The sequence below is a fragment of the Pristiophorus japonicus genome, chromosome 13 (genome assembly GCF_044704955.1).
Source record: "Pristiophorus japonicus isolate sPriJap1 chromosome 13, sPriJap1.hap1, whole genome shotgun sequence".
NCBI classification, from domain to species: domain Eukaryota; kingdom Metazoa; phylum Chordata; class Chondrichthyes; family Pristiophoridae; genus Pristiophorus; species Pristiophorus japonicus.
Window position 1 is genome coordinate 77,437,726 of NC_091989.1, and position 127,315 is coordinate 77,565,040.

The 127,315-nt window shown below is 47.3% G+C and overlaps 1 protein-coding gene and 1 pseudogene across 1 annotated transcript; one reads left to right on the plus strand and one right to left on the minus strand.

Moving 5' to 3' along the window:
- The first annotated feature begins 37,808 nt into the window (after nt 1-37,808).
- On the plus strand, nt 37,809-106,786 carry amdhd1 (amidohydrolase domain containing 1). Its single transcript, XM_070896700.1, has 9 exons — nt 37,809-37,945; nt 39,396-39,502; nt 39,607-39,671; nt 40,490-40,767; nt 58,757-58,982; nt 64,339-64,463; nt 92,163-92,256; nt 102,279-102,439; nt 106,656-106,786. The coding sequence occupies exons 1-9, from the start codon at nt 37,809-37,811 to the stop codon at nt 106,759-106,761; spliced, it is 1,299 nt and encodes a 432-aa protein (XP_070752801.1). The 3' UTR covers nt 106,762-106,786.
- LOC139278037 (large ribosomal subunit protein eL42-like) lies at nt 59,281-59,584 on the minus strand (annotated as a pseudogene).
- Nucleotides 106,787-127,315: the final 20,529 nt, after the last annotated feature.

Sequence of the window (127,315 nt, forward strand, 5' to 3'; positions counted from 1 at the left end):
CACTTGGTCTTGGACATTCCATCACCCCTGCCCACAGGTGGTGGCACAGTGGTACCTAGCTTATTCTTTCTAAGCTCTCGGGTACTGTGCACCTGTTGAGGGGGGTGGGGGAACAGGGGGTTGTCGATGGCAGGCGGCAAGTTGGAGTGCCCAGGCGGCAAGTTGGAGGGTCCGGCTTTGGGCTCTTCAGAGGCTGGTGTGGGGATGGGAGTGGGAATGACAGTTGATTCTGTCAATGGGCGCGGGGTCTGGGCATGTTCCCTTATTGCAGCAGCTAACTCCAACATGCTGTTCCTCATGTGCCCCGACAGTGTCTCAACGACCTGCAACATTCCCTCCCTCATGGTCAGTGACAGTGTTTGCACTATCTCTGACATTCCCTCCCTCATGGTCACTATTCCCTCACTGATCGTCCCGGACATCGTTCCCATTTCTCGTGTCACTCCCGACAGTCCCGCTACCTCATCACTCGCCCCACTGACGGTGTCCAGGAGTGATCGGGTAAGGTCAATGCTCTCCGCACTCAATTACATCATCTGAACCACATCTGTTACATCCTGCATCTCAGGAGAGCGGGGTCGAGCTCTCCTTCCTCTCCTCCCCATGGGTGTGGCTTGCACCCCAACACTGGGACCCGCAGCCTGGGACGGTGGGGCCCTGGGTGTGCCTCGATGCATCCCACCACTGGGACCCACAACCTCGGGAGGTGGGGCCCTGGGTGTGCCTCGCTGCACTACACCACTGGGACCCACAGTCTTGGACATTCAGAAACCATGCAATGTCCCACCAGCACTCAAACCACTAGTCACGGAAGGAGCTGTCATCTCAATGAGCGACACCTCCTCCAAAGTCAGTAAAACAGTGGGGGCTTCATCCAGCTCCATCCCCTTCAGTTCCCCCTCCCCTCCCCCGCCATGTTCTTGGTCTGGAGGGTGGGATTTGAAGATGTTCTCCTGTTTAGGCTGGTCCTTGTCTGAATTTTCTTCTACATCGTCAGGGTTGGCCTCAAGTTCTGCAAAATATAACAGAACAGACAATTGGTTAGCAGCAGAGGAGGGGGCTGGGTGAGTGACATGAGTAGCTCACACAGCGCAGGCCAGGCAGCAGGCTGATTTAAAGGACCATGATGAATGATAGCACATTGCATCAACCGAAGCGTAGCTGATGGAGACATCCCCATGAACTGAAGCGTGGCTAGCCCGCTCAGTACTTAAGATTTAGCAAAGCCAGACTGTGGAATTTGCAGGACTTATCCTCTCCCTCGAGTGTGGGCCCAACTTGTGCAATGGTGGTTGTTTTTCTCCAGGCAGGACCCATCAAAGCAGGGACCCTCTCTTCCAAGTGTGTCAGTGGGTGCAGATTTGCCAGGCCTCCTCCTGTTCGAGTTCTTTCTCGTTTATTGTGTGCCACCTTCCTCTGCAAAGATGAAAACATAACTTTTTAGAGAGGGTGTCTTTCTGCTGGGTGGGACATATACTGCTGGTCACATTTACAACTGCAATTGCATTGAATAAATGAAAATATTACTTACACTAACTACTTGACCAAGGTCTCGTGGTGGTCACCATTGCGCAGTAATCTTCTGCAACTTGGTTCCAGCGTTTCTTCATTTCTTTGGGTGGGGACTTTTATGTGACCTCTCCTGGTGTCCAGCTCCTGCCATCTGTTCTCAATCACAGTAACCAGTGCCTCCACTTCTTCCTGTGAGAAATTCTTGGTCCTTGCGCCGCGTTGCATCTTGTATTGTTGAAGCTGTGATTTTTCCAATGCTCTCACACAGCACTCAACGTTCCCACACACACAACTGGCTCTTTAAAACTGGCCGATTGCCAACTCGGAGCTGTACTGCGCATGCGTGTCCATTGCAATGACGTCAGAAACTAAATTTTTTTTCCCCGTGCATGTGCAGAAGGTGCGGCATCGTTTTTTGGTGCAGACAGCAAGCTCCACCCCTCCGAAGCGACTGGACAGGCTGCGTGGCGTCAAATTCGAATTATATATCGGGGAAACTTTGGCAAATTATTTCCGTTGCATTTCTGGCCTAGAAAAACGGGTGGAACTCTGGCAATATGCCAGAAAACGGGCTTCGGCAAAATTGAGCCCTTAGAATGCAAAAAAAATAAAGTATGGCATTTGGAATTGAATCGGAGGTAATTTGCAGAGGAACTCTGAATAAGTCACTATATTCAAGTGGTTATTTAGAAATTACCGCACATTACAATTGCGAGGTCAAATTTTGTGCTTTAAAATGTTTCTATTGTTTATTTTCTAGCAGTCATCATCATAGGCAGTCCCTCGAAACGAGGATGACTTGCTTCCACGCCGAAAAGGGATGAGTTCACAGGTGTTTCAATCAAGGACCTAATATTCTGGATCCCGACCTACATGTTGAAGGGTGGGAGATGTCTGGCCAATGGCATTGGGAAGTCACAGGGTCTAACACTACTCTGAAGGGGAGGGAGAGGGTCCTCTGATCTGGGACCACTTTGGAGAGGGGGTCTTGGAGCACTGGGCGAGGGAGAGGAGTAACCTAGCAGCTTTGCAGGGTCAGGGAAGGAGGGACCAGATGTGGGGAAGCGAATCCTAGAGTATTGGTAAGCTTCTGGCTGCCTCAAAGGGTAAGGTGACCCAGGAGAATGATGGCCTTTCAGACCATCACTACACAAAAGCAAGGAAGTTATGGTAAACCTTTATCAATCATTGGTTATGCCAATTCTGGGCACCGCACTTTAGGAAAGATATCAAGGCCTTGGAGAGGGTGCAGAAGAGATTCACAGGAATGATACCAGAGATGAGGAACTTCAGGTCTGTGGACAGACTGGAGGAGCTGGGCAAAAGCTAAATACTGCGGCTGCCACAAATCTGAAACAAAAAAAGAAAATGCTGGAAACACTCAGCCAGTTCTGATGAAAGGACGTGACCTGAAACTTAACTCTCTGACCTGCCTCCAGCATTTTCTGTTCTTATTATTAGAAAAGCTAGGATTATTCTCCTTAGTGCAGAGATGGGTAAGAGGAGATTTAATAGTGTTTAAAATTATGAAGGGTTTTGATAGAGTAGATAGGGAGAAAATGTTCCCATTGGCAGGAGGGCTGGTCACCAGAGGATAATTGTCAAAAAATCCAGGGGGGAGATGTGAAGAAATGCTTTTACCAGTGAGTTGTTATGATCTGGAATGCAGTGCCTGAAAGGGAGGTGGAAGCAGATTCAATAGCAACTTTCAAAGGGGAATTGGATAAATATTTGAAGGGGAAAAATTTACAGGGCTATGGGGAAAAAGCAGAGGACTGGGACTAATTGGAGAGCTGTTTGAAAGAGCCTGCACATACACCCTGGGCTAAATTATCTCCTTCTGTGCTGTGTGATTCTATGATTCCACGATTAGGTACCTCCCTCCACCATGTTCCTGTTGGTTTGTGAGATAAAAGCTAAGCAGTTTATACTAGAAAAGTAGTTGTTAATATTTTAAATGTGTAACTTGCCTGAAATAAAGCTATGAGAGTTTTAAATCCTCAGAGCAAGAGGATATCTCTCAGCTTCAACTCAAGAGAATTTAACTGATAAGTGCTGCTTCATTCTGAAAACCACACTTGCTCAAATAATTACAGCGATGAGGACAGATTGGATAGGCTGGGGTTGTTTTCTTTGGAACAGAGGAGGCTGAGGGGAGACCTGATTGAGGTGTATAAAGTTATGAGGGGCCTAGATAGAGTGGATAGGAAGGACCTATTTCCCTTAGCAGAGGGGTCAATAACCAGGGGGTAGATTTAAAGTCATTGGTAGAAGGTTTAGAGAGGCCTTGAGGAGAATTTATTTCACCCAGAGGGTGGTGGGTGTCTGGAACTCACTGCCTGAAAGGGTGATAGAGACAGAAACCTTCATCGCATTCAAAAAGTATTTGGATGTGTACTTGAAGTGTTGTAACCTGCAGGACTACAGACCGAGAGTTGGAAAGTAGGATTAGGCTGGGTAGCTTTTTGTCAGCCGACACAGACACAAATGGCCTCCTTCTGTGCTGTAAATTTCTATGATTGCAAATTTCTATTCTATGAAGTGCGCAGATGTGTTTGTTAACTTCATTCAACTGTTCTGGGAGAAATATCCAGGCAAAGCCAACGTTTTTGAGACAGACTAAGCCTCGAAATAAAAATGTTAACAATGGTGTTAAGATACATTCCAGTGCGAACATTTATTGTTATAAAATAAGTAATCTTTTGATGTTATTATTTTGTTAAAAACTTTATTTTAGACATTAGAAATTTCAGCTACTGAAAAAAATACAGAATTTTTTTAAAGTGTTAAGACTAATTTGATTAGTTCACTTTCTTTCCTTTAATTTCTTTAAATTGTTGGGAGGTTCTCAAAAAACATTATAATGTTTATTTCCATTCGCTACCCTTCAGTTCTGATATACTTTGAGCCAATCAGGAAAGTGTTACAGTGAAAGTGTGACAACAGGAAGCGCAGGCGAGAGGCAAGACCTTTTAGTACATTATACAGACGTAAAACTAAAAACACGGGTACATACAAAAAAAGGAACGGTTTGTCATGAGGGAGCAGATACAACAGGTGCCTCCTGTAGTGGGAGGAGGGACTTCTCACTCAAACTGGCTGATGCAAAAATCTAATAAAACCACCCGGTGGGCACAGAAAGCCCCCAGGAAGCGAGTAGATGCATTGCATAGGTGTTCAAACGTCACTGGGGCACAAAGCATACCACGACAAAGGGGTCTTGTTCTAAAATAGGCAAGTGGAATTGGGATATGTCCAAGGGGATACATGATTGACTACTTAAAAACAAACATTGAAAGAGGGGCGGCCCACCCAAATTGTTTTTTAAACAAAATCTAAAAGAGCTCAAACAATCAAACTTAAAATCGGTGGGGGAAAATCAAATAAAATATTGCATGCAGTGGCCACCAGTCACAGGAGGGGCTCATAGAGCCAGTGACCGACACACTTGGTGGTCAATCGTTCTGGGGCCGCAGAGAACAAGGACGCTATGCCACTGCTCAGCCTCAAGCCCAAGCTGCCTTGAACATCGCACGCAGCACTGATCACCCGACAATCTCCCCCGGCCTCTCTACAACAAGTGGCTGTCTGCTACTAGAGGCGAGAGAGGAAAATAGGATCTGGGTTTGATTAGCACTCATTGATTGAAAGTTCTCAGTCAATTTCAAGCTGATGATGCCAATGGCAGGAGGGGGAAAAAATAGCACAGAGAGCTTACGTTAAAAAACAATTACTCCAAAGAGAGATTCCATGATTCTGTACATGGATCCTAGGAGCCCGGTGGTCTTTAGTAGTCCATATTTGCATGGCTAGCTTCACTTGGGGCATGAACAAGAAAAAGTGGCTCCCTCCAGAGAGGGCCAAGAGCTACAGGTGGATGAGCCGTGGGTGGAGGGGAGTGGGATCCTCGGTGGTGGGGGGGGGGGGGGGGGGGGGAGGGGGAAGGTGAGGAGGCCCTCAGTGGAGGGGAGGGGAGTGGGACCCTCGGTGGAGGGGGGGAGGGGAGGGGGGCACTCGGTGGAGGGGGGAAGGGAGGGGGCCCTCGGTGGAGGGGGGAAGTAAGGGGGCCCTCGGTGGAGGGTAGGGAGGAAGGGAGAGGTGGAGAGGGGGCCCTCGGTGGAGGGGGGGAGGGAGCCACCAGTGGAGAGGGGGGAGGGGGCCCTTGGTGGAGGAAACGCAACCAAAAGGCGATTGAGCTAATTCTTGCATTGGTCGCGAGTGTCCAGATCCTGCGAGTGATGCAATCGCCGTACGGAACAGGTCAATGAACGAATGACCGTGCACAATCCCCAGCACAGCACCAGGGTTCAGGTCCCAGCCTCAACATGGAGGGCAGTCACAGGGGCTGCTACACAGGTCCACCCATGATGGTGATGATGACGACGATGATATAAGGCAGCAGCATGAGCCTTGGTGTTGTGCTTCAGACTGTCCTTGGCTGCTCTTCCATTGACTTGTTACGTACCGCACGGTGTCACAGTGCTGCAGTGGTTAAGTTACCGAACTGGTAATCCATGCCGCAGTTTGACAATTTAAATTCAGTTTAAAAAAAATGTGGAAATCTTAAAAAGCTGATACCAGTAAAAGTGACTGGTAAATTCTGTCGGGTTGTTGTAAAAACCCAACTGGTTCACTTATGTCCTTTAGGGAAGGAAACCTGCCGTCCTTACCCAGCCTGGCCTACACGTGATTCCAGTCCCACACCAATGTGGTTGACTATTAACGGCCCTCTGAAGCAGGCAAGCCGAGCAAGCCCCCATTTGTGTCACTTCCTTCTCAGGGCACCTACAGGTGGGAAATAAATGTGGGCCTCGCCCGTGATGCCCACATCCCGAGAGTGAATTAAAAAGTGTTCTTTAAATAGTGTTAGCTGTGGCTCAGTGGGCAGCTCTCTCGCCTCTGAGTCAGAAGGTTGTGGGTTCAAGTCCCACTCCAGAGATTTGAGCACAAAAATCTAGGCTGACACTCCCAGTGTAGTGCTGAGGGAGTGCTGCGCTGTCGGAGGTGCCGTCTTTCAGTGGAGACGTTAAACCAAGTGGACGTAAAAGATTCCATGGCACTATTTTGAAGACGAGCAGGGGAGATATCCCCGGTGTCCTGGGGCTAATATTTATCCCTCAATCAACATAACAAAAACAGATTATCTGCTCATTATCACAGTGCTGTTTGTGGGAGCTTGCTGTGCGCAAATTGGCTGCCGTGTTTCCCACATTACAACAGTGACCACACTCCAAAAGTATTTCATTGGCAGTAAAGCGCTTTGAGACGTTCAGTGGTCGTGAAAGGTGCTATATAAATGAAGGTCTTCCTTTCTTTTTTAGGTTTCACCATGTCCAATTCACACTTCCGGGGTAATATTCAATAATGCAGGAGGCCATCTAAAGAGTTGTTAAGAAAAGTTCTTGTACCTGCATCAGGGCGTGTTGTCGCTGTTGATGAATGTAGTCTTTCAATCTTTCTCGCTCACTGGGAGTAACTGTTCAAAACCAGAGTGTATTTAATATAAAACTCTGCTCTCTGCTGGGCCCCGATTTGGGGTGTTTCCCTATATTCTGTCCCCCAGTCTCCCTCTGTCTGTCTGTCCCCCAGTCTCCCTCTGTCTGTCTGTCCCCCAGTCTCCCTCTGTCTGTCTCCCAGTCTTCCTCTGTCTGTCTGTCCCCTAGTCTCCCTCTGTCTGGCTCCCAGTCTCCCTCTGTCTGGCTCCCAGTCTCCCTCTGTCTTCTCCTGGGTTTCCATTCACTATCTATTATCATTGCATTAGTAGGTTTGACCATAGAAAATATCCTTTTGTTAGTTTTCCAAAACTAGAACTCTATTAATTTTCCAGTTATATTGCAACACTGTGGCTGCAGTGCGTACAATCTACAGGATGCATTGCAGCAACTCGCCAAGGATCCTGACTTGGACATGTATCACCGTTCCTTCTTTGTCACTGGATCAATATCCGGGCTTCCCTACCCAACGCCACAGTGGGGGCACTTTCGTCACAAGGACTGTAGCAACTCAAGGAGAAGGCTCATGCCCACTCTCGGGGACGGTCAGGTTTGACACTCACCCACATCCCAACAACAAATATTTCAAAATATTCTCCAATGCAAATGAACTTTTACCTCCAATAGTGAAATACGAAGGCAGGCAATCTTCATTACTTCCGTTCTCATCTTCCTCTTCAACCTCATCCTCCAAAGCAAATCTTCGGATCCGGCCAGCATGAGATTTTTTCCTTGACACGTAGGTGCTTTTATAATAACCCGGCAGATCTTGAACATTTATTGTTCCCTAAATAAAAGCACAAGAATTCAGTTCTACAACAGGCGACATTTGCAATAGTCACTGTAATGTATTTGCTTCATGGGTTCTTTGTTTAAGAATTCATAGCAACACATTGCTATTAAGAACTAGTTGGTTTATTAGCAAAAGGTTTAACAATCACACTACACATCACCAGTTCATCCACCAGGTTCACAACCACCTGCCTCATCGTGGATCTCCCGAACCCAGCTGGCTGGGGTTTTATTGAGTCTTGTGAACATCACATGACTGGCTAAGCCACTCCCAACTCAGCAGCTCTACAAACCTGTGGACATCCTCACAGGTACATACATTACAGTCACTTACACAGCGTGGTAGTGAACAATCCCTTTTCCACACAGCGCTGCTTCCTTGGGGTTCCCGAGCCTGCACAAATACGGGAACGGTGTCAGCCATGACTCAGTAGCTCTCTTACCTCAGAATCACAAGGTTATGGGTTCAAATCCCACTCCGGAGATTTCAGCACAAAATCCAGGCCGACACTCCAGTACTGCATTGACGGAGGTGCCACCTTTCTGTCACTCAAGTGGTGTAAACGATCCGTGGCACTATATCGAAGAAGAGCGGGGGCAGTTCTATTGATTGATTCCTGGGATGAGAGGGTTGTCCTATGAGGAGAGATTGAGTAGAATGGGCCCAATGCTCTCTGGAGTTTAGAAGAATGAGGTGTGATTGCCTTGAAATGTATAAAATTCTTAGAGGGCTTGAGGGGTAGATGCAGGGAGGATGGTTCCCCTAGCTGCAGGGACTAGAACCAGGGGTCACAGTCTCAGGATAAGGGGACAGACATTTAGGACTGAGCTGGAGAAATTTCTTTACTCAAAGGGTTGTGAATCTTTGAAATTCTCCACCCCAGGGGGCTGTGGTTGCTCAGTTGTTGAGTATATTCAGTTGATGAGATCAATAGATTTTGGGCACTGAGGAAATCAAGGGATATGGGGATAGGGCGGGAAAGTGGAGTTAATGTAAAAGTTCAGTAAATGGGGAAGCAGGCTTTAGGGCCCATATGGATATTCCTATTTCTTATGTTCCTGTGTTCTCCCCGGCGTCCTGACCAATGTTTATCCCTCAACCAAAATCACTAAAAATTATTATCTGATCATTATCAAACCACATTTCCTAAATGCAAGTGACTACACTTCAAAAGTTCTTAACTTGGGACAACCGGAGGTTGTGAAAGGCGCTATATAAATGCAAGTCTTTCTTTTCTTTCTATTTGTGTGTAAATATTCATCATCTAGTTAGGTCATCTAGTCTTATCCATTACCCCACACCGCCTCCAAATCGGGAGGGCTGCTGCTATCGACCGAAACATGCGTCTCGTGAATAATGTGTAGTCCTGCCTGCATGCAACAAAATGCACTGCATTTAGGGAATAAGGGATCAGAACAGTTTTTAGAAAATTAACTGCAGAGTCTAGAGCGGTATCTCCGGGAGGGCGCTGAGCTCCTCGAGTCTCGTCGCCGAGAGCATGCAGAAATCAAGCGCAGGCAGCGGAAAGAGCATGCGGCAAACCAGTCCCACCCACCCCTTTCCCTCAGAACTGTGGTTCTCGAATTGGACTGTTCAGTCACCTAAGAACTCATGTTAAGAACGGAAGCAAGTCTTCCTCGATTCTGAGGGACTGCCTATGATGATGATGATCTCCTGAAAAGACAGAACGCGAAAGACTTGCATTTATATAGTGTCTTTTGTGTCCTCAGAACATCCCAAAGCGCTTTACTTTTTAAAGTACTTTTGAAGTGCAGTCATTGTTGTAACATAGAGAAACGCGGCAGCCAATTTGCACACAGACAGGTCCAACATTCAAATAATGCTTTTTAAAAAAAATATATGATGTTGATTGAGGGATAAATATTGGCCAGGACACTGGGAGAACTCCCCTGCTCTTGTTCAAATAGTGCCATGAGATCTTTTACGTCCACCAGAGAGGGCAGACGAGGCCTCAGTGTAATGTCTCATCCAAAAGACGGCACCTCCGACAATGCAACACTCCCTCAGCACTGCACTGGAGTGTCAGCCTGGATTATGGGCTCTCTGGAGTGGGGCTCGAACCCATGATCTTCTGTCTCAGAGGCAAGAGTGCTAAGTCTGACACCAATGTTGCCAAGTCAGTACCTGTCGAGGAAGTCTCTGGCTGTCCAGTGAACCGATTGGTACTGTTTCCGGAGCTGTTGAGGAGGTTCAGAGTGTGGTTGCATTGTTTATGTCATCAATGTTTTAAGCAGGTTGAGCAATGTGCTACCACACCAACAATATCGTCCTGCTCGGATAGCTGGAGCTTCCAAGACTGAGCTCGCTCGGTAAGTTGTTAGGTGAGGGCATTGAGAGGTGCGGAGCAAAGACAGGTAAATGGAGCTGAGGTAGAGATGAGCCATGATCTAACAGAACAGTGGATCAGGCTCGAAGGACTGAGGGGCGCGCTCCTGCTCCGAATGTCCGAATGTCCCAATTTAGTGTGGGCCATGGCACCACTTCCCCCATCCCTTGGGTTTTGCATTTCTCAATGCCCACAGATCTCTCATGGAATGTGTGCAGCACCTCTTAACAAAAGTTTTCCACGTTATTATCTCACTCCGTCTGTACACTATTCCATCTATTACCATTAACTACTCTTTACAGTTTCAATGCCGGAGTGTCTGCTTAGCAATTTTGCTTCACCGGTTAAGCAGCCGTTTATAAATGCTCACGGAGTTATAACTGATATGAACTCCTTGGGCTGGACTTTCGGCTTTGCCCATTTCGGGGCGGTAATGGCGGCGGGGCGGTAAAGTTAGCGCCTGGGAACAGTTTGCGCCTTAGTCAGCAAAATTGGGCAGCGGGGCCCCAAGTGTGGGGCGGGGCGCTAAGGGAAGGCGTTACACACCTCTCTCAGGGCGCTGGGCCGGCTGAGCAAGTGAAAGTCTCGAGCTAAACAGCCGGCCCGGGAGCGCTCTATGAGAGGCCTGGCGGGGCCAGGGGGGTGGGGGACCTGAAATAAAAACCACCAAAAACATTCCCAATAAATAACCCACACCACCACAACATAAATCGCAAAAATAATTAATAAAAAACCAATCACACTTACCTGAGGTGGAGATTACTGACCTCACTGCGGCCACTACAGCTCGGGCTGCCCGCTTTCACAGGCGGTCCCAGCAGGGGGCGCTACAGAGCGCTAGGGGTCGGGTGGGAGCTAAAAATCGAGTCGGTGTCGCAACCAGGGGCGTTGTACACCGGCTCGCCTCTCCCGGGCGGTAATGCTCCGCGCCCCCGCCGAAACCAGCAGCGGATGTCCCGGCGGGGCACTGGAAGCTGGCTGCCCGCCTGGAAATGCTCACCGCCGCCACTTCATGGCAAAAACAGAGACGGCAACAAGCTGAAGATCCAGCCCGCTATCTCTGTCATTTCCTCCAGTCCGACAACCCTCCCGACAGCTCGGCACTCCTCCCATTCTGGCCTCCTGCCCTACCCTGATTTTCATCACTCCACCACTGGTGGCTGTGCCTTCAGCAGCCTCAGCCCTAAGCTCTGGAACATAAGAAATAGGAGCAGGCGTCGAGCCTGTCGAGACTGCTCCGCCATTTAATAAGATCATGGCTGATCCGATCTTGGGCTCAACTCCACTTCCCTGCCTGTCCCCCATAACCCTTTACTCTCTTATCATTCAAAAATCTGTCTATCTCCACCGTAAATACATTCAGTGACCCAGCCTCCACAGCTCTCTGGGGCAGAGAATTCCACAGATTTACAACCCGCAGAGGAGAAATTCCTCCCCATCTCCGTTTTAAATGGGCAGCCCCTTATTCTGAAACTATGCCCCTGAGTTCCCCCATGAGGGGATTCCTTCCCCTCCTTTAAGACGCTGCTTAAAACAGTTTTTAGTATGTTAAAGGTGCTATATAAATGCAAGTTGTTGTAGATAGGAAGTAGTGACATGAGATAAGTGAGGGACTGACTACAGGTGTTCAGACTATATTATAGGGGTGGGGTTTTTGTGTTTCAGCAAACTCACTAAGATTCCAGAGACGACACTGGTTTATGTTCTGGATCCCAGTGGCTGCAGAATGCTGAGTTTTTACCTTTTGCTGCAGCTGATGTAATCTTTCTCCGATCACATTCCCGTTGGCAGTGATGGTAAACGGATCTGTCAGGCGATACTGCTCATCCTCATCTGGCGGGGGAGAGAAAAATCGAATTAAACTACTAAAGTTTCCAGATAAACATACAATGTAAGAATATAACATTAATAAATAAATACAACGTAACACACAAATCTCTTTACCCAGACAGTGGTGAGAATGTGGAACTCACTACCACAGGGAGTAGTTGAGGCAAATAGAAACATAGAAACATAGAAAATAGGTGCAGGAATAGGCCATTCGGCCCTTCTAGCCTGCACCGCCATTCAATGAGTTCATGGCTGAACATGCAACTTCAGTACCCCATTCCTGCTTTCTCGCCATACCCCTTGATCCCCCTAATAGTAAGATCCTAGTAGTATCCTAGTAGTATCGATGCATTTAAGAGGAAGACGGATAAACACATGAGGGAGAAAGGAACAGAAGGAGGTGCTGATAGAGGTAGGTGGGTGGATGGAGGCTCGCATGGAGCACAGATCTGTTGGGCCGAATGGTCTGTTTCTGTGCTGTAATTCTATGCAAGAATAAAATTCCACCAATTGAAGATAAGCACTGAATGACCCAATTACGCTACTTCACACAGCTTCCTGTTGTTCCAGAGTTATCCCAGAGATCGAAATCAAACCCAAACTGTCCTTCCCTAATCAATCAAACCGCACCTCCTGCTCCAGCTCCTCCACCACTCACACCACATGGACAATGTTATATATGTAAGCTTGTAAATACCTTGTTTAACCACCAGAGGGCTCATCCCCTGGAGTCACAAGGGATCCCACAATCCCTTGGGAGCACCTGTACTTAAGGAGGCCTCACAGGCTGGAGAGGCACTCTGGAGACCTGCAATAAAAGACTAAAGTCACACTTTACTTTGAGCTCACAGTCTCTGGTCAGACTCTTTATTCATACACTACAACTGGCGACGAGGTACAGTTATCGAACCCCAGCGCAACAATGCAGAGAACAGTGGGCATCCTGGAGAAATTTTCAGAGGGAAATGATTGGAAAACCTTTGTGGAGCGACTCGACCAACACTTCGTGGCCAACGAGCTGGAAGGAGAAGCGAATGCTGCCAAAAGAGGGGCAATTCTCCTCACCGTTTGCGGGGCACCAACGTATGGCCTCATGAAAAATCTGCTTGCTCCAGCGAAACCCACAGAGAAATCGTATGATGATTTGTGCACACTAGTCCGGGCGCATCTGAACCCGAAGGAAAGCGTTCTGATGGCAAGGTACCGGTTCTACACATGCAAGAGGTCTGAAGGCCAGGAAGTGGCGAGCTATGTCACCGAGCTAAGATGCCTTGCAGGACATTGCAAATTTGAAGGACATTTGGAGCACATGCTCAGGGACTTCTTTGTACTTGGCATTGGCCATGAAGTAATACTTCTCAAACTTTTGACTGTAGAGACCCCAACCTTGAGTAAAGCCATAGCGATAGCCCAGGCTTTCATCACCACCAGTGACAATACCAACAAATCTCTCAGCACACGAGTGCTGCTACAAGTACTGTGAACAAAGTAATGTTGTTTTCGAATCGTAACGTACAGGGCAGGCCTCACATGCCTGCAGCTGCACGTCCACAGATGTCTCAGAGTCCACCATCAAGAGTGATGAATACAAGGCCATTAACACCTTGTTGACGCTGCGGGGGTGATCATCGTTTCCATTCATGCCGCTTCAAAGGATACGTTTGCAAGGGCTGTGGAACCATGGGACACCTCCAACGTATGTGCAGGCGAGCTGCAAACCCTGCTAATCCTGCAAACCACAATGTTGCAGAAGAGAACAGGTCCATGGTGGATCACAACGAACAAGAGCCTCAGACCGAGGAGGAAGAGGTCTATGGAGTGCACACATTTACCACAAAGTGTCCCCCGATAATGCTGAAGGTTGAATTAAATGGACTCCCGGTGTCAATGGAGCTGGACACGGGTGCGAGCCAGTCCATTATGAGCAAAAAGACTTTCAATAAATTGTGGTGCAGCAAGGCCTCAAGGTCAGTCCTGACTCTCATTCGCACTAAACTGAGAACTTATACAAAGGAACTGATCCCCGTAATCGGCAGTGCTACCGTAAAGGTCTCCTACAATGGAGTGGTGCACAAGTTACCACTCTGGGTGGTACCGGGCGATGGCCCCATGCTACTCGGCAGGAGCTGGCTGGGGAAGATACGCTGGAACTGGGACGACGTCCGAGCACTCTCGCTCGTTGACGACATCTCGTGTGCCCAGGTCCTAAACAAGTTACCCTCGCTGTTCAAACCAGGCATCGGGAAGTTCCAAGGAGCAAAAGTGCAGATCCACCTAATTCCAGGGACGCGACACATTCATCACAAGGCGAGAGCAGTACCATACATGATGAGAGAGAGGGTGGAGATCGAGCTGGACCGGCTGCAACAAGAGGGCATCATTTCGCCGATCGAATTCAACGAGTGGGCCAGTCCGATTGTTCCAGTCCTCAAGGGAGACGGCACCATCAGAATCTGTGGCGATTACAAAGTAACTATCAATCGTTTCTCCCTGAAGGATCACTACCCACTACCAAAGGCAGATGACCTATTTGTGACGCTGGCGGGTGGAAAGACATTCACGAAGCTGGACTTGACTTCGGCCTACATGATGCAGGAGCTGGAGGAATTATCGAAGGGCCTCACCTGCATCAGCCATGATCTTGTTGAATGGCGGAACAGGCTCGAGGGGCTAGATGGCCTACTCCTGTTCCTAATTCTTATGTTCTTATGTTCTTATTAATGTTGGGGAAGTCCAGAACCAGGGGTCTCAGTCTAAGGATAAGGGCTAAGCCATTTAGGACCGAGATGAGAAGAGACTTCTTCACCCAGAGAGTGGCGAACCTGTGGAATTCTCTGCCACAGAAAGTTGTTGAGGCCAATTCACTAAATATATTCAAAAAGGAGTTAGATGTAGTCCTGAAGGCTTTGTGTCTTAATGCAAGGAGTATCCGCAATAAAGTGGATGAATTAACTGTGCAAATAGATGTTAACAAATATGATGTGATTGGGATTACGGAGACGTGGCTCCAGGATGATCAGGACTGGGAACTCAACATCCAGGGGTATTCAACATTCAGGAAGGATAGAATAAAAGGAAAAGGAGGTGGGGTAGCATTGCTGGTTAAAGAGGAGATTAATGCAATAGTTAGGAAAGACATTAGCTTGGATGATGTGGAATCTATATGGGTAGAGCTGCAGAACACTAAAGGGCAAAAATCGTTAGTGGGAGTTGTGTACAGACCTCCAAACAGTAGTAGTGATGTTGGGGAGGGCATCAAACAGGAAATTAGGAGTGCATGCAATAAAGGTGCAGCAGTTATAATGGGTGACTTTAATATGCACATAGATTGGGCTAGCCAAACTGGAAGCAATACGGTGGAGGAGGATTTCCTGGAATGCATAAGGGATGGTTTTCTAGACCAATATGTCGAGGAACCAACTAGGGGGGAGGCCATCTTAGACTGGGTGTTGTGTAATGAGAGAGGATTAATTAGCAATCTCATTGTGCGAGGCCCCTTGGGGAAGAGTGACCATAATATGGTGGAATTCTGCATTAGGATGGAGAATGAAACAGTTAATTCAGAGACCATGGTCCAGAACTTAAAGAAGGGTAACTTTGAAGGTATGAGGCATGAATTGGCTAAGATAGATTGGCTAATGATACTTAAGGGGTTGACTGTGGATGGGCAATGGCAGACATTTAGAGACCGCATGGATGAATTACAACAATTGTACATTCCTGTCTGGCGTAAAAATAAAAAAGGGAAGGTGGCTCAACCGTGGCTATCTAGGGAAATCAGGGATAGTATTAAAGCCAAGGAAATGGCATACAAATTGGCCAGAAATAGCAGCGAACCTGGGGACTGGGAGAAATTTAGAACTCAGCAGAGGAGGACAAAGGGTTTGATTAGGGCAGGGAAAATGGAGTACGAGAAGAAGCTTGCAGGGAACATTAAGGCGGATTGCAAAAGTTTCTATAGGTATGTAAAGAGAAAAAGGTTAGTAAAGACAAACGTAGGTCCCCTGCAGTCAGAATCAGGGGAAGTCATAACGGGGAACAAAGAAATGGCAGACCAATTGAACAAGTACTTTGGTTCAGTATTCACTAAGGAGGACACAAACAACCTTCCGGATATAAAAGTGGTCAGAGGGTCTATTAAGGAGGAGGAACAGAGGGAAATCTTTATTAGTCGGGAAATTGTGTTGGGGAAATTGATGGGATTGAAGGCCGATAAATCCCCAGGGCCTGATGGACTGCATCCCAGAGTACTTAAGGAGGTGGCCTTGGAAATAGCGGATGCATTGACAGTCATTTTCCAACATTCCATTGACTCTGGATCAGTTCCTATCGAGTGGAGGGTAGCCAATGTAACCCCACTTTTTAAAAAAGGAGGGAGAGAGAAAGCAGGGAATTATAGACCGGTCAGCCTGACCTCAGTAGTGGGTAAAATTATGGAATCAATTATTAAGGATGTCATAGCAGCGCATTTGGAAAATGGTGACATGATTGGTCCAAGTCAGCATGGATTTGTGAAAGGGAGATCATGCTTGACAAATCTTCTGGAATTTTTTGAGGATGTTTCCAATAAAGTGGACAAAGGAGTACCAGTTGATGTGGTATATTTGGACTTTCAGAAGGCTTTCGACAAGGTCCCACACAGGAGATTAATGTGCAAAGTTAAAGCACATGGGATTGGGGGTAGTGTGCTGACGTGGATTGAGAACTGGTTGTCAGACAGGAAGCAAAGAGTAGGAGTAAATGGGTACTTTTCGGAATGGCAGGCAGTGACTAGTGGGGTACCGCAGGGTTCTGTGCTGGGGCCCCAGCTGTTTACATTGTACATTAATGATTTAGACGAGGGGATTAAATGTAGTATCTCAAAATTTGCGGATGACACTAAGTTGGGTGGCAGTGTGAGCTGCGAGGAGGATGCTATGAGGCTACAGAGTGACTTGGATAGGTTAGGTGAGTGGGCAAATGCGTGGCAGATGAAGTATAATGTGGATAAATGTGAGGTTATCCACTTTGGTGGTAAAAACAGAGAGACAGACTATTATCTGAATGGTGACAGATTAGGAAAAGGGAAGGTGCAACGAGACCTGGGTGTCATGGTACATCAGTCATTGAAAGTTGGCATGCAGGTACAGCAGGCGGTTAAGAAAGCAAATGGCATGTTGGCCTTCATAGCGAGGGGATTTGAGTACAGGGGCAGGGAGGTGTTGCTACAGTTGTACAGGGCCTTGGTGAGGCCACACCTGGAGTATTGTGTACAGTTTTGGTCTCCTAACTTGAGGAAGGACATTCTTGCTATTGAGGGAGTGCAGCGAAGATTCACCAGACTGATTCCCGGGATGGTGGAACTGACCTATCAAGAAAGACTGGATCAACTGGGCTTATATTCACTGGAGTTCAGAAGAGTGAGAGGGGACCTCATAGAAACGTTTAAAATTCTGACGGGTTTGGACAGGTTGGATGCAGGAAGAATGTTCCCAATGTTGGGGAAGTCCAGAACCAGGGGTCACAGTCTAAGGATAAGGGGTAAGCCATTTAGGACCGAGATAAGGAGAAACTTCTTCACCCAGAGAGTGGTGAACCTGTGGAATTCTCTACCACAGAAAGTAGTTGAGGCCAATTCACTAAATATATTCAAAAGGGAGTTAGATGAAGTCCTTACTACTCGGGGGATCAAGGGGTATGGCGTGAAAGCAGCAGGAAGTGGGTACTGAAGTTTCATGTTCAGCCATGAACTCATTGAATGGCGGTGCAGGCTAGAAGGGCTGAATGGCCTGCTCCTGCACCTATTTTCTATGTTTCTATGTTTCTATGTTTACTACTAGGGGGATCAAGGGATATGGCGAGAAAGCAGGAATGGGGTACTGAAGTTGCATGTTCAGCCATGAACTCATTGAATGGCGGTGCGGGCTTGAAGGGCCGAATGGCCTACTCCTGCACCTATTTTTTATGTTTCTATGTAACATGTACAAAGGTCTGTTCATTTACAACGATGCCCGTTTGGGATTCGATCAGCCGCGGCGATATTTCAGAGAAACATGGAAAGCTTACTGAAGTCTATCCCGCGCACCGTGGTCTTCCAGGACGACATCTTGGTTACAGGTCGGGACACCATCAAGCGTCTGCAGAACCTGCAGGAGGTTCTTAATCGGCTCAATCGCGCGGGGCTCAGGTTTAAATGCTCGAAGAGCATTTTCCTGACACCTGAAGTGGAGTTCCTGGGGAGAAGAATCGCAGCAGACAGCATCAGGCCACCGATTCGAAGATGGAGGCAATCGAGGATGCACTGAGACCACAGAACGTGATGGAGATGCGGTAGTTTCTAGGACTCCTGAACTACTTTGGTAACTTCTTGCCGGGTCTCAGCACACTGTTAGAACCCCTGCATGCCTTACTGTGTAAAGGAGACGAATGGGTATGGGGTAAAAGCCAAGAAAATGCCTTTGTAAAAGCTAGAAAACTGTTATGCTCAAACAAATTGCTTGTGTTGTATGATCCATGTAAACGTTTGGTACTAGCATGTGATGCGTCGTCATACGGTGTCGGGTGGGTATTACAACAAGCTAATGAATTTGGGAAATTGCAACCGGTTACTTATGCATCCAGAAGTCTGTTTAAGGCTGAGAGGGCTTACAGCATGATTTAAAAAGAAGCATTAGTGTGTGTTTATGGGATAAAGAAAATGCATCAATATCTGTTTGGGCTCAAATTTGAATTGGAAACCGACAATAAGCCACCGATATCCCTCTTTTCTGAAAGGGGATAAATACGAATGCATCGGCCCGCATCCAGAGATGGGCGCTCATGTTGTCCGCATACAACTACGCCATCTGCCACAGGCCAAGCACAGAAAACTGTGCCGATGCTCTCCATAGGCTGCCATTGCCCACCACAGGGGTGGAGATGGCGCAGCCCGCAGATTTAGTTCAGGTAAAGGAAGCATTCGAGAGTGAGCAATCACCTGTTACCGCCCGACAGATTAGAACCTGGACGAGCCAGGACCCCTTACTGTCCTTAGTAAAAAAAACTGTGTGCTTCATGGGAGCTGGTCCAATGTCCTGTTAGAAATTCAGGAAGAAATAAAGCCGTACCAGCGGCGCAAAGATGAAATGTCTATACAGGCAGACTGCCTTCTGTGGGGTAATCGGGTAGTGGTACCAAAAAAGGGCAGGGACACTTTCATTACTGACCTCCACAGTACCCACCCAGGCATTGTAATGATGAAAGCGATAGCCAGATCCCACGTGTGGTGGCCCGGTATCGATGCAGACTTAGAGTCCTGCGTGCACAAATGTAATACATGTTCCCAGTTAAGCAATGCACCCAGGGATGCGACACTAAGTTTATAGTCTTGGCCCTCCAAACCGTGGTCTAGGGTCCATGTCAACTATGCAGGCCCGTTCTTGGGAAAAATGTTCCTAGTGGTTGTAGATGCATACTCCAAATGGATTGAATGTGAGATAATGTCGGCAAGCACGTCCGCTGCCACCACTGAAAGCCTGCAGGCCATGATGTCCTTGTGAGTGACAATGGGCCGTGTTTCACCAGTGGCCAGTTCAAAGAGTTCATGACCCGCAATGGGATCAAACATGTCACATCTGTCCCGTTCAAACCAGCATCCAATGGTCAGGCAGAGAGAGCAGTGCAAACAATGAAGCAGAGCTTGAAGAGGGTAACTGAAGGCTCACTGCAGACTTGCCTATCCCGAGTCCTGCTTAGTTACCGCACAAGACCCCACTCGCTCACTGGGATTCCACCCGCTGAACTGCTCATGAAAAGGGCACTTAAGACAAGGCTCTCGTTAGTCCACCCTGATTGAAAGCGGCTTCAACAAAGTACATATCATGATCGCGCAAGTGTGTCACACGAAATTGAGATTAATGATCCTGTATTTGTGTTGAACTATGGACAAGGTCCCAAGTGGCTTCCTGGCACTGTCATGGCTAAAGAGGGGAATAGGGTGTTTTGGGTCAAACTTTCTAATGGACTCAACTACAGGAAACACTTGGACCAAACCAAACTCAGACTCACGGACTATCCAGAGCAACCCACATTAGATCCTACCTTTTTTGACCCTCCAAAACATACACCAGTGGCAACCGACCCAGCGGTTGACCACGAAGCAGAACTCATCACCCACAGCAGCCCAGCAGGACTCACCACATCAGCCAGCCCAGCAAGGCCAGCTGCACAGCAGCCCAGCGAGGGCTCAACAAATGACTCACCAAAACCAGCATTTGCACCGAGACGACCAACCAGGGAACGAAAGGCCCCAGATCGACTCACCCTGTAAATAGTTACACTACTGCCTTTGGGGAGGGGGAGTGTGGTGATTGTTGTTATATATGTAAATATGTAAATACCTTGTTTAACCACCAGAGGGCTCATCCCCTGGAGTCCCAAGGGATCCACAATCCCTTGGGAGCACCTGTACTTAAGGAGGCCTCACAGGTTGGAGAGGGACTCTGGAGGCCTGCAATAAAGGACTAAGGTCACACTTTGCTTTGAGCTCACAGTATCTGGTTAGACTCGTTATTCATACACTACAGACAGTTCCTCACCTTTCTCTCCAAATGATGTTGCCACCCAATACAGGCAAAGCCATCTCACTGCACCAAATTCAACTCCCTCCAACCAGTTTCCAGTCAGGCCACAGCACCGTGGCCAACCAGACCTTGGTCATCCCAGAGTGCAACCTGACCTTGGTCATCCCAGAGTGCCACCTGACCTTGGTCATCCCGGAGTGCCACCTGATCAACAACAACAACTTGTAATTATATAGCGCCTTTAACATAGTGAAACTTCCCAAGGCGCTTCACACGAGTATTATAAGATAAAATTTGACACCAAGCCGCATAAGTAGAAACTAGTGCAGGTGCAAAGAGGCAGGGAGTTTCAGAGCTTGGGATCCAGGCAACAGAAGGCACGACCATCGATGGTTGAGCGATTATAAACAGGGATGCTCAGGAGGGCAGAATTAGAGGAGTGCAGACATCTCGGGGGTTGTGGGGCTGGAGAAGATTACAGAGATAGGGAGGGGCGAGGCCATGGAGGGATTTGAAAATAAGGATGAGAATTTTGAAATCAAGGCATTGCTTAATGCTTAATCGAGGTGTTGATCAGAGTCCAACCTAATCAAAGTCAGCATAGGTGGCTGTGATCACAAGCTCTACCTTCCTCCTCAATCTGTCTGTGGCCTTTGATGTGGACTTATCAACCTGTTCATTCTTCTCCAGCACCTATTCTCGGTGGTCAAACCTCCATAGTGCTACTGTTTCACGGTTCCACTCCTATAGAGCACAACACGTCTTCGTCAATAGTTTCTTCTCCCAGTCCTCTCCAATGTGGCCCACCCTTGGTGCCATCCTATTCATCAACTCTGTTCTACTCCTCAGAAACATCCTTCATAAGTGTCATGTATGTATGCTTGGGTTTACTAGCCACCAGGTGGCGCCACTGTCGGAGGTCATTGAGCTATGCACACGTGTGCGCGGCCCAGGTATAAAAGGCCAGCCATCTTGTAATGTAATCACTTTGGGTCCTAATAAAGTAGAGCCAGGTTTGTACCTGTTCGGAGTTTACAGTATTCAGTCTATTGAGTTATTGCGTACACAACATTTGGCGACGAGGTAACAAGAACCTTCACATGCAAAATTGAGCACAATTGGAATTCTGGAGTGATTCGTGGAGGGAGAAGACAGGGAAGACTTTGTAGCCCGCTTGAACCAGTACTTCGTGGCCAACAAAATGGAGGAAGAGGCAGACGCAGTTCGGCGCCAGGCGGTCCTCCTCACGGTTTGCGGTCCGAAAATCTATGGATTCATGAAGAATCTCCTCTCGCCCTTAAGTCCAACGGACAAGGACTATGAAATATTGTGTGCTCTGGTACGTGACCATCTCAAACCAGGTGAAGGCATCATCATCTCAAGATATCGATTCTATACGCACGTTCGTTCTGAGGGCCAGGATGTATCAGAATTCGTTGCTGACCTAAGACATCTAGCTGGATCGTGTAAGTTCGAAAACTGCGTTGGCAGACATGTTGCAGGACCAATCGGCATCAACCACGAGGTGATCCTGTGTAAGCTACTGGCGTCGGAGACGCTGGATTTGAGCAAGGCCATCATGATTCCCAATCATGCATGACGACGGATAAAAGATTAAAGCAGATATCATTGAAAAATCGGAATTCAGCAAGTACTGTAAACAAGATAGTATCGTTTTTTGGCAGAGCTGCGTATGGCAGGGCCTACCCGACTGCGTACGCGAAACCTGTGGCTGCTCTAAGTTCGCCAACGGGAATGAATCCGATATCACCGTGATGGCGTTGTGGGGGAAATCATTGGCATCATCAGTGTCTGTTTAAACAGTATATTTGTAAAGGCTGTTCGAGAGTGGGGCATCTCCAGCGCATGTGTCCGCAACTGAGCAAGCGTGCTGCGACACACCACATGGAGGATGATGACCAGTCTAGCGCAGATCCGGATATGCAATCCGAGATACCAGAGGAGGAAGTGTATGGACTGTATTGTTCCTAACAAAGAGCCAACCGATAATGATTAATGTAAAACTTAATGGTGTGCAGGTATCGATAGAATTGGACATGGTTGCGAGTCAATCAATAATGACCAGAAGACATTCGACAGGCTGTGAGGCCTAAGCTGAGACCAGTCAATGCCAAGTTGCATACGTACACTAAAGAACTCATACCGGTGATTGGCAGTGCAGTAATCAAGGTGTCATATGATGGTGCGGTTCACGATTCACCGTTATGGATTGTTCCAGGCAAAGGTCCAACGTGTTCGGCAGGAACTGGTTAGAAACAGTCAAATGGAACAGGAACAAGATCAAAGCGTTATCGTTGTCGGAAGATACCCCATGTGCTCAAGTGCTGAGCAAGTTCCCCTCGCTGTTTGAATCAGGCATCGGCAATTTCACGGGAGCCAAAGTGCAGATCCATGTGGATTCGGATGCAAGACCCATCCAACACAAAGCTCGGGCAGTTCCGTACATGATGAGGGAGAAGGTCGAAATCGAACTGGACAGATTCCAGCATGAAGGGATCATATCACTGGTCAAATTTAACGAACGGGCCAGCCCCATTGTTCCAATGTTGAAAAGTGATGGCACTGTTAGGATTTGTGAAGACTACAAGGTTACGATCAACCGAGTTTCGAAACAGGATCAATACCCGTTACCGAAGGCCCATGACCTGTTTGCAACGCTAGCCGGGGGAAGTCGTTCACAAAACTGAATCTGACATCGGCCTACATAACACAGGAGCTGGTTGACATGTCGAAGAAACTTATGTGCATCAACACTCATAAAAGACTGTTTATCTACAACAGGTGCCCTTTTGGAATTCGCTCGGCTGCAGCCATATTTCAGAGGAACATGGAGAGTCTACTGAAGTCTGTCCCCAGAACCGTTATGTTCCAAGATGACATACTTGTCACAGGTCGGGACTCCGCCGAACATCTGAACAACCTGGAAGAGGTTCTACATCGTCTGGACAAAGTGGGACTCGATTGAACACTGACATCTATCAAAATTGTTTTTAAATCTTATCCTCTTCTGCTGGTATAGGCACCCTTTCCATCTCTTTCCTCGTCAGTAATGCACCCAATCCCCTTCCCTTTGTGGGTCCGTACTTGTGAAACATTTCATACCCTCTCACTTCCAGCTTTTACACATCCTCTGCTGTGGCCAAGCTTCAGAGAGGCCAACAATACCAACATTTACCAAAACTAAACACACACAGGGTTTTTACAGGCATAACCTAACAATGGCGTTACTTTTCAGATTAGATACAGCAGCAACTGAAATTGTTGCATGAAATCGCTGTTTTTTTATCTGATCAAATATTACTAACAATTGATAGCAGCAGTGGTTATAAATTAATTGAAGTAGCATAGAATTTTTAATAAAGCTTTGAGTTCTTGTAGCATTTTATTTTCCATTTTCCCTTATGTAGGTTCTCCTGGTTTTGCAGCGACACTATCTAAAGGGTGGTACCACCCTCCTGCTGATTGCAGGGCTCCGCTCTCTTCGCCTCCCAATCGGTGACACTTGCTGTAATGTATTTGCTTCACGGGTTCTTTGCTTAAGAATTCAGAGCAATACATTGCTTTTAAGAACGAGTTGGTTAATTAACAAAAGTTTAACAATCACACTGCACATTGCCAGTTCATCCACCAGGCTCACAACCACCTGCCTCATCGTGAATCCCCCGAACCCAACTGGCTGGGGTTTTATTGAGTCTTGTGAACATCATGTGACTGGCTAAGCCAACCCCAACTTAACAGCTCTACAACTATTTTAAATAAGCTATAAATCATGCCCCCCTTAAAAGGAGGCACAAGAACCGACAAATTAACAAATTAAACTTTAGACATTTTACACTCAAATTAAAATTTGGTTGCCAGGGGTGATGATGCATTCCATATAACCTTCTGGAAATACTAGGGGACCGAGGGTCGAGCGAGAGGGAGGAACTAAAGGAAATCCTTATTAGTCAGCAAATTGTGTTAAGAAAATTGATGGTATTGAAGGCCGATAAATCCCCAGGGCCTGATAGTCTGCATCCCAGAGTACTTAAGGAAGTGGCCCTAGAAACAGTGGATGCATTGGTGATCATTTTCCAACATTCTATCGACTCCTATGGATTGGAGGGTAGCTAATGTAACCCCACTTTTTAAAAAAGGAGGGAGAGAGAAAACAGGGAATTATAGATCGGCTAGCCTGACATCGGTGGTGGGGAAAATGTTGGAATAAATTATTAAATTGGAAAGCAGTGACAGGATCGGTCCAAGTCAGCATAGAATTATGAAAGGGAAATCATGCTTGACAAATCTTCTAGAATTTTTTGAGGATGTAACTAGTGGAGTGGACAAGGGAGAGCCAGTGGATGTGGTGTATTTAGACTTTCAAAGGGCATTTGACAAGGTCCCACACAAGAGATAAGTGTGCATAATTAAAGCACATGGTATTGGGGGTAATGTATTGACGTGGATAAAGAACTGGTTGGCAGACAGGAAGCAAAGAGCAGGAATAAACGGGTCCTTTTCAGAATGGCAGGCAGTGACTAGTGGGGTACCACAAGGTTCAGTGCTGGGACTCCAGCTATTTACAATATACATTAATGATTTAGATGAAGGAATTGAATGTAATATCAGCAAATTTGCAGATGACACTAAGCTGGTTGGCAGTGTGAGCTGTGAGGAGGATGTTAAGAGACTGCAGGGTGACTTGGACAGGTTAGGTGCGTGGGCAAATACATGGTAGATGCAGTATAATGTAGATAAATGTGAGGTTATCCACTTTGGTGGTAAAAACAAGAAGGCAGATTATTATCTGAATGGTGAAAGATTAGTAAAAGCGAGGTGCAACAAGACCTAGGTGTCATGGTACATCAGTCATTGAAAGTTGGCATACAGGTACAGCAGGCAGTGAAGAAGGCAAATGGCATGTTGGCCTTCATAGCGAGAGGATTTGAGTATAGGAGCAGGGAGGTCTTACTACAGTTGTGAGGCCACTCTTGGAATATTGTGTTCAGTTTTGGTCTCCTAATCTGAGGAAGGACGTTCTTGCTATTGAGGGAGTGCAGCGAAGGTTCACTAGACCGATTCCTGGGATGACAGGACTGACATATGAAGAAAGGCTGGATCGACTAGGCTTATATTCAATGGAATTTAGAAGAGTGAGAGGGGATCTCATAGAAACATATAAAATTCTGACGGGATTGGACAGGTTAGATGCAGGAAGAATGTTCCCGATGTTGGGGAAGTCCAGAACCAGGGATCACAGTCTAAGGATAAGGGTTAAGCCATTTAGGAATGAGAAACTTCTTCACTCAGACAGTTGTGAGCATGTGGAATTCTCTACCATAGAATGTTGTTGAAGCCAGTTCGTTAGATATATTCAAAAGGGAGTTAGATGTGGCCCTTACGGCTAAAGGGATCAAGGGGTATGGAGAGAAAGCAGGAAAGGGGTACTGAAGTGCATGATCAGCCATGATCATATTGAATGGTGGTGCAGGCTCGAAGGGCCGAATGGCCTACTCCTGCACCTATTTTCTATGTTTTGTATGTTTCTAGTCCGTCTGGCACCCACCTCTCGCGGAAGGACGTGAGCATACCGGTGGACATCGTGTGCTCCATCTCCAGGGACATCCTGGCTCGGATGTAACTGTGGAAGAGAGGCAGGCAGTCGGGCTGAACAACCCACTCCACCTCCCGCTGCCTGGACCGGCTGATGGCCCCCTTGGCCGTGCCCAGGAGCAGTCCTATGAGGAGGCCTTCCGACCTGCCCGCTCCCCTCTGCACAGGGTGCCCAAAGATCAGGAGTGTGGGACTGAAGTGCAACCAGAATTTGAGGCACAGCCCTTTCAAATATTGGAAGAGGGGCTGCAACCTCGCACACTCTACATACACATGAAACACGGACTCCTCCAGACCGCAGAAATTCAACAGCTCTACAAACCTGTGAGCATCCTCACAGGTGCATATATTACACCAACAGTCGCACATAGTGCCCTCTGTGTACCCATAACATGTGCTATACCCAGGATCCAGCATCCTATAATATGTGCTGTATCCGAGATCCAGCATCCCATAATATGTGCTGTATTCGAGATCCAGCATCCCATAATATGTGCCGTAGCCGAGATCCAGCATCCCATAATATGCGCTGTATCCGAGATCCAACATCCTATAATATGCGCTGTATCCGAGATCCATCATCCCATAAATGCACTTTTCCTACAAGGTTCCTTCCCAGTATCACTTTCGCTCGCGTGTCTATGAGTTTAAAAAAATAAAGTGCATCAAAGATTAACAAGTGAACAGTTTGCGATGGAGTGCTGTGACAAGTTGAATGAGCATGACTTACATGGAAATTTGCCTGTAGCCCCAGAAGCTTGAGTTATTAAGGGCAGGTTTGTAACCAATCCCGTTGCCATGGTTTCAGTTGGATTATAGTAACCTGAATCACAAATATCATTGTTAGTTCACCTGTAATATCACCTGTTCGTTCAATGAATATTCAGACAACAACAGAGACCTCTACACTTTGGGAAACTTCTTTACTGACATGGACTAGCCAAGTGTCCACGGGTTAACATCACCAATGGGAAGTGCTCAGCCATTGGCTGGACTTTCTTTAATATAAATATTTTTCTTCACGATACAATTTTAAATTTTGAGATTGAAGTCACAATCTGTTAGACCAGAAGTTGCTGGGATGGCACTTCTCGCTGCGAGGATTGTGAATCGGACTGTTCCCTCACCCTTCACATTGCACTATGTTTGCGTCGCAAATTGTTGAAAATGCAAATTGACAACGGCACAAACCGTACGAATGTGGTGCCCAAGGGTCTATTTCCTAAATCAATGAAATCTAATGCTAGAGAAAGAGACCGTGCCAAATGACAGAGAAGGAAATAGAGTGAATTAAAGTTAAATGAGAGACAGAAAGAGAAAAAACAAGAAAAGAGAGTGGATTGAGAGAAAGAGACAGATAGAAAAAGTTAAAAAAGAACAACTTGTATTTATATAGTGCCTTTAACGTAGTAAAACATCCCAAGGTGCTTAAGACAAAATAAATAAATTTGTCACCGAGCCATAGAAGAAATTAGCGCAGGTGACCAAAAGCTCAGTCAAAGAGGTAAGTTTTAAGGAGCGTCTTGAAGGAGGAAAGAGAGGTAGAGAGGCGGAGAGGTTTAGGGAGGGAGTTCCAGAGCTTGGAGCCCAGCAACAGAAGGCACGGCCACCAATGGTTGAGCAATTATAATCAGGGATGCTCAGGAGGGCAGAATTAGAGGAGCGCAGACATCTCGGAGGGTTGTGGGGCTGGAGGAGATTACAGAGATAGGGAGGGGCGAGGGCCATGGAGGGATTTGAAAGCAAGGATGAGAATTTTGAAATCGAGGCGTTGCTTAACCGGGAGCCAATGTAGGTCAGCGGAAGACGAAGACAAGAAGATGACGACACTGTAACCCAGTTGCGTTACTGAGACCAACTTTCATTTCAAAATATATATATTTTTTAAGTGAATTAAATTCTCAAACTGCAATGGTGGGATTTGAATTCACCTTCTCTGGATCATAAATCCTGGTTTCTGTAATACTAGTCGAGTAACGTAACTACACTAAAACTGGTAAAACTATCGAGAATATTTGCCCGACACCTTTCAAAATCATAATGGGACTTGCACACATTTTTTTCTAAATATCCCAAATATTGATATTTATAGGAGATGATGAAACAATACCCATTTGTACCACCAGAGGTCTCCAGACGACTTGGTACGTAGAGCAACAATGACGCTCTCAGCAATATCTGTTGATAAATTCCCTGTCCTCATCCAGAGTTATATTGCTGTGATAACCAGAGTTCAACGTTCTGAGAAATCAATTTACATTTCTAACAATTTGCGACAAAAATATAGTGTGATGTGAAGGGTGAGGAACTGAGTCCAATTGACAGTGTCAGCTGTGGCTCAGTGGGTAGCACACTTGCCTCCGAGTCAGAAGGTCAGAAGATTTAAGTCCCACTCCAAGGCAGATAAAGCTAGGCTGATGCTCCAGTGCAGTGCTGAGGGAGTGCTGCACTGTTGGAGGTGCCGTTAAACCGAGGCCCTCTCAGGTGGATGTAAAAGATCCCATGGCACTAGTTCGAAGAAGAGCAGGGGAGTTATCCCCGGTGCCCTGGCCAATATTTATCCCTCAATCAACAGAGCAAAAACAGATTATCCGGTCATTATCACATTGCTGTTTGTAGGGGCTTACTGTGTGCGCAAATTGGCTGCTGTGTCTCCCACATTACAACAGTAACTACACTTCAAAAGTACTTCATTGGCTGTAAAGCACTTTGAGACATCCAGTGGTCGTGAAAGTCACTGTATACATCCCAGTCTTTCTTCAAACATTTAACAACCAGACCTCTGAGACTGTTAAACGTATATTTGCCCCGTCGTTATAAAGTTGTCCCTCTGAGCGTTATGCCCCAGACTCGGGTTGCCAACCCTCCAGCGGTGCCCTAGACTCTCCAGAAATTAGAGATTTGTCTCCAGGACTCTGCTGTGAGTAATCAGGTAGAGGAAAATCATAGGGGCATTCAAAATTGCGTTTGAAAAAATTATTCTTTTATTGGTTATAAAAATATCACATGTAGGAAAAAGGCTGTTTCACTAGTGGTCAAAAATCATCCAATCGGCTAATGAAGAGCCTAGTCACATTCTGATTAGCGTGGGAAGGCAGGACAAAGTACGGCCGATTGACGGACGACCAATGGCAGGAGTGTGGGGGTAGGGCGGTTCGAGGCTCTTGAAGGGGGGGCAGGTGGTTTATTGCCCAACCACTGGAACCTGCAACAAGCACTGGTACAGACGTGTGCCCAGGTACACCTGCTCCCTACAGGTACAGGCTTGTGTCCAGGTACACCTGCCCCCTACAGGTACAGACGTGTGCCCAGGTACACCTGCTCCCTACAGGTACAGACCCGTGTCCAGGTACACCTGCCTCCAACAGGTACACACCTGTGTCCAGGTACACGTGCCCCCTACAGTACACACCTGTGTCCAGGTACACCTGCCCCTACAGGTACAGACCCTGATCCAGGTACACCTGCCCCCTACAGGTACACAGCTGTGTCCAGGTACACCTGCCCGTACAAGTACAGACCCTGACCCAGGTACACCTGCCCCATACAGGTACACACCTGTGATCAGGTACACATGCCCCCTACAGGTACAGACCCTGACCCAGGTACACCTGCCCCCTACAGGTACACAGCTTTGTCCAGGTACACCGGCCCCCTACAGGTACACACCTGTGTCCAGGTGCTCCCGCTCCGTGCAGTTCCGGCCGTTACCACAGAGCGCCGCTCGCCTGCACCTTGCCGACCACCACTATGAAAAAAGGCGTGTCATTGGTTGGCCGTGACACCGGCAGAAGGAAGGTCGGTCTTGATTGGTTAGCAAATGTCGGCGAGTTTGAGCGCATGCTCGGTGGGACCCAATTAGAATCAAAACAGCCAGGCGCGAGGAGAAGGTCAGGTGCCGTGCGGGTCAGGGACAGGTCAAAGGTCAGATAGAGACCTCAGAGACTTGAGACAGAATTTATTATTGAGGGATGTAGTCAAAGTGCAGGGATCCACCATACAGGGATCTACCATACAGGGATCTATCTTACATAGATCCATCATACAGGGGTCTATTTTACATGGATCTATCTTACAGGGATCTACCATACGGGGATCCATCGTACAGAGATCAATCTCAGAGATCTACCATGCAGGGATCCGTCATACAGGGACCTATCATACGGATCCATCATACAGGGATCTACAATACAGGGATCTACCATACAGGGATCTACCATACAGGGATCCATCATACAGGGACCTATCATACAGGGATCTGTCTTACAGAGATCTAGCTTACAGAGATCTATGTTACAGGGATCTACCATACAGGGATCAATCATACAGGGTTCCATCATAGAGGGATCCATCATACAGGGATCCATCATCATCATAGACAGCCCCTTGGAGTCGAGGATGACTTACTTCCACACTAGAAATGAGTTCTCATGACTGAAGAGTCCAATGCGGGACCTACAGTCTCTGTCACAGATGGGGCAAACGGTGGTTGGACAAACGGGAGGTTGGGGCGCCTGAGTTGCTGCACGCTCCTTCCGCTGTCGACGCTTGGCTTCAGCTTGCACTCGGCGAAGAGACTCGAGATGTTCAGCGCCCTCCTGGATGCTCTTCCTCCACTTTGGGCGGTCTTGGGCCAGGGATTCCTGGGTGTCTGTGGGGATGTTACATTTTATCAAGGAAGCTTTGAGGGTGTCCTTGAAGCGTTTCCTCTGCCCACCTGGGGCTCGCTTGCCGTGTCGGAGTTCTGAGTAGAGCGTTTGTTTTGGGAGTCTCGTGTCAGGCATGCGGACGATGTGGCCCGCCCAGCGGAGCTGATCGAGTGTGGTCAGTGCTTCGATATTATACAGTACCCATTGTAGAGGATATATTATACAATCTCCATTGTACTGGGAATATTATACAGTACCGATTATAAGAATATATTATACAGTACCCATTATGGAGGATATATTATACAGTACCCATTATAGAGGTTATATTATACAGTACCCATTATACTGGGAATATTATACAGTACCCATTATACAGGATATATTATACAGTACCTATTATGCAGGATATATTATACAGTACCTATTATACAGTACCCATTATACAGGATATATTATACAGTACCCATTTTACAGTACCTATTATACAGGATATATTATACAGTACCCATTATAAAGGATATATTATACAGTACTCATTATATAATACCCTTTATACCAGGATATATTATGCAGCATCCATTATACAAGATAATGTTAGTGGGAGTTGTGTACAGATCTCCAAACAGTAGTAGTGATGTTGGGGAGCGCATCAAACAGGAAATTAGGGGTGCATGCAATAAAGGTCCAGCAGTTATCATGGGTGACTTTAATATGCATATAGATTGGGCTAACCAAACTGGAAGCAATACGGTGGAGGAGGATTTCCTGGAGTGCATAAGGGATGGTTTCCGAGACTAATATGTCGAGGAACCAACTAGGGGGGAGGCCATCTTAGACTGGGTGTTGTGTAATAAACATAAGGACAAAAGAACATAAGAATTAGGAACAGGAGTAGGCCATCTAGCCCCTCAAGCCTGCTCCGCCATTCAACAAGTAATGAGAGAGGATTAATTAGCAATCTCGTTGTGCGAGGCCCCTTGGGGAAGAGTGACCATAATATGGTGGAATTCTACATTAGGATGGAGAATGAAACAGTTAATTCAGAGACCATGGACCAGAACTTAAAGAAGGGTAACTTTGAAGGTATGAGGCATGAATTGGCTAGGATAGATTGGCGAATGATACTTAAGGGGTTGACTGTGGATGGGCAATGGCAGACATTTAGACGCCGCATGGATGAACTACAACAATTGTACATCCCTGTCTGGCGTAAAAATAAAAAAGGGAAGGTGGCTCAACCGTGGCTATCAAGGGAAATCAGGGATAGTATTAAAGCCAAGGAAGTGGCATACAAATTGGCCAGAAATAGCAGCGAACCCAGGGACTGGGAGAAATTTACAACTCAGCAGAGGAGGACAAAGAGTTTGATTAGGGCAGGGAAAATAGAGTACGAGAGGAAGCTTGCAGGGAACATTAAGACGGACTGCAAAAGCTTCTATAGATATGTAAAGAGAACAAGGTTAGTAAAGGCAAACGTAGGTCCCCTGCAGTCAGAATCAGGGGAAGTCATAACGGAGAACAAAGAAATGGCAGACCAATTGAACAAGTACTTTGGTTCAGTATTCACTAAGGAGGACACAAACAACCTTCCGGATAAAAAAGGGGTCAGAGGGTCCAGTAAGAAGGAGGAACTGAGGGAAATCCTTATTAGTCGGGAAATTGTGTTGGGGAAATTGATGGGATTGAAGGCCGATAAATCCCCAGGGCCTGATGGACTGCATCCCAGAGTACTTAAGGAGGTGGCCTTGGAAGTAGTGGATGCATTGACAGTCATTTTCCAACATTCCATCGACACTGGATCAGTTCCTATCGAGTGGAGGGTAGCCAATGTAACCCCACTTTTTAAAAAAGGAGGGAGAGAGAAAACAGGGAATTATAGACCGGTCAGCCTGTCATCGGTAGTGGGTAAAATGATGGAATCAATTATTAAGGATGTCATAGCAGCGCATTTGGAAAGAGGTGACATGATAGGTCCAAGTCAGCATGGATTTGTGAAAGGGAAATCGTGCTTGACAAATCTGGAATTTTTTGAGGATGTTTCCAGTCGAGTGGACAAGGGAGAACCAGTTGATGTGGTGTATTTAGACTTTCAGAAGGCTTTCGACAAGGTCCCACACAAGAGATTAATGTGCAAAGTTAAAGCACATGGGATTGGGAGTAGTGTGCTGATGTGGATTGAGAACTTGTTGGCAGACAGGAAGCAAAGAGTAGGAGTAAATGGGTACTTTTCAGAATGGCAGGCAGTAACTAGTGGGGTACTGCAAGGTTCTGTGCTGGGGCCCCAGCTGTTTACATTGTACATTAATGATTTAGACGAGGGGATTAAATGTAGTATCTCCAAATTTGCGGATGACACTAAGTTGGGTGGCAGTGAGCTGCGAGGAGGATGCTATGAGGCTGCAGAGTGACTTGGATAGGTTAGGTGAGTGGGCAAATGCATGGCAGATGAAGTATAATGTGGATAAATGTGAGGTTATCCACTTTGGTGGTAAAAACAGAGAGACAGACTATTATCTGAATGGTGACAGATTAGGAAAAGGGGAGGTGCAACGAGACCTGGGTGTCATGGTACATCAGTCATTGAAGGTTAGCATGCAGGTACAGCAGGCAGTTAAGAAAGCAAATGGCATGTTGGCCTTCATAGCGAGGGGTTTTGAGTACAGGGGCAGGGAGGTGTTACTACAGTTGTACAAGGCCTTGGTGAGGCCACACCTGGAGTATTGTGTACAGTTTTGGTTTCCTAACTTGAGGAAGGACATTCTTGCTATTTGAGGGAGTGCAGCGAAGGTTCACCAGACTGATTCCCGGGATGGCGGGACTGACATATCAAGAAAGACTGGATCAACTGGACTTGTATTCACTGGAGTTCAGAAGAATGAGAGGGGATCTCATAGAAAATTTAAAATTCTGACGGGTTTAGACAGGTTAGATGCAGGAAGAATGTTCCCAATGTTGGGGAAGTCCAGAACCAGGGGTCACAGTCGAAGGTTAAGGGGTAAGCCATTTAGGAACGAGATGAGGAGAAAATTCTTCACCCTGAGAGTGGTGAACCTGTGGAATTCTCTACCACAGAAAGTTGTTGAGGCCAATTAACTAAATATATTCAAAAAGGAGTTAGATGTAGTCCTTACTACTAGGGGGATCAAGGGGTATGGCGAGAAAGCAGGAATGGGGTACTGAAGTTGCATGTTCAGCCATGAACTCATTGAATGGCAGTGCAGGCTCAAAGGGCCGAATGGCCTACTCCTGCACCTATTTTCTATGTTTCTATGTTTCTATATTATACAGTATCTATTATACAGGATATATTATACAGTACCCACTATACAGGATATATTATACAGTACCCATTATACAGGACATATTGTACAGGATATATTATACAGTACCAAGGATATATTATACTATATAATATATCCTGTAAAATGCATACTGTATAATATATCCCGATATAAAGGGTACTGTATAATATATCCTGTATAATATAGCCTGTATAAAGGATACTGTATAGTGGGTACTGTATAATATATCCCGATATAAACTGTATTCTTTATACCAAGGATATATTATACAGTATGCATCATGCAGGGTATATTATAAGGTACACATTAAATGGTACCCTTTATATCGGGATATATTATACAGTACCCATTATACAGGATATATTAAACAGTACACATTATACAGGGTATATTATACAGTACCCATTAAACAGTACCCTTTATATCGGGATATATTATACATTACCCATTATACAGGATATATTATACAGTACCCATTATACAGTACCCACTATACAGGATATATTATACAGTACCCATTATACAGTACCCACTATACAGGATATATTATACAGTATACAGAGATGTATTATTATACAGGTCATTCAGCATCTCAGGGTCATCAAGGCACGCCAGATTAGGTGCGAGGTGCTGACTGGGTCCTTAAGTGCCCGGCATTGACTTTTTTGTGGCACTGCTTCTGCTGCCCCCTCCGTTTTGGGGCTATGCTGATGTCGATGACGCATTAGATTAGGCAGTGGTCCGTGTCCAGCAGTCATCAGCTCCTGTCATGGCGTGGGTGATGCGCACATCCTTGCGATCCCTGGCTCGGATGATGACATAGTCGAGCAGGTGCCAGTGCTTGGAGCGAAGGTGTTGCCACGATGTCTTTTATTTGTCCCTCTGGCGGAACAAGGTGTTGGTGATGAGAAGTTCATGTTCTAGACATTTTGTCGGGAGTAGGGTACCACTGGAGTTGGCTTTCTCTACCCCTTCTCTGCCAATCACGCCCCCCCCACCCCTCAGAGGTCTGTGTCCTTGCTGACCCTGGCGTTGAAGTCACCGAAGAGGATCAGTTTGTCGCCCGCGGGGACGCAGGTCAGGGACTTTGAGGTTGGTGTAAAAACCTCTTTGGTCTCATCTGTTGCATCGAGTGTTGGGGAGTACGCACTGATGACTGTGGCGCACTGGTGAGTCGAAGCTTCATGAGGCGTTCGTTAACCCTCCAGGGTGCGTCTTTGAGGCAGTCGACCAGCTCGTTTTTGATGGCGAAGCCAACTCCATGGAGGCAGCGTTCTTCCTCTGGTTTCCCTTTCCAGAAGAAGGTGTAACCTCCACCTTGTTCCTTGAGCTAGCCTTCCCCTGCCCGCCGGGTCTCGCTTAGGGCGGCGATGCCGATATCAAAGCGTCTAAATTCCCGGCAACTATGGCGGTGCGGCGTTCCGGCCTGTCGCTGTTGGAGTTGTTCATGAGGGCCCTGATGTTCCAGCTCCCGAACTTCCCGAGTGGAAGATGGCTGTGCATGAGTTCTTTTAACGTGAGGTGGTCGTTGCACACCAGCTACCATACGGGCTTAGCTGAGCCCATGGGAACCAGTGGGAAACTGTTCAACCTTCGCCATTCTCAGGCCAGTCCAAGACCACCCCAGCCTCTGTCGTCCAGCTACAGTACGCGGACGACGCCCGCGTCTGCGCACTTTCAGAGACTGAACTCCAGGACATAGTCGATGTTTTTACCGAGGCGTACGAAAGCATGGGCTTTACGCTAAACATCTGTAAGACAAAGGTCCTTCACCAGCCTGTCCTTGCCACAGAGCACTGTCCCCCAGTCATCAAGATCCACGGTGTGGCCCTGGACAATGTGGACCATTTCCCATACCTCGGGAGCCTCTTATCAACAAGAACAGACATTGACGACGAGATTCAACACTGCCTCCAGTGCTCCAGTGTAGCCTTTGGCCGCCTGAGGAAAAGAGTGTTTGAAGACCAGACCTGCAAAACTGCCACCAAGCTCATGTCTACAGGGCTGTAGTAATACCCACCCTCCTGTATGGCTCAGAGACATGGACCATGTACAGCAGGCACCTCAAGTAACTGGAGAGATAACACCAACGATGTCTCCGCAAGATCCTACAAATCCCCTGGGAGGACAGATGCACCAATATCAGCATCCTTGGCCAGGCCAACATCCCCAGCATTGAAGCACTGACCACACTTGATCAGCTTCGCTGGGCAGGCCACATTGTCCACATGCCCGACACAAGACTCCCAAAGCAAGCGCTCAACTCGGACCTCCTTCACGGCAAACGAGCCAAAAGTGGGCAGAGGAAACGTTACAAGGACACCCTCAAAGCCTCCCTGATAAAGTGCAACATCCCCACCGACACCTGGGAGTCCCTGGCCAAAGACCGCCCTAAGTGGAGGAAGTGCATCCGGGAGGGCGCTGAGCACCTTGAGTCTCATCGCCGAGAGCGTGCAGAAATCAAGCGCAGGCAGCGGAAGGAGCGTGTGACAAACCAGTCCTACCCACCCTTTCCCTCAACGACTATCTGTCCCACCTGTGACAGAGACTGTGGTTCTCGTATTGGACTGTTCAGCCACCTAAGAACTCATGTTAAGAGTGGAAGCAAGTCTTCCTCGATTCCGAGGGACTGCCTATGATGATAATGATTATACAGGGATATAACTGTCGGGGCACAATGTATTGAGATTCATTTGTCGAGGAACGAGAAGGTGCATCAAGAGTTGGGAACGTTGCTTCATTGTTCTGGAAATTATTCGGAGGAAGTTGAACCCTCGGTAACATCCAGGGCACAGCGCACCCGCCAGCTCATTGATAGAAACTATTCCTTGTTAGAATAGTAAACAGACTGCGACTGGGTCACGGGCTTCGCGACCGCCTGTTATTGGAAGCTTCTTTCCCGAGTGAGAAGTGAGGGCGGCTCGGAAGGCAAGTGGGTGAGGGTGTGAGAATGAGGGACTGGGACTGAGGGTCTGACAGTGAGGGACTGTGTGTGTGAGGGTCTGAGACTGAGGGCCTGGGACTGAGGGTCTGACAGTGAGGGTCTGTGTGTGTGTGTGAGGGTCTAGGACTGAGGGTCTGACAGTGAGGGACTGTGTGTGTGAGGGTCTGGGACTGAGGGTCTGGGACTGAGGGTCTGACAGTGAGGGTCTGGTGGTGAGGGACTGTGTGTGTGAGGGTCTGGGACTGAGGGTCTGACAGTGAGGGTCTGTGTGTGTGCGAGGGTCTGGGACTGAGGGTCTGGGACTGAGGGTCTGACAGTGAGGGTCTGGTGGTGAGGGACTGTATGGGTGAGGGTCTGGGACGGAGGTTCTGACAGTGAGGGACTGTGTGTGTGTGAGGGTCTGGGACTGAGGGTCTGACAGTGAGGGTCTGTGTGTGTGTGAGGGTCTGGGACTGAGGGTCTGACAGTGAGGGTCTGTGTGTGTGTGAGGGCCTGGGACTGAGGGTCTGACAGTGAGGGTCTGTGTGTGTGTGAGGGTCTGGGACTGAGGGTCTGACAGTGAGGGTCTGTGTGTGTGTGAGGGCCTGGGACTGAGGGTCTGACAGTGAGGGTCTGTGTGTGTGTGAGGGTCTGGGACTGAGAGTTTGACAGTGAGGGTCTGGGACTGAGGGTCTGACAGTGAGGGTCTGTGTGTGGGGGCTGTGTGTGTGAGGGTCTGGGACTGCGGGACGGGCAGGGAGTAGCCGCCGCTGGTTCTCGGGCTCCAGCTATCCCACTTTGACCATGTCGCGACAGTGCGGGCTGCTGGTGAAAAACGCTGCGCAGATGGTCCTGGTTTGTGATAATGGGGCCGAATACATGACCAAAGGCGACATGCAGCAGATTGCAGTCACTTCCCGAGGGAGCATCGTGATCGGGAGGTAAGTGCTCGAGTCTTTGGGGGAATAATCTGTAAACGGTGCACCCAGTCCGAGAATCCGACTTATTGTGGGAATGTAATTTATTCAAAACTCCTTCTGTTCCCACTGTCTCTCTGCAATCGACCTGGTTCCTCCGCCCCAGGAGACGCGAACCTCCCTCGGGTGGTGTAAAAGATCCCGCGGCACTATTTAAAGAGCCGGGGAGTTCTCCTCGCTGTCCCGGCCAATATTTCTCCCTCAACCAACATCACTGAAACAGATTATTTGCTCATTTATCTCATTGCTGTTTATGGGAGCTTGCTGTGCACAAATTGACTGCTGCATTTCATACATTACAACAGTGATTAATCAGTCTTTAAATTGTCAGACTGCTTGTCCCACATCCAGTTCTGGATGAGCAGAAATGTTCTCAGATTGAATATTGGGAAGACCGAATCCATTGTTTTCAATCCCCGCCACAAACTCCGTTCCCCAGCCACTGACTCCATCCCTCTCCCCAACTCCTGTCTGAGGCTGAACCAGACTGTTTGCAACCTTGGTGTCATATTAGACCCTGAAATGAGTTTTCGACCACATATCCACAGCATAACTAAGATCGTCTATTTCCACCTCCGTAACATCGCCCTCAACTCATCTGTTGCTGAAGCCCTCATCCATGCCTTGGTTACCTCCAATGCACTCCTGGCTGGCCTCACACATTCTACCCTACGTAAACTAGAGATGATCCAAAACTCAGCTGCCCCGTGTCCTAACTCGCACCGAGTCCCGCTCACCCATCACCCCTGTGCTCGCTGACCTACATTGGCTTCCGGTTTAGCAACGCCTCGATTTGAACATTTTCATCCTTGTTTTCAAATCCCTCCATGGCCCTCGCCCCTCCCTATCTCTGTAATCTCCTCCAGCCCCACAACTCCCCAAAGCTGTCTGCGCTCCTCTAATTCTGCCCTCCTGAACATCCCTGATTATAATCACTCAATCATTTGTGGCCGTGCCTTAAGAACATAAGAAATAGGAACACGAGTAGGCCATACGGCCCCTTGAGCCTGCTCCGCCATTCAATAATGGACTCAGCTCCACTTCCTCTCCCACCTCCCATAACCCCTTCTGTTGCCTTCTGTTGCCTAGGCACCAAGCTCTGGAACTCCCTGCCTAAACCGTTCTATCTCTCTTTCCTCCTTCAAAACACACCTGCGCTAATTTCACCAATGCGGCTTGGTGTCAAATTCTTATTGCATAACACTCCTGTGAAGTGCCTTGGGTCGTTTCACTATGTTAAAGGCGCTATATAAATACAAGTTGTTGTTGTTGATATTGATTACAATTCAAAAAGTACTTCATTGGTTGTACAGCGTTTTGAGATGTCCTGAGGTGATGAAAGGCGCTACAGAAATGCAAATTCTTTCTTTCTGCTTCCAACAAATGACAGCTTTTTTCGAACCTGTATTTGCAGAGATGGGCTGATTGAGGCGGTGGGGCCCACAGAGGTTATCCAGTCCAAGTATCAGGGAGTGGCATTTGACCAAGAAATCGATGCTTCTGGAATGTGTGTGCTGCCAGGTTAGTTTCTTGGACAAATCTTAATTTAAATGATATAACTTTGCAATGAAGACACTTCCACGCTCAAGTGTGTTTTTGGTGCCATCTTAACCTTTCTTTTCCAGGTCTGGTAGATGCACACACCCATCCAGTATGGGCAGGAGACAGAGTTCATGAATTTGCAATGAAGGTAAGTCTGTGCATCATGCCCTAGAGCAGAGCATCATGCCCTAGAGCAGAGCATCATGGTCTAGAACAAAGCATTATGGCCTAGAACAGTGCATCATGATCTAGAGCAGTGCATCATGGTCTAGAACAGAGAAACATGGTCTAGAACAGTGTATCATAGGCAGTCCCCCGTATCGAGGATGACTTGCTTCCACGCCAAAACGTTCGCAGGTGTTTCAAAGAAGGACCTAATATTCCAGGTCCAGAATTACATGTTGAAGGGTGGAAGATGCCTGTGCATGGATTCTTTTAACGTTTGGTGACCGTTGCACACCAGCCACCACACGGGCTTGACAGAGCTAGGTCTTGGTCCAGTGGCATCATGGTCTAGAAGAGAGCATCATGGTCTAGAGCAGAGCATCATGGTCTACAATAGAGCACCTGGAGAGCCTGGGCTCGGGGATTGGAGGGGTATCAGGACGATTCAGTTGAAGAAAAGGAGATGGCTACCAATAATATTCACTTCCCCTCCTCCATCTCTTCACTAATTCCTCTCGTGCTCTTACCTTCGACCTTGTTTTCTTCTTATAATGAAAGATAACTCTGGACACAATAATGGTGGTGACATGCAGGCTGGGTTAGGCCGGTATCGCTGAGCCTCGCCTGTCAAAAAGTTCACCGGCCATCACTGGAAAACGTTTCATTGTGGAATATTACTGTAACTTCAACTGCGGGGGTCCGGGGGCAGACTACCCATCGAGCCACAGCTCAATGCTGATTGGGGCAGGGGCGGTGGTAAGCTGCAGGATAGCTGAATTTATTTTAAAATTCCTACACTAGCTGGCAGGGGCCTCGTACATGGATATTCACACTGCTGGAGGAGGGATTCACTTCACTGTGGAACATACCAGGAAGGCCTCAGAGGAGGAGTTGTTTGTGGGGCTGAAACGCCGACTGCTGTGTATGATGAGAACTGGGACCACACTGGCCGAGTGCAAAAGCGGATATGGTCTGAATCTGCAAACTGAAGCCAAAATGCTGCGGGTGATCGAACGGGCTCGGAGGGAGCTCGACATCAGCATCTCATCCACTTACTGTGGCGCTCATTCTGTTCCAAGGTAATGTCACCAGTTACTGAAATGGGCTTAGTTTATATAATGCTTGCAGTTTTATTTCCCAGCTACAATTGGTCTGCATGCACTCCAAAGCAGTGCCGAGGGAGTGCTGCATTGCCGGAGGTGTTGTCTTTCAGGTGAGATATTAAACTGAGGCCCGGTAGTTCGGGTAGACTTAAAAGATCTCATGGTTCTTGCTGAAGAAGAGGAAGGAGTTCTTTCATCATGTGTGCAGACCAGCCGTTCCTTCCTCAACCACCCCCAGCAAAATGAGATGCACTCAACAGCCATTCAGTTGCTGTTTGTGGGATCTTGCTCTGCAAATTAGCTGCTGTGTTTGCCTTTATAAGTATTACTGTAACTTCAACTGCGGGGGTCCGGGGGCAGACTACCCATCGAGCCACAGCTCAATGCTGATTGGGGGGAGGGCGGGGGCGGTGGTAAGCTGCAGGATAGCTGAATTTATTTTAAAATTCCTACACTAGCTGGCAGGGGCCTCGTACATGGATATTCACACTGCTGGAGGAGGTGCTTCAAAAACTGTAATGCATTGGTTGTACTGGAGTAGTCTGTTCCATTCTGGGCACGCCCCCCCAGGAAGGATATACTGGCCTTGGAGGGGCGCAGCACAGATTCAGCAGAATGATACCGGGGCCAAAAGGGTTAAATTATGAGGACGGGTTGCATAGACTTGGCTTATATTCTCTTGAGTATAAAATGTTTGAGGTGTGCTGTAACTGAGGTGTTTAAGATGATAAAGGGATTTAATAGAGTAGATCAAGAGAACTATTTCCTCTGGTGGGGGAAATCCAGAGCAAGGGGAATAATCTTAAAATTAGAGCCAGGCCATTTTGGAGTGAAATCAACAAACACTTCTTCACACAAAGGGTGAACTCTCCTCACCGCAAAAGGCCATGCATGTTAGGGGCCAATTGAAGCTTTCAAGACTGAGATTGACCGTTGTTTGTTGAGTCAGGTTATCAAGGGATACAGAGCAAAGGTGGGTTAATAGAGTTGAGGTGCAGATCAGCTATGATCTAACTGAATGACAGAACAGGCTGCTTCTGTTCCTATGTAATGTACTCCAGGACAGCCTGAGGATGTGATAAGGTGCGATAGGAATGAAAGTGCTAGCTTGCTCCTGTTGGTCTGTGAGGCCAATGTTGGGGTGTTTTTAGTCCTATTTACATGGTTGGGAAGTTTCGGCATTAGACAGGAATCTGTTTCATTTACCAAAGTCTGATTTATTCATGGAGTGAGAAAGCCATTATTAATATCTGCAGAGGCCACATTTCACCAGAATGGATGGCGAAGCTGGAAGGAATTTTTCAACTAATCAGGACTGAGTTAACTTTCAGCTTTGACCAGCTGACCTGTGTCTGGAGTGACGTCCAGCTTGCAATATCAGCAACTGCAACAACTTGCGTTTATATAGTAACACGTCCCCAGGCACTTCACAGGAGCATTAACAAACACAAGCTTACACTGAGCCACATAAGGAGTTATTAGAGCAAAGGCTTGGTCAGTGAGTTAGGTTTTAAGGAGCGTCTGAAAGGAGGAGAGAGAGGTAGAGAGGTTTAGGGCCCAGGCAACAGAAGGCATGGCCACCGATGGTGGAGCAAAGGAAATGGAGGATGCACAAGAGACCAGAGTTGGAGGAAGGCAGAGATCAGGGAAGGTTATAGTCAAACGCTCTCGTTTGCTGCAGGGTTTCCCCTCTGATGTCTTGCCTCACCTACTAAGGCCTATTGCTGCCTTTTCCGAGTGTGATTTCTCGCGGTAGGTCTGCATTCCTTAGAATGTGTTTTCTGGCTCAGGTTTAATAGTTTTAACTAGTTAATTTAATTTAGAAGGTTTAGAAAAAAAACAGAGGAATATCTTTGCATGGTGCTCCTTTTTTCCACCAATGAGACTGAAGGATGAGTGACTTATAAACAGACATCGAACCCCATGGACACCATTGTTTCACTGACTTTGATCACTAAAGACCGGACACACTTTTCATACAGTCATGATTTTTTAAATTATCCCTCTCAGCATACTATAAAACTATTACACCACAATAGAACTAATCACATGTTACTTGTTACATCATATTTTCCATTAAAAAAATCAAATGTATATTGATGATGTACGGTTATCAAAGCAAATAGTTTTAAACCATCATAATAAACAACACCTTAGCGGGAAATGTTGAAAAGGAATGTTGCTCTACAGAATGAGTCAATGAGAAGGTTGAAGCTATCATCTTCAGTCCCGACCACAGGGCCTCACACCTCCCTATCTCCGTACCCTCCTCCAGCCCTACACTCCTCCCCATCGACTTAATGTCCTCCAGCCCCTACACCCCTCCCTATCTCTGTAACCTCCTCCAGCCCCTACACCCCTCCCTATCTCTGTAACCTCCTCCAGCCCCTACACCCCTCCCTATCTCTGTAACCTCCTCCAGCCCCTACACCCCTCCCTATCTCTGTAACCTCCTCCAGCCCCTACACCCCTCCCTATCTCTGTAACCCCCTCCAGCTCCTACACCCCTCCTTATCTCTGTAACCCCCTCCAGCCCCTACACCCCTCCCTATCTCTGTAACCCCCTCCAGCCCTACGGTGTCAGGGCCCAGCGTGGTGTGGACACTATGATTGGAAGGTGCAGCCAATGATGCCGGCCCAAGGCTCACTGGAAATTGGTCGTTGGGGCTTGTCTATATAAACCCGGTGAGCCACGGGCTCCCTGATGGAGCTCGCTGGTAGGGGCGTTAGGAATACTGGCTGGCTGCAACTCCGAACTGTCCTGTCGGTCGGACCTGGTGGTGGCGGGGGGCGAGAGGCAAATGTGTTGGGGTCAAGCTCTGGACGCAGTACTCCTCCTCCTCCTGGTTCCACATTAACAGAATTAGAAAGAAAGACTTGCATTTTTACTGCTCCTTTTCTGACCCCAGGATGTCCCAAGGCACTGGAGAACTTTGTGAAGTGCACTCACTGTTGTAACGTGGGAAACGCAGTAGCTAATTTGTGCACAGCAAGCTCCCACAAACAGCAATGAATTAATGGCGGGATAACCTGTTTTATTCAGTGGTGTTCAGATGCTTAGTGATGAAATAAATTCAGCCACCGTGCGAGTCAACCTTCCTTCCTCAACCACCCCCATCAAAATTTGGTGTCATTGGTAGCTTACTCACCTCTGAGTTAGAAATTCGTGGGTTCAAATCCCACTCCAGCGACTTGAGCCCATAATCTAGTGCAGTGCTGCGGGAGTGCTGCACTGTTGGAGGGGCCGCCTTTTGGATAAGACATTTACCCGAGGCCCCATCAGCCCTCTCAGGTGGATGTAAACGATCTCAAGGCACTATTTAAAGAAAAGCAGGGGAGTTCCCTCCAGTGTCCTGGTCAATACTTATCCCTCAACCAACAGCACTGACGCAGATCATCTGATGATTTATTTAATTGCTGTGATTTTATGGGATGTTGTCGTACATTACAACAGTGACCACACTTCAAAAGTACTTCAGTGCTTTGGGATATCCTGAGGATTTCAAAAGAACTATAATCATAGAATCATAGAATGATACAGCACGGAAGGAGGCCATTCGGCCCATCATGCTTGTGCCAGCTCTTTGGTAGAGCGATCCAATTAGTCCCACTCCCCTGTGCTTTCCCCACAACCAGGTCATTTTTTGGCCTTTGAGTATTTATCCAATTCCCATTTGGAAGTTACTGTTGAATCTTTCAGGCAACGCGTTCCCGATCACAACTCGCTGTGTAAAAAAAATGTTTCCTCATGTCGGTTTTGGTTTTTTACCCATCACCTTAAACATGTGTCCTCTGGTTACCGACCCTTCTGCTAGTGGCAACAGTTTCTCCTTATTTACTCTATCAAAAGTGTTTTGAACACCTCAATCAAGACTCCTTTTAAACCTCAGCTTTTCCAGTCTCTCCACTTAACTGAAGTCCCTCATCCCCGGGACCTTGCAGTAAATCTCCCTCTGCTCCCTCTCCAAGGCCTTGACTTCCTTCCTAAAGTGCAGTGCCCAGAATTGGACACACTACTCCAGCTGCGGCCTAACCAGTGTTTTATAAAGGTTTAGCATAACTACCCTGCATTTGTACTCTGTGCCTCTATTAAGGATCCCATATGCTTTTTTAGTCATCTTCTCAACTTGTTCTGCCACCTTCAAAGATTTGTGTACATACACCCCCAGGTTTCCCTGTTCCTGCACCTCATTTAAAATTAAATAATTTAGTTTATATCGCCTCTCCTCATTCTTCCTACCAAATTGTATCACTTCACACTTCTCTACATTAAATTTCATCTGCCACGTGTCCGCCCATTTCACCAGTTTATCTCTGTCCTTCTGAAGTCTGTTACAATCCTTATTGTTTACTACATTTCTGAGTTTTGTGTCATCTACAAACATTGAAAACTTTAAAAATTTACAACACGGAAGGAGGCCATTTCGGCTCATCGTCTGTGCCGGCCGACAAAGAGCTCTCCAGCCTAATCCCACTTTCCGTAGCCCTGTAGGTTACGGCACTTCAAGTGCACATCTGAGTAATTTTTAAATGTGGTGAGGGTTTCTGCCTCTACCACTCTTTCAGGCAATGAGTTCCAGATCCCCACTGTAACGTATTTGCTTCGTGGGTTCTTTGCTTAAGAATTCATAGCAGGGAATAGAATACGGCCGGGGTGGTCTCCTGGACTAGTTTCGATCGCTTGAATGGGTCAGAGAGGAATTTTCCCAGATTTTTTCTCCCCAAATTGGCCTGGGTTTTTATCTGGTTTTTGCCTCTCCCAGGAGACCACATGACTCCAGTTGTGGTGGACTGTAGAATGTTTTCAGTGTAAGGGGTGTCGCAGTTGTGTGAGGCTGACTGGTTGGGCTGGGTGCTCTTTGCCTTTCCCTCATTGTTCATAGGTTTACATGTAACCTTCAGGGCTGCTGACCAAGGGCCGTGCGGTTCGTTGTCGGCCGGCGTGGACACAATGGGCCGAAATGGCCTCCTTCTGCGCTGTAAATTTCTATGTTTCTATGTTTTAACATATTGCTATTAAGAACTAGTTGGTTTATTAGCAAAGGTTTAACAATCACACTACGCATTACCAGTTCATAAGAATATAAGAACATAAGAAATAAGAGCAGGAGTAGGCCATACGACCCCTCGAGCCTGATCTGCCATTTAATATGATCATGGCTGATCTGACCATGGACTCAGGTCCACTTCCCTGCCCGCTCCCCATAACCCCTTAATCCCTTATCAGTTAAGAAGCTGTCTATCTCTGTCTTAAATTTATTCAATGTCCCGGCTTCCACAGCCCTCTGAGGCAGCGAATTCTACAGATTTACAACCCTCTGATAGAAGAAATTCCTCCTCATCTCAATTTTAAATGGGCGGCCCCTTATTCTAAGATTATGCCCTCTAGTTCTCGTCTCCCCTATCAGTAGAAACATCCTCTCTGCATCCACCTTGACAAGCCCCCTCATAACCTAATACGTTTCGATAAGATCACCTCTCATTCTTCTGAATTCCAATGAGTAGAGGCCCAACCTCCTCAACCTTTCCTCATAAGTCAACTCCCTCATCTCCGGAATCAACCTAGTGAACCTTCTCTGAACTGCCTCCAAGGCAAGTATATCCTTTCGTAAATATGGAAACCAAAACTGCATGCAGTATTCCAGGTGTGGCCTCACCAATACCCTGTATAACTGTAGCAAGACTTCCCTGCTTTTATACTCCATCCCCTTTGCAATAAAGGCCAAGATTCCATTGGCCTTCCTGATCACTTGCTGTAACTGAATACTATCTTTTTGTGTTTCATGCACAAGTACCCCCAGGTCCTGTTGTACAGCAGCACTTTGCAATTTTTCTCCATTGAAATAATAATTTGCTCTTTGATTTTTTTCTGCCAAAGTGCATGACCTCACACTTTCCAACATTATACTCCATCTGCCAAATTTTTGCCCATTCACTTAGCCTGTCTATGTCCTTTTGCAGAATTTTTGTGTCCTCCTCACACATTGCTTTTCCTCCCATCTTTGTATCATCAGCAAATTTGGCTACGTTACACTCGGTCCCTTCTTCCAAGTCGTTAATATAGATTATAAATAGTTGGGGTCCTAGCACTGATACCTATGGCACCCCACTGGTTACTGATTGCCAACCCGAGAATGAACCATTTATCCCTACTCTCTGTTTTCTGTTAGTTAGCCAATCCTCTATCCATGCTAATATATTACCCCCAACCCCGTGAACTTTAATCTTGTGCAATAACCTTTTATGCGGCACCTTATCAAATGCCTTCTGGAAATCCAAATACACCACATCCACTGGTTCCCCTTTATCCACCCTGTTTGTTACATCCTCAAAGAATTCCAGCAAATTTGACAAACATGACTTCCCCTTCATAAATCCACCAGACTCACAACCACCTGCCTCATCATAGATCCTCTGAGTTTTATTGAGTCTTATGAACATCACGTGACTGGCTAAGCCACTCCCACTCAACAGCTCTACAACTATTTTGTTGAAGACAATAAACAAGTGCCCCCTGATTAAAAATTGGTCACACTCTAGAAACTTTCATTCCAGCGCCCCTTGTTTTTTTTTGAGGGCACCAAAAACGCAAATTAACCAAGTGCCCCCTTACTAAAAGGGGGGGGGGGGCGGAGGGGGCACTAAACCTGACACAATAAACAAATTGAACTTTGGCAGTAACTTACACCATATCAAAATTTGGTTGCCGGTGGTGATGATGCACTCCAGTTCCTCCCATGCCCACCTCTCGCGGAAGGCCGCGAGCGTACCGGTGGACACCACGTGCTCCATCTCCAGGGACACCCTGGCTCGGATGTAACCGTGGAAAAGAGGCAGGCAGTCGGGCTGAACGACTCCCTCAACTGCCCGCTGCCTGTACCGGCTGATGGCCCCCTTGGCCAGGCCCAGGAGCAGTCCTATGAGGAGGCCTTCCGACCTACCCGCTCCCCTCTGCACCGGGTGCCCAAAGATCAGGAGTGTGGGACTGAACTGCAACCAGAATTTGAGGAGCAGCCCCTTCAAATATTGGAAGAGGGCTGCAATCTCGTACATTCAATAAAAACGTGGATCACGGACTCCTCCAGACCGCAGAAATTTCAGTAGGCCTGGGAACCCGTGAACCGATTTAAAAACCGATTGCATGGGATTGCTCCGTGCACCACCCTCCAGGCCAAGTCCCCAATAAATAGAGGAAGGACACCTGCGTGGAGAGCATTCCATTGGGGACTCCCACCTCCTCCGGACGGCAAGATGGTGCGCCATGGCGTGTCCGGACGGCAGACGAGGATGGCAATGTAGAGACTGTGCAAGAGCAGCCCGTACACGAAACCCCTTCGCGCAGAACTGAAAGGCACGGAGGGGATTTCCCTGAGGAGGCCCAAGTTGTGTGGCATTGGCTCCCAAGGGAGGTTTTGGGGCTTGGCGCCGATGAGGAATTCCGTCCAGACGGGGGTCAGTTCGGACGGGATCTCCCCACGTGCTTGAGCCTCCTCGACACACCTAACGGAGTCAGGGCCCAGAGCTGTTTTTAGTGACTCGATGGCATCGGCCGTGCGGCGGACGTCAGCCGAATTTAGGCGCCGTGCCAACGTGTCTGGCGCCATCCAGCCCGCTCCTCCGCCATCAAGCAGGCCCCTGACCCTGGTCACCTCGCCAGCCACAGCCCTCTCGTCCGACTGCCACCTAAAACCTCGGTCGTGGAGGTACGGATTCCTGAGCAGCGGCTCCTGCAGGACAGCCGCCACTCCAGCCGGTGGAGAGCTGCGCTTGGTGGAGACTTTGTTCCAGACCCTGGTGAGTTCCTGGTAAAAGACAGGCAGCCCCTGGACGACAGTCCTGACGCCCCCCAAGCTCACAAACAGGAGCTGCGTGTCGTAGTTGAGGCCGTGCTGCTGGCGGAAGAAATACGTCGCCAGAGCGCACCACCTAGGAGGGGGCTCGACGTAAAGGTATCTCTGCAGGGTCTGAAGATGGAAAGTCGCGAGCTGGGTGCTGACGCACACCAACGACTGACCGCCCTCCCCAAGCGGGAGACTCAAGACCGCGGCAGAGACCCAGTGCTTCCTGTCGTTCCAGAAGAAATCCACCAGCTTCTTCTGTATCTTGGCGACAAACGCAGGGGGAGGGGTCAAAGTGACCAGCCGGTACTACAGCATAGCTGCCACCAGCTGGTTTATGACTCACGCTCGACCCCTGGAGGACAGCACTCAGAGCAGTCCTGTCCAGCGCCCTAGGCGAGCGGCGACTTTGGCCTCCAGCTCTTGCCTGTTCGCCAGCCAGGCATCCTCGTCGGGGCTAAGGTAGACTCCCAGATAGAGGAGATGGGTCGTGCTCCAGGCAAAAGACCTGAGCTCCTCCGGTAGGGAGTCCACCTCATTTGATGATCTCCACTCCCTCAGCAGCCCAGCGAGGAACGTTCTGAGTTGGTGCAGCTCAAGGCTTTCCGGTTTTGATAAGGCCCTGCCCACGTCCATGGTTTTGACGGCGGCGCAGACGGACCTGATGAGCAGCGTCGGCTCGGACCATTTGTCCAGGTCCAGATGGGCTCGATTGCGGCGACCCTGGCATTGCCAAAAAGTCCCAGAGTTCTTTGGCAGGAATGAGGGGGTCTCAGCGGCGGGCACAAGGAGATCCACCTCCTCACTGGTGATGGACTCCAGATCTTCTCCCACGCCCTCCACCGAGTCCCCGTCCCCCTCCAGGAGGTCGCCGCCAGCAGCCGGTCCATCGACCGCACGGGGTACGGCGAATGGCCCGGCCGCACCATCCGGCCCTACCTCTGTCCCGATCCTACCCCCGGATCGTCGGCAGAGGTGTCCCCCCTGGGCTCCCCCTGGAATGCTGGGTCGGGAAGCGGCAGCGGATGAGGTTCCCCCTCCAACCCAGGCACTGGGGAACACGGAGAAACCGGGCCAAAAAACAGCTCCAGTGTCTCCAGATCCCCCGGCTCCAACGTGAGGGAAAAAGATTGGGGTTCCTCACCCTCCCTGCCACCACCCTCCGGCCCAGCAGGTGCGGGTTCTTGAGATTCATTTATTTCTCCTTTTTGTTTTTTTGCCAGGTCGAGCAGATCCCAGGGGATGTTGATTATTGACTGGGTGGGCTCAGATTCGGCCTCTTCGGCCTCGCCCACCTCAGTCCCCGGGACGCTCGATCCAGCGGCGACACATTCTTGTGGTGGCCCCACACCCCCCTCGCAACAGGCAGGTCTTTTTCCCCAACCCCGGTGTAAAGTCCTGTCCACTCAGTACAGATTCACACGAGGCATGTAGTGAAGTCAAGGTCACTCTGGACCTGCACCTTTATTTCACAGCTCTGGAATGCTGCACTTGCCTGAGACCTGTGCTTATATACCTGTCTCTTTTGCAAGTGCACCCCTGGTGGTAAGGTATGCTGGTGGTTACAGTTCATATCTTATTACAGTCATGTATAGAATGTTAGGATACAGTTATATATAATAATGTAAGATACATGACATCACCCTCCCCCAAGGTCTTATTGTCTTTATAGGTTCAGTCTCTCAGGTGGTCTACGCTCTCGCGTGGAGCATCTGAGTTGTGGTTCAGTTGTTTGCCTTAGTGTCTGCTTTTCTTTGGGTGTGGTTGCTGGTAACTCGCCTGGGCTGTCTGTGTCGATTGGTGTGATTGTTGTTGACTTGCCTGGGCTGTCTGTTGGGATTGCCCTTTCCTCAGGTTGTTCCCTCTGTCTGGTCTCTGTGAGTTCCACTTTATAGTCTGCCTCCGGTTCCGCAGTATTGTTGGTAAATCTGCTTTTGACTTGGTCTACATGCCTCCGGCAGGTTTTGCCATTGTCCATTTGTACTACCAGTAGCCTGTTTCCTTCCTTGCCCGTTACTGTCCCTGCAAGCCATTTGGGACCCCTGCCATAGTTTAGTACAAACACTCTGTCCCCTATCTCATTCCCTCTCCCCCTCGAATTTCTGTCATGGTACTCAGTCAGCTTACGGCGCTTTGCCTCAACGATTTCGTGCATGTCTGGGAGGATTAATGAGAGCCTTGTTTTTAAAGTCCTTTTCATCAACAGTTGCGCGGGGGGGTTCCCAGTCAATGAGTGCGGACGAGATCTGTATGCCAGTAGCAGTCGCGACAGGCGACCCTGCAGCGTGGGACCTTGGATTTTAAGCATGCCTTGTTTAATGATTTGAACTGCTCTCTCCGCCTGGCCGTTGGAGGCCAGCTTGAACGGTGCCGTCTTGATGTGATTTATGCTGTGGTCAATTATAAAATCTTGGAATTCTGCGCTGGTGAAGCACGGACCATTGTCACTGACCAATATGTCAGGGATTCCGTATGTTGCAAACATGGTTGCGAGGCTCTCCACAGTGGTGGAGGTTGTGCTCGAGTTTAAAATGGTGCATTCGATCCACTTTGAAAATGCATCTACAACTACGAGGAACATTTTGCCCATGAATGGGCCCGCATAGTCTACGTGCACCCGCGACCACGGTTTGGTAGGCCAGGGCCAGGGGCTCAGGGGAGCCTCCTTGGGGGCATTGCTGAGTTGGGCACAAATGGTGCACCGTCGGACGCAGAGCTCCAAGTCCACGTCAATACCAGGCCACCAGACGTGCTGGCCTTCATGAGAATGATCCCCAGGTTCTCGCGGTGGGAGCTCCCGGACAAATGCCTCTCTGCCTCGCAGAGGCATGACTACTCGGCTGCCCCACATCAGGCAGTCTGCTTGTAGTGATAGCTCATACATGCGCCTGTGAAAGGGTTGTAATTCCTCGGGGCAGGCATCACGAGCCTCTGCCCAGTCACCGGTTAGGACACATCTTTTTACTAAGGATAACCTGGGTTCGCTGGCCGTCCAGGCTCTGATTTGGTGAGCCGTCATGGGCGAACCTGTGGACTCAAAGGCATTGATTGCCATGACTATCTCACAGTCCTGTTCGTCAGACCCTTCCGTGGTCGCCAGGGGTAGCCTGCTGAGCGCGTCGGCACAGTTGTCTGTGCCTGGTCTGTGCCTTATGGTATAGTCGTAGGACGCCAGCATGAGTGCCCACCGTTGAATTCGCGCCAAGGCGTTGGCGTTTATTGCCTTGCTCTCGGATAGTAGGGACGTGAGGGGCTTGTGGTCGGTTTCTAACGCGAACTTGGCCTTGAAAAGATATTGGTGCATCTTTTTGACACCGTACACGCACGCGAGTGCCTCCTTCTCTACCATTCCGTACCCGCGCTCCGCCCGCGAAAGTGACCTGGAGGCATAAGCTATGGGTTGTAATTTGCCTGCACTATTGACATGTTGCAAAACACACCCGACCCCATACGCTGACGCATCGCATGTGAGAACTAGCTTTTTATCTGGATCAAAGAAAGTCAAAACACTGTTGGAACACAGAAGGTTGTGTGCCTTATTGAAGGCGCGTTCCTGAGCGTCCCAAAACCAATCGCACCCTTTCCTGAGTAGCACGTGGAGAGGCTCCAGCAGCATGCTTAAGTTCTGCATAAAATTTCCAAAGTAATTGAGTAGCCCGAGAAAGGCACGCAGTTCTGAGACATTCTGGGGCCTGGGTGCCAGGCGAATTGCTTCTGTTTTGGACTCTGTTGGGCAGATTCCATCAGTGGCAATCCTTCTGCCCAAAAATTCAACCTCGGGTGCGAGAAACAGGCATTTCTTGACTCATAGGCCTACCCGATCCAACCGCTTTAGTACTTCCTCCAAATTGCGGAGCTGGGAGTTGGTGTCCCTGCCCGTGATAAGTATGTCGTCTTGAAATACAACCGTCCCCAGGATGGACTTGAGCAGACTCTCCATGTTGTGCTGGAATATGGCAGCTGCCGACCTGATGCCAAATGGGCATCGATTGTACATGAAAAGGCCTCGATGTGTGTTGATGGTGGTGAGTAGCTTGGATTCCTCGGTCAATTCTTGCGTCATATACGCAGATGTGAGGTCTAGTTTTGAGAAAAGTTTACCTCCAGCCAACGTGGCAAATAAGTCCTCTGCTCTGGGCAGCGGGTACTGGTCCTGTAGGGAGACTCTGTTGATGGTAGATTTGTAGTCCCCACAGATTCGTACGGATCCATCAGGCTTCATGACTGGGATGATGGGACTTGCCCAGCCGCTAAATTCCACACATGATATAATGCCTTCCCGCAGAAGCCTGTCTAGTTCGTGTTCAATCTTTTCCCTCATCACATAGGGTACAGCTCTGGCCTTGTGATGGACCGGTCTAGCATCCTGTGTGATGTAGATTTTGACTTTGGCCCCTTTGAAAGTGCCCACACCTGGCTGAAAGAAATGTTCAAATCGTTTTATAACTGTTGAGCAGGAGGTCCGTTCCTCTAATGACATGGCATGGACATCATCCCATTTCCAGTTTAGTTTTGCCAGCCAGCTTCTCCCCAGCAGTGCTGGGGGGTATCCGGGGACAATCCACAGGGGAAGTTGGTTCACTGTCCCTTTGTGTGTGACAGAGAGCATGGCACTGCCGAGGACTGGTATGATTCTTTGGTATAGGTCCTTAGTTTGGTGTCGACCCTTGTGAGTTTTGGTCTGTCTCTTTTATACGGCCACAGTTGTTCAAATTGTTGAGCGCCCATGAGAGATTGACTCGCTCCCGTATCCAGCTCGATGTTGACAGGTATCCCGTTGAATAGGACCCTCATCATTATAGGAGGCGTCCTGTTGTAGGAGCAGCGGCCATTGATCGTGTTGACCCGCTGTACATTGGTGTCCTGGGTAATGTCCCCAACATCTTCTGGTCCACTTTCCGACCCATCCGATTCGTATACCAGCCGAGCTGCCGTTTTTTTGCACATGCGGGCCAAATGCTCTATATATTCACAGTTCCTGCAAACAGCCTGCTGAAATCGACATCCCCTTCACGAGTGCCCACCCCCTCACCTCCAACACAGACCGGTTCCATTGTTCAAAGTGTTCCCAAAGAATGAGCTGCGTCTGGCTGATCTTTCTTGAGCTTCTCTCAGTTTGTAGTTGATTGCTCGCATTGTGGGTTGATGAGGTGTGAACGGCCGTTCCTGTGGCCCTTGATGGCTTCTGCCTGCTGTCGAGAGCCTGTTCTCCCGGTTTTGTCTGTGTGAGGGGGTAGCAGCTTGTTTAGTGCTGTGAACTTCTTGTTCCGATATTTCGTTCGTTGTCGTACCTGCATTGTAAATCAACCTCGTTTCTTCTTCCCCTACCAAGAATGTCTGTGCAACCAGTGCTGCTGCCTCTAAGGTCAGGTTCTTGGTCTCTATGAGCTTTCGGAATATGCCTGCGTGGCCTATTCCTTCAATGAAAAAGTCTCTCAGCATTTCTCTCCTCAGTTCATCGGACAACTCACATAAACTAGCCAACCTGCGAAGTTCCGCCACGAAGTCGGGTATGCTTTGGCCCACACAGCGTCTGTAGTTGTAGAACCTGTGTCTGGCCATGTGTAGGCTGCTCGCTGGCTTCAGGTGGTCTGTTACCAGTGTGCTCAATTCTTCAAATGACTTGCTTGCTGGTCTCTCGGGTGCCAACAGATCCTTCATTAAAGCGTATGTTTTCGAGCCACAGCTGGTCAAGAGATGGGCTCTTCTCTTGTCTGCCTTATCGTTGCCTAACCAGTCTTTGGTTACAAAGCTTTGCTGGAGCCTTTCTATAAAGTCCTCCCAATTGTCTCCCGCATTGTACGTTTCATCTGATTCGTTGTTTGCCATTCTGTGGATTCTGTAATCCCGTAATTCGTCGCCACTGTAAAGTCCTGTCCCCTCAGTACAGATTCACACGAGGCATGTAGTGAAGTCAAGGTCACTCTGGACCTGCACCTTTATTTCACAGCTCTGGAATGCTGCACTTGCCTGAGACCTGTGCTTATATACCTGTCTCTTTTGCAAGTGCACCCCTGGTGGTAAGGTATGCTGGTGGTTACAGTTCATATCTTATTACAGTCATGTATAGCATGTTAGGATACAGTTATATATAATAATGTAAGATACATGACACCCGGGAGGCAAAGGCTGGGCAGCCTCGGCTGTCTCACCCTCCCCAGGGATAGACTCCCCCAGCCTTTGGTGCACATTGGGAGCGCTGGTGGTGGACGCAGGACACGTGCCAGGCACCGCCTCCTCCACTGAGGTATGTTGTTCATCCTCTGCTTCCTTGGAGTGGCGCCTCCTTTTTTGTCTGGGGGGGGGGTGCGCGGAGGCAGGGAGACCTCCATGCCTGCCGAGGCCTTCGGCTCTGCTCCCTCCCGCTGTATTTTGTGCCTGCGCCCGACCGCAGGTGGCAAACTCTCCATGGTAGCGTCAAGGGCTCGAGCACGGGCTCGGGATAGCCTGCGCTCACTGGTGACAGGGGTTGGCTGAGCGCGGTGATGGGGCTGTCTGACCCACTGAGGGGACTCGCCTGAAGGTGTTTGGTTTTACTCCGTGACTTCCTTCTGACCAGACGCACTCACCCCTCGCCCCCCCCCCCACGCCGCCGGAGGCTGCGAAGACAAAGGCCTCCGTTGATGCCCACGCGCCTACGGCTTCTAGCATGCGGACGGTACTAGGGGGAGGAGTGGCGGTGGCACCAGTCTTGGCCGCTTTGGCTGTTTTGGCAGCCTTGGATGCGGGGCAGTTCTTGCGAATGTGCCCCACCTCCTTACAGTCGTGGCACCGCACGCCGTCCGATGTCCAGAAGACGCGGTAGGCAGTCCCCTCGTGGACCACGCCAAATTTTCCTTCCGTTACCTCTTCCCGCGCCAGCTGAACGAAAAGCTGGCGGCGGAAAGAGAACACATGACGGAGGCTGGCCTCCCAGAGGCTGAGCGGTATGAAGTTTATCCCTAACCTTACCCCTCTCAGTTGACGTAGGTGGGGGAAGAGGAGCTCACCAGGAACAAAGGACGGGACGTTGGAAATAATGATTCACCGCGCGGTGGCCTCGAGAGGATCCACCGGCAGGAAGGTCCCGCCCACCATGAGCCCCTTTTCAAAGGCCAGGGACACCGCCCGCTCCGACCCCAGGAAGAACACATCCTTGCCGGACATCTTGGCGACAGCGACAATGACCGCGGGGCCGACTACTCCAGCCATTGCCCTCACGCAGCCCTCAATGGTCATGTTGGGGTGAGTGTAGCCCTTGACCCCATTTTTTTCAAGTAATTAATTTGAAAGGTGGCAGGGCAGCAGGTACAGCAGGAGCCGCTGTGGTTGCGGACACCACGCGCGCATAAGTTTGCGCTGGCCCCGCCACCGGCATAGATGGACTCGTCATGTCAGGGTCCCTTTAAGGGCTACACTCACCCCAATGTCTCAGGCCTAAAGGTCTTAATTGGCCTCCTTTATTTGAGCAGAGGGAGTTCATAATGATACACACCTCTCCCCTGCTTAACAATTGGGTAGGGGCCTTTTTCCCTCTGCTCAGTTGTTTTAATTATATATTTTTAAAAAGAGGAGGAAGCGGCTTCTCAGAGAGAGGAGAGACAGAGAGAGAGACAGAGAGAGAGAGAGAGAGAGGGGGGGTGGGTGGGTGGGAAAGAGGGAGGCTGTGAGAGCAGGTCACACCTCACAGCGTTGGGTGGGTGCTTGTAGGGGTGCACTCCCCGGATGGCAACCAAACAATGTCTTAATAGATTTTTTCTGGCGGGGGCAGAAGATGTCTTCACACAGGATAGCTGGAACTACTCAGGCACAGCCCTCCACCAGACCTCAATGATGTTAATTGATTAGCAAAAGAGACTTCACCCAGGCAGCTCCAGCTAACCCTGGCCAGGCAATGGGGGAGGGATGCTTTTAATGGTGTGTGGGGCCTAGTTATTGGCAAGAACCCCACACACACTTACACACACACACATACCCCACGATGTTCCGGCCTTCTTATTAATCTTCTTTCCTCCCACCACCGATAAAACAAATTCTTTTGTGAGAGTGCACCAATACACCCACCTGTAGATAGTTGTAGATGGCTCTCCCTACTTCCCCACAGATGATGTTTATTTTTTAAGTTGTTTGCAGGTTGTTTTCTTTTCCCCTCTCTCCAACTCTTTGGCAGTGTTGTTGAAGCTGCTCTCCTCCTCTCCCTCGAGGTGTTGATAACAGTAGGCCCCTTCCTCCTCTCCTGGGTACACAGGCTGCAGGAGCAATTGCAGAGAGCTCCTTCCTTCACAGACTCACAGTCCAAGTGAATAGGCCACGCCCACAACGGCTCTACAAACCTGTGAGCATACTCACACGTGAATATATTACATCCACCACTCTCTGGGTGAAAACATTTACCCTCAAATCCCCTCTAAACCTCCTACCAATGACTTTAAATCTATGCCCCCTGGTTGTTGATCCCTTTGCCAAGGGAAATAGGTCTGTCCTATCCACTCTATCTAGGCCCCTCATAATTTTAAACACCTCAATAAGGTCTCCTCTGTTCCAAAGAAAATAACCCCAGCCTATCCAATCTTCCCTCATAGCTAAAATTCTCCAGTCCAGGCAACATCCTCGTAAATGTCCTCTGTACCCTCTCTAGTGCAATCACATATTTCCTGTAATGTGGTGACCAGAACTGCACGCAGTACTCTAGCTTTGGCCTAACCAGTGTTTTATACAGTTCAAACATAAACTCCCTGCTCTTGTATTCTATGCCTCAGCTAATAAAGGCAAGTATTCCATATGCCTTCTTAACCACCTTATCTACCTGGCCTGCTACCTTCAGGGATCTATGGACATGCACTCCAAGGTCCCTTTGTTCCTCTACACTTCTCAGTGTCCTACCATTTAATGTGTATGCCCTTGTCTTGTTAGCCCTCCCCAAATGCATTCCGGATTGAATTCCATTTATCAATGTTCTGCCCACCTGACCAGTTCATTGATATCTTCCTGCAGTCCGCAGCTTTCTTCCTCATTATCAACCACACAGCCTATTTTTGTATCATCTGCAAACTTCTTAATCATACCCCCTACATTCAAGTCTAAACCATTGATATACACCACAAAAAGCAAGGGACCTAGCACTGAGCCCTGCGGAACCCCACTGGAAACATCCTTCCAGTCACAAAATGACATCAACCATTACCCTTTACTTTCTGCCTCTGAGCCAATTTTGGATCCAAAACTTGCCACTTTGCCCTGGATCCCATGGGCTTTTACTTTTGTGACCAGTCTGCCATATGGGACCTTATCAAAAGCTTTGCTAAAATCCATATACACTACATCGTACACACTGCCCTCATCGACCCACCTTGTTACCTCCTCAAAAAATTCAATCAAGTTAGTCAGACTCGACGTTCCCTTAACAAATCCATGCTGACTGTCCCTGATTAATCCGTGCCTTTCTAAATGAAGATTTATCCTGATCTTCAAAATTTTTCCAATAATTTTCCCACCACCAAGGTTAGTCTGACTGGCCTGTAATTACTTGGTCTATCCCTTTCTCCCTTTTTAAACAAAGGTACCACATTAGCTGTCCTCCAGTCCTCAGGCACCACATCTGTAGCCAGAGAGGATTGGAAAATGATGGTCAGAGCCACTGCTATTTCCTCTTTTGCTTCTCTTAAGAGCCTGGGATACATTTCATCCGGGCCTGGGGATTTATCCACTTTCAAAACTGCTAAACCTTCCCCTCTCACTATGTTAATCTCATCTAATATTTCACACTTCTCCTCCCTGATTGCAATTGTCGCCCCTCTCTTTTGTGAAAACAGATGCAAAGTATTCATTAAGAACCATAGCCTCTGCACACAGATTACCTTTATGGTCTCTAATAGGCCCTACTCTTTCTTTAGTTATCCTCTTGCTCTTAATGTATTTATAAAACATCTTTGGGTTTATGCGCTGTATACCCAAGTCCTGGTCATTAATATACATCGAAAAGCACCTTGGGACATAAAGCCATCTTCCTTTTGTTCCCATAACAAGTTTTTGAGAAAGCTAAAAACTTGACTCATCCAAAGATTTTAATTTTAAAATGTTTAGAAGAACTCGGGACGATACAATGCTGGAAATAAAGTTATTGATAAAATGTGATTTCCACACGCCAGAGGGAAGACAGTGGGAGAAACTGTGGATGACATCATTAAAGTTCAGCTCCCTAAACTGAAGGAGATGATGGCGAACGGTGAACTTCACATCGATAATATCGACGTTTTCTGTGAGAAAGGAGTCTTTGACCTGGATTCCACCAGAGCGATATTACAGGCCGGGAAAGAGATGAAACTCCAGATTAATTTTCATGGTGATGAGCTTCACCCAATGCACGCAGCAGAGGTAAGGTGCGATTATATTCACGTAGAGTTAAACAAAAATATTTACACACACAGCACCTGCTTTACTTACATATTGTCAAACCGATGAGATTTTATGAAGTTCAATTGATAGCTGAAGCACTGTAATTAATCTGTTAAAGCAACAATCAAATTAAACTGTTGGCACCAAATGAAATGATACAACAACCGCTTTTAACGTAGTAAAATGTCCCAAAGCACTTCACAAATCAGATATAATTTGACACCGAGCCATAATTTTTATTGTGAATCTGTACTCCAAAAATCGTAAAGAATGCAGCTTAGAACTGGACGACTTTTCCCTTTCTCTTGTCTCCTCCCAGCTCAAAGTGCTTGCATCTCTTGATGGCCAGCATTCTCTTGGAGCGATAGTTGGGCTCCACGCACTCCAGCCTCAGCACAATCTTCTTTGTGGTCTTAGCCTTCTTTTGGAATATAGGCTTTGTTTGTCCACCATAAGCACTCTGCTTTCTGTCGTAACGCCTCTTACCCTGTGCGTATAAGGAGTCCTTTCCTTTCTTGTACTGGCTGGTGCTTGCGACATTTCTTGCAGTATGTCCTACAGGTCTTTGGTACGTTGACCATCTTCCCGAGTCCGCACCAGAGCCAGAGGTATTAGGACAGGTGACCAAATTCTTAGTCAAAGAGGTAGGTTTTAAGGAGCGACTTAAAGGAGGAGAAAGAGGTAGAGAGACAGAGAGGTTTAGGGAGGAAATTCCAGAGCTTAGGGTCTTGGCAGCTAAAGACACAGCCACCGATGGTGGAACAATGAAAACCATGGGATGTGCTAGAGACCAGAATTGGAGGAGCGCAGAGATCTCAGAGAGTTGTAGGTCTGAAGAAAAAGAAAGACTTGCATTTATATAGCGCCTTTTACGACTCCCAAAGCGCTTTACAGCCAATGAAGTGCTTTTGAAGTGTTGTCACTGTTGTAATGTGGGAGCAGAGAATGTTACAGAGAGCGGGAAGAGCATAGCCATTGAGGGAGTTGAACACAAGGATGAGAATGTTATAATCTAAATCGAGATGTTGCCGGACCGGGAGCTGGTGCAGGTCAGGGAGCACCGGGGTGATGGGTGAATGGGACTTGATGCGAGCTAGGATACAGGCAGCAGAGTTTAAGGAGGGTGCAAGGTGGGTGGCCGGCCTGGAGAGTGTTGGATTAGTCAAGTCTGGAGGTGACAAAGGTATGAATGAGGGTTACAGCAGAAGGTGAGCTGAGATGGGCAATGTTACAGAGGTGGAAGTAAATGGTCTTGGTGATGGAGTGGATATGTGATCGGAAGCTCAACTCAGAGTCAAATAGGATGCCTAAATTGCGAATGGTCTGGTTCAGCCTCAGACAGTGAGCAAGGAGAGGGATGGAGTCGGTGGTCAGGGAACGCAGTTTGTGGCGAGGACCAAAGGCTTCGGTCTTCCCAATATTTAATTGGAGAAAATTTCTGCTCATCCAGTACTGGATGTTGGACAAGCAGTGTGACAGCTTAGAGACAGCGGAAGGGTTGAGGGAGATGGTGGTGAGATAGGGCTGGGTGTCGTCAGCGTACATGTGGAAACTGACGTTGAGTTTTTTGATGATGTCATAAGAACATAAGAAATAGGAGCAGGAGTCGGCCATTTGGCCCCTCGAGCCTGCTCCGCCATTTAATAAGATCATGGCTGATCTGATCTTGGCCTCAACTCCACTTCCCTGCCCGCTCCCCATAACCCTTTACTCCCTTACCGTTCAAAAATCTGTCTATTTCCGTCTTAAATATATTCAATGTCCCAGCCCCCACAGCTCTCTGGGCAGAGAATACCACAGATTTTACAAGCCTCTGAGAGAAGAAATTCCTCCTCATCTCAGTTTTAAATGCGCGGCCCCTTATTCTGAGACTATGGGCTCAATTTTCCCCAAAGCTTTTTTTTTGGGGTCCTTGAAGAGTTACGTCTGTGTTTTTGGGGCCCAAGCACGCAAAAATAAAATGTTCTAAGTTTCCCCGTTGGATTTCTTCATTTTGGCGTAGCCTAACCTTTAGTTTTGGGGGTGGAGCCTTGCTCTGTACCAAAAAGATGGGGTTGCCACGGTAACCAGGGACACAATGTGAACTGAGGCTGCAAAGTGAAACATACAGCCAGCTCCCAATGCATTAAAACACATTGCATCAATTTAAAAACACATTGAAATATATTGCAGCAACTTACCTCCAATTATTAAAGCCAGTCCCGTTCCCCCCCCCCCCCCCCCAGCTCTGGCCGAATGACCTCCTCCCTCCCGGTCCTTGCACCTAACTATACCGAAAGGCTTCCCCCCACCTCCTCTCTCCCCTCCCCCCGCATCTCTCTCCCCCTCTCTCTTACCTTTCCCGCTGCTGCTGTCCAGGCACCTGCTGCACTTACCTGCGCTGATTTCCTTACCTGCACCGATTTCCTTACCTGCGCCGATTTCCTTACCTGCGCCGATTTCCTTACCTGCGCCGATTTCCTTACCTGCACCGATTTCCTTACCTGCGCCGATTTCCTTACCTGCGCCGATTTCCTTACCTGCGCCGATTTCCTTACCTGCGCCGATTTCCTTACCTGCGCCGATTTCCTTACCTGCGCCGATTTCCTTACCTGCGCCGATTTCCTTACCTGCGCCGATTTCCTTACCTGTGCCGATTTCTTTAGCTCTCCAGAAGATTTTTCTGGAGATGCTGGCCTAAGCAGAACTGGAGTAACTCTCAGCTGGCCAAACTTCCCTAAATGGCCAGAATTGACACGGGTGGCAGGTTACGCCTCCTTTGGCTGAAAAAAAAGTACCGAAAAAAATTGTAACTAACTGAGTTATGTCTGTCTATATCCTTTTGCAGATTTCTTGTGTCTTCCTCACAATTTGCTTTCCCACCCATCTTTGTATCAGCAGCAAACTTGGCCACATTGCACTCTGTCCCTTCATCCAAGTCATTAATATAGATTGTAAATAGTTGAGGCCCCAGCACCGATCCCTGCGGCACCCCACTAGTTACTATTTGCCAACCGGAAAATGACCCATTTATTCCGATTCTCTGTTTTCTGTTAGTTAGCCAATCCTCTATCTATTACCCCCAACCCCGTGAACTTTTATCTTGTGCAGTAACCTTTTATGTGGCACCTTATCGAATGCCTTCTGGAAATGCAAATACACAGCAACCACTGGTTCCCCCTTATCCACCCTGCTCGTTACATCCTCAAAGAACTCCAAAAAATTTGTCAAACGTGATTTCCCTTTCATAAAACCATGCTGACTCTGCTTGATTGAATCATGCTTTTCCAAATGTCCCGCTACTACTTCCTTAATAATGGACTCCAGCATTTTCCCAACGACAGATGTTAGGCTAACTGGTCTATAGTTTCCTGTCACTAGAGGTGTTCCGATCGCCGCTGGAGGGGGGGTTGGTGGAAGCCCGATAATCAGGTCCAGGTCGAGGACGCCGCCTCCAAAGGTCATTGGAGGTCGCCGGAGGTTGTCGGGGGTCGCCGGAGGTCGTCCAGATACAGCAGGAGGCCCAGTCACCATCGCCGATGGGTGATGTGGTGGGAAGCCTGAGGTAGGCCTGAATGGCCCAAACTCGTGGGACTCGCCGGAGGTCATCGGAGTAATACCTGCCCTCCTGTATGACTCAGAGACATGGACCATGTACAGTAGACATCGCAAGTCGCTGGAAAAATGTCATCAACGATGTCTCCGCAAGATCCTACAAACCCCCTTAGGAGGACAGACGCACCAACATTAGCGTCCTCGACCAGGCCAACATCCCCAGCATCGAAACACTGACCACACTCGATCAGCTTCACTGGGCAGCCCACATAGTTCGCATGCCAGACACGAGACTCCCAAACAAGTGCTCTACTCGGAGCTCCTTCATGGCAAACGACCCAAAGGTGGGCAGCGGAAATGTTACAAGGACACTCTCAAAGCCTCCCTGATAGAGTGCAACATCCCCACTGACACCTAGGAGTCCCTGACCAAAGACCATCCTAAGTGGAAGAAGTGCATCCGGGAGGGCGCTGAGCCTCAATGCCGAGAGCATGCAGAAATCAAGCGCAGGCAGCGGAAAGAGCATGCGGCAAACCAGTCCCACCCACCCCTTCCCTCAACGACTATCTGTCCCATCTGTGACAAAGTCTGTAGCTGTTGTATTGGACTGTTTAGCCACCAAAGAACTCACTTCAGGAGTGAAAGCAAGTCTTCCTTGATTCCGAGAGACTGCTATGATGATGATGAGTTTCCTGTTTTCTGTCTGCCTCCTTTTTTAAATCGGAGCATTACATTTGTGGTGTTCCAATCTGCTGGGACCTCCACAGAATCCAGGGAACTTTAGTAGATTACAACCAATGCATCTACTATCTTTTAAGACCCTAGGATGCAAGCCATCAGGTCCAGGGGACTTGTCTGCCTTTAGTCCCATTATTTTACTGAGTACTACTTCTTTAGTGATAGTGATTGTATTACGTTCCTTCCTTCCTATAGCCCCTTGATTATCCAGTATTGGGATGTTTTTAGTGTCTTTTACCGTGAAGACTGATACAAAATATTTGTTCAAAGTCTCTAGTATGTCCATATTCCCCATTATTAATGTCGCCAAGGGGTAGCATGTAAATGAGGAATAGAAGAGGGCCAAGAAATTAGTAAAGCAATTAGCTGCGCACGGTGATGGATTAAATACTTCTAGAATAATATATACAGCTCTAAATGGAAATCAAGGGCTATGGGGACAGTGCAGGAAAGTGGAGTTGAGCTAGAAGATCAGCCATGATCTCATTGAATGGCGGAGCAGGCTCGAGGGGCCAAATGGCCGACTCATGCTCCTAATTATTATGTTCTTATGTTCTCTCTTGGAATGTTTATGTTCTGAATTAAAGGAAGTGTCTTAAACCAGAGAAATGTAAATTATTGAGCTTACAATCTGCCTTTACACCCAAAAACTGACAGCCCATCAATGGTTCAACCTTCGTGCTTTCAACATCGTCGATGAGATTCCCAAGAATGAGGTGCTCCAGAATCTGGGATGTCGGGTTTAATGTGTGGTGCTGTGCACTGCGACTTTAATAGGTTCGTTCATAAAAATAACGTGGCTTAAAACAGCAACAGATAAGCAATATTGATCCTCTCACCTGAAATTTTCCTTCAAGCATTTGCAACTTGTGTTTTATGAAAGACTTGGATAACTGGCCAGTGTCAAGGGCTCCATTCCTGTCGAGGTCTTTAGTTAATGTCCATATGTTCATGTGGCCCACTGGTGCCCTGTGTATTTTAAGCGATGGTGCTGTGGATGAATGTAGGGGTGGGGCAGGAAGGTTCATCATTGTCTCTCACCGTCAATCTTTTCTACCATCAGCTCGGTGCGGAGCTTGGCGCCCTCGCTATCAGTCACCTCGAGGAAGTGAGCGACGCTGGAATCGCCGCCATGGCGTCTGCAAAATCAGCAGCCGTGCTTCTCCCGAGCACTGCCTACATCCTGAGGTATTGTGCTTTACATAGAGTCTAAATGGGTTGACGTTGGTGCGCCTATCCTGCCAATGGATTGGCAGGATTTTGCGGAGGCAGCGTTGGTGATTCTTCTCCAGTGGTTTGCGGTGCCTGCTGTACATAGTCCATGTCTCTGAAGCATCTAGGAGGGCGGGTATCACTACTGTTCTGTAGACCATAAGCTTGGTGCTGAAGCATATAGGAGGGCGGGTATCACTACTGTTCTGTAGACCATAAGCTTGGTGCCAGGTTTGGGATCCTGGTCTTCAAACACTCTCTTCCTCAGGCGACTGAAGGCTGCACTGGCACACTGAAGGTGGTGTTGGACTTCATCATCGATGTCTGTCCTTGCTGATAGTAGGCTCCCGAGGTCTGGTCCACACTGTCCAAGGCCTCGACATGGATCTTGTTGTGGAAGCAAGTCATCCTCGACTCCGGGGAACTGCTTAAGAAGAGAAGACATGGGTTAGAGGAGCAGAGGGATCTTGGGCTACAGATTCACAAATCGTTAAAAGTAGCAATGCAGCTTAACAAGATAATAAAAAACAAAGCACTGGGGTTCACTTCATGAGGATAGAATTGAAAGCAGAGTAATGATGTTAAACTGGTATCATCATCATCATCAAAGGCGGTTCCTCGAAACGAGGATGACTTGCTTCCACGCCAAAAAAGAGGATGAGTTCACAGGTGTTTCGAAAGAAGGACCCAAACTACATCCTGAAGGGTGGAAGATGTCTGTGTGTGGATTTTTTTAACGTGTGGTGGCCGTTGCACACCAGCCACCACACGGGCTTGACAGAGCTAGGCCTTGGTCCAGTGGCAAGGGTTAACCAGGACAACTGGAGACTAGCTCTGCTGCACGGATCTAGTGCACACACATATCGCAGTGTGGGCTGGCCCGTGCTGACCCTGGGCCCCTGGCCCCGAACTCACGCCTCCTCTGGGCCCTGATCACGTCCTTCCACAGGAACCTTGGTTGGACCGAAATTATTGGCCTTACCGGCCACTGCCGCCGACATTCCTCCTCGAGTTGCGCCCAGTACCACTTTCGATTTGGTCTGGAGCGGGCGGAAGGGGAGAGCCGCCGGGAAGCGCCCGCTGACGTCAGCGGACGGCCGAGTGGCGCAACCGACCTCCCGCTCACCGAGATGCCAGATTAGTGCGGGCGGGAGTCAGCGCCAGACCGGGGGTAGATCACCGGGGGCGAGGAGGTTGGTCTGTCCCCGACGTTGAGTACGAAGAGCTGAAAAAAAGGTCAGTAAACAATTTATACATTTTTTCTTTACAGCGATGGGGTCCCCCGAAGGTCTTCCGATATTTTTATTTTTTTGATGCTTTTTATTTACAGCTCTTTGACCCTCCGTGGGCCCGATTCCATCCTCGTCGGCACTTGGGTGGCAAGCGCCTCTGCCGCCGAGAATGAGACCCCCGCCCATTACCGCCCAGATTGACGGCATACGTCCCTCTATTGCTGCCGGCTGCCCTTTTAGGGACCTTTTGGCCGAAACCCCGCCCAGAGTACCGTCGGGTATCTCGGCGGTCCTTTGGGTGGCACTTGGGTGGCTTACATGCCCTTCACCCATTTCAGCCCCTTGGAGCACAGTGCACAGTTCTGGTCTCCATAAAGGATATAGAGGCACTGGAGAGGGTGCAATTACGATTTACAAGAATGATGCCAGAACTGAGAGGTTATGCCTATCAGGAAGGACTGAACAGGCTAACGAACGCAGAGCAGTGACTTGATAGAGGTCTTTAAAATAATGGAAGGGTTTGATAGGGTAGACTTATAGAAGCTGTTTGCACTTTTGGGGAGACCAAGACCAAAACTAGGGGACATAAAAATAAGATAGTCACTGATAAATCCAATGGGGAATTCAGGAGAAACTTCTTTACCCAGAGAGTGGTGAGAATGTGGAACTCACTGCCACAGGGAGTGGTTGAGGCGAATACTATCGATGCATTTAAGGGGAAGTTAGATAAACACATGAGGGAGAAGGGAATAGAAGGATGTGCTGATGGGGTGAGATGAGGAAAAGAAAGAAAGACTTGTATTTATATAGCATCTTTCATGACCATAGTCCCAAAGCGCCTTACAGCCAATGAAGTACTTTTTTGAAGTGTAGTCACTGTTATAATGTAAGGATGGGAGGAGGGTTACATAAGAACATAAGAAATAGGAGCAGAAGTCAGCCATTTGGCCCCTCGAGCCTGCTCCGCCATTCAATATCATGGCTGATCTGATCTTGGCCTCAACTCCACTTCCCTACCCACTCCCCATAACCCTTGACGGCCTTGTGAGGCGAATAAACACAGGCATGGACCTGTTCAGTAGCCTTGTTGTTCTTAAGCTGTCTTATGGCTTTTCCTACCTCATGCAGTGTTGGGGTCTCACTGAGGTGGTGGCGGGTCGCATGCTGCGGGATGGAGTCGAGAACACTCGAGTCAAAGGCAGAGTCTCGATTGAGAAGATCTTCGAAGTGCTCCTTCCAGCGGGCCCTGACTGCCTCGGTGTACTTGATGACTGTTTCGCCGTTCTTGGCCAGCAGTGGGGTGGGGCCTTGGGAGTTCGGACCATAGATGGCCTCAACTGCGATGAAGAATCCTCGGACATCATGGCTATCGGCTAGCTGCTGTATTTCCTGCGCTTTCTCCATCCACCACCTGTTCTTTAGGTCCCGGGTTTTTTGTTGGACCTTGTTGAGAGGCCAGACAGGACACTTGCTCTCCGACTCTGCTTATACAGCTAAGCTGTGCGCGAGACTAGCCCAGGGTGAGCTATCCGCGGATAGCCCCTCCCCTCGGAATACCCAGCCTTCACTCAGTGCCTCCCGAATCCCCAGGTTGGAACTGATGTGGAGATTCGTGACCATGTGCCACCAGCCCGCTGTCTGCATCACTGATCCAAGCTCACAGACCCCGGGCCGCACGGGAATTTACTTCAGAATCATTCACAAAGAGATTGCCTGCACAACTTCTTGGGCATCAGTAAGAAGAGTATCGAGTTAAACCGGCTCAACGGTTAATCAACTCAAGTAAAACAGTAAACATTGAATTTAAAGCTTTTGGCATTAGGCAGACTGGTTTTCAGTTATTGTCCCTGAAATATTTTCTTTTAATCTAATGTTAATCAGTCCTTGTTGGTTTGCTTTTGATCCTTTTAGTATTTCTTGTAATCCATTACCTTAGTGCAATAAGAAAGACTTGCATTTGTATAGTGCCTATCATGAGCTCAGAACATCCCAACGCATCTTACAGCCAATGAAGTACTTTTGTAATGTGGGAAAGGCAGCAGCCAATTTGTGCACAGCAAGCTCCCACAAACAGCAATGCGATAATGACCAGATAATCTGTTTTTGTTATGTTGATCGAGGGCTAAATATTGGCCAGGACACCGGGGAGAACACCCCTGCTCTTCCTCACAATAGTGTCATGGGATCTTTCATGTCCTCCTGAGAGAGCGAACATGGCTTCGGTTTAACGTCTCATCCGAAAGACGGCACCTCCAACAGTGCAGCGCTCCCTCAGCGCTGCACAGGAGTGTCAGCCTGGATTATGTGCTCAAGTCCCTGGAATGGGGCTTGAACCCACGACCTTCTGACTCACCACTGAGCCAAGTGTGTCAGCGTTTGCTGTCCAAATAAATGATCTGCATTGACTTCCCTCCATATTGAGCAGTCTCCACTGAATCAGAGCAAACACAGTGTGTACGTGAGCCATACAGAGCACTAAGGTAAAGGTTCAGTCGCTCCATTCTGCTGGGTTAGCTGGTCTCAGTGGAGGTGGCATTTTGGGGGTACTATAATTTGCCTCGGGGCTCGCGGAAGGAGTGTGAAGGAGAAGAGATCAGCCATAGTCCCCAGGTGAAGACAGAATTAAGCATAAGTGTGATTAAAAGGTTCATCCTCTAAACTCACACAAGACGAGCCACTTGGACAAGCTGCCAGAGGCAGCAACACTTGTACCTCAACATTTTTTCATTCATTCTCGGGATATGTGTGTCACTGGCAAGGCCGGCATTTATTGCCCATCCCTAGTTGCCCTTGAGAAGGTGGTGGTGAGCCGCCTTCTCGAACCGCTGCAATCCATGTGGTGAAGGTACACCCACAGTGCTGTTAGGGAGGGAGTTCCAAGATTTGACCCAGCGACGATGAAGGAATGGTGATATACCTCAAGTCGGGATGGTGTGTGACTTGGGAGGCAGTTGGAGATGATGATGTTCCCTTGCGCCTGCTGCCCTTGCCCTTCAAGGTGGTGGAGGTCCTTCTAGTGCATCCTGTACACACTGTAGCCACAGTGCGCTAGTGGTGGAGGGAGTGAATGTTTAAGGAGATTGGGCTGCCAATCAGGTGAACTGCTATGTCCTGAATGGTGTTGAGCTTCTAAAGTATTGTAGCAGTGTGATGAGTCAGTGTGGTTGGTTTCAGGAGGCGGGGGTAGGTGGGGTGGGGGGTGGGGGGAGAATTGTGTTTCAGGAGCGGAGATGGAATGCAAAGGAGGCAGAACAATTCATGTTACGTACCACCTCTTACTTTTTATGGTGTGTAAGTGCTGTGGGGTTGATTGGTTGGTTGCCCCAGATCAACGTTTCCCATAAGAGGGAGTCCAAAACAATAGTAACCCAAGTCAAATAATCTCTGCACCGTTCCCAAAGTTCATGTAATGATACCAACATTTCTGATGCGTTCATAATAAAGGATGAAACTGAGTACTGTGAACAATGAGTAAGTGTGACCTTAGCTCTTTTAGTAACACTCCAGAGTGCACGTACCTTGTGGGTGGCCTGTTTATATACCGTGCTCCCAAGGGATGCTGGCATCCTTTGGGACTCCAACAGGTAGGCCCTCTGGTGGTGGTGTAATACAGGTTGCAAGGGGTTAAATACATAACAATTTACATTCCATGCAATAAGCAGCATTAAGCATTCTTTAACTTGTGAAGGACCCTGTGTGTGCCTGTGAATGTGTGTGTCACAAGTAGGATGAGCCTTTCTGATGCAACAATTGCCACAGGCCACTGAGGTACATTCCACTCAATCTGGCACTGCTTACATCAGGTAATGATTTACGAAGACTTTATCAGTGTTGCTTTTATAAAGGCCGTGTGGGTTATAGGTGAGCCATTCAGTCAATATTAGTTGTAACGGCAAACATGTTTTGCTAACGTTGGCCATTTTGGGAGGTATAATTGATACTGCATTGTTCACAACATTAACTAACGTAAATAGGTGAGGAATCAGAGTGCAATCCTCCGGTCTGGGTAAAGCTCAATGATCTTGCTGTACATATGGAAGCATTTAGTTTATTCCATGTGAATCTTTTACTGCAGGTAAATAAACACCCGAAAATCTGTGGGCCTGTTAAATCGGCGGGGTCAATGAGAGGTCACCTAATTTGCATGGGGCTGGCAGGCTTCTACGTCAAAAGGGGTACATCACCGACACATGCCTGCCCCGCCATAGTCGCACAATCCAGCGAGGACTTGTAATCTCCCTCGGCCCCATTGAGAGCTAGTCTGCGTGGGTCCAGGTTGCTTCCCTGGCCTGGACCACCCAGCTCCCTGGTGGGACTCACTTGATGTCCCAAAGTGCTTTACAGCCAATAAAGTAATTTTTGAAGTGTAGTCACTGTTGTAATGTGGGAAACGCGGCAGCCAATTTTCACACAGTAAGGTCCGACAAACTGCAATGTGATAATGACCAGATATTCTGCTTTTTATTAATGATGTTGGTTGAGGGATAAATATTGGCCAGGACAACGGGGATAACTCCCCTGCTCTTTTTCAAAAGATTGCCATGGGATCTTTTACATCCACCTGAGAGGCCTCGGTTTAACATCTCATCTGAAAGACGGCACCTCTGACAGTGCAGCGCTCCCTCAGCACTGCACTGGAGCGTCAGCCTAGATTTTTGTGCTCAAGTCTTTGGAGTGGGACTTGAACCCACAACCTTCTGACTCAGAGGGTTAAGGATATTAAGGGATATGGAGCAAAGGCAGGTAAATGTAGTTGACAGATCAGCCATGATTTGATTGAATGGAGGAGCAGGCTCGAAGGCTGAATGGTCTCTTCCTGTTCCTATGTTTTAATACTGGGTGAAAAATGGGTGATAGTGTATCGATGAATTGGCACCATTCATTTAGTTTCCATTGACATCAATGGAAGTGTGAGGTGAGCAGTCAATTCACTATCACCCATTTTTTGCCTGATGGTAGAAGTTAAAATTTCTTCCAGGGACTCAAGATCTGAAGTGTAGTTGTTGGGTGAAATGGGTTTAGATGGTGGGGATAATTGGACCAGAGTGAGAAGATAATTCAGTCCCCATTATACGCCATACATTTTGTCATTATTTTTGCATACTTCCATTATCAACTCCTGTATCCACATTTATAATGGTAATGGCCGATATAAAATGGGACACATTGTAATGACACCCTCCTCCCAGTGGTGGTGCTGCCGAGCCTGCACTGACAGGCGGGGGGAATGTCAATGTGACTCGTTTACATAGACATCATCATCATGGGCAGTCCCTCGGGATTGAGGATGACTTGCTTCCACACTAGAAATGAGTACTCAGGTGACTGATGAACTCATTTTAAATGGTGGAAGATGCCTGTGCGTGAGATCTTTTAACGTGGGATGGCCGTTGCACACCGGACACCACACGGGCTTAACAGAGCGAGGTCTTGGTCCAGTGGCAAGGGGGTCCAAGACGACTGGAGACCAGGCTCTGCCGCATGAGCCAATACATACACATGTATTTATATAGCGTCTTTAACCTAGTAAAACGTCCCAACGCACTTCACGGGAGCATTATAAAATGAAATTTGATATTGGTACAAACAGTTCCCATTATAATTGTGGACATAGGAATTAAAATTGTGGGGGGTGAAGTCCATAGAAAGTGCACGTAGACAAAGGCGTCGGAATTTCCTCACAGCTTCTCCCAATTGGCCACCATAACCTCAGCAGAAGTTATAGCAACCAATCGGAACAACCCCCAGGAAAATAGCTGACCGAGATCTTTAATATATTGTGGGTAACCTGCAGTGGTCAACAAGCGAAAGTCCCGTCCTTGACGAAAGGCTCCAAGGACCGGAGAACAGCCATCTGCTTTTGAGTTGGCTCTCTCTACGTTTTGAAAATAATATAGTGCAAGTCTGTTTCTGTCCTGTAGATCTTTGTCGTATACAGGGACAGATTAACAGCGGGGAGGATTAACAGCGGGGAGGATTAACTATAGGAAGGATTAACCACGGGGCAGATTGACCGTGGGGAGGATTAACCGTGGGGCGGATTAAATGTGGGGTGGGTTAACCACGGGGCGGATTAAAAGTGGGGCGGATTAATTCGGAGCGGATGGGGCTGCAGCCCCAGGCCCACCAAAGAACATCGGCCCACCAAATAAATGTAGGAAAAGAAAAATAAAGCCTCCCAAATAGGCTGAATAGAATCGACAATAATAGAGGAAAAACAAGACCGAGGAAAATATTGTTTATTGGCCGAAAGTGTACATACCTATTTTTGCAGAGACAAGGGGCCAACAATCCAGCCTCCCTGGGTCTGTATGGAGTTCCTACGGACAAAGGAAGGCATTGGAAATGCTGGTTTTCAGCCCGCAATGTGCATGCGCTGGAAACCGGCATTTACGATTTGTCAAATTTCTGGCTTGACAGATGGCCACATCTCGGGAGCGAGGACACTTGTAAGTGTAAATTTCCGATATTTACACTGACAAATGTCCTCAAAAATCTTGCGCCTGAAAAAGCAGGAGCATAGCCTACTGTTACAGGTACAAGTATTTAAAAAAAAAACAAGCATATAAAAATAAAGTTATTAAAACATATTTTATCATTAAAAACCTTCCCCACAACGGTAAGTTTATTTAAAAAAACTTAAAAAAAAAAAATCGGGAAATTATTTTTTTTAAGACATTAATAACTTTAATTTAAATGAATGTAGTGTAATTATTTTCTATTTTTTATTAGTGTTTTGGGTGTTTGGGACTGTGTTTTGGATGTTTCAAGCTCTATCACAATCATAGTAATAGGAGTTTAGGACTCTACGGAACTCCTATTACTGTGATACTTTACCTGATTGGCTGCCCAGAGCCATGTGACCCCAGCTGTAGGTCTGCGCATACGTCGACGTGCACGCGCTGCGAATCGCAGTCAGGAGAGGCCTCAGCATCAGAAACTCTAACGTGGGCAGCAACTTAAGGTAGGTGCGTATTTTTTCTCTAAAATGCCCGCGGAAAGGCCAAAATGGAATTTCAGGGCCAATATTTTTACTATTTATCTGTGTTAGTATTTACCTGTTATTATATAATATATTTAGTATATAAAATATTTGTTAATATATAATATGTTATATTAATATATTATAGCATAAGTCCACCATGGTCATTTGTTATAGCATAAGTCCACCATGGTCATTTGTTATTATATTTATGCATCTGATATCTATACTTTCATTGTTGAATATACTGGCCTATGTTTTCATACTCAGAATCAGAATCAGATACGGAATGTAATGAACATGAACAAACATAACTATCGGCCCATTGGGATCAGTTGGCCCCAGACCCATCAGGCCCTGAATCCGGCCCTGGTCTTATGTTGTGAAGGCACTGGAGTTTTCAAACAGCAACAAAGGAATATCAGAACTCAAAACCTTGATTCACCTCCCCCACACCCACCTTGTTCCTTGAGTTTTGGATTAAGAACATAAGAAATAGGAGCAGGAGTAGGCCATATGGCCCCTCGAGCCTGCTCTGCCATTTAATACGATCATGGCTGATCCGATCATGGACTCAAGTCCACTATCCCGCCCGCTCCCCATAACCCCTTATTCCCTTATCAGTTAAGAAACTGTCTATCTCTGTCTTAAATTTATTCAAAGTCCCGGCTTCCACAGCTCTCTGAGGCAGCGAATTCCTCAGATTTACAACCCTCTGAGAGAAGAAATTCCGCCTACCTTAGTTTTAAATGAGCGGACCCTTATTCTAAGATTATGTCCCCTAGTTCTAGTCTTCTCCCATCAGCGGAAACATCCTCTCTGCATCCACCTTGTCAAGCCCCTTTATAATCTTATACGTTTCGATAAGATCACCTCTCATTCTTCTGAATTCCAATGAGTAGAGGCCCAACCTACTCAACTTTTCCTCATAAGTGAACTCCCTCATCTCTGAAATCAACCTAGTGAACCTTCTCTGAACTGCCTCCAAAGCAAGTATAGCCTTTCGTAAATACGGAAACCAAAACTGCACGTGGCATTCCAGGTGTGGCCTCACCAATACCCTGTATAGCTGCAGCAAGACTTCCCTGCTTTTATACTCCATCCCCTTTACAATAAAAGCCAAGATTCCATTGGCCTTCCTGATCACTTGCTGTACCTGCATACTATCCTTTTGTGTTTCATGCACAAGTATCCCCAGGTCCCGCTGTACTGCAGCACTTTGCAATCTTTCTCCATTTAAGTAATAACTTGCTCTTTGATTTTTTTCTGCCTCACACTTTCCAACATTATACTCCATCTGCCAAATTTTTGCCCACTATCTTAGCCTGTCTATGTCCTTTTGCAGATTTTATGTGTCCTCACACATTGCTTTTCCTCCCATCTTTGTATCGTCAGCAAACTTGGCTACATTACACTCAGTCCCTTCTTCCAAGTCGTTAATATAGATTGTAAATAGTTGGGGTCCCAGCACTGATCCTTGCGGCACCCCACTAGTTACTGATTGTCAACCTGAGAATGAACCATTTATCCCGACTCTGTTAGTTAGCCAATCCTCTATCCATGCTAATATAGGGCGCTACTCGGTGCCAAACTTGCAGCCAACACCTCGCCGTAGGCAATTAGGCTCATACAGCAGTGCCTGGTCTCCAGTCATCTTGGACCCCCTTGCCACTGGACTAAGACCTTGCTCAGCTAAGCCCATGTGGTAGCCGTGTGCAACGGCCACCCCACGTTAAAAGAACTCACGCACAGGCATCTTCCACTCCATTAACATGAAGTTCGGGACCTGGAACATCAGGAATGCCGGAATGCCGCACCACCATAGTTGCCCGGGAACTTAAACGCTTTGACATCGATATTGCCGCCCTAAGCGAGACCTGGCGGGCAGGGGAAGGCCAGCTCAAGGAACATAGAAAATAATTGCAGGAGTAGGCCATTCGGCACTTCGAGCCTGCACCACTATTCAATATGATCATGGCTGTTCATGCAACTTTAGTACCCCATTCCTGCTTTCTCTCTATACCCCTTGATCCCTTTAGCCATAAGGGCCACATCCAACTCCCTTTTGAATATATCTAACGAACTGACCCCAACAACTTTCTGTGGTAAAGAATTCCACACGTTCACAATTCTCTGAGTGAAGAAGTTTCTCCTCATCTCGATCCTAAATGGCTTACCCCTTATCCTTAGACTGTGACCCCTGGTTCTGGACTTCCCCAACATCAGGAACATTCTTCCTGCATCTAACCTGTCCAATCCCTTCAGAATTTTATGTTTCTATGAGATCCCCTCTCATTCTTCTAAACTCCATTGAATACAGGCCCAGTCGATCCAGTCTTTCTTCATATGTCAGTCCTGCCATCCCGGGAATCAGTCTGGTGAACTTCGCTGCACTCCCTCAATAGCAAGAATGTCCTTCCTAAGATTAGGAGACCAACTGTACACAATATTCAAGGTGTGGCCTCAGCAAGGCCCTGTACAACTGTATTGAGACCTCCCTGCTCCTATACTCAAATACTCTCGCTATGAAGGTTATTATGAAGAGTCTGACCAGATACTGTGAGCTCAAAGTAAAGTGTGACCTTAGTCGTTTATTACAGGTCTCCAAATTGCCTCTCCAGCCTGAGAGGTCTCCTTAAGTACAGGTGCTCCCAAGGGATTGTGGGATCCCTTGGGACTCCAGGGGATGAGTCCTCTGGTGGTTACACAAGGTATTTACAGGTTTACATATATAACAACACTCACCCCCGAAGTCAATAGTGTAACTATTTACAAGGTGAGTTGATCTGGGGTCTTCCTTTCCCTGGTTGATTGTCTCGAATGCTGGTTTTGGTGAGTCATTTGTTGGGCCCTCGCTGGGCTGCAGTGCAGCTGGCCTTGCTGGGCTGCCTGGTGTGGTGAGTCCTGCTGGGCTGCTGCGGGTGATGGGTTCTGCTTCGTGGTCAACTGCTGTGTCGGTTGCCGCTGGTGTGTGTGTTGGGGGGTCAAAAAAGGTAGGGTCTAATGTGGGTTGCTCTGGATAGTCCGTGAATCTGAGTTTGGTTTGGTCCAAGTGTTTCCTGTAGATGAATCCATTTGAAAGTTTGACCCGAAACACCCTACTCCCCTCTTTGACCACAACAGTGCCGGGAAGCCACTTGGGACCTTGTCCATAGTTCAACACAAATACAGGATCATTAATTTCAATTTCACGTGACACATTTGCACTATCATGATATGTACTTTGTTGAAGCCGCTTGCTCTCTACCTGTTCATGTAGATCAGGGTGGACTAACGAGAGTCTTGTCTTAAGTGCCCTTTTCATGAGCAGTTCAGCGGGTGGAATCCCAGTGAGCGAGTGGGGCCTCGTGCGGTAACTAAGCAGGACTCGGGATCGGCGAGTTTGCAGTGAGCCTTCAGTTACTCTCTTCAAACTCTGCTTGATTGTTTGCACTGCTCTCTCTGCCTGACCATTGGATGCTGGTTAAACGAAGCAGGTGTAACATGTTTGATCCCATTGAACTCTTTGAACTCGGCACTGGTGAAACACGGCCCGCTGTCGCTCACAAGGACATCAGGCAGGCCGTGCGTGACAAACATGGCCCGCAGGCTTTCAGTGGTGGCAGCGGACGTGCTTGCTGACATTATCTCACATTCAATTCATTTGGAGTACGCATCTACAATCAATAGGAACATTTTACCCAAGAACGGGCCTGCATAGTCGACATGGACCCTAGACCACAGCTTGGAGGGCCAAGACCATAAACTTAGTGGCGCCTCCCTGGATGCATTGCTTAACTGGGAACATGTATTACATTTGTGCACGCAGGACTCTTAAGTCCGCATCGATACCGGGCCACCACACGTGGGATCTGGCTATCACTTTCATCATTACAATGCCTGGGTGGGTACTGTGGAGATCACTAATGAAAATGTCCCTGCCCTTTTTGGGTACCACTACCCGATTGTCCCACAGAAGGCAGTCTGCCTGTACACACATTTCATCTTTGCGCCACTGGTACGGCTTTATCTCTTCCTGCATTTCTAATGGGACACTGGACCAGCTCCCGTGAAACACACAGTTTTTTTACTAAGGACAGTAAGGGGTCCTGGCTCATCCAGGTTCTAATCTGTCGGGTTATGACGGGTGATTGCTCACTCTTGAATGCTTCCATAACCATGACTAAATCTGCGGGCTGTGCCATTTCCACTCCTGTGGTGGGCAATGGCAGCCTACTGAGAGCATCGGCACAGTTTTCTGTGCCTGGCCTGTGGCGGATGGCATAGTTGTATGCGGACAACGTGAGCGGCCATCTCTGGATGCGGGCCGATGCATTCGTATTTATCCCCTTACTTTCAGAAAAGAGGGATATCAGTGGCTTATGGTCAATTTCCAATTCTAATTTGAGACCAAACAGATATTGATGCATTTCCTTTACCCCATAAACACACGCTAATGCTTCTTTTTACACACTAATGTCTTGTGTGGGATCTTGTCAAAAGCCTTTTGTAAATCCAAATACACCACTCTACTAGTTACATCCACAAAAAATTCTAGACTTGTCAAGCATGATTTCCCTTTCATAAATCCATGCTGACTTGGACCGATCATGTCACTGCTTTCCAAATGCACTGCTATTACATCTTTAATAATTGAATACAACATTTTCCCCACTACCGATGTCAGGCTAACCATTCTATAATTCCCTGTTTTCTTGCTACCTCCTTTTTAAAAAAGTGGGGTTACATTAGCTACCCTCCAATCCATAGGAACTGATCCAGAATCTATAGAATGTTGGAAAATGACCACCAATGCATCCACTATTTCTAGGGCCACTTCCTTAAGTACTCTGGGATGCAGACTATCAAGCCCTGTGGATTTATCGGCCTTCAATCCCATCACTTTCCCTAACAATTTCCTGACTAATAAGGATTTAATTCAGTTCCTCCTTCTCACTAGACCCTCGGTCCCCTAGTATTTCTGGAAGGTTATTTGTGTCTTCCTTAGTGAAGACAGAATCAAAGTATTTGTTCAATTGGTCTGCCATTTCTTTGTTCCCCATTATAAATTCACCTGATTCTGACTGCAAGGGACCTACATTTGTCTTCACTAATCTTTTTCTCTTCACATATCTATAGAAGCTTTTGCAGTTAGTTTTTATGTTCCCTGCAAGCTTACTCTCATACTCTATTTTCCCACTCCTAATTAAACCCTTTGTCCTCCTCTGCTGAATGATAAAGTTCTCCCAGTCCTCTTCCTTGGATTTAACACTATCCCTAATTTCCCATGTTAGCCACGGTTGAGCCATCTTCCCCGTTTTATTTTTGCGCCAGACAGGGATATACAATTGTTGAAGTTCATCCATGTGATATTTAAATGTCTGCCATTGCCTATCCACCATCAACCCTTTAAGTATCATTCGCCAGTCTATCCTAGCCAATTCACGTCTCATACCATCGAAGTTACCTTTCTTTAAGTTCAGGACCCTATTCTCTGAATTAACTGTGTCACTCTCCATCTTAATGAAGAATTCTACCATATTATGGTCACTCTTCCCCAAGGGGCCTCGCACAACAAGATTGCTAATTAATCCTCTCTCATTACACAACACCCAGTCTAGGATGGCCAACTCTCGAGTTGGTTCCTCAACATAGTGGTCTAGAAATACATCCCTTAAACACTCCAGGAAATCTTCCTCCACCGTATTGCTACCAGTTTGATTCGCCCAATCTATATGTAAATTAAAGTCACCCATGATAACTGCACGCATCCCTAATTTCCTGTTTGATGCCATCCCCAACCTCACTACTTCTGTTTGGTGGTCTGTACACAACTCCCACTAGCGTTTTCTGCCCTTTGGTGTTCTGCAGCTCTACCCATACAGATTCCACATCACCCAAGCTAATGTCCTTCTTTACTCTTGCTATAATCTCTTCTTTAACCAGCAACACTACCCCACCTCCTTTAACAAAGTGGAGGTTACAACTTTTTCTGGAAACGGAAACTAGAAGAAGAACGCCACCTTCACGGAGTCAGCTTTGACATCAAAAATGAGCTGGTCGACCGCCTCAAAGACTCCTCCTGTGGGGTTAACGAACGCCTCATGACTCTTCGACTCACCCTATCCCGGAAACAGTGCGCCACAGTCATCAGTGTGTACGCCCAAACACTCGATGCAACTGATGAGACCAAAGAGGGTTTTCATTCCAAGCTTGAAACATCCCTGTCCTGTGTCCTCGCGGGTGACAAACTGATCTCCTAGGTGACTTCAATGCCAGGTTTGGCAAAGACACAGCCCTCTGGGGAGGCGTGATTGGCAGAGAGGGGGTAGGGAAAGCCAACTCCAGCGGTACCCTACTCCTGACAAAATGTCGAGATCACCAACACCCTGTTCCGCCAGAGGGACAAATACAAGGCATCGTGGCAACACCCTCGCTCCAAACACTGGCACTTGCTCGACTATGTCATCGTCCAAGCTAGGGATCGCAAGGATATGCGCATCACCCGCGCCATGACAGGAGCTGACGACTGCTGGATGGACCACCACCTAATCCGATCCATCATCGCCATCAACATAGCCCCAAAGCGGAGGGGACAGCAGAAGGCGTGCCGCAAAAAAATTAATGCCGAAGCACTTAAAGACGCAGCTAAGAGAGCCCTATACAGCCAGCGCCTCACAGCTAACCTGGTGTGCCTTGATGACCCTGAGATGCAGAATGCCCACAGCGCTTGGTCTGCCTGCCAGGCCTTTATAACCAGTGCCTGTGAAGAGACACTTGGTCACTCAACCAGAAAGCACCAGGACTGGTTTGATGAGAATGATCAGGAGATCCAAGAACTAATAGATTGCAAACGCAGTGCATTTCTGAGCCTCAAGCAACAACCCAACTTGGGAGCAGCAAAGCAACATTACAGGCGGCTCAAGGCTGAGGTCCAACAAAAAACCTGAGACCTAAAGAACAGGTGGTGGATGCACAGGAGATGCAACAACTGACCGACAGCCACGATATGCGAGGATTCTTCATCGCAATCAAGGCCACCTATGGGTCAAACTCCCACGACCCCACCCCACTGCTGGCCAAGAACGGGGAAGCATTCATCAAGGACACAGAGGCAGTCAGGGTCCGCTGGAAGGAGCACTTCGAAGATCTCCTCAATCGAGACTCTGCCTTTGACTCGCGTGTTCTCGACTGCATCCCGCAGCATGTGAGCCGCCACCACCTCAGTGAAACCCCAATGTTGCACGAGGTAGGAAAAGCCATAAGACAGCTCAAGAAGGCTACAGGAGTAGTTGGAATCCCTGCTGAGGCACTAAAGTATGGCGGAGAGGTACTGTTGGCGTGGATACATGGCCTCATCTCTCTCATCTGGAGGGAGGAGAGCATTCCGGGAGATCTCACAGATGCATGTAATATGTCCTTACTATACAGTACAAATGCACACAAGGCCCATACTAGAGAGAAGTCACTCTGTGACCAGCAACCTTTATTAGCCAGCACAGCATTGTTTGATCCACGTGTTTGCGGCAGATTTGTCCATTGGTAAGTTTAACTACCAGAATCCTATTCCCCTCTTTGGCAATCACAGTGCCTGCGAGCCATTTGGACACTGCAGCGTAGTTGAGGACAAAGACAGGGTCATTGACATCAATACATCGCGCCCTCGCATTCCTGTCATGGTAGTCACATTGTGACTGACGCCTGCTCTCGACAATTTCTTTCATGGTGGGATGTATAAGGGATAACCTGGTTTTGAGCGTCCTTTTCATTAGCAGCTCTGCGGGTGGAACCCCTGTGAGCGAGTGTGGTCGGGATCTATTGGCCAACAGTAGGCGTGATAAGCGGCTTTGTAGGGAACCCCCTTGGATTCTGAGCATCCCCTGTTTGATTATCTGCACTGCTCATTCCGCCTGGCCGTTTGAGGCCGGCTTGAACGGTGCAGTTCTGACATGGTTGATACCATTTCCTGCCATGAAGTCCTGCAATTCAATGCTTGTAAAGCACGGGCCATTGTCACTGACCAAGACGTCCGGTAGACCATGGGCGGCGAATATTGCCCATAGACTTTCTACTGTGGCAGAGGATGTGCTTGAATTGAGAATGTCACACTCGATCCATTTGGAGTAGGCGTCTACTACAACCAAAAACATTTTACTTATGAAAGGACCTGCGTAGTCCACATGGATGCGTGACCATGGCTTGGCGGGCCAGGACCAGGGGCTAAGGGAGGCATCCCTGAGTGCATTGCCCAGCTGGGCACACTTGTTGCACCTGCGAACACAAAGTTCCAGGTCTGCATCTATCCCTGGCCACCAAACGTGTGACCTGGCAATTGCCTTCAACATGACAATGCCCGGGTGCTCATTGTGGAGTTCTCGGATGAACGCCTCGCTGCCCACCTGGGGCATGACGACTCGGTTTCCCCATAGTAGGCAATCGGCCTGAATCGAGAGTTCATCCTTGCACCTGTGAAATGGTTTAAATTCCTCAGGCATGCCCCGTACGTGGCTGCCCAGTCCCCATTCAGGACACATTTCTTGACTAAAGACAGTAGCGGTCTCTATTTGTCCAGACTTTGATCTGACGGGCTGTCACGAGTGAGCCTTCGCTTTCGAAAGCTTCAACAGCCATGACCATTTCAGCAGCATGCTCGGTTGCCCCCTCGGTGGTGGCTAGTGGGAGCCTGCTGAGTGCATCGGCGCAGTTTTCAGTGCCAGGTCCGTGCCGAATAGTATAGTCATAGGTGGCTAACGTGAGTGCCCACCTCTGTATGTGGGCCGACAAGCATTTATCGCCTTGTTGTCGGCCAAAAGGGACGTTGGGGGTTTGTGATCTGTCTCCAGCTCAAATTTCCTGCCAAACAGGTACTGATGCATTTTTTTTACTGCATATACACATGCAAGTGCTTCCTTTTCTACCATCCCGTAGCCCCATTCTGCCTGGGACAGACTTCTGGAGGCATAAGCTACCTACTGGCTGTAACTGACCCTTGGCATTGACTTGCTGCAACACATACCCGACCCCATAGGACGATGCATCGCACGTTAAAACAAGATTCTTACATGGGTCATACAACGTTAACAGTTTGTTGCAGCATAACAAATTGCGTGCTCTATCAAAAGCCCTTTCCTGGCTGTCCCCCCAGACCCAATTGCGACCTTTGCGTAGGAGCACATGTAGCGGCTCTAACAGCGTGCTCAATTTGGGAAGAAAGTTACCAAAATAGTTTAGGAGCCCCAGGACCAAACGCAGCTCTGTCGTGTTATGGGGTCTGGGTGCTCTCTGGATCGCTTCCGTTTTGGACGCAGTAGGTCTGATCCCGTCTGCTGCTACCCTCATCCCCAGGAATTCTACCTCTGGGGCTAGGAAGACGCACTTCACCTTTTTCAGTCGCAGACCCACCCGGTCCAGTCTGCTTAGCACCTCCTCCAGATTGTCGAGGTGTTCTTCAGTATCGCAACCCGTGATGAGGATGTCGTCTTGTAAAACCACCGTCCTTGGAATCGACTTGAGGAGACTTTCCATGTTTCATTGAAAGATCGCGGCGGCCGAGCAAATCCCGAATGGATATCTGTTGTACTCAAACAACCCCTTATGTGTCGTGATGGTGGTCAGCTTGTTCAACTCAGTCGCCAGCTCCTGGGTCATGTAAGCTGAGGTCAGGTCCAATTTTGAAAAAGGTTTGCCACCGGGTAGCGTCGCAAAGAGGTCCTCCGCTCTCGGTAGCGGGTACTGGTCTTGGAGTGACACCCGATTGATGGTGGCCTTGTAATCATCACATATCCTGACCGACTCATCCGCCTTGAGCACCGGCTCAATCGGGCTCGCCCAGTCACTGAATTCGACTGGCGAGATGATGCCTTCCCTCAGCAGGCGGTCCAATTCGGCTGCTATCTTTTCCCGCATCACGTACGGCACCGCTCTGGCCTTGTGGTGTACTGGCCTGGCGTCCGGGTTTACGTGAATCACTACCTTGGTCCCCATGAAAGTTCCAATGTCGGGTAGCAATAGTGCATCAAATTTGTCCAGGATCTGCGAGCATGATATTCACTCCACAGAAGAAATTGCATTGATATTGCCCCATTTCCAGTTCATGACAGCAAGCTAACGCCTCCCCAGCAGTGCGGGACCATGCCCCGGGACAATCCAGAGTGGCAATCTGTTCTCCGAATCTTTGTGGGTCACGTCTACCGTGGCACTGTCTAGCACCGGAATGATCTCCTTTGTATATGTCCGTAGGTGTGCGTCAATCGGCAATAATTTTGGCCTCCTGGTCTTGGACGCCCATAACTTGTCGAACTGTTTGATACTCATCAGGGACTGGCTGGCCCCCATGTCTAGCTCCATTGATACTGGGATGCCATTGAGGAGCACTTTCATCATTATCGGTGGTGTCCTGGTGTATGAACTGTATATGTGCTCCACATGAACTCGCTGAACTTCAGCTTCTAGCGATTTCCCCCGGTGTCCATTTGGCCTCGTAGGGCTTACATCGGGCCCGTCCTCCTCGTACATCAACCTGGCTGCAGGCTTCCTACACATACGCACCAAGTGACCGCTGACGTTGCAGTTTCTGCAGGTATATTGCTGATACCTGCAAGCTCTGGCTGTGTGTTTGCCTCTACACCTCCAACATGAGCCGTTATTGGAAACAAAAGGTCCATTACCAGTCGATCGTCTCTGACTGTCTCTGTAACTGTCCTTAAGTGCACCATTGACAGGTGTTGATGGCCCCATTACTGGCCGCAATGTCCATTGCGATGGCATGAATCGCCATTCAGCTAGCCATTGTCTCTGTTGAATTCTCCCTTTGGGTTCGACTACATGCTTGGGCATGTCCAATTGCCCCTGTCTGCCTGGAGAACTGTGTGCCGCGTTAACAATGTTGACTCCCTGTCCATTTGCTGCTTTTGAGCCAAGATTTTTGTCATACATCATTCTGGTCTCTTCCTCCCCTGAGATAAATGTCTGGGCCATCAAAACCGCCGTTTCCAGGGTCAAGTCTTTGGTCTCAATCAGTTTCCTGAAAACCCCAGCGTGCCCGATGCCCTCAATAAAAATGTCTCGCGGCATCTCCGCTCTGCATGCATCTGGGAACTTACATAGGCTCGCCAGTCGCCGGAGGTCTGCCACGAAGTCTGGAATGCTTTGCCCTTCTCGCCGCCGGTGCATGTAAAACCGGTGTCTCACCATGTGCATGCTGCTCGCCGGTTTAAAGTGTTCCCCGATCAACTTACTGAGCTTTTCAAAAGTCTTGTCCGCCGGCTTCTCTGGCGCTAGAAGGTCCTTCATCAGGGAGTACGTCCTGGATCCACAAACCGTCAGATGAGCCCTGCGTTTGTCGGCCGAATCCTGTCCCAACCATTCCTTGGTGACGAAACTTTGCTGTAGTCTCTCAATAAAATCGTCCCAATCATCACCAACACAATACCTCTCCTCTGTGCTGCTAGTGGCCATGCTCGCGTGGTTCAAATCCCATCCTCGTCACCAATAATATGTCCTTACTATACAGTACAAATGCACACGAGGCCCATACTAGAGAGAAGGTCACTCTGTGACCAGTATCCTTTATTAGCCGGCACTGAAGTGGAGAAGATGGGTGGAGCTTCCCCTTTTATACCTGAAAGTCCAGTTTAGGAGTGTCTCCCACAAGTTCACCACCTAGTGGTCAGTGTTCTCACGGTGTACAACTTAGGTCAGTTTATACATGGATTACAATGACAGTTAAATACATGACCTTCTTTAAAAAAGGGGACGTCCGACTGCGGCAACTATAGAGAAAACTCCCAGCTATCAGCCACTGGGAAAATTGTCGCTCGTGTCCTCCTCAACCGCCTTCTCCCTCTGGCTGAGGAGCTCCTCCCGGAATCACAGTGCAGATTTCGTCCCCTACGGGGCACAACGGACATGATCTTTGTAGCACGACATGTGCTGTGCAGGAAAAATGCAGGGAGCAGAGTCAGACCTTATACAAAGGCCTTTGACACTATCAACCGCGAGGGTCTATGGAGCGTCCTCCTCCGTTTCGGATGCCTCCAGAAGTTCGTCAACATCCTCTGCCTGCTCCACGACGACATGCAGGCCATGATCCGTACCAACGGATCCATTACAGACCCAATCCACGTCCGGACCGGGGTCAAACAGGGCTGCGTCATCGCTCCAACCCTCCTCTCAATCTTCCTCGCTGCCATGCTCCACCTTACAGCCAACAAGCTCCCCGCTGGAGTGGAACTAAACTACAGAACCAGTGGGGAGCTGTTTAACCTTCGCCGCCTCCAGGCCAGATCCAAGACCACCCCAACTTCAGTCGTCGAGCTACAGTACGCGGACGATGCCTGCGTCTGCTCACATTCAGAGGCTGAACTCCAGGACATAGTCGACGTATTTACTGAGGCATACGCAAGCATGGGCCTTATGCTAAACTTCCATAAGACAAAGTTCCTCCACCAGCCATCAGTTACCAGCCTCCCAGTCATCAAGATCCATGGTGCGGCCCTGGACAATGTGGACCATTTCCCATATCTCAGGAGCCTTCGGCCGCCTGAGGAAAAGAGTGTTCGAAAACCAAGCCCTCAAATCTACCACCAAGCTCATGGTCCACAGGGCTGTAGTAATACCCACCCTCCTGTATGGCTCAGAGGCATGGACCATGTCCAGGAGACACCTCAAGTCGCTGGAGAAATACCATCAACGATGCCTCCACAAGATCCTACAAACCCCTGGGAGGACAGACGTACCAACATTAGTGTCCTCAACCAGACCAACATCCCCAGCATTGAAGCACTGACCACACTTGATCAGCTCCGCTGGGCAGGCCACATTGTCCAGACACGAGACTCCAAAAGCAAACGCTCGACTCGGAACTCCTTCATGGCAAACGAGCCAAGGCTGGACAGAGGAAACGTTACAAGGACACCCTCAAAGCCTCCCTGATAAAGTGCAACATCCCCACTGACGCCTGGGAGTCCCTGGCCAAAGACCGCTCTAAGTGGAGGAAGTGCATTCGGGAGGGCGCTGAGTGCCTTGAATCTCATCGCTGAGAGCGTGCAGAAATCAAGCACAGGCAGCGGAAGGATTGTGCGTCAAACCTGTCCCACCCTCCCTTACCCCCAACCACTGTCTGTCCCACCTGTGGCAGGGACTGTGGCTCTCGTATTGGACTGTTCAGCCACATAAGGACTCATTCTAAGAGTGGAAGCAAGTCTTCCTCGATTCCGAGGGACTGCCTATGATGATGATGCTAATATATTACCCCCCAACCCCGTGAACTTTTATCTTGTGCAGTAACCTTTTATGTGGCACCTTGTCAAATGCCTTCTGGAAGTCCAAATACACCATATCCACTGGTTCCCCTTTATCCACCCTGTTCGTTACATCCTCAAAGAATCCTAGCAAATTTGTCAAACATGACTTCTCCTTCATAAATCCATGCTGACTCTGCCTGACCAAATTATCCTTTTCCAAATGTCCTGCTACTGCTTCTTTAATAATGGACTTCAACATTTTCCCAACCACAGATGTTAGGCTAACTGGTCTATAGTTTCCTGCTTTTTGTTTACCTCCTTTTTAAATAGGGGCGTTACATTTGCAGATTTCCCATCTGCTGGACCTCCCCAGAATCCAGGGAATTTTGATAATGTTGTATTGGGTGAATGTTGGCAGCCCGAGGTGGGGTCTGAAGGGCAGGAGTGGGCCATTAGATGTTATGGCACTGGACCGGAGATGGGAGTTCAAATTCTATCTTGGCTAATGGAATTTACTGCAATAAAACTGGTAAAACGTCGGGTGGCAGCATGAGAAACTGCCGGATTGTTGTAAAACCCAATTGAGCACTCTCACCTCTGAGTCAGAAGGTTGTGGGTTCAAGTCCCACTCCAGGAACTTGAGCACAAAAATCTAGGCTGACACTCACAGTGCTGTGCTGAGGGAGTGCGGCACCAATGGAGGTGTCGTCTTTCGGATGAAACGTTAAACCGAGGTCCCGTCTGCTCTCTCAGGTGAACGTAAAAGATCCCATGGCACTATTTTGAAGATGAGCAGGGGAGTTATCCCTGGTGTCTTGGCCAATATTTATCCCTCAATCAACATAACAAAACATAGAAACATAGAAAATAGGTGCAGGAGTAGGTCATTCGGTCCTTCGAGCCTGCACCGCCATTCAATAAGACTGTGGCTGATCATTCACCTCAGTACCCCTTTCCTGCTTTCTCTCCATACCCCTTGGTCCCTTTAGCTGTAAGGGCCATATCTAACTCCCTCTTGAGTATATCCAATGAACTGGCATCAACAACTCTCTGCGGCAGGGAATTCCACAGGTTAACAACTCTCTCAGTGAAGAAGTTTATCCTCATCTCAATCCTAAATGGCTTACCACTTATCCTTAGACTATGTCCCCTGGTTCTGGACTTCCCCAACATCGAGAACATTTTTGCTGCCTCTAACCTGTCCAGTCCCGTCAGAATTTTACATGTTTCTATGAGATCCCCTCTCATCCTTCTAAACTCCAGTGAATACAGGCCCAGTCGATACAGTCTCTCCTCATATGTCAGTTCTGCCATCCCGGGAATCAGTCTGGTGAACCTTCACTGCACTCCCTCAATATCATGAACGTCCTTCCTCAGATTAGGAGACTAAAACTGAATACAATATTCCAGGTGAGGCCTCACTAAGGCCCTGTACGACTGCAGTAAGACCTCCCTGCTCCTCTACTCAAATCCCCTAGCTATGAAGGCCAACATACCATTTGTCTTCTTCACCGCCTGCTGTACCTGCATGCCAACTTTCAATGACTGATGTACCATGACACCCAGGTCTTGTTGCACCTCCCCTTTTCCTAATCTGCTGCCATTCAAATAATATTCTGCTTTTGTGTTTTTGCCCCCAAAGTGGATGACCTCACATTTATCCACATTATACTGCATCTGCCATGCGTTTGCCCACTCACCTAACCTGTCCAAGTCACCCCGCAGCCTCTTAGCATCCTCCTCACAGCTCACACCGCCACCCAGCTTAGTGTCATCTGCAAACTTGGAGATATTACACTCAGTTCCTTCATCTAAATCATTAATGTATATTGTAAATAGCTGGGGCCCAAGCACTGAGCCCTGCGGCACCCCACTAGTTACTGCCTGCCATTCTGAAAAGGACCCATTTATTCCTACTCTCTGCTTCCTGTCTGCCAATCAGTTCTCTATCCACGTCAGTACATTACCCCCAATACCATGCGCTTTAATTTTGCACACTAATCTCTTGTGTGGGACCTTGTCAAAAGCCTTTTGAAAGTCGAAATACACCACATCCACTGGTTCTCCCTTGTCCACTCTACCAGTTACATCCTCAAAAAATTCTAGAAGATTTGTCAAGCATGATTTCCCTTTCATAAATCCATGCTGACTTGGATCGGTCCTGTCACTGCTTTCCAAATGCGCTGCTATTTCATCTTTAATAATTGATTCCAACATTTTCCCTACTACTGATGTCAGGCTAACCGGTCTATAATTCCCCGTTTCTCTCTTCCTCCTTTCTTAAAAAGTGGTGTTACATTAGCTACCCTCCAGTCCATAGGATCCAGAGTCGATAGACTATTGGAAAATGATCACCAATGCATCCACTATATCTAGGGCCATTTCCTTAAGTACTCTGGGATGCAGACTATCAGGCCCCGGGGATTTATCGGCCTTCAATCCCATCAATTTCCCCAACATAATTTCCCGCCTAATAAGGATTTCCTTCAGTTCCTCCTTCTCACTAGATTCTCGGTCCCCTAGTATTTCCGGAAGGTTATTTGTGTCTTCCTTCGTGAAGACAGAACCAAAGTATTTGTTTAACTGGTCTGCCATTTCTTTGTTCCCCATTATAAATTCACCTGAATCTGACTGCAAAGGACCTACATTTGTCTTCACTAATCTTTTTCTCTTCACATATCTATAGAAGCTTTTGCAATCAGTTTGTATGTTCCCAGCAAGCTTCCTCTCATACTCTATTTCCCCCTTCGTAATTAAACCCTTTGTCCTCCTCTGCTGAATTATAAAATTCTCCCAGTCCTCAGGTTTGCTGCTTTTTCTGGCCAATTTATATGCCTCTTCCTTGGATTTAACACTATCCTTAATTTCCCTTGTTAGCCACGGTTGAGCCACCTTCCCCGTTTTCGTTTTTACTCCAGATAGGGATGTATAATTGTTGAAGTTCATCCATGTGATCTTTAAATGTTTGCCATTGCCTATCCATCGTCAACCCTTTAAGTGTCACTCGTCAGTCTATTCTAGCCAATTCACGTCTCATACCATCGATATTACCTTTCCCTAAGTTCAGGATCCTAGTCTCTGAATTAACAATGTCACTCTCCATCTTAATAAAGAATTCTACCATATTATGGTCCACCCTATTATTCCCCAAGGGGTCTCGCACAACAAGATTGCTAATTAGTCCTTTCTCATTACACATCACCCAGTCTAGGATGGCCAGCCTTCTAGTTGGTTCCTCGACATATAGGTCTAGAAAACATCCCTTATACACTCCAGGAAATCCTCCTCCACTGCATTGCTACCAATTTGGTTAGCCCAATTAATATGTAGATTAAAGTCGCCCATGATAACAGCTGTACTTTTATTGCATGCATCCCTAATTTCTTGTTTGATGGTGTCCCCAACCTCACCACTACTGTTTGGCGATCTGTACACAACTCCCACTAGTGTTTTCTGCCCTTTGGTGTTCCGTAGCTCCACCCATACAGATTCCACATCATCCAATGTCCTTCCTTACTATTGTGTTAATTTCCTCTCTAACCAGTAACACTACCCCACCTCCTTTTCTTTTCTGTCTATCCTTCCTGAATGTTGAATACCCCTGGATGTTGAGTTCCCAGCCTTGGTCACCCTGGAGCCATGTCTCCGTGATGCCAATTACATCATACCCGTTAACTGCTATCTGCGCAGTTAATTCGTCCACCTTATTCCGAAAAACAGTTTATCTGTTCATTATCACATTGCTGTTTGTGGGAGAAAGCTGTGAAGTGCTTTGAGACGTCTGGTGGTCGTGGAAGGCGCTATATAAATGCAAGTTCTTATTTTATTTTTTTAATGCCCTTCAGGGAAGGGAACCTGGCATACTTACCTGGTCTGGTCTACATCTGACTCGAGTCCTGCACTAAGTGCTTGGCTCGATGTTCTGTGAAGTGGCTGAGCAAGCCACTCAGTTGTAAAACAGTCACTGAGGAATCTGACCACCACCTTCTCGGGTCATCTCGGGATGGGCAATAAATGCCAGCCTTGCCAGCAACGCCCACATCCCAATAACAATTTATTTTTTAAGTGGAAAATAAGATATGAATCAATTAAAGTTGGTTGTTCGCTGCAGCTACTCACAAAGTATCTCGTAAGTGGGGAGAGGGTGTGTTGTTGCAGCAGGTCTACAGGTTCAGACTCAAGAGTTCTTCGAAAAGTAATGGCGGGGGACTGGGGTGTGGAAAAAGAGACTTGGGCCGAAATATTTACCCGTTTGTTGAGGACTAAACTGATTGATTGGTTGTACGAGGATTAAAGTGGGTCTTTATTAATACAAGAGAAGGTGGCACAATGCTCGACGATCTAGCAGCTTCACATCGCTGGTAGAATAGTTACAACAACAACTTGCACTTGCATAACACCTTTAATATGGAAAAGTAATCAGACAATTGCCCAGCCAAAGACGGAGTTATTAGGACGGGAGACCAAACATATGTTCAGAGGTAGATTTAAGGAGGACTGTAATAGTTATAGCAGATGCATTTGTTATAATCTACCAAAATCCTCTGGACTCTGGGGAGGTACCAGCGGATTGGAGAGCAGCTAATGTAACGCCTCTGTTTAAAAAAGGGGGCAGACAAAAGGCAGGTAACTATAGGCCGGTTAGTTTAACATCTGTAGTGGGGAAAATGCTTGAAACTATCATTAAGGAAGAAATAGCGGGACATCTAGATAGGAATAGTGCAATCAAGCAGATGCAGCATGGATTCATGAAGGGGAAATCATGTTTAACTAACTTACTGGAATTCTTTGAGGATATAACGAGCATGGTGGATAGAGGTGTACCGATGGATGTGGTATATTTAGATTTTCAAAAGGCATTCGATAAGGTGCCACACAAAAGGTTACTGCAGAAGATAAAGGTACACGGGGTCAGTGGAAATGTATTAGCATGGATAGAGAATTGGCTGGCTAACAGAAAGCAGAGAGTCGGGATAAATGGGTCCTTTTCGGGTTGGAAATCAGTGGTTAGTGGTGTGCCACAGGCATCGGTGCTGGGACCACAACTGTTTACAATATACATAGATGACCTGGAATAGGGGACAGAGAATAGTGTAACAAAATTTACAGATGACACAAAGATTAGTGGGAAAGCGGATTGTGTAGAGGACACAGAGAGGCTGCAAAGAGATTTAGATAGGTTAAGCGAATGGGCTAAGGTTTGGCAGATGGAATACAATGTCGGAAAGTGTGAGGTCATCCACTTTGGGAAAAAAAACAGAAAAAGGGAATACTATTTAAATGGGGAGAAATTACAACATGCTGCGGTGCAGAGGGACCTGGGGGTCCTTGTGCATGAATCCCAAAAAGTTAGTTTGCAGGTGCAGCAGGTAATCAGGAAGGCGAATGGAATGTTGGCCTTCATTGCGAGAGGGATGGAGTACAAAAGCAGGGAGGTCCTTCTGCAACTGTATAGGGTATTGGTGAGGCCGCACCTGGAGTACTGCGTGCAGTTTTGGTCACCTTTCTTAAGGAAGGATATACTAGCTTTAGAGGGGGTACAGAGACAATTCACGAGGCTGATTCCGGAGATGAGGGGGTTACCTTATGATGATAGATTGAGTAGACTGGGTCTTTACTCGTTGGAGTTCAGAAGGATGAGGGGTGATCTTTAGAAACATTTAAAATAATGAAAGGGATAGACAAGATAGAGGCAGAGAGGTTGTTTCCACTGGTCGGGGAGACTAGAACTAGGGGGCACAGCCTCAAAATACGGGAGAGCCAATTTAAAACCGAGTTGAGAAGGAATTTCTTCTCCCAGAGGGTTGTGAATCTGTGGAATTCTCTGCCCAAAGAAGCAGTTGAGGCTAGCTCATTGAATGTATTCAAGTCACAGATCGATAGATTTTTAACCAATAAGGGAATTAAGGGTTATGGGGAGCGGGCGGGTAAGTGGAGCTGAGTCCACGGCCAGATCAGCCATGATCTTGTTGAATGGCGGAGCAGGCTCGAGGGGCTAGATGGCCTACTCCTGTTCCTAATTCTTATGTTCTTATCTTCTTATGTAAAAGAGGAAAGTGAGGCGGAGAGGCGGAGATGGCTAAAGCCACGGCCACCAATGGTGGAGCGAAATGCTGTGGGATATAGGATGTCAGAGTCGGGATAAACGGGAGAATATATTGGAGTATTACTGGTAAATCATATAACATTTCTATAATATGAAATCATACTGATAGTTGCATTTCTGAAATATTTTCAGGCTTAAAACCCCACGAGCTCGAGACATGCTTGATACTGGAGTGATTGTTGCTCTTGGCAGTGACTTTAACCCGAATGCATATTGCTTCTCAATGGTAAGTAAACCCATTCTTTCTAGTTTGATGCTGTGTTTTTGTAATGGTTTGGTAAAAGGAATGATGTATTTAGTGGTGAGAACAGATGGGTTCGTGTTTAGGATGTGGACTCTTTGAAAAGAAAGAACTTGCATTTTTATAGCGGCTTTTACCATCTCAGGTGTCGGTGGGGATGTTGCACTTTATCAAGGAGGCTTTGAGGGTGTCCTTGAAACATTTCCTCTGCCCACCTGGGGCTTGCTTGCTGTTTAGGAGTTCCGAGTAGAGCGCTTGCTTTGAGAGTCTTGTGTCGGGCATGCGGACAATGTGGCCCGCCCAACGGAGCTGATCAAGTGTGGTCAGTGCTTCGATGCTGGGGATGTTGGCCTGGTCGAGAACACTGATGTTGGTGCGTCGATCCTCCCGGGGGATTTGCAGGATCTTGTGGAGACATCGTTGGTGGTATTTCTCCAGTGATTTGAGGTGTCTACTGTATATGGTCCACATCTGAGCCATACAGGAGGGCGTGTATCACTACAGCCCTGTAGACCATAAGCTTGGTGGCAGATTTGAGGTCCTGGTCTTCAAACACTCTCTTCCTCAGGCAACCGAAGGTTGCGCTGGCGCACTGGAGGCGGTGTTGGACCTTGTCGTCGATGTCTGCCCTTGTAGATAGCAATAACACCAAGCTCTTTTTCTCTTCAGTATTGTTCCCTGCAAATGATGCGTGTATTCTGTGTTGGCCCCACCAACATGCAGGACACGACATTTATCCAAATTAAATCCCATTTGCCATTGTGTGGCCCACTGCCCTAGTACATCTAAATCGTTCTGGATTTGATTTCACTCCTCCACTGCCTTAACCTTTGCACAGATTTTAGTGTCATCTGTAAACCGTTCCTCCAACATCCCTGTCCAGGTCATTAATAAAGTGTGTGAAGAGTAACGGGCCGAGGACCGATCGCTGGGGGACACCAAGAATAAGGCGTCTCCAGACTCAACCACCTCTCTTAACGACAACCTTTTGACTGTGGGATTGGAGCTGATTCCTAGTCCAGCATTTCAAATTTCTACGGAGACCTCAAGATTCCATTTTGTGCCGTAACCGAGCATGAGGGTAGCTGATCAGAGGCTGCCTGAAAGCCTGACATCGTCTCCCGGGTTTCCCTCATCCACCACCCTAGTGACTTTCTCAAAAAACATTATCAGATTTTTACGCCACAGCCTATTTTTTCAGAGGCCAATGATGTGACTTTCGAATGACCATTCCCACTGGTTCCTTGCTGTGGCCTCCTACTGCCCGAGTTCCCGCTCTCCCCCACCGATCGGGTAGTGGGTCTGGCCTCCACTCCCCAGGACTCCCAGCCATGCACCCCCCTTTAAAATCGGTATTTAAGTAAAAGAAAGTCTTGGATTTATATAGCGCCTTTCACGATCACTGGCCATCTCAACGCGTTTTACAGCCAATGAAGTACTTTTTGGAGTGTAGTCACTGTTGTAATGTGGGAAACACTGCAGCCAATTTGCGCACAGCAAGCTCCCACAAACAGCAGTGTGATAATGACCAGATAATCTGTCTTTTTGCTATGTTGATTGAGGGATAATTATTAGCCAGGACACCGGGGATAACTCCCCTGCTCTTCTTCGAAATAATGCCATGGGATCTTTTACGTCCACTTGAGAGAGCAGGCGGGGCCTCGGTTTAACGTCTCATCTGACAGTGCAGCGCTCCCTCAGCTCAGCACTGGAGTGGCAGCCTAGATTTTCTTTGTGCTAAAGTCCCTGGAGTGGGACTTGAACCCACAACCTACTGACTCAGAGGCGAGAGTGCTGCCCATTGAGCCACAGCTGACACAAGTAGCCTGAAGAGAGGCCGAATGGCTCCTTTATTCTTTCTTTGACATCTTCTCCTCAGCAGAATAATGCAATGCCTGATCACTGAGAAAAAGCGCACTGAAACCCAGGAATACAATTTAATCATCTTCAGCCATCCAGGCCCCAAGCTCTGGAATTTCCTTCCTGAACCTCTCAGCTTCTCCACCTCCCTCTCTACTTGAAGACTCTCCTTAAAATCCACCTCTTCAACCAAGCTATTGGTTGGTGTCATATCTTTGGAGAGCACACAACACACAACCTGTAAGATGGCTGCAAGTTCCGGAATCTTCTGACCTGCTGGTCAGGTGACCTGCTCTTTATTAAAAGCACTAGCTGCAGTAACACAGGTGTCCACAGTGTGGAGCTACAGACATTACACTTCTCCCTCCTTAATGAAGAAGTTATTATAACAAACAATCATCATACATAACTTGCATGGTTATACATAACAAAGGATTATGGGCTAGAACCTCCACCTTTTTGCCTGCTTAACACCCATTTAACGCCCATTTTACCGCTGAAATGATGTATAACGCCCATATATTGTCCATTTTGGCACAAAATGGAAACTGGCGGGCATTTTTCGGAAACTTATCACCGAGCGTTACTTTCCCCATGTGCTTAACGGCGAAAAAAAATATTACCGCCGGCCCACTTTTTTGGGGCGGAATCAGCAGGATGGACGACTTCAAGGCCCATAATATTGCCCAGCGTTACTTTCCGCATGGAATTAACGCCGAGATTCAATATTAACGCCCGCCAACTGTTTTTTGTTGTAAAGAGCATATTTACCCAAACTAGCGGCCATGGAGATCGCCCATCGTCAATTTCACCACCTCACACATTTCGCCCACAATATCGCTCGCTCAAAAAAACGGCCACAAAAAGTGGAACTAACCAGGACGAATCACAGCGTTATGGACACCATGTTGTGGATCACATGTCACGTCCTTTAAAAGGCTGCTGTGCTTCAACCTCGGCGGAGTTCGGATGTACTCTACAGGTCGTTGGAGTTGATGTGAACATCTCTAAAAACATCTTGACCACACTGTGACCGATTGGCATTGAAGAGGTGTGTTCGTTGGGACATTCCTAGTCTGTGTGCAATCGGTGGGAAACCGAGAACTACTGCAATGGGGCCTGTCCTTTCTCACCCTCTCTTGGTGACCAAATACATGCAGCAGACTCGACATCGCTGAAGGAACGTTGCACTGCATTATGTGCCCAATGAACTAAGTGACAGATAGATGAGGAGGACCAGACGTTACCGCCCCCCCCCCCCCGCAGCAAGTGCAAGGGGAAGGGGAAGCATTCTTACATCAACTTGCCCGATACCACCTGCCTTTGGAGATTGCACTTCCACAAAGAGATTATCATTGAGGTATGCCAGCTGATAAAAGCAGATCTTCAGATAGCAGCACCGTCAGAACTGCACTGTCCGTCGAGGTCATAGTCACCGCGGCACTGTCGTTCTATGCCTCGGGTTCTTTTCAGGTCACAGCTGGCGACATTTACGGACTTTCTCAGCATGCCACATCGCTGCATTAGACAGGTCACTGAAGCCCTGTATGCATGCAGGAGGGACTTGATCAGCTTCCCTGTGACCAGGGAGGCACAGAGTGAGAGGGCTCTAGGTTTCTCCAGAATTGCAAACTTCCCCAAGGTCCAGGGAGCAATAGACTGTACGCGTATCGCAATGCGGCCACCTTTTCAGGAAGATGAGGTTTTCAGGAACCACAAGGGATTCCACTCCCAGAATGTCCAGCTGATTGTTGACCACCAGCAAATTATACTGGCTGTGAATGCTCTGCATCCATGATGCGCACATCCTGTGTGAGAGCACTGTATCTGACTTGTTTAACAATGAGCCACAAAGTCAATGCTGGATGCTTGGGGACAAAGGATATGGCCTCGCCACCTGGCTGATGACCCCCTGCGTGACACCCACACCAAGGCCGAGAGGCAATACAACGAGAGCCACAGAGCAACTCACAATATCGTGGAGAAAACTATTGGAGTGCTGAAGCTGCGCTTCAGATGCCTGGACCACTCGGGAGGTGAGCTCCAATACCACCCTGAACAGGTAGTCAATTTGTAGTGGTCTGCTCCATGCTACACAACTTGGCTATCAGGAGGGGACAAGAATTGCCTGATGAGCCTGACAGTCCACCTCACCAGAGAGAGGAAGAGGAGGACGAGGAGGCGGACGCTGACATTGGGCAAAACAATCCGGCTGATACTGAAGCCATGACCCCACCCCCCTGTAGACCACATGAAAGGGCCCATGGTGGCATGATAGCTGCAAGAGCCTTACGTCAGGAGCTCATCAATGATCGCTTTGCCTGAAAGAACATTGGTGTTATTTACAAGGCTGACACACTGCTGGGTGTGCAGGTCATACATCAATGGTGGGCATCACCTTGGTGACAGTTAAAGTTTAAATTGATTGAAGTTAAATGTGATTATACCCTTTGATGTTAAGGAATCACCAGCATGTAATGGTGCAGTTATCTGAGCCAATGTGCTGCAAGGTTTTGTTAAATAAAAAACATTTAAACCGAACATTAGTCTGGAATCATTAGTATTTCTGTACAAACCAACCCTCCCACCTGCCCCCCTGCTTCTCCTCCCCACCTCTACCCCTTCCCTTTACCCTCCTGACTCCAAGCTGCCTGGCAGAGGAGGTCCTCAGGCGATGTTTCATTGGCGGGGGGGGGGGGGGCGCGGGGGGTGATGGCCGAAGCGCTGCTCGGACAGATATGGGAGAGGACGGTCCCAAGGTGCTCCGAGCCATAAGTAAGATGTTGCTACTGGCTCTCGTGTGGTTGGCAATGGGGGTGTGTCACCTTGGGGTGCAGTGCGGCGCTCCGGGACCACTGGGAGCCCTCTACTACCAGTGTTCCTGGCTACCAGCTCCAGGGCCTCCTACATCCCTTCCATGTTATATCTTATTTGTTGGACAAAAACTCGGTGCCAACTATGTTCTTGATGCTTAGTCGGCTTTTTGCTGCTGGTGAATCTCCATCGTTCCTCCCACAACAGCCAAACAAGCACACACCACAGCCACACATGCTTCCAGTCCCTCTGAGCTCCCTCTCTCTCTGTCTCTACTTCTGCGCATGTCATAGTGACCCTTGACCTCCAGAATCGCGGAAATGGAGCCGTTGCTAAGGATGGCCACACTTTACGGCAGAAGGTCAGAAAAATTTAACGCTACCGCCCATTTGATATCGCTCGCGGTAACGCCCATTTTAAAAAATGTAAACTAGGTGTTTTGAGAATGGGGGAAAAGCCGGCGATCTGAAAACTTTTTTAACACCCACGCCGGAAATAATGCCCAAATTTGGGCGATTAGCTCAAAAGTGCCGGTTCTAGCCCATTATTTTGCCATATTTACAAATCAAGCTTAACCACTTGTTTTCTGCTCTCAAACAGAACCTTCCAAACATGGTGTTGAATTTAAACTCATTCGAGGCTGATCCTGAGGAGAGTTTTCCTCCAAGGGATGCCCTTGATTTACATTTGAACTCTCGACAACTTCAGACTGTTTGTTTTCCTGACTTGGACTCAGACTTAAATTCTGACTTTCTCTTGGATTTGTTTGCAGTACATTGAATGTAGAATATGCTACTGGTGTTTCAAAACTGTCTGATGAGTCAGAAATAATTGAATCACTCAGAATAATTGAATTGAATCACTCTCAACTACTTCCATGTCTGTAGGTAAAATATGATCAATGTGAACAAACCTAACCTGTCCATTATCAAACATCTTGACCAAATATGTGCGAGGACCACATATCTTCACCACTCTTGCTGATAACCATTTACCCATTTATGGTGATGGTTCTTCACTCTCACCTTCTGATTTAATTTCACACTTCTCTCTTTTACTCTACCTCTATCATGATTCTCTTTCTGTCTTAATTGTGTCTCTTCTATGGACTGTGCCAAGTTTGATTTTAACAACGAGAATCTGGTCCGTGGCTGTCATTTGAGAAACAACTCTGCAGTAGTTGTGTGAGGAGTATTACGATACGTTATTAGAAAATTAGCCAATTTGTGGTCCAATGACAACTGTCGTTTCTTTGGATTTGGATCCAACATTTGTTTGATGAGAGCACGTTTTACAATTTGTACTGTGTGCTCTGTTGCACCATTCGAAGCAGGGTGGTACGGTGGAACCTGGGTATATTTCACACCATTTTTGCTCGTGAATTGTGCAGAAAATTCTTCCGAACGAAATTGTGATCCATCATCCAAAATAATTTCTTCTGGGAGGCCAAATGAAGAAAATAATCTTCGCAAAATGTCAATGTTTTATTGTTGTTATTTTTCACATTGGAAACACCTCAACCCACTTTGAATGGCTATCAATCACAATGAAAAATTTTTGTCCTTCTAACTCAGCAAAATCAATATGTAGCCTTTGCCACACCCTGGGAGGCCATTTCCATGGCTGTAATGGTACTGGGTGGTGGTTGCTTGCTTACCGATTGACATGTTGTACACTGACTTACGATGTACTCTATATCTTTATCTGGACTTGGCCACCATAAGTAACTGCGTGCAAAACTCTTGGTCAAGCACATTCCCAGGTGCTGGTCATGGAGTTCTCCTAATAATTTGGACCTGAATTTATTTGGTATAACCACTCTTGCACCCCACATGATACAATCTTTATCGACTGATAATTTATTCCTACGAATGAAGAATGGATGAATATCTTTGTCTGTTACCTGGTTTGGCCATCTGTTTGCAATATAATCATACACCTTTGACCTAACTGGGTCACGTTTGGTTGCTCTACCAATCTCTTCAGCTGTGACTGGCAGTTCATCAATGTATAAAAAATAGAACACCTCTTCTCTATAAGGTGTAACTTGTGATGGGGAAGGCAATCTACACATAGCATCAGCATTACTGTGATCAGCTGATCGTCTGCATTCAATGTCATATGTATATGTTGACAAAAACAAAGCCCATCTCTGCATTCGGGCTGCAGCTAATGTTGGAACTGGGGACTTTGGATGGAGGATTGCTGTCAGGGGCTTATGGTCTGTAATGAAAGTAAACTTACAACCATTCAAGTATTTGTGGAACTTCTTGACCCCAAAAATTAATGCCAAAGCTTCCCTTTCGATTTGCACATAATTACGTTCACTGGCACTGAGAGTGCGTGAAGCAAAAGCAATTGGTCTCTCCTCCCCACTACTTAATACATGAGAGATTACTGCCCCAATTCCATACGGAGAGGCATTACATGCTAGCTTGATCTCCTGAGATACGTCATAGTGAACTAACATGGTGCTCTCTACCAATTTGCTTTTACACTCCTTGAATACTGTATCGCATTCTTTTGACCACTTCCAATGGACCTGTTTTTCAATAGTTCATTCAGTGGATGTAATACTGTAGCCAAATTTGGTAGGAACTTCCCATAATAGTTCAAAAGACCCCAAAATGATTGAAGTTCAGTGACATTCTTGGGAGTGGGTGCATTTCTGACTGCATCCAGCTTTCCCTTGGTTGGATGTAAACCATCTTTGTCTACTCTGTACCCTAAGTACCCCACTGAGTTTTTAAATAACTCACACTTACGAGCAGACACTTGTACTCTGTACTTCTCTAGCCGTTTGAGGACTTCATTCAATATGTTATTATGAATTTGCCTATTTGATGCTGAAATTAGTATGTCATCTAAATAACATACTACCCCTTCAATACCTTGCAAAATCTGGTTCATCATCCCTTGGAATATGGCAGGGGGGAAGACACTCCAAATGGTAGCCAATTAAATTGATATAGGCCTAGATGAGTATTTATAGTCAAGCATGACTTGGACTCCTCATCTAGTTCAAGCTGTAAGTAGGCATTCGTAAGATCCAGTTTTGAGAAGATCTGACCACCTGTCAGTGTTGTGAACAAATCTTCTATATTAGGCAATGTATTGGGGACATTACCTTCTAGAAGCTGGTTTACGGTTACTTTATAATCACCACACAATCTTACCTTACCATTGGACTTAGGTACAACAACAATGGGTGTAGCCCAATTACATCGATCTATCTTAGAAATAATTTCTCAGTCTCTAGTCTTTTGAATTCTTGCTCAATTTTCTCCTTGAGTGCATATGGCACGGAACGTAGCTTGCAGTAAACCGATCTAGCGTCCTTCTGTACCCTGACATTCGCCTTGAAGCCTTGGCTCGGACTGCCCGTTTCGCAGAACACCTTCGGATAATTCTTGATGACATCATCCTTTGATGCAAATCTCGTTTCAACACGAAAAATCTCACTCCAATCCAGCTTCAGTGATCCCAACCAATTTCTTCCAAGTAAGGCAAGCTTGTCTCCTGCCACTACTGTTAGAGGCAAGTTCTGAACTTGATCCTTGTATTTCACCGGTACGGTGATACGACCTACCACAGGAATGTTCTCTCCAGAATAGCGTTGCAGCTCTATCTTGGCTTTCTCCAAGAAATCCCACAATTTTTCGCAGTATAGCGACTCTGGTACTACAATCATGGATGCATCAAGATCGATTTCCATGGGTATCTTGAATCCTGCAACTTCTATGTGGATTTTACTTTTCGAATCGCCGTCCGTTACCTCGTGCTCCTGATGATGTTTAGCTCTAACATCTCCTCGTCCTGTTGTTGTTCTTCCATGCTATGTAGTTTCTGGGGATTTCTACTCATAGCTTTGAAAGATGGTTTACCCTTCAGTCGGCATGCATTCATTCGCAAGATGCTCACTTTTCCTGCAGACGAAACACTTTGCCTTCACATATGGACAACCTTGAGCACTGTGTTGTCCCAGGCACCGATTAGCAGGACTTCAATGCTCTGTTCCCATTTCCAGTTTCTGAGACTTTGGGGCCCCATCACCTTTTACTTTGAACCTGCAGGTGATTCACCTCGGTTGTCTGATGACTGAAATTAGTGTGAAATTCTTGGGAATATTGGTCGGCCATGCTCATCAACCTAGCTGTCTGGCAAGCTACATCAAAAGTCAAGTTAGACGTCGTCAATAACTTTCTTCTGATCGCATCATTTTTTATCCCACAAACAAAGCGGTCTTGCAATGCTCGGTTCTGAAAGTCTCCAAAATTACAGTGAATAGATAGCTTTTTTAATCCTACAATGTGCTCACTGATATTTTCTTCGGCCTTCTGATTTCGTATTCCAAAACGATAACTTTCAGCAATTTCTAACGGAACGGGGCTGTAATGTTGTTTCTGTTTCAGCATTGTATCATTTGGCTTGTCAGGCACAAGCAAATTTATCAGTGTTTCCTACAACTCGGGTCCGGCCTCAGTTAAGAATATAGCTCTTTTTTGTTTCAACACCGCCCGGTTATTGTCTTCATTACCGGGGATTTCGATTATATTATTTGAAGTGAAAAACATTTCTAGCCGATCCACATACACTCTGAAACTTTCACGGTCCCATTGAAATCCCCTCAAATGCCCTATAACTCCCATAGGGGCAGCCATTTTGACTCTGGCAGTTTAACCAAGTGTGCTCGTAACTTACTTCAGATTTGTAGCTGTTTCCAAAAACAGAGAAGCTCTCAAAGTCTCTGTCGGCTGGCTGAATCCTTCACCAACCAAAATTTCAGCTTTGTATTATCCGATTACATTCCATTCTCGTCGCCAAATGTCATATCTTTGGAGAGCACACAACACACAATATGTAAGATGGCTGCAGGTTCCAGAATCTTCTGACCTGCTGGTCAGGTGACCTCTTTATTCAACAGCACTAACTCCAGTAACACAGGTGTCCACAGTGTGGAGCTACAGACATTACAGTTGGCCCTCCTAATACTTTAGCTGGACATCAAATTATTTGATCACCTCTGTGAAGTACCTTAGGATTTTCTTGTACATTAAAGGCGCTATATAAAAGCAAGTTGTTGTATTGAAAAATGCACTTTCTAGAACATATGAATTTTGAGTTAGACATGCACGGACTGAGCTGTGCGTTAGAATTGTTGTGTCCTCCACATTCACTTTGGTGTGTTATACTTTAAAGGGAATTTACAACTGTACAAAAGATGGTCAGTTGTTGAGTGAGGGCTGTGTACTGTATGGACATGTCATTGATAACTTTGCTGTTCCGGTCTGCACAAGCCTCTAACATGACGTTGAACTGATCTTCCCCTGTAGCCAATGATCATGCACATGGCATGTATAAACATGAAGATGACGATGGCGGAGAGTCTGGCCGCTGCCACCATCAACGCTGCCTATGCCCTTGGAAAATCTCGGTCTCATGGCTCCCTGGAGGCGGGGAAGCAAGGAGATATCCTCATCATTAACTCACCAAGGTGCGCCATGCATTGAAACTTTACTCAGCTGTCCTCCAATAACAATACATGGCTGATGAAACAATTAATCATAAATTGTTACAAAGTTAATGAAATGACTGGAAGTTGTAGGGGTAGAAATTGGTTATGGCTGTGTTTGAGGCGTTATTACCGCCTGAGAGCTGATTTTAGCGCCAGGCGTTAGGCACAGCCTCAAAGTCCTAAGTTCAGTTTTTACGCCCAAAGATGAGAGAGCAGCGGTAAAAAGTGGCGTTGCACACTCACCCTCGGGCGGGAGCTCAGGAGGCCGACTGAATTCACCCGACGGGAGGCTGCCGCCACGCTGGAAAAAAACACGGGAAGAAAGAAAAAAGAGCTAAAACTTCTCCGATCCACCCACACACACACTTCCCCACTCTTAAAACTAATGAAAACATGCAGAAATAAATAAAGAGAAAGACTTCCCTTCCTTTCTGGGTGATCCGCCCGGGATCCGCTCTTTAACCACCACGTTTCCAGGCTGTACGGCCGCCTGTTACGGCCGAAAGCAAATGTCGCGACGGAGGCGTCAGAGACACGTTGTACGCTGGATGACCTCACCGCGCGGGTGGCGATAGCTGGCACAGCGTTGCCTCTTGGCGCCTCGGCCAAAGAGCCGACTGAATGTAGGACGAGGCATGGACGCCGCTCACCGTCGAGGGTTGGCCTTTGCCGCCCGTTTGCCGTCTCCCGCCCGCGGTAACAGGCAGAGCCCACAACCCAATTTCAACCCCTTCGTCCTTGTTAAAGGAAAATGCAAGATTACTCGCTAATTGATTTCTCATTAATTGACCTCTCACTAATAGATTTCTCACCAATTGCTTTCTCTTCAACGAGGAGCAGTCTGTGAGTGGCTGATTCTGTTCCCTGTGTGGATTTGCACTCTGCTCCTTTTGCTCCTCTATGTAACTCATTTTAAACAGTTTAGATTTTACTTTGATGAATTTAAACGAAGTAGAGACACGCCTCCTAATTCAAAGTTGCTTTAATCAAATGATCCTGTAATTTAATTACCTTCGCTCTAAATTTCCACTTTGCTGTTACAGGGTATTGACATTGTTTAATTTAAGTTCTTGGATAATTCCGTTTTTTAACGCAGGAATAACTTTGTATGTCTTCCTCATTAGTGCAGTTCCTGCTTGTCACGTGGGAGACTGGGGTTCAATTCACTAACGGGGAGATGATCATTTTGAAGGAGGCAGTTGTAGCTCAGTGGATATCTCTCTCACCTCTGAAGCCAGAGTCTGTGGATTCAAGTCCCACTCCAGAGACTTGAGCGCATAATCCAGGCTGACACTCCAATGCAATGCTGATGGATGAGACGTTAAATAGAGGCCATGTCTGCCCTCTCAGGTGGATGTAAAAGATCCCACAGCACCGTTTGAAGAAGAGAAGGGGAGTTCTCCCAGTTATTGCTCAACAAACAGATGAAACGGCCATTATCACATTGCTGCCTGTGGGATCTTGCTGTGCACAGATTGGTTACGTTATTTTTAAATTACAGTGACTGAACTTCAAATGTACCTCATTGGCTGCAAAGTGTACTGGGACATCCTAAAGTTGTGAAATGCGCTATATAAATGGAAGTTTGTTGTTTCATCACAGAATCATAGAAACTTACACCTAGATTATTTGCCAATGATTTAGAATCTCTGACCTCTGGTTATCGACCCACTCACCAGAGGGAATAGTTGTTCCCTGTCAACTCCATCAAAACCTCTCATTGTCTTGAAATCCTCTGTCTGGCCACCTCTTAACCTTCTCTGTTCCAAGGAGAACAGTCCTAACTTTTCCAACCTCTCCTCATCCCTGGTAACATCCTGGTAAACCTCCTCTCTAAGGTCTTTATATCTTTCCTGGAGTGTGGTGCCCAGAATTGTCCACAATACTCCAGCTGGGACCGAACCAGTGATTTATAAAGTTCTAGCATCATCTCTTTGTTTTTATATTCTATGCCTCTGTTTATAAACCCAAGTAACCCATATGTTTTTTTTAACCACCTTATCAACTTGCCCTGTCACCTTTAAGGATTTGTGTATATGCACACCGAGGTCTCTCTGCTCATCTACACTTTTCAAAATCGTATTTATAGTATACTGTCTTTCCATATTAGTCCTCCCAAAGTGCATCACTTTACATTTCTCTGCACTGAATTTCATTTGCCATGCTTCTGCCCATTTAACCATCCTGTCTCTACCATCCTGAAGCCTAAACTGTCTCATCATGATCTGCTACTTTGCCAAGTTTCATTTCAACCTTTATAATTCTCTCTTTCTCTCTCAAGAATAAACTACAATCACACCTGTTAAAGCTTTGCTTTATGGAGAATATTTAATGTGATCCTGTCGAGAAATAATTGCTACGTGAGTGTCTGTTGTAAGCTTTGCAATCCGAGAGTACACACACTGGACAAATTCGTGTGATATTCCTCTGTCTACTACTCTAACAGGTCTGTTTATTTTAAATGCATTAATGCTTCATTGAACATGGCTAACAGGAATGTTAAATGAATATTCATGCTTTCGTATTGTTAGCAGTCACTTCTAGGCTAATACTGTTCAAATAAATTTGATCAGCAGTAAATGTAAATGCCCAGCGCCACAGTGAGGAGACTGTGGTCAATTTTAGTAAATCTATGTATTTCATACTCTGGATCTAAAAACTATTACAGGTTAAACCTCATTTATCCAGAACTCCCTTATCCAGAACCACCCCTCGTCCAGAACCATTCCTGGCCACCGGATGGCGCATGCGCAGAACTCCGACATGAACAAATTGAAGTCCTTCCTCGCTGGTAATCCCGCAATCACTGGCCTGATCCCGCGATCCACCGCCCCCACACACCGCCCCCCTCCCCGCCCCACCGCCATGATCTCTCTGTCACACTCCCAGCCCCAGGCCAGCCAGTCCCGATATCCCCTTGCTCAGTACCTGTACCATCCAATTTAACGTGACTGCCTCTCGTCCGGAAAAATCCATTATCCAGAACAGGCCAGGTCCCGAGGGTTCCGGATAAGGAAGGTTCTACCTGTACTGATTTCCATTTATATAGCAACTTATTTAGCAACTTCCACATTCTCAGGATGTCCCAGAGGGCTTTACAGAGTGCAATCACAGTTGTTGTTCAGATAAGCTTGGCAGCTAATTCGCGCACAAGATTCCACAAGCAGCAATGAGCCGAAGGAGCAGTTAATGTGTTTTGATGGTGGTGACTGAGGATTAAATGTTGGCCAGGACTCCCCTTCTCTTCTCTAAACACTGCTCTGGAATCTTTAACACATTGGTGATGCTGTTTGTGTTATTTTATTCTGTATCGCTGCACAAAGATAAGTTGCGTGTTTGACTGAAGCTAATCATATCGCCCGTATAATTCACCTCCCTGTGAAATAAAGCAGTTTATCGATTCCTGTCAGGCCTCACCTGTAGTGATCGCTAGGTTCATCCTCAGGGGGATTGACGCAGTTCACACGAGTGAGACGGGAATATCCAGTCCGGGTCACAGGGGGTTATTGCTGTTCCATTCCGTGCCTCACAATCGATCCAGGCCGACTCAATCAAAGTACGTCAGTTCCCATAAAGGTAAGAGTGGAGTGACTGACCACACGGAGCCCGGGAAAGCCAGACTCCAATCTGTAACCGTTACATAAAGCAATGACTTCACTAAAGTTGAAGTAAAGTGTTGATCTTTTCTATTGCTTGTCTCAAAAAACTTGAAGAAAACATACTTTAGAAAAATGGCCATTCCATAACCAAATTCACAGATTGATTAGTGGCTTAAACTGATTATTGCCTATGTCCCAGAAAGTTTAATCTTGTTTGTTTCTTTAAACAAAAGTTGCAAAATCTACAATTTATAAACTTACAATATATCAATGGATTTGAAAAACTTAAGAAAGATTTGCATTTATATAGCGCCTTTCACGACCTTTGGACAGAGTACTTTCAACCCAATGGATTTGCACTGATATGCTAATTTTTTCCTATTTAGACAGCACAATATCTTAATTGTGTATTATCTTTTATAACTTTATATACCATCCTGTTTTGATCTAGCTGCGGTTCACCTATTTACACTTTGCTACAACATCCACAAAGTTATTTGACGTTCCCAAATTGAAGTTCCAAATAAGATTCCTTTATAAAGCTACATCGTGAATCATGCAACCAATACAGTTAAACCCTTCTCTTTTTTTTAAAGGTGGGAACACTTGATTTATCAGTTTGGAGCCCATCAGGAACTAATCAAGTATGTAATTACCAAAGGAAAGATTGCATATGAAAATGAAAGATGCTTGGATTATTAACTGCCTGGGAGTCCAAATCCTCATCTGAAGTGACTGAAGGACCTCGATCATGAATATGAGCACCTAAAATATACTGATCTTCAAGTTTAAGATGGTCTGTGTACAAACTCAGTCACCAGAATGAAGATTGAATAGATACTCAACTGTATCACCAAAAATATCCTAATGTTGATTTATTAAATTCAAATGTATCTTTACTAGTGAGGTCTTTATTCAATATAAACCAGTAGGAAATTGTGTCGAAATAAACTACCTGTAGAATGGCCGTACAGATTTCACTTGAAGTTGGACATTTGTTTCCTGAACTTGCCAATGTTTTCTCATGTCCGTTGGTTATCGGTATTTCCATGACCATCAGTGAGTGTGAACGGCTCTGACACACAGCCAATCACAACTGGCTTCAGCATCACCAAAACCACTGGTTGGTTCTGGTTTGCGGTTTGGAACGTTCCTGGGTGACCCAGGCACTGAAGTGGAGTGCAAACATTGACGAATGCAGCCAAGGGGAGGGGACTGGGCGGGCCTGAGGGCTGCCAACTCTGGCGACATGGATTTCTAGAGGTTTCATCACATGACCTCCCACCTCAAATTGACCCGCCCAGTTGGATAGCCTTTTATAAGAACATAAGAAATAGGAGCAGGAGTCGGCCATTTGGCCCCTCGAGCCTGCTCCACCATTCAATAAGATCATGGTTGATCTGATCTTGGCCTCAATTCCACTTCCCTGCCCGCTCCCCATAACCCTTTACACCCTTATCGCTCAAAAATCTGTCTATCTCCACCATAAATATATTCAATGACCCAGCCTCTGGGGCAGAGAATTCCATAGATTTACAACCCTCTGAGGGAAGAAATTACTCATCTCCGTTTTAAATGGGCGATCTCTTATTCTGAAACTCTGCCCCCTAGTTCTAGATTCCCCACGAGGGGAAACATCCTCTCTGCATCTACCCTGTCAAACCCCCTCAGAATCTTACATGTTTCAATAAGCTCCCCTCTCATTCTTCTAAACTCCAATGGGTATAGACCCATCCTGCTCAACCTTTCTTCATAAGACAACCCTTTCATCTCAGGAATCAACCTTGTGAACCTTCTTCAAACTGCCTCCAACGCAAGTATATCCTTCCTTAAATACGGAGACCAAAACTGTACGCAGTACTCCAGGTGTGGTCTCACCAATACCCTGTACAGTTGTACCAGGACTTCCCTACTTTTATACTCCACCCCCCCCCCCTCCGCCCCCCCATCTCCAATCTTTTAATAACTAATAACCAAAAGTGTTCAAAGAAAATGAGAAAGACACAACATTTTTTTTAATGCCCCTGTGATTTATTTTCCCCGAATTGCTCATAGCATTGTCCAGGAACTTAATCCATCATTCTTAGAGACTCTCGGGCAATCCTGGAGGATTGGCACCCAAGCTAGCGTAGGCCTGTCCGATGGACAGTCAAGGTCCACAACCAGCCTGGGAAGTGCAGCACAAGTTTCACTTATGTTTCCAATGTGTTGGCTTGTTTTTTTTAAACTGCATTTGCCACAAGGCTGGTAAGGGTGATCGGTTTTTAAATCCTAATTCAACACACAATCCCATTGGTATTCACAAGGTTAAAATATGCAAATGAATGGGAACATTTGACGAACCTTGTGTGCGATCTGCCACCCCACGGGATGCATCAAAAGATGCGTCCTCCTTCAGCCGATCAATCAGTACTCCTCTGTGTTGAACACCACTGGGAGGAAGCATCAAGGGCACAGAATGTACTCTGGGTGGGGGAATTCAATATCCATCGCAAACAGTGGCTCGATAGTACCACCACTGAGTAAATATGCGAGTCCTGAAGGACATAGCGGCAAGACTGGGCTTGTGGGAGCTGTTGAGAGAACCAGTACGAGGGTAAAACCTATTTGACTTCGCCCTCACCAATCTACCTGTCGCAGGTGCATCTGTCCATGATAGCACAGGTAGCAGTGACCACCGCACAGTCCCATCTACACCCTCCATCGTGTTGTGTGGCACTACCACCGTGCTAATTAGATTAAGAACAGATCTAGAAGCTCAAAACTGGGCATCCATGAGACAATGTTCCCTTCAACATACTGTGTAGTACGCTACAGACAGAGCTCAGCGATCCTACAACCAACGGATCAGGACAAAGCTCTGCAGCATCTACCCGACAATGGGGAAAATTGCTCAGGGAGGGCTGGATTGTGCCGCCGCTCAGAGGGCGGGTCCGCTGTCAAAATCTAAAAGATTGACAAAGGGTCCGGATCCCGTTGTGACCCCGCCTCCATGTCAGTTTCCCAAGTGCCGGATCTGCCTGCGCTTTGCAGCCCCAGCACTAAGAACATAAGAAATAGGAGCAGGAGTCGGCCATTTGGCCCCTCGAGTCTGCTCCGACATACCATAAGATCATGGCTGATCTGATCATGGACTAAGCTCCACTTCCCTGCCCGCTCCCCATAACCCTTTGTTCCCTTATCACTCAAAAATCTATCTATCTCCGCCTTAAATATATTCAATGACCCAGCCTCCACAGCTCACTGGGGCAGAGAATTCCATAGATTTACAACCCTCTGAGAGAAGAAATTCATTCTCATCTCAGTTTTAAATGGGCAGCCTCTTATTCTGAGACTATGCCCCCTAGTTTTAGTTTCCCCTATGAGTGGAAATATCCTCTCTGCATCCACCTTGTCAACCTCTCATTATCTTATATGTTTCGATAAGATCACCTCTCATTCTTCTGAACTCCAATGTGTATAGGCCCAACCTACTCAACCTATAAGTCAACCCCTTCATCCCCGGAATCAACCTAGTGAACCTTCTCTGAACAGCCTCCAATGCAAGTATATCCTTTGTTAAATACGGAGACCAAAACTGTACGCAGTACTCTAGGTGTGGCCTCACCAATACCTTGTACAGTTGTAGCAGCACTTCTCTGCTTTTATATTCTATCCCCCTTGCAATAAAGGCCAACATTCCATTTGCCCTCCTGATTACTTGCTGTACCTGCATATTAACTTTTTGTGTTTCATGCACAAGGACCCCCAGGTCCCTCTGTACTGCAGCACTTTGCAATTTTTCTCCATTTAAAGTATAATTTGCTTTTCTAGTATTTCTGCCAAAATCCATAATCTCACATTTTCCTGCATTATACTCAATCTGTCAAATTTTTGCCCACTCACTTAGCCTGTCTATATCCCTTTGCAGATTTTCTGTGTCCTCACAACTTGCTTTCCCATCCATCTTTGTATCATCAGCAAACTTGGCTACATTACACTCGGTCCCTTCATCCAAGTCATTAATATAGATTGTAAATAGTTAAGGACCCAGCACCGATCCCTGTGGCACCCCACTAGTTACTGTTTGCCAACCGTAAAATGACTCATTTATCCCGACTCTCTGTTTTCTGTTAGTTAGCCAATCCTCTATCGACGCTAATATATTACCCCCAACCCCATGAACTTTTATCTTGTGCAGTAACCTCTTATGTGGCACCTTATCGAATGCCTTATGGAAATCCAAATACACCACATCCACAAGCGGCAGGTGAGCTAATTGAAATAATTAAGAGGGTCTTTAAAGGTAGTTGAACAGCATTTTACCTCCTACTAACCATTTTTCCAAATTTTTCCCGAGGTTCCCGTTGCTTGGGGATCACGTCAGGTAAGTACGTCAGGTTTTCAGTGACTCTCCATTGCTGTCAGAACATAAGAACATGAGCAGGAGTTGGCCATTCGGCCCCTCGAGCCTGCTCCGCTATTCAATACGATCATGGCTGATCATCGACCTCAACTTCATTTTTCTGCCCGATCTCCATATCCCTTGATTCCCTTAGAACCAAAAAAAATCTATCTATATCAGCCTTGAATATATTTGGAGACTCAGCATCCACCACCCTCTGGGGCAGAGAATTCCAAAGATTCACAACCCTCTGAGTGAAGAAAATTCACATCTCAGTCCTAAATGTCCGACCCCTTATCCTGGGACAGTGCCCCCCCTAGTTCTAGACACTCCAGCCAGGGGAAACAACCTCTCAGCATCTGTCAAGCCCCTTCAGAATCTTGTATGTTTCAATGAGATCAGTCTTCTAAACTCCAGAGAGTATAGGCCCATTCTACACAATCTCTCATCATAAGACAGCCCTCAGGAATCAATCTGGTGAACCTCCGTAGCACCGCCTCCAAGGCAAGTATATCCTTCCTCCGATAAGGAGACCAAAACTGTGCACAGTACTCCAGGGGCCCAAAATTCATAAAGGTGTAAGGTCCGCCCACTCTCGGCGGTATTCCAGCAGTGCATGGTTTAAAACTTCCGGAATACCGCCGAGACTGAAGTCCACTAGTTTCGTCAAAATGTTTTCGGTGGTATGTGAGCGGTGTGCAGCATCAAGATCGACTTTCTTCTCGATGGACGGTGCAACACTGCTCTGCGCATGCACAATTTTTTTTCCCGTTTTACGGATGCTTCCCCCCCCCTCCCGATTTCGGGGGCCAGGGGTCACCTGCACATGCGCAGAGAGTTGAAGTCGAGGGAGAGAGAGAGTGAGGGCCGGTTGTTTTCATCAGAGACTCCAGAGTCAAATAATATTAATAACAAATAATAATTATGCAATATCAATAATAATACATATTTTATAAATAAAAATCATATAATAAATATAATTAATATCATCATCATCATAGGCAGTCCCTCGAGTCGAGGATGACTAGCTTCCACGTCAAAAAGTTTGCGGGTGTTACAATGAAGGACCTAATATTCCAGGTCCCAAACTGCATGTTGAAGGGTGGAAGATGCCTGTACGGGGAATTTTTTAACCTGTGGTGACCGTTGCACACCAACCACCACACGGGCTTGACAGAGCTAGGTCTTGGTCCAGTGGCAAGGATTACCCAGGACGACTGGAGACCTGCTCTGCTGCACGGACCTAGTGCGCACACATATCGCTGTCATGTATGTAACCTCTAGGTAACACCACTGCAATACTGTATATACTTAAGCAATGCACATCTTGACCACAGGGGGTGAACTTGTGGGAGACACTCCTTACCTGGTCACCCAGGTACATAAAGGGAGGTCCCACGCAGGGTCATCACTTCTTGTGCCTGTGAATAAAGGTTCCGGTCATAGAGTGACCTTGTCCATAGAGTGTGCTTCATGTGGGTTTTGTGCCATTGAGTAAGGACATTACATTGGCGACGAGAAACGGGAATCAACGACCCATGAGAATGGCCACCGATAGCACAGAGGAACGGTACTGTGTTGGTGAGGACTGGGACAATTTCATTGAGAGGCTCCAGCAAAGCTTTGTCATGAAAGAATGGCTGGGAGATGCAGCAGCCAACAAGCGAAGGGCAGATCTGCTGACCAGCTGCGGACCTAAGACTTACGCGCTCATGAAGGACCTACTCGCACCCGAAAAGCCGGTGGACAAAACCTTTGAAGAGCTCAGCAAACTAGTCGATGAGCACCTCAAACCGGCGAGCAGCATACACATGGCCCGACACAGATTCTATACCCACCAACGTTGTGAAGGACAGAGCATACCGAACTTCCTTTTGGACCTCCGGCATTTGGCCAGCCTCTGTAAATTCACAGACGCCTGCAGGGAAGAGATGTTAAGGGACTTCTTTATTCAGGGCATCGGTCATGCGGGGATTTTCAAAAGTTAATTGAGACCAAGGACTTGACTTTGGAAGCGGCGGCGTTGATGGCTCAGACTTTCATGGCGGGCGAGGAGGAAACCAAAATAATATACGCACGCAATTCTGCCTCCAACGCAGCGGGGGATCAGGGAGTCAATATCATAAACGCGACTCAGAGCCCTGCAGGCAGGCAAGGGCAGTTCGATACACCCCAGGCAGCAATAGACCCCAGAGTAGGTTTTCAACAGAGACAATGGCAGGCTGAACGGACATTTACGCCATCACTGTGGACAATGCGGTCCGGGATGGGGCCATTGACGCCCACTAACAGGGTACTCAAGAGCAGTCAAAGGGACAATCAGTGAGGAATGCCGGGTCATAGCTCCTTTGTTCACAACAATAGAAATCTCAGCTCATGCTGGAGGTGTGGGGGCAAACACTCTGCCAGGACTTGCAGGTTTCAACAATTTGTCTGCAGAAATTGCAACCTCAGTGGCCATTTAGCTTGAATGTGCAGGAAGCCTGTAACCAGGCTAATTTACAAGGCGGATGGACCAGAAGAGGGTTCTGTGAGGCAGGATGACTTGGGGAAAAATCAATGGACGCTGAAGTTCAGCGGGTTCATGTGGCAAACATTCACAGCTCATATACCAAAACGCCACCAATGATGATGAAGGTTTTATTAAATGGCATCCATGTACACATGGAGCTGGACACGGGGGCCAGTCAGTCACTCATAATACTTAAGGGGTTGACTGTGGATGGGCAATGGCAGACATTTAGAGACCGCATGGATGAACTACAACAATTGTACATTCCTGTCTGGTGTAAAAATAAAAAAGGGAAGATGGCTCAACCGTGGCTATCAAGGGAAATCAGGGATAGTATTAAAGCCAAAGAAGTGGCATACAAATTGGCCAGAAATAGCAGCGAACCCGGGGACTGGGAGAAATTTAGAACTCAGCAGAGGAGGACAAAGGGTTTGATTAGGGCAGGGAAAATGGAATATGAGAAGAAGCTTGCAGGGAACATTAAGACAGATTGCAAAAGTTTCTATAGATATGTAAAGAGAAAAAGGTTAGTAAAGACAAACGTAGGTCCCCTGCAGTCAGAATCAGGGGAAGTCATAACGGGGAACAAAGAAATGGCGGACCAATTGAACAAGTACTTTGGTTCGATATTCACTAAGGAGGACACAAACAACTTTCCGGATATAAAAGTGGTCAGAGGGTCTAGTAAGGAGGAGGAACTGAGGGAAATCCTTATTAGTTGGGAAATTGTGTTGGGGAAATTGATGGGATTGAAGGCCGATAAATCCCCAGGGCCTGATGGACTGCATCCCAGAGTACTTAAGGAGGTGGCCTTGGAAATAGCGGATGCATTGACAGTCACTTTCCAACATTCCATTGACTCTGGATCAGTTCCTATGGAGTGGAGGGTAGCCAATGTAACCCCACTTTTTAAAAAAGGAGGGAGAGAAAACAGGGAATTATAGACCGGTCAGCCTGACATCGGTAGTGGGTAAAATGATGGAATCAATTATTAAGGATGTCATAGCAGCGCATTTGGAAAGAGGTGACATGATAGGTGCAAGTCAGCATGGATTTGTGAAAGGGAAATCATGCTTGACAAATCTTCTGGAATTTTTTGAGGATGTTTCCAGTAGAGTGGACAATGGAGAATCAGTTGATGTGGTGTATTTGGACTTTCAGAAGGCTTTCGACAAGGTCCCACACAAGAGATTAATGTGCAAAGTTAAAGCACATGGGATTGGGGGTAGTGTGCTGACGTGGATTGAGAACTGGTTGGCAGACAGGAAGCAAAGAGTAGGAGTAAATGGATACTTTTCAGAATGGCAGGCAGTGACTAGTGGGGTACCGCAAGGTTCTGTGCTGGGGCCCCAGCTGTTTACACTGTACATTAATGACTTAGATGAGGGGATTAAATGTAGTATCTCCAAATTTGCGGATGACACTAAGTTGTGTGGCAGTGTGAGCTGCGAGGAGGATGCTATGAGGCTGCAGAGTGACTTGGATAGGTTAGGTGAGTGGGAAAAAGCATGGCAGATGAAGTATAATGTGGATAAATGTGAGGTTATCCACTTTGGTGGTAAAAACAGAGAGACAGACTATTATCTGAATGGTGACAGATTAGGAAAAGAGGAGGTGCAACAAGACCTGGGTGTCATGGTGCATCAGTCATTGAAGGTTGACATGCAGGTATAGCAGGCGGTTAAGAAAGCAAATGGCATGTTGGCCTTCATAGCGAGGGGATTTGAGTACAGGGGCAGGGAGGTGTTACTACAGTTGTACAGGGCCTTGGTGAGGCCACACCTGGAGTATTGTGTACCGTTTTGGTCTTCTAACTTGAGGAAGGACATTCTTGCTATTGAGGGAGTGCAGCGAAGGTTCACCAGACTGATTCCCGGGATGGCGGGACTGACATATTAAGAAAGATTGGATCAACTGGGCTTGTATTCACTGGAGTTCAGAAGAATTAGAGGGGATCTCATAGAAACGTTTAAAATTCTGACGGGTTTAGACAGGTTAGATGCAGGAAGAATGTTCCCAATGTTGGGGAAGTCCAGAACCAGGGGTCACAGTCTAAGGATAAGGGGTAGCCATTTAGGACCGAGATGAGGAGAAACTTCTTCACCCAGAGAGTGGTGAACCCGTGGAATTCTCTACCACAGAAAGTTATTGAGGCCAATTCACTAAATATATTCAAAAAGAAGATAGATGTAGTCCTTACTACTAGGGGGATCAAGGGGTATGGCGGGAAAGCAGGAATGGGGTACTGATGTTGCATGTTCAGCCATGAACTCATTGAATGGCGGTGCAGGCTCGAAGGGCTGAATGGCCTACTCCTGCACCTATTTTCTATGTATCTATCTATGTATCTACCCCTTTCCTGCTTTCTCTCCATACCCCTTGATCCCTTTATCAGTCAGGGCCATATCTAACTCCCTCTTGAATATATCTAACGAACTGGCATCAACAACTCTCTGCTGCAGGGAATTCCACAGGTTAACAACTCTGCGTGAAGAAGTTTCTCCTCATCTCGGTCCTAAATGGCTTACCGCTTATCCTTAGACTATGTCCCCTGGTTCTGGACTTCCCCAACATCGGGAACATTCTTCCTGCATCTAACCTGTCCAATCCCGTCAGAATTTTATGTTTCTATGAGCTCCCCTCTCATTTTTTTAAACTCCAGTGAATACAGGCCCAGTCGATCCAGTCTCTCCTCATATGTCAGTACCACCATCTCGGGAATCGGTCTGGTGAACCTTCGCTGCACTCCCTCAATAGCAAGAATGTCCTTCCTCAGATTAGGAGACCAAAACTGAACACAATATTCCAGCTGAGGCCTCACCAAGGCCCTGTACAGCCGCATTAAGACCTCCCTGCTCCCATACTCAAATCAGCTAGCTATGAAGGCCAACATGCCATTTGCCTTCTTCACCGCCTGCCGTACCTGCATGTCAACTTTCAATGACTTATGTACCATGACACCCAGGTCTTGTTACATCTCCCCTTTTCCTAATCTGCTGCAATTCAGATAATATTCTGCCTTCATGTTTTTGCCACCAAAGTGGATAACCTCACATTTATCCATATTATACTGCATCTGTCATGCATTTGCCCACTCACCTAACCTGTCCAATTCACCCTGCAGCCTCTTAGCATCCTCCTCACAACTCACACCACAACTCAGCTTAGTGTCATCTGAAAACTTGGAGATATTACATTCAATTCCTTCATCTAAATCATTGATGTATAATGTAACTAGCTGGGGTCCCAGCACTGAGCCCTGCGGCACCCCACTAGTTACTGCCTGCCATTCTGAGAAGGACCCATTTATCCTTACTCTCTGCTTCCCGTCTGCCAACCACTTCTCTATCCCTGTCAATACATTACCGCCAATACCATTCTGCTTTAATTTTGCACACTAGTCTCTTGTGTGGCACTAATAAGGATTTCCTTCAGTTCCTCCTTCTCGCTAGACCCTCAGTCCCCTAGTATTTCTGGAAGGTTATGTGTCTTCCTTCGTGAAGACAGAACCAAAGTATTTGTTCAATTGGTCTACCATTTCTTTGTTCCCCATTATAAATTCACCTGATTCTGACTGCAAGGAATCTACGTTTGTCTTCACTAATCTTTTTCTCTTCACATATCTATAGATGCTTTTGCAGTCAGTTTTTATGTTCCCAGCAAGCTTACTCTCATACTTTATTTTCCCCCTCCTAATTAAACTCTTTGTCCTCCTCTGCTGAATTCTAAATTTCTCCCAGTCCTCAGGTTTGCTGCTTTTTCTGGCCAATTTATATGCCTCTTCCTTGGATTTAACACTATCCCTAATTTCCCTTGTTAGTCATATATTCAAGAGGGAGTGAGATATGGCCCTGACTGATAAAAGGGATCAAAGGGTATGGAGAGAAAGCAGGAAAGGGGTACTGAGGTGAATGATCAGCCATGATCTTATCGAATGGTGGTGCAGGGTCGAAGGTCAGATTGGCTACTCCTGCAACTATTTTCTATGTATCTATGTTCACCTCTGAATACTGAGGTGCTGCTTTAGCTGACAGATCCTGATTTCAAAACGGCGGCACTGAGCACTACCGCCCATTCCCGCACACTTAAGATCGAGTAAGCCAATTTTCTCCAGGATGGTGTGCAGCGTCGGTGGTATGTTGGAGGTATGTCATTAAACTTGCACTTTTTGGGTGGTATGTGGGTGGTTCTACATGGCAGTGGTATGTTGGTGGTATGTATCTGTTTTTTGACGAAATTTGTATTTTTCGGCGTTCAGCAGGCGGTATGTCGTTGAATTTCGGGCCCCAGATGTGGTCTCACCAAGGCCCTGTACAATTGCAGCAAGACTTATACTCCATCCCCCTTGCAATAAAGAACAACATGCCATTTGCCTTCCAATGAGAAGGAAAGACTTTAAGAGAAGGGATAACCATCCGTGGCTAACGAAGGAAATACAGGGTGGTATCAAATTGAAAACAATGGCATACAAAGTGGCCAAGATTAGTGGACAGCCAGAGGATTGGGAGATTTTTAAAAACCAGCAAAGAACAACTAAAATAATAATAAAGTGAGGTAAGATAGATTATGAAAGTAAACTAGAAAGAAATATACAAACAGATAGTAAGATTTTCTACAGGTATATAAAAGAGACTGGCTAAAGTAAATGTTGGTCCTCCAGAGGATGAGACTGGGGAATTAATAATGGGGAACAGGGAAATGGCAGAGACTTTGAACAAATATTTTATATCGGTCTTCACGGTAGAAGACACTAAAAACATCCCAATGGTGGATAATCAAGGGGATATAGGGAGGGAGGAACTTAAAACAATCACAGTCACTAAAGAAGTATTCAGTAAAATAATGGGACTAAAGGTGGACAAGTCCCCTGGACCTGATGGCTTACATCCTAGGGTCTTAAAAGAAGTGGCTGCAGAGATAGTGGATGCATTGGTTGTAATCTACTAAAATTCCCTGGATTCTGGGGAGGTCCCAGCAGATTGGAAAACCACAAATGTACCACCCCTATTTAAAAAAGGAGGCAGACAGAAAGCAGGAAACTATAGGCCTAACATCTGTTGTTGGGAAAATGCTGGAGTCCATTATTAAGGAAGCAGTAGCAGGACATTTGGAAAAGCATAATTCAATCAAGCATAGTCAGCATGCTTTTATGAAAGGGAAATTACGTGTGACAAATTTGCTGGAGTTCTTTGAGGATGTAGCAAGCAGGGTGGATAAGGGGGAACCAGTGGATGTAATGTATTTGGATTTCCAGAAGACATTCGATAAAGTGCCACATAAAAGGTTACTGCACAAGATGAATGTTTATGGGGTTAGGGGTAATATATTAGCATGGATAGAGGATTGGCTAACTAACAGAAAACAGAGAGTCGGGATAAATGGGTCATTTTCCGGTTAGCAAACAGTAACTAGTGGGGTGCCACAGGGATCTGTACTGGGGCCTCTGCTATTTACAATCTATATTAATGACTTGGATGAAGAGACTGAGTGTAATGTAGCCAAGTTTGCTGATGGTACACAGATGGGTGGGAAAGCAAATTGTGAGGACACAAAAAATCTGCAAAGGGATTTGGACAGGCTCAGTGAGTTTGGCAGATGGAGTATAATGCGGGAAAGTGTGAGGTTATCCACTTTGGCAGAAAAAAATAGAAAAGCAAATCATAAATTAAATGGAGAAAAATTACAAAATGCTGCAGTAGAGTGGGGCCTGGGGGTCCTTGTGCATGAAACACAAAAAGTTAGCATACAGATAGAGTAAGTAATCAGGAAGGCAAATGGAATGTTGGCCTTTATTGCAAGGGGGATGGAATATAAAAGCAGAGAAGTCCTGCTACAACTGTACAGGGTATTGGTGAGGCCACACCTAGAGTACTGCGTACAGTTTTGGTCTCCTTATTTAAAGAAGGATATACTTGCATTGGAGGCAGTTGAGAGAAGGTTCACTCAGTTGATTCCTGAGATGAAGGGGTTGACTTACAAAGAAAGGTTGAGTAGGTTGGGCCTATACTCATTGGAGTTTAGAAGAATGAGAGGGGATCTTATTGAGAAATATATGATAATGAGGTGCCTCGACAAGGTGGATGTAGAGAGGATATTTCCACTCATGGGGAAATCTAGAATTAGGGGGCATAATTTTAGAATAAGGGGTTGCACATTTAAAACAGAGATGAGGAGGAATTTCTTCTCTGAGGGTTGTAAATCTATAGAATTCTCTGCCACAGAGAGCTGTGGAGGCTGGGTCATTGAATATATTTAAGGCGGAGATAGACAGATTTTTGAGCGAAAAGGGAGTAAAGGGTTATGGGGAGCGGGCAGGGAAGTGGAACTGAGTCCATGATCAGATTAGCCATGATCTTATTGAATGGCGGAGCAGGCTCGAGGGGCCAAATGGCCTACTCCTGCTCCTATTTCTTATGTTCTTATTGCTTGCTGTACCTGCATGCTAGCTTTCTGTGTTTCATGCATAAGGACACTCAAATCCCTCTGAACACCAACATTGAAAAGTTTCTCACCATTTAAAAAACATTGTTATTTTTATTCTTCCTACCAAAGTGAGTAACCTCACATTTCCCTACATTATACTCCATCTGCCACCTTACTGCCCACTCACTCAGTCGATCTATATCCCTTTGCAGATGCTATGTGTTCTTCTCACAGCTTACTGTCCACCTAGCTTTGTATCGTCAGCAAACTTGGATACATTACACTCGGTCCCTTCATCTAGGTCATTTATATTGATTATAAATAGCTGAGGACCCAGCACTGATCCTTGCGGCACCCCACTAGTTACACCTGCCAACCTGAAAAAGACCCGTTTATCCTTACTCTCTGTTATCTGTCTGTTAACCAATCCTCTATCCATGCTAATACATTACCTCCAATCCCATGATCCCTTATCTTGTGTAATAACATTTTATGTGGCACCTTATCGAATGCCTTTTGGAAATCCAAATATACTACATCCACTGGTTCCCCTTTAGCCTGCTAGTTACATCCTCAAAAAACTCAAATAAATTTGACAAACACCATTTCCCTTTCATAAAACCATGTTGACTCTGCCTAATCATGTTATGATTATCTAAGTGCCTTGATACCAATTCCTTAACAATGGATTCCAGCATTTTCCCGACAACTGATGTCAGGCTAATTGGCCTGGAATTCCCTGTTCTCCCTTTCCCTCCTTTCTTGAATAACGGGGTTACCTTGCTACCTTCCAATCCACTGGGACCGTTCTAGAATCTAGGGAATATTTGAAAGATCAAAACCAATGCATCCACTATCTTTGCAACCACCTCTTTTAGACCCCTAGGATGTAGGCCGTCAGGTCCAGGGGATTTGTCAACTTTTAGACACATTAGTTTCTCCAGTACATTTTCTCTACTTATATTAATTACATTAAGTTCCACACCCTCATTAGGCCCTTGGTTCCTCACCACTTTATTTATGCTTTTTGCGGCTTTTACTGTGAAGACAGATACAAAATATTTGTTTAACGTTTCTGACATTTCTTTATTCCCCATAATAATTTCTCTTGCCTCAGCCTCTAAGGGACCAATGTTTACTTTTGCTACTCTCGCCCTTTTTACATATTCGTAGAAACTTTACAATCAGTTTTTATATTTCTTGCTAGTTTTCACTCAAGGTCTATTTTTTCTACCTTTTTATCAATTTTTTGGTCATCCTTTGCTGGTTTCTGAAACTCTCCCAATCCTCAGTTACTAGTATTCTTCACAACATTATAAGCTTCTTCTTTCAATCTAATTGCCCACATTCTCCACTCTGCTTCCACATGGCAGACTGGTCACGAAAGTGAAAGCCCATGGGATCCAGGGCAAAGTGGCAAGTTGGATACTAAATTGGTTCAGAGGCAGGAAGCAAAGAGTAATGGTCGATGGGTGTTTTTGTGACTGGAAGGATGTTTCCAGTGGGGTTCTGTAGGGCTCAGTGCTGGGCCCCTTGCCTTTTGTGGTATATATCAATGATTTAGACTTGAATGTAGGGGGTATGATTAAGAAGTTTGCAGATGATATTAAAATCAGCTGTGTGTGTCAGTGCTGGGACCCCAGCTATTTACAATATACATTAATGATTTAGATGAAGGAATTGAGTGTAATATCTCCAAGTTTGCAGATGACACTAAGCTAAGTGGCGGTGTGAGCTGTGAGGAGGATGCTAAGAGGCTGCAGGATGACTTGGACAGGTTAGGTGAGTGGGCAAATACATGGCAGATGCAGTATAATGTAGATAAATGTGAGGTTATCCACTTTGGTGGCAAAAACAGGAAGGCAGAATATTATCTGAATGATGACAGATTAGGAAAAGGGGAGGTGCAACGAGACCTGGGTGTCAGGATACATCAGTCATTGAAAGTTGGCATGCAGATGCAGCAGGCGGTGAAGAAGGCAAATGGCCTTCATAGCTAGGGGTTTTGCGTATGGGAGCAGGGAAGTCTTACTGCAGTTGTACGGGGCCTTGCTAAGGCCACGCCTTGAATATTGTGTACAGTTTTGGTCTCCTAATCTGAGGAAGGACATTCTTGCTATTGAGGGAGTGCAGCGAAGGTTCACCAGACTGATTCCCGGGATGGCAGGACTGACATATGAAGAAAGACTGGATCGACTAGGCTTGTATTCACTGGAATTTAGAAGAATGAGAGGGGATCTCATAGAAACATGTCAAATTCTGACGGAATTGGACAGGTTAGAAACAGGAAGAATGTTCCCGATGTTGGGGAAGTCCAGAACCAGGTCTCACAGTCTGAGGATAAGGGGGTAAGCGATTTAGGACCGAGATGGGGAGAAGCCTCTTCACTCAGAGAATTGTGAACCTGTGGAATTCTCTACCACAGAAAGTTGCTGTGGCCAGTTCATGAGATATATTCAAAAGGGAGTTAGATGTAGCCCTTATGGCTAAAGGGATCAAGGGGTATGGAGAGAAAGCAGGAATGGGGTACTGAAGTTGCATGATCAGCCATGATCTTATTGAATAGTGGTGCAGGCTCGAAGGGCCAAATGGCCTACTCCTGCACCTATTTTCTATGTTTCTATGTCAGCCCAGGGAGTGCTGAAGTTCCTGGAGCTGTCAATATTCTAAGAACTTAGCTGAACAACAGTCTACCTCAGTATCCCTAAGTTACTTGTACATCACATTACATAAAAATGATGACACCCCGGTCATCAAAATCCACGGCACGGCCTTGGACAACGTGGACTCTGTTCCATACCTCGGGAGCCTACTATCTGCAAAGGCAGACATCGATGACAAGGTCCAACACCGCCTCCAGTATGCCAGCACAGCCTTCGGTCGCCTGAGAAAGAGAGTGTTTGAAGACCAGGAAGTCAAATCTGGCACCAAGCTGATGGTCTACAGGGCAGTAGTGATACCCGCCCTCCTATATGGCTCAGAGATGTGGATCATATACAGTAGACACCTTAAAGTACCACCAGTGTTGCCTCCGCTAGCTACTGCAAATCCACTGGGAGGATAGACGCACTGACGTCAGTGTTCTCACTCAAGCCAACATCCCCAGCATCGAAGCATTGACCACACTCGACCAGCTCCGTTGGGCAGGCCACATCGTCCGCATGCGCGACACGAGACTCCCAAAGCAAGCGCGCTACTCGGAACTCCTACACAGCAAGCGAGCCCCAGGTGGGCAGAGGAAACATTTCAAGGACACCCTCAAAGCCTCCTTGATAAAGTGCAACATCCTCACCAAACCTGGGAATCCCTGGCCCAAGACTGCCCTAAGTGCAGGAAGAGCATCCGGGAGGGCGCTGAGCACCTTGAATCTCGTCGCTGAGAGCATCCAGAAACTAAACGCAGGCAGTGGAAGGAGCATGCTGTCATGTATTCAACTATCATTGTAACCCATGTATAAGCTGACCTAAGTTGTACACCTTGAGAACATTGACCACAAGGGGCGAACTTGTGGGAGACACTCCTAACCTGGACTTTCAGGTATAAAAGGGGAAGCTCCACCCACCTTCATCACTTGAGGTCTTGGTAATAAAGGTAACTGGTCACAGAGTGACCTTCTCTCAAGTATGGGCCTCGTGTGCATTTATACTGAATAGTAAGGACATATTATTGGCGACGAGAAACTGGGATTTAAACCATGCGAGCATGGCCACTAAGCAGCACAGAAGAGAGGTACTGTGTTGGTGATGATTGGGACGACTTTATTGAGAGACTAGAGCAAAGTTTTGTCACTAAGGAATGGCTGGTACAGGATTCAGCCGACAAACGCAGGGCTCATCTCCTGACGGTTTGTGGATCCAGTACGTACTCCCTGATGAAGGACCTTCTAGCACCAGAGAAGCCGGCGGACAAGACGTTTGAAGAGCTCAGTAAGTTGATCGGCGAACACCTTAAACCGGCGAGCAGCATGCACATGGCGAGACACCGGTTTTACATGCACCGGCGGCGAGAAGGGCAAAGCGTTCCAGACTTCGTGGCAGATCTCTGGCGACTGGCGAGCCTATGTAAGTTCCCAGATGCATGCAGAGCGGAGATGCTGCAAGACTTTTTTATTGAGGGCATCGGGCACGCTGGGGTTTTCAGGAAACTGATTGAGACCAAAGACTTGACCTTGGAAGCGGCAGCTCTGATAGCCCAGACATTTATCTCAGGGGAGGAAGAGACCAGAATGATGTATGACAAAAATCTTGGCTCAAAGGCGGCAAACGACCAGGGAGTCAACATTGTTAACGCGGCACACAGTTCTCTAGGCAGACAAGGGCAATCGGACATGCCCCAGCATGTAGTCGAACCCAAAGGGGTAATTCAACAGAGACAACGGCTAGCTGAACGGCGATTCATGCCATCGCAATGGACAATGCGACCAGTAATGGGCCATCAACACCTGTTAATTGTGCGCTTAAGGACAGTTACAGAGACAGTCAGAGACAATCGACTGGTAATGGACCTTTTGTTTTCAACAACGGGGCCTCCAGCTCATGCTGGATATGTGGAGGCAAACACCCAGCCAGAGCTTGCAGATATCAGCAATATACCTGCAGAAACTACAACGTCAGCGGTCACTTGGCACGTATGTGCAGGAAGCCTGCAGCCAGGTTGATGTACGAGGAGGACGGGCCCGATGTAAGCCCTACGAGGCCAAATGAATACTGGGGGAAATCGCTGGAAGCTGAAGTTCAGCGAGTTCATGTGGAGCACATATACAGTTCATACACCAGGACGCCACCGATAATGATGAAAGTGCTCCTCAATGGCTTCCCAGTATTAATGGAGCTAGACACGGGGACCAGCCAGTCCCTGATGAGTATCAAACAGTTCGAAAGGTTGTGCGTGTCCAAGGCCAGGAGGCCAAAATTATTGCCGATTGACACACAGCTATGGACATATACAAAGGACATCATTCCGGTGCCAGGCAACGCCACGGTAGTCGTGACCCACAAAGATTCGGAGAACAGGTTGCCATTCTGGATTGTCCCGGGGACGGTCCCGCACTGCTGGGGAGGAGTTAGCTTGCTGTCATGAACTGGAAATGGGGCGATGTCAATGCAATTTCTTCTGTGGAACGAGTATCATGCTCACATGTCCTGGACAAATTTGACTCATTATTTCAACCCGGCATTGGCACTTTCATGGGGGCCAAGGTAGTGATTCACATAAACCCAGAGGCCAGGCCAGTACACCACAAGGCCAGAGCGGTGCCATACGTGATACAGGAAAAGATAGAATGTGAATTGGACCGCCTGCTGAGGGAAGGCATCATCTCGCCAGTCGAATTCAGTGACTGGGCGAGCCCGATTGAGCCGGTGCTCAAGGCGGATGGGTTGGTCAGGATATGTGGTGATTACAAGGCCACAATCAATCGGGTGTCACTCCAAGACCAGTACCCGCTACCGAGAGCGGAGGACCTCTTTGCGACGCTATCCAGTGGCAAACTTTTTTCAAAATTGGACCTGACATGACCCAGGAGCTGGCGAGTGAGTCGAAGAAGCTGACCACCATCACGACACACAAGGGATTGTTTGAGTATAACAGATGTCCGTTCGGGATTCGTTCGGCCACCGCGATCTTTAGCAAAATATGGAAAGCCTCCTCAAGTCGATTCCAAGGACGGTGGTTTTTCAAGACGACATCCTCATCACGGGTTGCGATACTGAAGAACACCTCCACAACCTGGAGGAGGTGCAATGCAGACTGGACCGGGTAGGGCTGGGACTGAAAAAGACGAAGTGCGACTTCTTAGCTCCAGAGAAGAATTCCTGGGGAGGAGGGTAGCAGCAGACGGGATCAGACCTACTGCGTCCAAAACGGAAGCGATCCAGAGAGCACCCAGACCCCGTAACACGATGGAGCTGCGTTCATTCCTGGGGCTCCTGAACTATTTTGGTAACTTTCTTCCCAGATTGAGCATGCTGTTAGAGCCACTACATGTGCTCCTATGCAAAGGTCGCGATTGGGTCTGGGGGGCACAGCCAGGAAAGGGCTTTTGATAGAGCACACAATTTGTTAAGCTCCAACAAACTGTTAACGTTATATGACCCGTGTAAGAAACTTGTTTTAACGTGCGCTGCATTGTCCTATGGGGGCGGGTGTGTGTTGCAGCAGGTGAATGCCAATGGTCAGTTACAGCCGGTAACTTATGCCTCCAGGAGTCTGTCCCAGGCAGAAAGGGGCTACGGGATGGTAGAAAAGGAAGCGCTAGCATGTGTATATGCAGTAAAAAAAATGCATCAGCACCTGTTTGGCAGGAAATTTGAGCTGCAGACAGATCAGAAACCCCTAACATCCCTTTTGGCCGACAGGGTCATAAATGCGAATGCATCGGCCCGCATACAGAGGTGGGCACTCACGTTAGCCGCCTATGACTACACAATTCGGCACAGACCGGGCACCGAAAACTGCGCCGATGCACTCAGCAGGCTCCCACTAGCCACCATTGAGGGGGCAACTGAGCACGATGCTGAGATGGTCATGGCTGTTGAAGCTTTTGAAAGCGAAGGCTCACCTGTGACAGCCCGTCAGATTAAAGTCTGGACAAATAAAGACCCGCTACTGTCTCTAGTCAAGAAATCTGTCCTGAATGGGGACTGGGCAGCCACGTACGGGGCATGCCTGAGGAATTTAAACCGTTTCATAGGCGCAAGGATGAACTCTTGATTCAGGCCGATTGCCTACTGTGGGGAAACCGAGTAGTCATGCCCCAGATGGGCAGAGAAGTGTTTATCAGAAAACTTCACAATGAGCACCCGGGCATTGTCATGATGAAGGCAATTGTCAGGTCACACGTTTGGTGGCCAGGGATAGATGCAGACCTGGAACTTTGTGTTCGCAGGTGCAACACGTGTGCTCAGCTGGGCAACGCACCCAGGGAAGCCTCCCTTAACTCCTGGTCCTGGCCCGCCAAACCATGGTCACGCATCCATGTCGACAATGCAGGTCCTTTCATGGGAAAAATGTTTTTGGTTGTAGTACATGCCTACTCCAAATGGATTGAGTGTGCCATTTTAAATTCAAGCACATCCTCTGCCACGGTAGAAAGTCTACGGGCAATGTTCACCGCCCATGGTCTACCGGATGTCTTGGTCAGCATCAATGGTCCGTGCTTCACAAGCACTGAATTCCAAGACTTCATGGCAGGCAATGGAATCAACCATGTCAGAACAGCACCGTTCAAGCCGGCCTCAAACGGCCAGGCGGAACGAGCAGTGCAGATAATCAAACAGGGGATGCTCGGAATCCAAGGGGGTTCCCTACAAAGCCACTTATCACTCCTCCTGTTGGCCAATAGATCCCGACCACACTCACTCACAGGGGTTCCACCCGCAGAGCTGCTAATGAAAAGGACGCTCAAAACCAGGTTCTCCCTTATACACCCTACTATGAAAGAAATTGTTGAGAGCAGGCACCAGTCACAATGTGACTACCATGACAGGAATGTGAGGATGCGATGTATTGATGTCAATGACCCTGTTTTGTCCTTAATTACGCTGCAGGGCCCAAATGGCTTACAGGCATTGTGATTGCCAAAGAGGGGAATAGGGTTTTGGTAGTTAAACTTACCAATGGAAAAATCTGCCGCAAATACGTGGATCAAACTAAAAGGAGGTTCAGCAACCCCATAGAAGAAGCAGAGGAAGAACACGACGTAGAGCTTACTCCACCACAGGTGACCGAACACCGGAACCAAGTGGAGGAGAGCCCAGTCACTGTGGGCAGTCCGGACAGGCCTGAGGCACTGCAAACAGCAGACACTCAGATCAGCGCCCAACAACCGGAGCCCCAACTCAGGCGCTCTACAAGGGAGCGTAAACCACCAGAGAGACTTAACCTGTGATCCCGTAAGACTTTGCGGGGGAGGTGATGTCATGTATTCAACTGTCATT

Excerpts from the sequence above, each read along its gene's own strand:
- amdhd1 (XM_070896700.1), top strand. The coding sequence starts at position 37,809 with ATGTCGCGACAGTGCGGGCTGCTGGTGAAAAACGCTGCGCAGATGGTC. Across the intron at positions 37,946-39,395 it reads GGGAGCATCGTGATCGGGAG|AGATGGGCTGATTGAGGCGG; the intron begins GTAAGTGCTCGA and ends CTGTATTTGCAG. Across the intron at positions 39,503-39,606 it reads TGGAATGTGTGTGCTGCCAG|GTCTGGTAGATGCACACACC; the intron begins GTTAGTTTCTTG and ends TTTCTTTTCCAG.